Source organism: Myotis daubentonii, chromosome 3 (assembly GCF_963259705.1).
Source record: "Myotis daubentonii chromosome 3, mMyoDau2.1, whole genome shotgun sequence".
NCBI classification, from domain to species: Eukaryota; Metazoa; Chordata; class Mammalia; order Chiroptera; family Vespertilionidae; genus Myotis; species Myotis daubentonii.
In genome coordinates, this window is record NC_081842.1 from 202,704,211 (window position 1) to 202,830,087 (window position 125,877).

Sequence of the window (125,877 nt, forward strand, 5' to 3'; positions counted from 1 at the left end):
CGTAAACTGTACATAACCTCGTCCTTGATGGGGGTCACAGATCCTGGGTAGGGTGGGCGCTGGGTTGGGGGGCCCGGTTTCCCCAGCTTCAGCCCCTCGCCACCTCCATCCCTCTCTCATCACGTCTGTTCCTTTTACTCTCTGTGGCCTTTGCAGAGCCATTCCCCAGGCACTCTGCCTCTCCTGCCTCTTCCTATACGTCCTCCCTCCTTTTCCTCCCGCAAATGTTTACCCATGCCTACTCTGCATAGATCGCCGAATAAGTCCTGTCCTTGCAAAGTTACAGGTAGCAGGGAGACGGACAAGGAAACCAAGTTCCAATTCATTCACTCACCCCAAATCCTGTGTCCCTCCCTGCCACGGCCCGCACCGGTACAGTCTGCTTTCCACACTGCAGTCTGAGCCATGTTGTTAAAACAGAGCTCAGAACATGCCACTCTTCTGCTCAACCCCCTCCCACGGCTTCCCGTCTCAAAGGAAAAGCCAGCGTCCTTGCTGTGACCTGCAAGGCCTGCATGATCTGCTCATCGCCTCCCACTCTCCCCTCTGAACACGCCGCTCCAGCTGCACTGGCTGCCTTGCTGGTTTTCAACATGCCAGGCATGCTCCTGCCTCAGGCCTTTGCGTTTGCCCTTGGTGCTGCTAGGAATGTCTTCCCCCAGGTATCCATGTGGCCTCCCTCCCTCCACTCAGGTGTCTCCACCTTATCCAGAGGCCTTCCCTGGCTGCCCATCTAAATACTCCATTCCTGCCTTCTGTCCTTTTATCTGCTTTATTATTTTTTTCTTGACACTACCAAGTGATGTAATTATTGTTTGTCTGTTCCCCTATAGCAGTGTAAATCCCATGAGAACTCCATGGGTTCCCAGGAGAGAGAGAGAGAGAGGAATACAAGGAAACTGAAAAAAGAAAAGACAATACTAATAATCTTACTACTACAGATAATCCTACTTAAAGCCTCAATAATTAAAACAACTTGATTTGGGTGCAGGAAGAGACAAAGAGACCAATGGACTGAAATAGAATTCCAGAAATAGACCCAATTGTACAGAGATATAGTATTTGATAGATTTGATAAAGATGGAGAATAGACTCAAAGTGGAGAATAGGCTCCTAATACACAGTGTTAGGACAACTAGGTAGCAACTGGGGTGAGGGCTGGGGGTCAGACCTGTACTTCACATTGAGGACCAAGATAAGCTCCAAAGGGATCAAAGACTTACATGTTTAAAAAAATCAAAATAAAATCATAAAAGCAATAAGCAACAGAAAAAAAGGGAGAATCTATCATTCTTAGTGGGAAAAGTCTAACTATGTCACAAAAGCCAAAGAGCCATTTTAAAAGACTGATAAAGTCAATCATATACAAATCAAAAACTTTTGCATGGGTAAACACTATAAATCAAGTCATAAGAAGACAAATGACAAACTAGAGGAAAATATTGGCAACTCAGATCACAGATAAAGGGTCACCTATAAAAAAATTATTAAAAAGACTTGGAAATTCATTAAAAGGAACAACAATCTAATGGAAACAGGCATAGGATCTGAACTGACCGTCTCCAGGAAAGTAAGTACAAATGTCTGCTAAGCATATTTAAAAGGAGCTCAAAGTCACTGGAAAGAAATGAAAATCAGGAAAACCACTCTGGGATGCCATTTCTTACCAGTCTGGTAAAAAGTCCAAAAGTTAAATAATACACTCTGTGTGCATTATTTTCAAAATGTTATTGATTACAGAGAGGAAGGGAGATGGAGAGAGAGATAGAAACATCAATGATTAGAGAGAATCATTGATCGGCTGCCTCCTCACACCCCACACTGGGGATGGAGCCTGCAACCTGGGCATGTGCCCCGACTGGGAATCGAACCATAACCTCTTGGTTCATAGGTTGATGCTCAACCACTGAGCCACGCCCGCCAGGCTCTGTGGGCATTTCTGTAAGGAAACAGTATTCTCACACATGTTCTCACAGAGTACTCTCATATATGTGAATATAAATTGGTATTAAGTCCCCAAAATAGCATTTTGGCAAAATCTATCAAAATTATAAAAGCACCCAGATATTCTACTTCTGGGAATTTATCCTTCATATATTCTTTTTTTTTAAAAAAAAAAATTAAATTCTTTATTGTTTAAAGTATTACATATGTCTCCTTTTCCCCCATTGACCTCTCCCCGGCCACTCCCACCCTATCCTTCATATATTCTTGCACAAGTGAGGAATGAGGTTTATATAAAGTTGTTCTCTGCAGCACCGTTTGCAATAGCAAAAGACTGGAAACAACTCAACTGTCCATTAGTAAGGGATTAGGTTAGATAGAGCACAGTCTGGCCATTGAATAGAATACTATGCAACTGTGGAAAAGAATGGGGGAGATCTGTGTGTCCTGACTGGAAAAGTTCTGTAAATATTAGATTTTAAAAGCAAGGTGCAGAGCGGCGTTTGATATTTCACCTTTTGTCCGAAAAGGGGGAATTATACATATATTCATAATATATTCATATATTCATAATCTTACTGATGGCAACATAACCAGTGATTAAGAGCACAAACTCAGCCCTGGCTGGTGTGCTAAGTGGTTAGAGCGTCAGCCTGCAAACCGAAGGGTCGCAGTTCGATCCCAGACACCCGTCAGAGCATGTGCAGGAGGCAACCAATCCATCGATGTGACTCTCTCACATGGATGTTTCTCTTTCTCTCCCCCTCTCTTTCCTCCTACTCTCTCTAAAAATCCATGGCAAAAAGTATCCTTGGGTGAGGATTAACAACAACAACAGAAAGAGCACAAACTCAGACCCAGGTTGCCTGAGTTCAAATATTAGTACACATTCGGGTACTACGCTGGGTTGAATAGTGTCCCGTCAAAATTCATGTCTACCTGGAACCTGTGGACGTGACCTTATTTGGAAATAGGGCCTTTGGAGATGTAATCAGTTTACATGAGCTCATAGGTGAGGTGGGCCCGAAATCCAATACGACTGCTGTCCTTACAAGAGGAGGAAAATTTGGTCACAGAGTCAGACACACGGTAGAGAATGCCATATGAAGGGAGAGGCAGAGGTTGGAGTGGTGCACCTGCAAGCCAAGGATTGCTGGCCACCACCTGAATCTCGGACAGAGGCGTGGAACAGATTCTCCCAAGAGCCACTTAAAGGAACAAACCCTGCCCACACCTCAGTTCCGGACTTCTCCAGAACTGTGAGAGCATACATGTCTGTTGTTGGAAACCACCCAGGTTGGGGTAATCGCTATGGCAGCTCTAGGGAACTAATACAGCTACTTAGAAGCTGTGCAATCTTGGGCAAGTTATTTAGCTTCTCTGTGCCCTAGTTCCCTCATCCATAAAATAGGGATCACAGTACTTACCTCGTAGAGTTGAGGTTATAAGGATTAAATGAGTTCACCTTTTAAATAACTTAGAAGTTTAGAACAAGGCCTGAGACATAGCAGGTGCTATATAAATATTAACTAAATATATGCCTGTGTTTGCATAAAGAAATCTTAGACAACCAAGAAATTGATACATGTGGTTGGTAGAAGAGACGGGATTACGAGATGAGGGACAGATGGGAGCAAGACTTTGCAGAGCCATATATTTTTTCTTTCTAAACCATATAAATATATTATCTATTTAAAATTATTTAAAAACAGAAATCATATTACTGTTCCTGCTCAAAACCCTCCAGTGGTTTCCCATCACATTTATAACAAAATCAAATGTCCTTACTGTGCTGACAGGCACCCACCAGAAGGTGAGCATCTCTCTGCACAGCTCTTGGCTCATTCCCCCTCATTCAGGCTCCTCTAGCCCTGAAGGTGGCCTTGCTGTTCCTAGAGCCTGCCGGGCACACCCCCACCGCAGGGCCTTTGCACTGGCTGTTCCCTCCCTTCATTCAGGTCTCCGCTAAGTATCACCACCGCAGAGGCCTCTCTCACCTAACACAAAAGCAACTCGATCCCTATTGCCACAGGCTCTATCCCCTTCTCTGCTTTACTTTTCTTCAAAGCATGTAGCCCCTTGACATACCTGTCGTCTCCTCCCACTTCTGAGTTCCATGGGGGAGGGACTGTGTCTGTCTTGTTCACAGCTGTATCTGCAGTCCTTAGCACAGAGCCTGGCACGTTCAATAAATATCTGTTGAATGAATGGATGAAATGAGATAATACATGTAAGGTGCATAGCATGGTGCCTGGACACCCTTCCTTTCCCTTCCCTACCCTTCCCTTCCCTTCCCTTCCCTTCCCTTCCCTTCCCTTCCCTTCCCTTCCCTTCCTTTCCTTTCCCTTCTCTTGGACATCTTCTCTCTCCTCTTATCCCACCCCCACCAGGAACACCTCCCCTGTGACCATATGGGTGCCTTCTCTCAGGACCTCATTTCTCACCCAATTGTACCCTCTCATCTCCAAGTGACCCTTATACTCAGCTGTTGACCTGGGCTGTGACTTGTCTCTTCTGTTAGACAATGGTTCCCCTGTGCAGGAGCTGTGGGAACTGTGGTCCGGCCTCGCTCTGGCTAACTCCTTTCCCAGAGCTCAGCCTGGGGGGCTACCCACAGGGACCACTGTGTCATTTCCTGACTCTGGCAAGGAATTCCAGGCTGGTCCCCCGCTCTGTCAGTAAGTCCCTTCTTCAGTCTAACTGAAACCATTCTTGCTACAATAAAGAATGTTTCCTTTCAGTGCCCGAGGGCTGCTGACAGGGTGGTTGGCCAGCTCTTCCCATCAGCTTTTACTGCTTGTCAGGGACTCGGGGTGGGCCCTCACCATGGAGTCTTCAGTCCAGGCTCTCAGGCAGAGCACGCTGGCCAGCTGCTCAGCAGGAAAGATTTCTCCTTTCGTTAGCTCAGAGGATCTCAGCAGGCCTCCAAGGGCTGCCAGCACCTGGTCCATCAGGTTGTTGGGGGCCAGACCCAAGGTGTGGTGGGAGCTGTTGTGGTAGTTAATGAAGCTGGATGAGGGGGAAAATGAACACCTGTGACCTCCACCACCTGGATCCCACCTCTCCCTTCTTTTTCTTTTTTTTTTAACCATTTGTATGCCATAAGCCTCTATAGACGCAGGCGACGGACCTTTTTTAATTAAATTAAAAATATCGTGGCAGTTAACTGGTTAAGTATATTTTTATTGATTTCAGAGAGGAAGGGAGAGGGAGAGAGAGATAGAAACATCAATGATGAGAGAGAATAATTGACCAGCTGCCTCCTGCACACCCCCCATTTCTTAGGGGATCAAACCCACAACCCGGGCATGTGCCCTTGACCAGAATTGAACCCGGGGCCCTTCTATCCACTGAGCCAAACCGGCAAGGGCCCACCTCTCCCTTTTTAATTCATCCATCCATTCACTCAGGCTTTCAGAGTAAAAGTTAGGAGCCTACTATTGCCAGCACCTACTAAGTGCTCTTACATTCTCTAATCTTGCTTTCCCTGTCTATAAAATTAGGCTAATAGTACCCTACTTATATGGTCATTGTGAAGATTAAATGAGTTTATCCTATTTAATAAAAGGCTAATATGCAAATTGTCCCCTCGACCAGGAGTTCAACTGGTAGTTCAAGCGGGAGTTCGACCAGGGGGTGGGGCCGGCTGGACCCCACCCGTGCATGAATTTGTGTACCAGGCCTCTAGTTGTATATAAAGCCCTTAACATAATACTTGGCTCATTGCAAATACTCAAGAACATGTTTCAATTTAATCAACACTGAGGGATGCCAGCTCTGGGTCAGGCTCTCATGGGTGCAGTGGGAAAGGCAGATATAAATCAGATACTTATAAAATAAAGTCCAAGCAACTGGGTATTGGGGGACAGGGTGGAGCTGGGACCCCACCTGCCTGCTGCTCTGCTGGGTGGCCTTGGGGAAGGCACACCCTCTCTAGTCCTGCCAGGGAGAAGACAAAAGTTAGGATGGGGACTGATGCCTAAAAGAAGGCAGGATAGGAGTAAGGACTTGGGGTTGAGCCAACAGGCCCTGCTTTTCAATCTCACCCTGCCAGGTCCTTCCAGCATGACCTAGGGCCGTGTCCTCAAACCGCGGCTCGCAAGCCACATGCGGCTCTTTGGCCCCTTGAATGTGGCTCTTCCACAAAATACCACGTGCGGGCGCACATACAGCACGATTGAAACTTCGTGGCCCATGCACAGAAGAAGTGGCGTTAGAAGAAGTGGGGGGTGTCGGTCGGTCGGGCAACAGGAGATACAGCGCAGGCGGGCATACCCAGCGCGGGGGAGGTACATTGTTTTGAGGTGAGGTCGACCCCTTCCAACTCTCCCATCCACACTCGTCTATCTGAGACAAGTATACAAGACGGGTGTGGATGGGAGAGTTGGAAGGGGTCGACCTCAGCGAACGTACCTCAATCAGATTGAGGATGTTTTCAGCAAAGGCCAGCTTAGGAGTACCCTCATTAAGTTAATAACAATGTACCTACCTATATAGTTTAAGTTCAAAAAATTTGGCTCTCAAAAGAAATTTCAATCGTTGTACTGTTGATATTTGGCTCTGTTGACTAATGAGTTTGCCGACCACTGCCCTAGGGCAAGCCCTCCCACTCCAAACCTCAGTTTCCTCCCCTGAACAGAGGGGATCATCACATGAGGGGCAGGGTGGTTGTGAGGATGCAGGAAGAGAACACATGGCAAATTTGAGGTGCTGAGCCTGTGGGGGAGCAGAGCCCGTGCCAGCCCGTCTGAGGTTGTGGAGGAATTCCCTCCACAACAAGGGGGACCTGGAGCTGGAAGCTGCACGGTCCTTGCCGCTGTAGCTCCTCTCCTGCGGCTGGCTATAGTGCGAGAAGAGGCTGGAGACCCAGCACCTGGCCTTTGCCAGGTCCCAAGAAGTCTGCTGTGGGGTTCGCCAGATGTGCTGCGCCTCGGGCTGTCTTGTATGCAAGCACATCTGAGGGTGGGGGGTACAGGGACCCCTGGAATATCACATCCGCTCCAATCCTGGGCCAGAGGGGGCTGGATAGACAGGGCAGGCCTCGGCCCTGCTCAGCAATCGAGTCACTACATTCTTGGACAAGTGGCTCCGGCTCCTGAGCCTCAGTTTCCCTCCCTGTAAAATAGGGACAATCAGACTGACCTGGAGGGTCTTTCAGCATTAACCTGTCCCATTCTCTAGCTTGTGGTCCATTGCTTAATGCCCTCGCCCTTCCCCTGGCCCTGGTGAAGGTATAAGTGAGGTGATTTCTGCCATTTTACTTTTTTTCTCCTTCAGACTGGGGGGATTCTGAGGGTAGAGCTGTGTCTCTTTCTTCAGACTCGGGGCAGGGCTATGCCTCTTCCATATGTTCCAGAGGTTGGTATTATCTCACATTTACTGTGTTCAGTAATATCACACAACAGGCAATTCACACACATTATCTCTGTTCATCACATAACATCGATTTTATTTATACCCATTTTACAGATGAAGAGACTGAGGCCTAGTACTTGTCCAACGTCACCCAGACAGTAGATGGGGGAGTCAGGAATTGCCCAGAGAAGGTGGTGTTAGTCAGTTCGGGTAGGGCCTGGGCCTAACCACAGCCTTTTCACTCATTCACTAGCTGTGTGAACTTGGGCAAGTCTGGAGCTCTCTGGCCTGTTTCCCTACCCCTATAACAGGAAGAATGACTCTACTTCACAGGGAGATAAATCATGTAGAATGTCTAGAATAGGGCCTGGTATACAGTAAGTGCTTAATAAAGGATGTCCCCTCCTCCCCTCCTTCATTCCCTCCTCCGGTAGGGCCTCCAGCCCTGGGCATACGCTAGGGCAGGCTGGCCTCGCTGTCTCAGAGACAGTATTTGTGTTCCCTCCACTCATACTAATAAGGCCTGGGGGACTGCTGCCCCCACCCAGGGTCTCTCCATTCCCAGGAAGCCTCAGTCTTCCTCCCTGAAGGAGGATGGGGAGGGGATAGTCCCCAGTCCGATGGAGACACAGTCCAATCAGAGAGGGGAGATACGGGCCCCAGGCCTGACACTGAGTGAGAAACCACAGCATTGGGCCACCTCATTGCACAGGTCGTGTTGGTGGGGTGTGGACACCAGAGGCAGAAGTGCTGGTGCTCTGGCGGGGAGGTGTCTGGGGCTCTGTCCCGTGTAGAGTGAGAGCTGCTGGGGTCACTCACCTGTTGGAAGATGGGACGTGTCATGTGGGCAGCAACTGGAGAAGCTGGCATAGTGCAGCTGGTACTTGTTGAAGTGACAGCCCCTTAGGTAGCTAACGCTGTGCATGGTGGAACAAACAGGACTTGTACCCTGGGGGCCTGAGGCCACCCAGAGCTGGCACATGCTCTTCTGCCCACCACCTACTGACACCCTCTCCAACCCTGAGCACTCCTGGCCCCCAAGGGCCTCGGATCACACAGGCTGCCGCAGTTACCAGGAACCACTAAGGCAGAGGAGGCCCCCCTCCCCAACAGGGCTCCCACACTCAGGAGAAAGCAAGCCCCCACGGAAGCAGGAGGGACTGCAGCTAGACTGAAGAGAGACCCCTGGGAGCACAGGGCTCTGTGCTGGCCATGCTCCCTGCTTCAGCTGGGCGTCCATTCTTGGGAGAGGGCTGCTGGGAAAGGAAAGGGGGTCCTCCCAGAAGCAGGGGGAGGGCCAAGGTGACCTGACCCTTATCTGGAAACCCCAGAACTCAGGCAGGATGTTGCACCAGGGCCGGCTTCTCCTTAGTGGCAACAGGAGTCATTGGCCCCCAAGGCCATGGTCACTGCACCACCTTGTAGCCCATACAGAAGGATTGCTTATGGCTTACCTGGAGGGTGAGGACCTGCCCTGGGGGCAGGAGAGAGCATGAGACTGGATTCCCAGAGACCCCCACCCCCACCCCAGAATCCTTGGACTGAAGGTTCAGGGTGAAAGGGGGCTCTCTGGGCAGCCTCCAAGGCCACACACCAACCCAGCACCATTCTCGCCCACCTCTGAAATATGGTAGCCCACCCTGCAAAAGACTCCAGCCCCTTCTGAAGTAATCCTGTTCCCTCTGAAATAATCCAGGCTGCGCCAGAAGACTTTACCTCCATAATATTCCTGGGACCCTTTGGTCTGCAGGCCAATGCTCTATCTACTGAGCCAAACTGGCTAGAGCTAATCGGGAGTTTTAGACTCTTTCCCATCATCACTCCATACCCTAGTTCAGTGGTCGGCAAACTGCGGCTCGCGAGCCACATGCAGCTCTTTGGCCCCTTGAGTGTGGCTCTTCCACAAAATACTGACTTCTGTGCATGGGCCACGAAGTTTCAATCTCGCTGTATGTGCGTGCCAGCACGTGGAATTTTGTGGAAGAGCCACACTCAAGGGGCCAAAGAGCTGCATGTGGCTCGCGAGCCGCAGTTTGCCGACCACTGAACTAGGGTATGGAGCGATGATGGGAAAGAGTCTAAAACTCCCGATTAGCTCTAGCCAGTTTGGCTCAGTAGATAGAGCATTGGCCTGCAGACCAAAGGGTCCCAGGTTTGATTCCAGTCAAGGGCACATACCTTAGTTGCAGACTTCTCCCTGGCCCGAGCCTTTACCAGGGCCCATGCAGGAGGCAACCAATCGATGTGTTTCTCTTGCATCGATGTTTCTTTCTATTTTCCCCTCTCTCTTCCACTCTCCCTAAAAGTCAATGGAAAAATATCCTCAGGTGAGGACCAACAACAACAAATAATAGTAATAACATTTAAACAGAACTCCTGATCAGACCTCCCTCTCTGGCTCCCTACCATTTTTTTGTACACCTGCTATGTACAAGGTACTTTTAAAGCCAACATTTCCTTTACTCCTCTTTCTGGGAGACAAATATTACTGTTCTGGTTTTATTTACGTGGAAACTAAAGCCTAGAGTTGCTAAGTCACTTGCCTAAGATAACGAAGTTAGCAACTTGTGGGGCCTACATTTAGATCACACTGCCTGTGACAAGGAAAGATGTCAGAGCATCACTACAATCCTCTTCCACCTTCACCTCCCGCCCCCTGGCTCCTGTGCTGGGGGTAAATGAGCCAGGTCTGTTATTAGGGGTCCTGGCGGGGGCGGGGGTGGGGGGATGCGGCACTCAGCCTGTACCAACCTGTTCTCCAGGAGTCCCCAGTCTGATAGAGGGCAAGAGAACTGGACTCCAAGCAAGACATCTGGAGGTTGAACAGGCCTCCTAGGGCTGTGGTCGGCAAACCGTGGCTCTCGAGCCACATGCGGCTCTTTGGCCCCTTGACTGTGGCTCTTCCACAAAATACCACAGGCAGGCACGCACATAAGGTGCGATTGAAACTTCCTGGCCCATGCACAGAAGTCGGTATTCGGCTTGGGCGAGTCTATTTTGAAGTGGCATTAGAAGAAGTGGGGGTGTCTGTCGGGCGGCGACAGGGACACGGTGCAGGCGGGCTTGGGATACGCAGCTGGGGCGGGGGCACGGGATTCATGCACGAGTTGAGTGAGCCAGTACCCTAATTAAGTTAATAACAATGTACCTACCTGTATAGTTTAAGTTTTAAAAATTTGGTTCTCAAAAGAAATTTCAATCGTACTGTTGATATTTGGCTCTGTTGACTAATGAGTTTGCCGACCACTGTCCTAGGGCATCTTGTCCTGCTCTGTCCTTATACAGCTCAGGAAACAGAGGCCCCGAGATGGGCAGACATCTGCTCAAGGTCACACCCACAGAGGCCCTGCCTCTTACGCAGGTGAAGTCTTGCCTGCCCATAATAGGAAAAGACTGACAAAGACCCCCTTGTGGTGCAGAGAAGAAATGCTCAAGGTTCAGAGAAAATACTACTGGCCTCAAAGACTGAGCCTAGGCACACACAAAAGGGGGGAGGGCAGGAGGTGGGGGAACCTCTGGGAAAAGGGTTGGTGGTGGGGCTTGCGATGTGCATCACCACGGAGGCCCTGCCCCCCTGCCCACACATGAGGTCAGTCCTTGTGGCTCGCTGCTTGCTCACCTCCTGAGACCAGCCATTCTGCTGCTCAGTTGTTCTGATGACTGCAGTTCTTCCTGCTCCTGAGCTGACATTCTGCCGGCCTGAGCCTCCACCTGCTGGTCGTTCTGCTGTCTGGGACCCCAGAATGAGTGTCAGCCCTGGCCCCAGAGCCACTGAGGCGGAGGGGTGGGGGAGGGGAACGCTATCACAGACCTCACCTGTGGTCAATCTCCTATTTACCCCTCAGAGCCTCCTCTGGTTAGTCAGCCCTCCCCCCAAGCAAAGGTTATTCCTTCTTTCATTCCTGTTTGCAAACAGCACCCGTCAGGCACCTGCTAGGTGCCAGGTGCTCGCAAAGTGCTAGGCAGATTAAGCAACAAAACCCTGCCTAGAGGAGTTGAAAGTTTAAGGAGGGAGAGAAAAAAAAACACACTAATACACACAGTGATAGTTGGGGTTTTCTCTCAGAAATATCTAACCAAGGCTTACGGCACATATTGCGTTTGGTGGTGATGTCTCTTTGTTGTCTTTCAATATAGCAGGGTCATTCCCGTTCTGCCTCTTATTTTTTTAAAATGACAACCTTTTAAAGTGCCCTGGCCAGTTGTCTTTTAGAATGTTCCACATGAAGGTGAGCCTGAAGGTTCCCTCAGAGTGTCACTCACCTCACTCCTCTAAACCCGGGGTCTCTTGTCCCGGGAAGTTAGGTCGAGAGCAGGGGTTGGCAAACTTCTGTAAATGGCCAGAAGTAAATATTCTTAGCTTTTGCAGATCATACGGTCTGTGATGCAACTACTTGGCTCTGTTATTGTAGCATGACAGCAGCAGCCATAGGCAATATGTAAATGGAGCGTGGCTGTGTTTCAATACAACTTTATTTATGGGCACTGAAATTTGGATAAACAGAATTTTCATATTGTCACTCAATATGTTTTTTTGTTAATCCTCACCTGAGGATATTTTTCCATTGATTTTTTTTTTTTTAGAGAGAGTGGAAGGGAGGGGGAGAGACAGAGAGAAACATTGATGTGAGAGAGACGCATCAATTGGTTATCCCCAACCCTGCATGCACCCCGACTGGGCTAGAGCCTGCAACCGAGGTACATGGCCTTGACTGGAATCGACCTTCAGTCCATGGGCTGACACTCTATTTACTGAGCCAAATCAGCTAGGGCTGTCACTCAATATTATTCTTCCGTTGATTCTTTGAACCATTTGAAAGCATAAAAACCATTTTGGCTCACGGGCTGCACAGAAACAGGCAGAGGGCCATCGCTGACCCATAATTTGCTGACACCAGTTACAGCTCATCTCTCTGTGGGAAAGGAGAGAGAGAGCCTCTTGGCAAATACCAGATCAGCGGGCAGTGCTCCTTCAGCACCGGGTGCAGTTCTGATCTTTAACACCTTTCACCTCGCCCTGGCTGGTTTGGCTCAGTGGATAGAGCGTCGGCCTGTGGACTAAAGGGTCCCAGGTTTGATTCTGGTCAAGGGCACATGCCCAGGTTGCAGGCTCCATCCCCAGTGAGGGGTGTGCAGGAGGCAGCCGATCCATGATTCTCTCTCATCATGGATGTTTCTATCTCTCTCACCCTCTCCAAAATCAATAAAAATATACTTAAAAACAAACAAAAACCATTTCACCTAGTGGTTTTGGTGTTTGCTGTGCACGGAATCATGTTGCCCCCCAAATTTATATTGAAGCCCTAACTCCCAAGATGACTGTATTTGAGATAGGGCCCTTCTGGAAATAATTACGGTTAAATGAGGTCATGCAGGTGCGGCTCTGATCTAACCAGACAGGTGTCCTTATGAGAAGAGACAGCAGAGAGTTGGTTCTCTGCCACCGAGAAGGTGTCTTCCACAAGCCAGGCAGAGAAACCAGCGCGGCCAGAACTTGACCTGGGACTTCTAGCTTCCAGAACTTATTCCCATGAGTAATAAATGTGTGTTGTTTGACCCACCCAATCTATGGTACATTGGTGATTTTTGCCTAAATCAATGATCTAACTGGGGCTGCAAAATGGAGTTTTTCTAGTTCTCACATTCCTTCTAGTGGGTTAGCTAGCATTTTTCTTCAAGAAAACCCAAACCAAAACAAAACAAAACAAAAAACCACCCAAAACTTTCCCTCATCAATTAGAAATGAACCTAACTACAGTTCCTCCCAAAAAGGCAGATAAAGGCTTCATTCTCTAAGGGAAGGTTTTTGTTTTTTCTCTTTAAATGAAAATATTTAGAACCTGTTTGTTGCTGAGGGACTAATTCTATGGAAAGGGTAGTGCAGGAGAGGGAGTTACAGAAGGTGTGAAGTCCACAAAAGGTGAGAGGATTTGGAGTGCAAGTGGGGGAGGAGGAGAAGAGGTGGGAATTTAGGGGACAGAAGGAAGGGTGTGAGCTGGTCATCTGGGCAGACACAGATGGCTAACTTACTAAGAAACTGCCCTGAAAAAAACCAAAACCTGGCCAGTGGTGGGCTCGATCCTCAAGGCGGGGGGGCCGTATACAATTGGTGATGATCCTCTCTCATCGATGTTTCTATCTCTCTATCCCTCTCTCTCTCTCTAAAAATCAATGAAAACATTTAAAAAGAAAGAAAGAAACTGCCCTGGAGGATTGTTGAGCCTGGCTAGTGTGCTTTTAAAAATCCTCACCAGAGGGAGAGAGAGAGAGAGAAGCATTGATCTGTTGCCTCCCTTACGCACCCCCACGGAGGATCACACCTGAAGCCTAGGTATGTGCCCTGACTGGGAATTGAACGGCAGCCTTTGGTGTACAGGACGACACTTCCACCAGGGAGCCACACGGACCAGGGCATGGCAGGTGTCCTTCTGAGGCGGGGAGCTGTGACCATGTCTGCATGCAGGCAGTTGTCTCCTCCACACCCAGAGAAGGTGGCTGGTTGGATTGCTGCAGGCCTAGGCTTTCCAGGTGAGTACGCCAGAGCAGAGGGGGGCAAGCAGTGCAGGGTCCTGTCGAAGGAGGACTATAGGGAGTGAGAACAGAAATTAGCCTGGTTAAAAACAGAAGTGAGCCCTAGCTGGTTTGGCTTAGTGGATAAAGCGTCAGCCGGCAGACTGAAGGGTCCGGGTTTGATTCTGGTCAAGGGCATGTACCTTGCTTGAAGGCTCGATTCCCAGCTCTCGTTGGGGCACATGTGGGAGGCAACCAAATCAATGTGTCTCTCTCACATCAATGTTTCTTTCTCTCTGTCCCTCCCTCCCATTCTCTATTAATATATATATATATATATATGGCTAATATGCTAAGTGTCCGACCGTTCGACCATTTGACGGTAGCTATGACATGCAAAGACCACCAGGGGGCAAATGCTCCACAAACAGGCATGGAAACACGGGACAGACTGATGAATCTCAGAGGAAAGAGAGGAGGGGGGAGAGCAGAAAGAGATTAACCAAATATATTCCTTTTTAAAAAATATATATTTTTATTGATTTCAGAGAGAGGAAGGGAAAGGGAGAGAGAGATTGAAACATCAATGATGAGAGTGAATCATTGATTGGCTGCCTCCTGCACGCCCCCTACTGGGGATCGAGCCCGCAACCTGGACATGTGCCCTTGAGCAGAATCGAACCCGGGACCCATCAGTCCGCAGGCCAAGGCTCTAGCCATTGAGTCAAACTGGATAGGGCAACCAAAGAGTTTATATGCATACTAGGGGTCCCTTAGCCTGGCCTGCACCCTCTCGCAATCCGGGACCCCTTGGGGGATGTTGGACTGCTGGTTTCGGCCCGATCCTTGCAGGCCAGGCTGAGGGAACCCACCAGGGCACGAATTTGTGCACCAGGCCTCTAGTGTTTATATTAAAAAAAAACAGAAGTGAGAGCAGGAGAGTAATGGCTAGATGGGAAATGGGGTGGAAGGTCTCAGCCAGCTTGCTGGGCTTTGAATTTTGGTTTTGGTATCAGTTTTCAAAATTGATTTAAACAAGCATGTAAGCATGGAGGTTGAAAGGGTACTGGAGGCCCGTCCTGTGGCCTCCTTGCCCTGTGCCCACCATCACCTGTACCATATAAAGAGTGAGTGCCACATCGAGGACAAGGACTGGACCCGATTCCTATCTGAGCCCCCAGTACCCAACCTGGCACAGAGGAGTGACAGTGAAGGCTTGAGGTTTCACTGAATGAATGAAGGATAGCAAACACTTATATGGCACGTACTAGGTGCCAAGCACTAGTCTAACAGCTCATTGATGTCTCCTAAGATTCCTGTGAAGTGGGGTCAACTATTATTCCTATTTTAACAGACGAAGAAACTGAGACACAGAAAGGTAAAATAATTAGTTCAGGGTCGTGGAGCTAGAAAGAGGCCGAGTCCATGTTCCTAACCACCAGGTTATTCTAAATGGATAAAGAGTCAGAAGCTCTGTCCAGAGTGATGCCAGGTTTCTGGAGGTCAGAGCCCTGGTCTGGTGGAGAGATCCAGAGACAATAAACAATGAGCGGAAGAATACACAATTCTAGGTTAGGACAACTGCCATGAAGGAGACAAACTGAGGGCCAAGAACAAGAATGGGCAGACTTCCTTCGTTGGGGTGGTCAGGGAAGGCTTCCCTGAGGAGGTGGCACTTCAGGCAAAGCCTAGGAAGGAGCCAGTACTGTGAGGAGCAAAGAAGAGTATCTTAGGATGAGGGAACAGAAGGCCCCGAGGCAAACATTCAAGGTATTCTGGGAACTGGAAACGATTCCAGTGGCTGAAAAGGAAGATGGCTCAGTGGCACTGGAGAGGTGGGCAGGCACACAGACCTGAGAGGCCATGGCAAGGAGTTTAGATTTTATTCTTTTTTATTATTTTATTCTATTTTTATAATGCAAGTAAAGTGGGAGGTAAGTCACTAGAGAGTTTTACGCAAGTTGGTTCAAACTTATTTATTTTAGAGAGAGAGAAACATCGATTTTTTGTTGTTCCACCTATTGATGCACTTATGACCCAGGATTGAACACCTAACCTTGGCACATTGGGACGCTGCTGCAACTAACTGCGCTACCCGGCCAGGGCAATTTGGTCCAGTTTGTACTTTTTATTTAAATATATTTTTTAATTGATTTTTCAGAGAGGAAAGGAGAGGGATAGAGAGTTAGAAACATCGATGAGAGAGAAACATCGATCAGCTGCCTCCTGCACATCTCCTACTAGGGATGTGCCTGCAACCAAGGTACATGCCCATGGCCGGAATCGAACCTGGGACCTTTCAGTCCGCAGGCCGACACTCTATCCACTGAGCCAAACGGGTTAGGGCCCAATTTGTACTTTTTAAAAAATGTAGGTTTTAATTTATTTTTTCAGAGAGAGAGGAAGGGAGAGGGATAGAGAGATAGAAACATCAAGGCTTCAGCTGCCTCCTGCATGCCCCCTACTGGGGATCAAGCTGGAAATTTGAGCCTATGCCTGACAGGGAATGAACCAGTGACCTCTTGGTTCCTAGGTCAGTGCTCAACTGCTGAGTCACCCTGGCTGGACCCAGTTTATATATATATATATATATATATATATATATATATATATATATATATATATATATATATATATATATATATATATATTTAATTTTTAAAATTGATTTCATAGAAGAAGGAAGAGGGAGAGAGAGATAGAAACATCAATGATGAGAGAGAATCATTGATCGGCTGCCTCCTGCACGCCCCACACTGGGGATCGAGCCTGCAACCCGGGCATGTGCCCTGACTGGGAATCAAACCATGACCTCCTGGTTCATAGGTTGACATTCAACCACTGAGCCATGCCAGCCGGGCCCAGTTTGTATTTTTAAAGCAGAAGCAGTTTTGCTTCTATATTTGCTTATTTAGTCATTGATTCTTGAATTTCTTCATTCATTCTTTGATTCTTTCTTATTTATTTTTTATTGATTTTAGAAAGGGAGGAGAGAGAGAGAAAATATCAACATGTTGTTCCACGTGTTTATGCATTCACCGGTTGCTTCTTGTATGTGCCCTGACCAGAGAGCAACCCCAAAACCTTGGCATATTGGGATGACCCTCTAACCAAGTTACCCGGCCAGGGCCAGTTCCTTCTTTAATTCTTACCTTCGATTATTTATTTTTTCATTGGGCTTTCATCTGTGCACCTGAGAATTCCTTTGTTCCTGGATAATTCATGCATTTCCATGCCCGAAGAGCCTGTGCCAGACCCTGCCTGGGCACCGGGGGCATTGACAAGAGCCAGGCCCAGTCCTTGACCTTGAGGAAAACACATTGTACACCCCACATTCTGAGAACCAGTTGTCACCCTAAGACGGTGCTGAGTGTTCTGGGGATGGGGTGGCAGTTGAGGAAGGAGGGCGGCAAGGCTTGGTGACCAGATCTGCAAGGTGCCTGTGCAGCAGCCAGAGGTCAACTGGCGGTGAGAATTTGGGTAAGGCCTGTCCCGGGCTGGTCCTCAGTTTTCCCGGGTCCTCAGATTTCCCGGCTGCAAGAGGTATTGGCAGAGGAGGGGGTGGGGGGCTTCAGTGACAGAAGGAAGCCCCTCTTAACCTCAAACGCAGCGATTCTAAAAGAGCAGGTGCTTCTGGAGGGAGGAACCTGCCCCTTTGGAGGGAGCCGTTGGGAAGGCTGCGCTGGAAGTTGGGGTCTGCGGAGAGGATCTGGGGTGCAGGGACGGGGCTGGGCCGACCCTCGGTCGCCGGGGGGGGGGGGGGGCGGGAAGTGGGGGCGGGCGGGCCTGGGATTTGAGGGCCCCTCCCCGCGGCGGGCAGCTGGCTTGGTGCTGGGGCGGGACTGTGAGCTCTCCCCGCCACCGCCGTCTCGTCTCGCCGCTGCTGCTGCAATAAGAGAAGTCCGAGGCGGCTTCCTCCTCTCTGCCCTGAGGGGGCGGCGGTCAGAGGCCACAGCCCCTCCGTTACCCCCACCCCTTAGGCACTCGGGGCTGCCGGGAGCCCCGCGCACTCACCTGGGGTCCGTCGGAAGCGGCTGCCGCTGGAACCAGGTAGGCGGGGGTCAGGTGGGGCTGGAGGGGCTGCGTGCCCCGCCCCCGCCCTCGGGTGGCCCAGGAGGAAGGGGGGGAGGGGGAGAGGAAGGGGGGAGCCTGAATTTAGGGAGGGCAGCTGAGGGAACTGAGAGCCAGGAGTGGAGGGCCAGGGGGCCGCACCCAGAAAAGGACCTCAGGAGGAAAACCCAGAGTAAGACTGATGAAATGTGGGGAGGGGCCGAGGGGGTCTGGGGAAGCAGCGCCCCTAGAAAGGTCTGGTGGGAGAACGGAAGGAACCTGTGGAGTGAGGCTGACAGGCTTCGGGAACAGGGCTGAAGGGGGGCGAGGGACCGGCGGACCTCCGACCGACCGGGGCGGGGAGAAACCGAGGGGACCTGGACGTGAGTCTGGGGAGAAGCTGCGGGGCCTGAGCGAGGGGACCCGGCGGGTCGGGGAGGAGCAGGTGGAGGAGTCTGCGGGAAGGTGGTAGGACAGCCACCTCCGTAGGACCGGAATGTGGGGTGCAATCGGAGGGCCATTAAGTCCCCCCAGCTGGCCTTGGCAGAAGTGGGGCGAAGCCCGCAGCCAAGAGGGAGCGGAGGCGCTCGCGAACCAGCCCCGGGACCCTCCGCCCCGCACCGCACCGGTGGGCGGGCCTCGGAGTCAGGGGACTCCTTCTGGGCGCTGGAGGTGTGGGCCCCGCTTCCTGGGGAAGTCCCCGCCCTCGGCAGGGATGGGCCTCTCTGGGTGCCCCCTCCCTGCCCGGAGCGGCGGTCTCGGTCCACGTTCTTCTCGGGATCCGGGAATTGCTGGCCGCCCCGACGGAAATCCTGCCTTTGACCGCGATCGCTGGGAGGGGCTGTCTCCATGGCAACGAGAGGGTGGAGACGCTCAGCCCCGCGCTTGGCTGCTGTAGCGCGGTGCCCTCGCAGCCCACTTTGCTCCCCGCTTAGCCCCCATTTTTTTTCTTTCATTGATTTGAACGAGAGAAAAAAAGGAGATGGAGACAGAGGAGGGCAGGGGGTGTGGGGGTGGGGTAGGGGGGGAGAGAGAGAGAGAGAGAGAGAGAGAGAGAGAGAGAGAGAGAGAGAAGCAATATCTACCGATTGCCTCTGGTACCCGCCCGGGGGACACCGCAACCCAGTATGTGCCCTGACTGGAATCGAACCCGCCACCTTTTGATATACGGGAGGAGTTCCAACCAACTGAGCCGCAGCAACCAGGGCTTTGCCCCTGTTTTGGGTCCTCGTCCGGGAGGACCTGGGAGGTGTAGGGACAGAGGAGTGAGATGACGGTGATCGGTGTTCAGGGACCCCGGGGTGGGTGGTCTGCAGTTTCGGGGACGTGACCAGACGGGGCCCTTGATTGCTGTGTGACTTCACGCTGGTTATGAGGCTTCTCTGGCCGCATTTTCCTCCTGTGACCTATGCGGACATCACCTCTGCCCCTCCCAGCCCCCACCGCCCTCCCATGCCCAGTCAGGAGCATCGGGTGCAGAAAGCAGTGTTTGCTGGCGGGGTTCAGAGTGATTTATCACGGACCCGGAGCCTCCCTTCACCTTCTCAGAAGCATGCAGGGGCACCCGAAAGCCTGACAGGGCCTCCAGGGACCAGCACATAGCTGACATCTAACAAATACATGAATGTTTGAGATCTGTCCCCGATTCCTGTGGTCCTTGGCCTCCTTCCATCTGTGGTTGTGCTGGGAGAGCGAGGCTCTGTTCCCACCTCACAGACGAGAGGATGGCGGTTTGGGAGTCAGTGACTGACAGGGCCAGCATGAGGGACCCAGAGTCCCGGGAGTCTTGTCCCTGATGAAGGAAGTAGCCAGAGGGCTGAGTTCCCCCCTCTCCTACCAAATCCGGATTTCTATCCCTATTTTCTAGGCAAAGAAACTGTGACTCGGGAAGGTGAACCGACTTGCCCCTCTGGAATGTGTGCAAGGGGGAGGGGGGAAGAAGGCTTGGGCTCCATGGGCTTTGTGGCTGGCTCCTGATTCCCAGGGGGCATGAGGAGAGGGCATGAGGGGGAGACGTGAGGGGGGGGCGTGAGGGTGGGCATGAAGTGTGAGAGTGTGTGTAAGGTTTGGGCTTTGAGTGAATGAGCATCAGCATGTAAGCATCTGTGTGGGTATTCGGGTGTCTCTGCAGCCACCTGGGGCTGATGTGGAAAAGGAAGTTGCCAGACCTTGAGAGGCTGGGTAGGGGGGCTCCAGAGCCAGGGAAGGGGGGGCCAGGGGCTTTCCTGTCTGGCCACACTGTAGAACATAGACTCATTCCTTCCGCTTCCTCCGAGCCACCCAAGAAACTGGAGTCCCTAAAGACCACTGCTTTAGAGGCTGATGGATGTGTTTTCAGCAACAGATGAAAAACCACTTTTACCCACAAGAAGTGGAAAAAATTCAGCTGACACCCTCAGGACCATATGGAGGGTAAAGCGAGTGTAGCAAAGATAGGTTCCCCTCCCCCTCCCCTGCCCCATCCTTCCCCCGCTGCACTCCCCACACCAGGGTAGCAGCCTCAGATTGCGGTATGTCTTCTCCGCCCCGGGCTGTTCATGGGTGGAGAATGTAAGGGCCTCAAAAAAAGCCGGTGTGAGATGGTTGGAGGTTCAAGGAGAGGTGAAGGCCTCAGTGAAGATCAGGGCTCAGTACGGGCACTGGAGCAGGAGGGGTGGCAGGTATCAGTGAGGGATGAAAGTCAGGGGGGGGGGGGGTCAGGTCTAGGTGACTGGTGACGAAGGGGGTGCCGTGGGGCTGAGAGCCCAGAGCCCTGAGGCCTGAGGAGAAGCCGGAACTCTTGCAGGATGGTGGTTTCCTGCGGCTGCCCAAAGGCCCAGTTCCCTTTTGGTGAAATCCCCCAGGCAGCTGTGCCAGCTCAGGCCTCCCCCTCCCCCTGGGAACCTCTCCTTCTCCTCTGCCCTGCTACTCGTCCTCCCTCAACCTGGAGGTGCTTGCAGGGGCTCGACCTCCCTTGATGTTCAGAAGCAACCTCATGAGGTAGCGATTTCTATTCCTATTTTCTAGGCAAAGAAACTGCAGTTCAGGAAGGTGACCTGACTGACTTGCCCAATGTCTCAAGCTAGCTGTCAGGCCTGGTAGAATTTGCCCCTAAACTTGTCTTCAGATCCTACAGATACTTGGCAGGGGATGGAGGGTTGGGGGGAAAGAACAGGACATCCTGGCTCTATATCACAGCCCTGACCTGGCTTTGGGAAGCGTGGCCCTCAAGAAAGGATGTGTAGGCCTCGGCTCCTATGTCCAGGAGTAAGGGTGGGAGGGAGGCAAGCTCCGACCGGGCTGGGTGGCCAGCTGCCATATGATATGGCAGGGGGTGGTATGTGCAGTTGGCCAGGGGCTGGGAAGGAATGATGACGTTCTCCTGCTCAGTCTTTGGAGGACACAGCCACGGTTCCAGGAACAGAACTCTGGACCTGGATTTATAGCCTTGGCTTTGAATTCCCTGTCTGGCTGTTTGACCTCGAGCAAGTCACTTCCCCCTGCACACAAGTTGGGGTGGTGGGAGGTGGCCTGATGAGTGGTCCCTGGGGGCACTCAGCTTGCAAGCTGGTGGCTCTCAGCCTCACTTCGCCACTGCACACTGGGCAGCAGGCACATTTCTTCAAGCCTTCCCAACAACCGCACAGACGGGACAGGTGCGAAAACTGAGGTTCGGGGGGCTCGTGTCACTCACTCGAGGTCCCGCAGTTGGGTAGGGCCGCACAGAGGAAATGTTGAAAGTCAGACTTCAGCTCTGACATCCACAACCTGATTTGGGCCCAGATGAGCCTCTGGTAACTGACTCCTGTCAACCAGATGTTCAAGAGGCATATTTACGAACAGAATCAAGTCCCTCTCTGCAAAACAGGGGCGATAATAAAAGCCACTTCCTGGGGTCACTAAGTGAGGTCATGCGTGGGAATTGCTTGGATCAACACCAGGCACTGAATAGGTGTTCAGTAAAATCGCATTTTTAAACAGATGGTCATTGCCTCCCAGACTCCTAGGGAGCCGGATTGCTTTTCTGTCTCTGTCTCTCTACTTTTCATTTCTGTCTCTGTTTCTCTTTGTTGCTTCTGGCATGACGTGCTGGAGCCGGCTAGTGCTGGCTCTGGGGAGCTGAACCTGCCAAGCTCTTTCCAGCCCGGCATTCAGGAAGTCACTTCAGTAACCTGCAATCAGCCATGGTGGGAATATTGACACCGTGGAAATCAGCAAATGCTACAAATCAGGGCCTCTTAGTTTTCCTTTAAGAGTCGGTATACCAACCAGCACATCACACCGGCATTCTCTTTGTCTCTCTGTGTTTATGTCTTCCTGTGTCTCTCAATCTCTGTCTTTTCTTTTTTTACTTCTCCCCATCTGTTTCTTCTGAGGCAGCCACATGAGTGTGGTCACATGCAGCGTGGCCCGCTCACTGCCTGGGGCCATGCAGATGCCACACGCTGTGCCCCACACCCTCACCCCACATCCTCCAACCCCCTCAACATACTGGTGCCCAGAGGGTCAGGCTTAGGTCCCCTTCAGGTCTAGAGTGCAAAGCCCTGAGAGCTGACCCTGCTGCCTGTTGTCCATGGTGTCGGATCCGCCGCGGCTCTTCCTCAGCCCACAGAGCCCTCTGCCTCCTTCTCAGTGGCTGACAGTGTCTGGTCCCTACCCCATTCCAGACATGCGGGATTTGGGGGTTCCCTTCGGCTGATTTAAAATCATTGTGGTAACCATGTGGGGACCCCAGAGGTGGTATAAGTTTGTTTCTTTTATATATTTTTGGAAGGAAGGTGGAAGGGTAGAAAAGAGAAAGGAGGGGGGAGGGTGGGAGGGAGAGGGGGAGAGAGAGACAGAGAGAAACATCCATGTGAGAGAGCCACATCAGTGAGTTGCCTCTCACATGGTTGGGGTGGAGAACCTGCAACCCAGGTACATGCCCTTGACCGGGAATCGAACCCATGACCCATTGGTGCGTGGGCTGATGCTCTAACCACTGAGTCCCGCTGGCCAGGACTATGTTTGTCTCTTTTACACAAGGGAGTTCTGTGTGGGTCTGCCATCTGGAAGGGCTGTGTGTTCCTATGGGGCTCCATGCATCTGTGAATGCTTGTAGGAATGGCGTAATTTTCCAGGTCTGTGACCAGCCAATAGAAAAAAGTGACTCTGATTCTGGAGCCAAATGCCAGGATAAATCAACTGTGTGACCTTGGGCAAGTTTCTAAACCTCTGTGCCTCAGTTGCCTTATCAATAATAATACCTCATAAGGTTGTTGTAAGAATAAAATGAGCTAATATATGTAAGCTGTTTAATGCAGTGGCTGGTACATAGTGCTATATATTCTATACATGTAATTCTTATGGAGAGGCTGTGTGTGTGTGTGTGTGTGTGTGTGTGTGTGTGTGTGTGTGTAGATTGGTGAGGGCTGGAGGGATGTGTATATGAGGGTGTGGGTATCCTTGAGGATGTAAGTGTCTGTGAGTGTGTGTGTGTGAATCTGCACAGAGGAGCTCAGAGTCTCTGCATGAGGTGCCGTGTATAGCTGAGGGAATGTGTGTGTGTCGGGAGAGGTGTGTGACTCTGAGTATCGGCCCTGTGTGCTGTCTGAGACACATGTGTCTTCCGGTGAGAAAAGACCTCCATCTCATCCTGTAACCCTTGTTTTCATCTTACCCCCCATCTGTCCCCTCGGTGCCTCAAATCCCTGGATGCCATTCCCAGCTCCATTCTCTCCCTGGCCCTAACCAGCCCTGCAACTTCCTGGAGCCTTTCAGACACCATGGTTTTGCCCCAAGGGAAGGGTCCCGAGGTGAGGACCTCTGCAATGGCTTAGTGAACAGGGGCTATTTTAGGTTTCTCACCACAGCCTGCCTCACAGTTCACCACAGGGGTGTCAGCCCCCATCCCCCCTTCCACAGGAGAACAGTTACAGTGAAGGGTGAGAGGGGTGGTAGCGCTGGGGTGGGGACCAGGGCACTGATGTGACAGAGTCATTGGCTGGGCAGCTGGACCTGGTGGATCCAGGAAGGCTTCCTGGAAGAGGTGAGTGATGCTTGGTAGGAGGGGCGGGACCCATAAGGGGAACTGGATTTGGGGGTTAAGAAAAGCCAAGCAGGGGCCCGCGGGCCCCTCTGGGGAAATCAGGGTTCACTGTTGGTCCCACCCTGAAACTCTCCATTCCTCTCACAGCTTAGGAAACGGAGTGCTCTCCCCAGCAGTTCCTCTCTGAGTGTTGCAATGCCAGGGTTTCTGGTGGGGGTGGGGAGGCCTTGCTCAATGACCTGCTAGTCTGTTGCTCAGGGGACACAGTTACCCGGAGAGGCTAAGCCATTGGTGGGCTCCCCAAGGGACCCTGGTGGCCCTGGCTTCTGATGGGGTATTTCCTTGATATGGGGTAGGAGCTGGCTCTGGAGATGGGTGTCCACCTTTGCTCGGCCACCATTTGTGGCCGGTAGCCGTGGGCTGCTGGGGTCTACCCAGCCCAGGCTGTGAGCAGAGGCAGCTTCCAAAGGTGAGTGACTGCTTTTAGGAGACAGTGACTGGCAGCCAGAGAATGAACTGAGCGTGACTTGATAGAAATCCAATTAGAGGAGTGGGTCTAACACTAAAATATGAGTGTTGGAGTGTCTGGATCTGTTTGCTTGAGAGGCAGCCTGTGTGTATGAGTGTGTGTGTGTGTGGTGTGTGGTGTGTGGTGGTGTGTGTGTGTGTGTGTGTGTGTGTGTATGAGTGTGTGTAGTGTGTGTGTGTGTGGTGTGTGGTGTGGTGTGGTGTGTGTGTGTGCGCGCGCGCGCATGCATGCTACTATGCATCAGTTTGGGCTTGTGTAAGAGCTTGAGTTGGTGTGTTGCAGGTGCATGCTGTGAGTGTGTGAGCGTTGCTGGTGTGTGTGTGTTACTGTATGAGGTGGTATGTTGGTGCATCAGGTGGATATGAGGGTGAGAGTCAGTGTGGGTGGTGCGTCCTGTGTGAGGGTGACTGTGTAAGTGCGCCAGGGGCAGTGGGAAGGAAAATGAAGGCAGAGGTCATGCGGGGGCAGAGCCCGGGCCTTCTGGCTTCCTGAAGAGGCAGGAGCTAGCAGCTGGCTTGCAGGAATATTGGCAGAACCTTCATCTCCCATGTCCTCCTGTCTCCCCTCAGGTCTCTGGCCCCTCCCAAGGACCATGCTGCAGCCCCACTGACCACGGAGTAGGGGCCTGAGGGGTGAGTGAGGAGGGAGGGGACTGATGGCTCCCCATACGCAGGAACCTTTCCCCAAGACTCATCGACTTTGAGGGCTGGGAACTCGGGCAGGGTAGCCTTCCTGGGCCCCACAACTTCTCACAGACCCCTCCTCCTACAAGGGCCCTGTTGCTAGGTAACAGATGGGGGAGCCAGAATGAGGCAGCTTGAGAAGCCAGAGGCTGGACCTGAGACAGGAAATGGCCTTGATCCCCTCTGCAGGGAATCTCCAGGTGCAGGCACACAGCCCTCACACACTCACTCACAAGCACATATCCATGCATAACATGCACACACACAGAGACACACAGACATTCACACATACTTCCACAGAGCCGCACACACAGACACACGCATACACTCCCACACAGGATGTGCACATGGTAATGACACAGAGGCACCTACTCACACAGACCTGCATGCACAGAAACACACACACAGGCGCACACACAAAAAACACGTACATATGTACACACTCACAAGACACGAGCACACACAGAGCCATACATACACAGATAGGTACATGCAATTACATACACAGACATCCACAAAAGGCTGCATACACACATAGATGCAAACCTACAAACAAACTCACAAATTCTTAGAGACACACAAAAGACACACACACAAGCGCTCTTAAGGAGTCACAGAAATACAAAATACTGAAGCAATGGGAGGCAAAAATATATAAATAAGCACAGCAACATTGGGAAGCAGAAAAGCAGCCCCACTGAGAATACACATTCTCTCTGCAAACACACTAAGGCAGCTGGTAGTTAGAGCCCGTGGTAGCCCTGCCCACCCCTATCCCTCACGACGGGGGAGCCCCTACTCCAGGCCTGAGAGGAAAAGCTGCATGCTTGTGACAGAGCCATCCGCTAGGCAGCTGGACCTGGAGGTGTATTGTGTGTGTGTGCAGGTGCGCACATGCATATGTGCGTGTATGTGTGTGTGTGTGAGCACATGCATGTGTGCATATGTGCATAGGGTGGCCTATCTGCCCCCATTTTTTAGCAGGGCACCTGGAATGGGCTGTGTGTTTTGCAAGAAGGTGGAGCCAGCGCCCAAGGAGGCTGTTGGCCTGGAAGGGGACTTCAGGAGCTACGGGGTTGCAGACCGCTATGGCCCTGACCCTACTCAGGCCCGGCCTATGTCTTCCTTGGCCCATATTCCCAACTACAACAACTTCTCCCCTCAACCCGCCAGCCCCGCCTTCCTTGATGGGGGCACCATCAGGGCCATCTCAGGTGAGTCCAGTAGCTGGAGGCAGGCACGGCCTAGACCCTGGAGAAGGGACGGTGTGGACTTGTCCTGGGGCGCCTCCAGTATGGCACGAGAAACACAGCCCTGCCTTCAGCGTGCGCTCTGAGGAAATACGTACAGCTCTACCCTCAGGAACCCCAGTCTGAGGGGGAAACATAGCTCTGTCCCAGTCTGAGAGAGGGACCCTTAAGACCCTGCAAAAGGGAAATCTTCTTGGTGGGGAAGAGGAGGAATTGGTGATCTGGCGACTTCCCAGGTTGGGAGGGATGGGCTTGAAGGTGTGTGTCCTGAATCCAAGATGCGAAGCCTGAATTGGAAATCCATGGGACTCCAGAGGCCTCTGGGAAGCAGGGCACAGCAGTGGGGAGGCACAACGCCTGGCTGGGGATCAGGACTCTAGGGAGGCAGCCCCTCGGTGCCCCCCATCCTGTGCCCTACCCTACTGAGGAGCCCTGACTCTACAGGGCCTGGGGTGACCCTGTTCGTGGCTCTGTATGACTATGAGGCCCGGACGGAAGACGACCTCACCTTCACCAAGGGCGAGAAGTTCCACATCCTGAACAACACGTGAGTGACCAGGCCACTCGGCTCAGGGCATGGCCTGGATTGGGAGCAGGACTCAAAGAGGAATTCTACCTGGTCCCTATCCTCAGAAATCTCCAGCCTAGTTGGAGACACAGACACGTGGCAATAACAACCCTGGGTGATTGCTACTATGTGAGGGGAGCATGAGGAACTACGGGCACAGAAAGAATACCAAACATGGTCTCCAGGGTGGTGGTGGTGGTCAGGGCAGGCCTCCTGGAGGAGGTGATTTCTAAGCTGAGACTAGAGAAATGAATAGACCTTGAAGGGAGAGGTGAGAAAAGAAGAAGAAGAAAGAGAGAGAATGAGAATAAATGATGACTTCTGGAAACTACCAAGTGGTTTGGTCTAGGTGGATCATAAAGGATGAGGTGCGAACAGAGAGAGCAGAGGCTGGAGGGGTGGGTGGGAGCATATCTGCAGGGCTTCCAATGCCATGTTGAGGAGTCTGGATTTTGTCCAGAAGGAAGTATGTGGCCACTGGGGGTGGGGTTCAGTGGGGAGTGACCTAGTTAGCTGTCCCATTGCCTACCCAAACCCCAGCCCAGCACTGGAGCCAGAGGAGAAAGTCAGGAGGCCCAGATCTTCCCAAACACATTCGTCCTGCAGGGAACAGTGTCCTGGGACAGTTGTAGTGGCTGGGGTCAGAACAGACAAAAGCCCTGGAGTGGGGGAGGGGGGTCCAAGGTAAGGAGTTGGCAGGTTCAGTCTCCACCTGGGCCTTTGTGTGGCCCTGCCTGGCCCCAGGTTGCTGCTGACACCCCCTGTTTTGTGCCTGCAGTGAAGGTGACTGGTGGGAGGCCCGGTCCCTCAGCTCTGGACAAACTGGCTACATCCCCAGCAACTATGTGGCCCCTGTGGACTCCATCCAGGCTGAAGAGTGAGTAGTGGTTGAGAGGAGATCAGCCCTATAAAAAGTATTCTGAAGGTCAAACTCAAGGTCACCTCTTGGGCAAGCCACAGCTCCACACTATCTCCTTATCTATAATTCTATAAGGTCATTGTGAGAATAAAAGAAGATAATAATTATGATAGTAATAGATGATACTTATCTAGCATGTACTATGTTCTGGGCACTATTCAAAGTGCTTTCCGTGTATTAATGGAGTTAGGAATTAATATTATTCTGTTTTACAAATGAAACTAAGGCAGAAAGAAGTTAAATATCCTGCCCAAGACCTAGCTGGTTGGCTCAGTGGAAAGAGTGTCGGCCTGCGGACCAAAGGGTCCCGGGTTTGATTCTGGTCAAGGGCACATACCTCAGTTGTAGGCTCCTCCCCAGCCCAGGTCCTGGTCAGGGCACGTGCAGGAGGCAACCAATCGATGTGTTTCTCTCACGTTGATATTTCTCTCTGTCTTTCCCTCTCTCTTCCACTCTCCCTAAAAATCAATGGAAAAACATCCTCAGATGAGGATTAACAACAACAACAAAAATATCCTGCCCAAGTTCACATAGCTAGTAAGTAGGTGGAGCTGGTGTTTGAACCCAGATCATCTGGCTGTATTTGCTGAGCATTATACATATTGTCTCTCAGTGATAACAACAGTGCATGGGCTTTAAAACATTGCAAACTGCTAAACAAATGTAAGGGAGTATTACTTAGAATTAATTCTACTAAGGAGGCAGGGAATTATTCACAGAATATCTTTATATACTTGAGATACTGCTATAGGTACATTACCTACCTTGATTACTTCTCACACTATTGATATTATTATTATCCCCATTTTACAGGTGAGGAAACTGAGGCTCACACTTAAAAAAAATCTACACACACATATGAAAAGGAAAGATTAGAGAGACTGCAAAGTGAGAGTTAGCAAGATTGGTGACTGATTTGCCACCGGGACATGGAGAGTGGGCGGAGTCAAGAGTGGCCCAGTCTTCTTGAGAAATTGGGTGGGTGATGGTGCCATTTGCTAAAGTGGGAACGTAGGAGCAGGTCGGTTTCTAGGGTGGACTTGTTGGGTTAAGTTTCATGGGTGGGAATACCCAGCTGGAGGAGACGACCAGCAAGTAGATTCGGTTGTACTTTGCATGAGAGGTGTCCAGTCCTTGCCACGCCACGCCAAGCCCCAAATTGGTCGAGAGGAAGGGGCATCTTCTAATTGGCACTAGGCTCTTCGTTTGTTTGCTGTGGCTCTTGCCTCTGGAACCCCTGGGGCTGGGGTGGAAATTTGGGACTCTTCAGAGTGGAGATGATAATTAAAGCTGTGTAGGAGGCTGAAGGAAGAGGGAGGAATGTGAGAGAGATTGGCCCTAGGACCCAACTTTGAAGAAAGCTGCTCTTGAAGGAGAAGGAGCCACTGGAAAACCAGGCCAGGCCATGTCAGAGCAGCCAAGAGCGTGGAGGAGAGGTTTCAGGAAACGAGAGAAATGAGTATCAGAGGCTTCCGCTGGATTTGGCAATGGGGGTGACCTTTGTGAGACATGTCTGTGTGAAGTGGGGTGAAGGCCAGACTGCAGAGCCTAGGAAGGAGTAGGAGGTGAGGAAGTGGAGACCCAAGTGTGAAGTGCATTTTCAAGAGAAGAGAAGGTGAGAAATATAACAGAATGTTTACGGCAAGATAGGGCTTAGCCCCGCCCCTGTGGCTCAGTGGTTGAGCATCGATCTATGAACCAGGAGGTCACGGTTTGATTCCCGGTCAGGGCATGTGCCCGGGTTGTGGGCTCAATCCCCAGTGGAGACACGTGGGAGGTAGCCGATCAATGATTCTCTCTCATCACTGATGTTTCTCTCTCTCTCTTGTCCTTTCTGAGATCAGTAATAATAACAACAAAAAAGATAGGGCTTAGAACACTCCTTTGGGGAAGGAAGAAATGTAGGCATATGTAGAGGTTGGTGGGATGGAGGCTGCAGATGGGGGCTGGTTGGTGGGAGAGACGTGTTTCTGAGCAGAGGGGTGTGGACAGGGTCCAGAGCTCAAGTGGAGTGAGGACTTGGTCTGTGAAGGTGGTAGGAGGCATGGAGAAGAGGAGGGGTGACGATGCAGAAGATGAGAGGTGCGTGGGCTTCATGCTTGTGTCCACATCTTGGGGGCAGTGTCCCGAAGCCCTGAGAGGCAGAGGCACTCAGAGTGGTGTCGCTGTTAAGAATAGTGTGATGGTTAAGAGTGCAGGCCCTAGAGCAGACAGCTCGGTGCCTATTCTGGCAACACAGCTTCAGAGCCTGTGGCTTTGGGCAAGTTGCTTAACCACAAGGTATCTCAATTTCCTCATCTGTCTAATGGGAATTAATCAGAGTACTTACCTCACAACCTTGTTATAAGAATTAAATGAATACATGTATGTATTAAAGCAGAGCCTGACACAAAATAAGTGCTGTTGTTATTACATTAATTATTAAGGAGGTAGCTAATGTCATGGGTATGGGTGGGGGCAGGGCTCTAAAATAACTTGAAAATGTGTCTTGTCTACACAGTCCTTCAACAGTTCTTTCCTTCCCCTCCCTGCCTACCCTCCTGGACATTTCATTTGCCAATGCCTTCCCCTGATCCCCCAAATGTGCCCAGTACCCAGGTGTGGGATGACAATTTTAGAGTTCACAGAGACTGCCACCTTCCTTGATTTGAAAACGATGCTTCTTTTAATTGAGCCCAAGATGGTCATGGGCCAATTTTGTGATCAAATGACATCTTATTCTTCTATGGGACCTGTGGTCATTTCATCTCCCCAGTGTGCTTCCACAGTTGGTTTGAGGCTCCAATTCAGTCCCCGAAGAACATCCGAGAGAAAGCAGGAATGCTCGAGCTCTGAAGTTGAAGTTGAGACTTAGAACAATATTCAAATTTAAGAGAGTGGAGGAAAAGCAGCAGTCAGAAGCAGGCAGGAGCAGGCAGAAAGAGGGGAAGAGAACCAGGAAAGAGTGTTGTTCTGGAAGCCAAAGGAGGAAAAGGATTCCCGGTGCGTGTGGGGAGAGGGATCCGAGAGATTCCCTGGGTGCTGTGGGAAGAACTAGGGTGGGCTGCAAAAGATTTCCAATACAGCTCATTGCAGGCCTTGCAGGGGGTCACTGCTCCTCTCCCAGCCGCAAGCTCCTCATCTGTAAAATGAACTTCTGGAGGAGCAGTAACTAATGGACTGGTGGCACCCTGACGAGGTCATTGGTGACTGGGGTTCTAGCAATTTTAATTCAAGAGGAACCCAGAGAGTGGAGAGGAGAAGCCTAGCCGTTATTGGGCACCCACTGTGTGCCAAGCATTCAAATTCCCCTTTTCTGTGAACCTCAGACCCAGGCTGTGAAGCAGGTGTATGAGCCCCCTTTCGGGGATGAGGACACTGAATCTTGGCTGGTGAGGTGACTTTTCCCAGGAGGCTGACTTGGGAGTTGAACTGGGTGTGTAGCTGACGCTTGCCGGCCCTTCCCTGCAGGTGGTACTTTGGAAAGATGGGAAGGAAGGACTCTGAGAGGCAGCTGCTCTCCGCTGGCAACCCCCGGGGAGCCTTTCTCATTCGGGAGAGTGAGACAACCAAAGGTGGGGACTGTGCCATGGCTGGCCCTGGACCAGGACAGCCTAGCCATTAGGGTGGGGCTAGGAGCCTTGGTGGGGCTAAAAGCAATGGGTTGGGGTAGGAGGGTGGGTGGGGCTAGGAGTGGTGGGGTGGGGCTTGGGTCAGGGCCAAGACTGGGACTGGGTTCAAGGGATGTGGCCTTCCAACTCCAGAGTCCCCAGTCTTGTGGGCCTCTTCCTGCTTCCAGACTGGGGCAGGCCAGGTGATCCTTCCCAACAGGTGCCTACTCTCTGTCCATCCGGGATTGGGACCAGGCCAGAGGCGAGCATGTGAAGCATTACAAGATCCGAAAGCTGGACACGGGTGGCTACTACATCACCGCGAGGGCCCAGTTTGACTCGGTGCAGGAGCTGGTGCAGCACTACATGGGTGAGGCGGGCCCCTGGGGCTGCCCTGTGCTGCAGATCCCTGCCCCAACCCACTGAGCCAATGCCCAGAGGAGCGTCGCCAAAGTGGGAGTGGCAGGCCAGGACCAGAACCCAATCTAGGCTCTTGCCCGGGATACTGCTCTGTGGATTCCAGAGGAAACAGGCGTGAGGCCATTCATACCAGAGCAAGGGCACCCCCCCTAATGTCTGAGCCGGGTAGGAGGCAGAATAGCACTGACGTGGAGGATGGGCTGCAGGGTTAAGGGGAAGGGGACTCATGCCCAGGTTTCTGCTTTGGTTGATGAGGAAAAGGATGAGGGCCATGGAAGAGTGAGGGTCCCATGTCCACATCTTTGAGTGGAATCGTCAACTCCACTTCCACCTGTCAGAATCCCACCTTCCTCTTGGTGCCCGGCTGGAGGCCACCTTCCATGGAAGTCCCCAGTCCTTACAGGGGCCACCTCGCCCTCTTGATGCACCTCCTTCTCTGGGCACCAGCATGTTCACCCCCTCAGTGTGCTGGCTGTGCTGCCTCCTGCCCTGGCCTGTGACCTCACCCGTGGCCTAGGCCCTGATAACTGATCTTGGAGACTGAGGTGGGATGAGGAATGTGGGCCGGTCTAGCCCGACTGTGACCTCCAACACCCCCCTCCCCAGAGGTGAACGACGGGCTGTGCTACCTGCTCACGGCGCCCTGCACAACCATGAGGCCGCAGACGCTGGGCCTGGCCAAGGACGCCTGGGAGATCAGCCGCAGCTCCATCACGCTCGAGCGCCGGCTGGGCACTGGCTGCTTCGGGGACGTGTGGCTGGGTATGGAGGCCCCAGGGGCCGGCTGGGCACTGGCTGCTTCGGGATGGGGATGTGTGGCTGGGTATGGAGGCTGGAGGGGGAGCCCGCCCTGACGAGCCGAGGGCGCCCGGCAGGCACGTGGAACGGCAGCACGAAGGTGGCGGTGAAGACGCTGAAGCCGGGCACCATGTCCCCGAAGGCCTTCCTGGAGGAGGCGCAGGTCATGAAGTTGCTGCGACACGACAAGCTGGTGCAGCTGTACGCCGTGGTGTCGGAGGAGCCCATCTACATCGTGACCGAGTTCATGTGCCATGGTGAGAGGCTGGGGGCAGGGTTTGGGGTGAAGTTAAGGTGAGTGTCTCGGGCAGGGACTTGGGCAGCGATCTGTGCTGGGAGGATCGACAGAGGCTCAGAGAAGGGAAACCACGTGACTGCCTGCCGGGGAGTGGGGGCGGGGCCAAGTTAGACCAGGTGGGGGTCTGGGACTGGGGGCGGGGCCTCTGGCGTGAGGTGTGGTCAGCTGGTGGGTGGGCTTGGGGCAAGTGAAGGTGGCATCGTGATGAGATAGGGTCTGGGACGGAGTCTGAGTGTGGCATGTCCAGGGGTGACGTAGGAAGAGAAGAAAGATGTGGGAGAGTCAAGATATCTGTGGAGGGGGATCCGGGTGAGAACTGTGAAGGGTTGAGGTACCTGGCGGGATCTTGAATGGGGGCCCATCTAAATGACTGGGCTGGGAGCCGGGGCTGGGGCTGTAGGAGAGGGGTTCTGGATAGGGGAGGGGCCAGGGGAGACCGGGCTGGCCTGGAGCTGGCGGTAGGGTCTTTCTGACTTTCGGGGTTCCTCTCCCCAGGGAGCTTGCTGGAGTTCCTCAAGGACCGGGAGGGCCAGGATTTGATGCTGCCCCAGTTGGTGGACATGGCAGCCCAGGTAAACTGGGACCGCAGTCATCATTTCTCAGATCCCCCTCCTATTAACCCTCCACAAATCCTTGTGCCCTGAAAGCCCGGTGCCCTTAAACACAGCCTCCCCCTGGCCGTGCAGCCCCACCCACTGCATCAGCTGTGCGAACTGAGGCCGGGCCTGGCTGCCTCCGAGCCAGTGTCTTGCAAAGTTGGTTTTTCAAATGACCCGTCACATAGCCATGGTGTTCCCATCTCTCCATACCTTGGCCCGCAGGTAGCCGAAGGCATGGCCTACATGGAGCGCATGAACTACATCCACCGGGACCTGAGGGCAGCCAACATTCTCGTGGGGGAGCGGCTGGTGTGCAAGATCGCTGACTTTGGGCTGGCCCGGCTCATCGAGGATGATGAGTACAACCCCCAGCAAGGTGCCCTGCCTCATCCCACCTCAGGGCCACACTTACTCAGGAACCCTCCCCCCTTCCCATCGCAATGTAGTGTAAGAGGCAACTCTGAGTTCAGATCCAAGCTCCTCCACTTATCAGCCACGTGGCCTTGGGCAAAGTACCTACTATGTGTTAGGTACTGCTAGAATTCTCAAGTGAAAGACAATATGCATCATAGCATGAACCCTGTAGCCAGAGTGCCTGGGTTTGCATCCTAACCACCTATAAACTGTGTGGTCTGCTTCCTTTTCCTTATCTGTGCAATATGGATAATAGTATGTATCTCAAGGGGTTTTTGTGAGGCTTAAATGAGTTCATGAATGTAAATCACTTAAGGCAGTACCTGGCATGCAGGAAAGGCTATAGTTCAGGTCCTCGAATAATGTCGATTTGTTCACATCGTTTCTTATAACATTGATGAGAAAAAAATTAGTTCCCAGGCTTAGGCCACTGTCTGTGTGGTTTGTACATTCTCCCCATGTCTTTGTGGGTTTTATCCTGGTCCTCTGGTTCCCTCTCTCACCCCGAAGCTGTGCATGTGAGGTGAGTGGGCATGTCTACATCGTCTCTGCCTGAGTGAGCTTGCATGTGAGTGCAGCCTGCAATGGAAGGGCGTCCTCTTCAGGGTGGGGTCCCAATTTGTACCCTGAGCTGCCTTCTGCACGCCCCTTACTGGGGATCGAGCCCGCAACCTGGGCATGTGCCCTTGACCAGAATCTACCCTGAGCTGCCTTCTGCACGCCTCTTAACTGGGGATCGAGCCCGCAACCTGGGCATGTGCCTTTGACCAGAATCAAACCCGGGACCCTTCAGTCTGCAGTCCGACATTCTATCTGCTGAGCCAAACCGGCCAGGGCACAACACCATTCTTTTAATCCAGCTGTTCCCAGGGATCCTCCTCACTAACTTTCCCTTCTCCTCCAATCTCTCCAGGGGCCAAGTTTCCCATCAAGTGGACAGCCCCAGAGGCGGCCCTTTATGGCAGATTCACCATCAAATCAGATGTGTGGTCCTTTGGAATCCTGCTCACTGAACTCATCAGCAAGGGCCGAGTTCCTTACCCAGGTTTGCGGGGGACGGGGAGGTGGGAGAGTGGTCATGGGGAAGGGTTGCCTCCTTGCTGCTTCTTTGGGAGAGGCTGGGCCCCCTGACTGACGGAGCCCCATCCTCTAGGCATGAATAACCGGGAAGTGTTGGATCAGGTGGAGCATGGCTACCACATGATGTGCCCTCCAGGCTGCCCAGCATCCCTGTACGAGGTCATGTTGCAGACCTGGCGTCTGGATCCGGAGGAGAGGCCTACCTTCGAGTACCTGCAGTCCTTCCTGGAGGACTACTTCACCTCCACAGAACCCCAGTACCAGCCTGGGGATCAGACATAGCTGGTTTGGGCATCTGCCACCTCTCTGGGGGAGCCCACCAGCCCTTTTCAGTCCCAGGGCTCTGGTCCCAAAGCCCCCAGGCTTAGAGCCCTATAGAGTCCTAGCCTGTCAGAGCAAACTGTTCGCTCTGACGCCATCAAGGGCAACCCACTCATTTTAAAGATAGACAAATAGAGGTTCAGAGATGATCCCTTACCCAGTATGGCCCAGGCAATATTTCTCCCTCCAATTTAGGACCCTATATGCTTCTAGTCTCCCTACCTCCCCCCGCCCCTCCCCCAAAAAGGAAATACTCAGACCTTGTCTAGTTATTTATAAAACTATATCCTTTCCCTCGCCTCCTACCCCTGCATTCCTACCCTGCCATCCCACCCTGGTCCAGGACCCCAAAATTCAACTCCAGTCATCTCTTGTGTCTGTAAGTTACAAAGAGAGGGAAAAACTTACCTGGACCCCTTTCCCGTGGAGTGTACCCTGTAGTCCAGGACTGGGGTCCAAGGCCCAGATTGAGGGAGAGGATTGGTGAGGGCTTACCCCCGCCCCATTCATGTGTGTATGTGTATTGATTTTGTAAATAAGAAAAATGACAATGTGAATCCATGAGCTATGAAGATCCCTTCCTTTGCGAGGGAGGATGGTCAGTGGGAGGTGAGTGGGGCTGCTTTGGCTGCTGGGAAGAGGGAGGACCCTGAGAGCTAATAAGCACAGGGTACACCAAGGTGTGTCTTAGGACACCCAAAAATCCTATGCTCATCCTCATTGAGTTTAGAACAAGTCCAGAGATGGCTATAGAAGACAGGCAGTTGGAGATCAAAATGTCACCTTCATTACTACCGTGGTTTTAGTTTGTGTGAAGTGGGTTTGCTAATTCTTTTCTTGATCCTACAGATTTACTGTTCTACACAGGCATAGCAGCAGGCCTCCCTCAAAAGGGGCAGTGGGGGAGGTTCACAGTGGACCCCCTACAGCTCCCCAAAAGAAGACAGAGGGAGGGGAGAGGGGCGGCCTGAGAGTTAGTCCAGCTCACTGGTTCTCACCTGGACAGCTCTGTGCTCTAGGGGGTTCTGGAGAGGTTTGGAGGCAGTTTTGTTTGTGATGATGACTAGGGCCTCCTGTCAGGGAGTGGGCAGGGATGGAAGGTGCTCAACAACCGGCCGTGCGCATGTGCAGTGAGGAATTGTCCCACCCCCTGGTCCCCCTTCAGGGCACTCTGACAGCTGATGTGCATCTACATGGAAACAAGGGGAACCAGAAGTAAGGATTCCAGCTCCGCCATCAGGAAATTGTTGACCCCCTGACTTACTAAGAGGGTGGACAGGGCTAGAGGCTGGGAGCCAGGGTTCACTGCTGTAATTGGCAAACAGTCACAGAGCATTAAATTTGCGAAGGCCCTTTGCTAGGCGGGATCCCAGGAACACAAACGTGAGCAAGCCCCGTCCTTGTCCTGGAGGAGCTTACAGTCAGGCTGGAGAGAAATAATAATAACTCGTCTATTAAGCATCTGCTGAGTGCCAGCTGTGATTGCATCCGTTTCGTCTAGTCCCGAGTCTGGTTCTGTGATGAGGAAACGGAGGTCAGGGTCACACAGCTATCAGTGACAGAGCTGGGATGGGAACCCTGCTCTTACGTTAAGGCCCATGATCTTTCTACCAGACCTCACTGCCTCTGGACTTTGGGAAAGAATCATATCGGCCCCAGGTGGATGTTTGGAAGAACCTTCTCCCTCTAGATCAGGGGTCCTCAAACTTTTTAAACAGGGGGACAGTTCACTGTCCCTCAAACCGTGGGAGGGCCGGACTACAGTTTTAAAAAAAACTATGAACAAATTCCTATGCACACTGCACATATTTTGAAGTAAAAAAACAAAATGGGAACAAATACAATATTTGTATTTGCATGTGGCCCACGGGCTGTAGTTTGAGGACCCCTGCTCTAGATCAGTGATGGCGAACCTATGACATGTGTGTCAGAGGTGACACGCGAACTCATTTTTTTGGTTGATTTTTCTTTGTTAAATGGCATTTAAATATATAAAATAAATATCAAAAATATAAGTCTTTGTTTTACTATGGTTGCAAATATCAAACAATTTCTACATATGACACGGCACCAGAGTTCAGTTAGGGTTTTTCAAAATGCTGACACACTGAGCTCAAAAGGTTCGCCATCACTGCTCTAGATTTTGGTAGAAAGATTCCCTGGAAACCCAAGTTGTGTGACCTAAAGAAAAGGAGACAATGTGGCCAATGCAGGTTGAGAGCTCCCTCAGCTCAGCCCCGTGCTAGGGGATGCTGAATGGGAGCAATAATAGGGAGAGGGGCCAAGGGCTGCTTAGAGAGGTGATCACAGAAGTGGGAGCCGTGGCTCTGCACACTCAGACTTTCAGGTGCCAAGGCTTCCTGAGGCTTTTTCAGCCAACCAAACTCACAAGAGCCTGATATATAAACCAGAGTCCCAGTGTTTCCATCTCCTTTGGAGTAAGCAGATAAGAGCACGGCTCTAGAGCTGTACTGCCTGCTGTGAATCTTGCCTCCACCACTCTCTAGCTGTGTGATTTTGTGGAAGTTATTAACCTCTCCAAGCCTCAATTCCCTCATCTGTGAAATGGTGATAAAATGCTCAATACATGCTAGCTTTCTTTGTTATACCTTTTACTAATTATTTACTGCTAGAGACCTGGTGCATGAAATTCATGCACTGGGGGGGGGGGGCGTTCCCTCAGCCCAGCCTGTGCCCTCTTGCATCCAGGAGCCCTCGGGGGATGTGCACATCATAGCTAGTGGTTGAGCGGCCTTAGCATATCATTAGCATATTACACTTTGATTGGTTGAATGAACTACCGGACATTTAGCATATTAGGCTTTTATTATATAGGATATGCCAGGTATCCTGCTAAGTGCATGCTGCCATTTAATCCTCACAGAACCCTATGAGGAGAAGGCTGTTGTATCTTCATTGTATTAATAGGGAAACTGAGGCACAGTGAAGTAAATAGGTTACAGGACATAACTGGCAGAGCAGGGGCTTGAACCAGATCCTCTGACTTCAGAATCAGTGCTCTTAGTCTCTACAGCAGTGGTTCTCAACCTTCCTAAGGCCGTGACCCTTTCATACAGTTCCTCATGTTGTGTTGACCCTCAACCATGAAATTATTTTCGTTGCTACTTCATAACTGTAATTTTGCTACTGTTATGAATCGTCATGTAAATATCTGATATGCAGGATGTATTTTCATTGTTACAAATTGAACATAATTAAAGCATAGTGACTAATCACAAAAACAATATGTAATTATATATTCAATATGTTTTCCGATGGTTTTAGGTGACCCCTATGAAAGGGTTGTTCGACCCCCAAAGGGGCCGCGACTCACAGGTTGAGAACCGCTGCTCTATAGTCTTTTCCTGGGATCAAAATATTTTTGTCTGACTGATGGAACTCTGCCTGGTACCTGGATGCCCATTGAGTTTAAATGAAGGCCCAGCGGGGCAGGGAACCACGTGGAGTTCACCAGGCCCTCGCTGCTCAGCAGAGACCAGAGCCTCCTGAGCCTGGAATCCGTGTATCTATTGGTTCCCTGTCCCTCCCTCTGGTGCAGCTGAATAAATTCTCCCTTGCACCCCCTTTTCTGTGCATCCTTCTGCTCCCTTCAGATAGAGCACAATGCAATTGATTAGGCCTCTGTTTTCTCAATTTCAATCACATCCTCGCCCTGCCTCCCTGAGATTACAGGCGGGTGGGTCACCTTGATTGCAGTTTCCACTGTTCACAAAACCCTTCAGTCGTTTACAAAACCATCTCTCGCCTCATTCACTCCCCCACCTGGCTCTTCTCCTCCTGAAGCGTGGATTTTACTGGCTTAAGACTCAGAGGGCAATTTTATTTCCAAGTTCATGGTGGGGGAGAAGGGCACGTAATTGACTAATGCTGGTGTTTCACATGCATCGTCTAGTATGATCCTCCCGAGGCCGAGCAGAAGTGTGATTATTCCTGTTTTATAAGAGAGGAAACAAAGGCTCTGCGAGGCTACGACACCTGCCCAAGGTCAGACAGCTGGGTGGTAGGATTTGAACCCTGCGTCCCACTGTGTCACATTCCTTTATCTGACGGAGCAGCATGGGAAAGTACAGTACTAACCCAGAGTCAGGCCCGGGAGGGCACGGGGCAGAGAGAGGTCTGGGGTAGCCCCAGAGATGCTGAGGATTGTATATGTAAAAGAACCAAGTCATTTATTAATTTTGCACACACTTACTGATATCTCCTGCAGGCTGGTCCTGCCCAGGCGGCAGAACAGTGAACAGTTACCACACTTAGGGGCAAGGTCAGTCTGGAGGCCAAGGGAGACTTTTGGGGGGATGCAAAGAAAAGTGCCTGATGAAGCAGCCAGAGGGTGAGATCATCTCCCGCTGAGGGAAAAGCACATGCGAAGGCCCAGAGATATGGCAGAACAAGGCAAGTCAGGAGAGTGCAACTAATTACGAATGGGAGGCGGAGGGTGCAGATGAAGCACAGAAGAAGGTCGGAAGGCCAGAGGCAAGAGGTGGTAGGGTTGAGCCCTGGCCAGGTGGGTCAGTTGGTTGGAGCATCCTCCCATCATCAAAAGGTTGAAGGTTCAGGATTCCTGGTCAGGGCACATGCCTAGGTTGTGGGTTTAATCCCCGGTTGGGGCACATGCAGGAGGCAACCGATGGGTTTTTCTCTCTCGCATCTGTTTTTCTTTCTCTCCCTCTCTGTAAAAGTCAACAAAAACATATCCTCAAGTGAGGTTTTTATTTTTTTTTTAAGCAGGAGAGTTGGAAAGCCAAGGGGTATGGCCCCTGAGTTGCGGAGAAAAGTCAGAGAGAAATCTATGGGGCCTAGGACCTACTGGGGAATGAGGCTATCTTGGATCCCACTGTTCTAGTACTGAGCTGGGTGGACCCCCTATCTACTTCAATTCTCTCTCAGGTACAGTGTCAAAGCCTCCCTTTCACCCAACACACACACACACACACACACACACACACACACGATGGTCTTGCAGAGGTGTCCATAGGCCCTCTAGTGGTCACTCTGAGCACTATATTTAAAACTGCAGAAACTTTCCTCTGGGATAGGACTAGGTCCCTTCAGAACCTTCCCGCCCCATCGGATGGGAGATACAGCGCAGTGCCTGCTCTCAGGGCTCACAGTAATGGTGATGAGGGCGAAGGGGACAGGCACAGGCAGAAAATGTGGGAGAACAGGGAAGGGCACTGACTCAGTTGGTCATGGGGAAGCCTGGAAGGCTTCTCGATGGAGATGTTGTTCACCAGAGACTTGCAAAAGGAGTAAAAGTTCCCTTGATAAAGAAACAAAAGCCCAGCTGGCATGGTTCAGTGGTTGAGCATTGACCAGTGAACCAGGAAGTCACGGTTCGGTTCGATGCCCAGTCAGGGGTCAGGGCATATGCCCAGGTTGCAGGCTTGATCCCCAGTGTGGGGCATGCAGGAGGCAGCCGATCAATGATTCTCTCTCACCATTGATGTTTCTATCTCTCTCTCCCACTCCCTTCCTCTCTGTAATCAATAAAAATATATTTTAAAAAAAGAAACAAAAGAAGGGCATTTCAGACTTCACTGGGACCATACAGGATGTTACAATTAGGTAGGTGTGACTGGGGTGAACATTTTGAGGGGGGGGTTAGTGGCTAGAGATGGAGATGGTGAGGTGGGCATGGGTCTTGTCTGCCATGCATGCAGGCCAGGCTTCTAGGTTTGGGGCCAAGGGAAGCACTGAAGCGTTTTGAGCAGGGGAGTAACAAATCACATTCACTTTCCAGAAGGAAACCGAGGGGGAGAAGTGGGAGAGGGACACCTCTCTCGGATACAAAGAGCCGTACCAGGTCACACTCAGGACACATAACTTTGAGCAGGCCTGTGAACCAGGCACATCCTGACACCTACAGACATGTCACTGGGATCCCAGGCTGAGCACCCACAGATAAACAAATGCGCTGGTATGCACTCAGACACATAGCTCAGGTTCATAGCCGAAAGGAAATCAAGGAGCTGGTGAGAACCACGCACACCCGATGGACACAGGATTTTCTTTCTCTCTCTCTCTCTCTCCCTCTCCCTCTCCACACACACACACACACACACACACACACACACACACACACACACACACACAGGCCCTATCCTACCCCCCTGTTTCCCCCAGGGTCCCTCACCACCTCCAGGCAGGAACAAAGCTGACCCTTGCCCTCTGGCCCCTGGCCTCTCCTCCCACACCCCCTGCCCAGAGGGAGGAGCTGTTTGAAGTCTGGGCTGCAGCTGGGGTTTCCTGTTGCCTGGAGGAATGTGGGAGGACTTGTAGGGAGGGGGGAGTGGAGAGGGGCCGGCACAGAAGGAGGGGTAATGGGGGCCTGGGGGCCTTAGTTCTCATTGTACCACGATGAGGAGGGGCTTTCTGCTCCCATGGTCTCTTGGGCCCCAGCCCTGAGCTGTTCTCATCCAGAGGAGGGGAAAACCAAGGCCATAATGGCTCCAGGCCAATGGGCCTCTTGTTCCTGGATCTGTCTGTAGTTCAGTGTCTTAGGATAGGCCTCAACCTCTCTTGGCCTCAGTTTCCCCTTCTGTAGACTGGGATGAGTCCCTCTCTAACCATCCACACCTTTCCTGAGAGAGCTCCAGCGGGTGGGCCAGCCCCAGAACTTCTGTAGTCACGGAGGGCAGTGCCCATCTCTACCCAAGGCTCACTCCATTTTGCCCTTTCCATGAGCCCCAGGGGCCTGGCCCCAGCCTGCTGCCACTTCTCAATTATCGTCATCATTGAATATGACTCAATTGCCCCACAACATGCCCTTGCCAGTTTCCAAAGTGCTTTTGCATCCGTGTGCTCCGTAAGTCTTTTACAAGCACTGCCTGTAACACAGGGAAGGGATTACTCTTCTATTGTATACACATGGGACGGAGGCTCTGAGAGGGTAAGGATACAGGAGTAAAAGCAGAGTCAGAACCATGTCTATCTGGCTCCTCATCCACATGGCCTTCAAACCCTGAGACCCCACAACTTCTTTTTTATCTCTAGCATCTCATCTCTATTTCCTAGGATCTGGCTTCTGCTTACATTGAAACAAAAGTGACTGCAATGAGCTGAGCCCAGAAAGGGATGATGGAGGCTCTTCCAGAACCTGGGTCCCCTCCTTCAAGTCTGCTTTCTTAGGGAGCTAACCGCTCTTCTGCCCAGCCTTTGGTGGCACCCACACTATTAAGAACTGGGTAGCGAGCCTTTTAGACTATGGCTGCCAAAGCAGATATGCAGATTAGACGCTAGGTGGCAGCAGCAGCCCATAGTAAGGCTCAGCTTGCGTTTGTTTGGGGAGAGCCCCCCCAACACAATTTGGAGAGGCTCCAAGAGAAAGGCCAGCCCCCAGATAACTGCGAAACCCTGAAATGCTTTATTTTCAACGATGCCCAACACCTTGGCGTTTAAATACACACTCTGTCTTTGAGGAGGGGACAACTGAGGCAGCCTGGGTTGGGAGGGGGAATACTTGCAAACTCCTACCTAACTTCTATTCCTTCCATGGAGTCATGGATCCTACTAATCTTGCCCTCTTAAACCTCATCACTTAACCTCTCCCTTCCCATGCCCTTCCCAAACTCTTCTTCATCCCCCCTGCCTCCCCCCCCCCCCCCCCCCCCCACACACACATCCCCCCGGAGGAGCTCCCTAGATCCCAGAAGCCATCCTGTATTACCCTATCCAGTTTCTTCCCAAAACTTGGTTCAGACTGGGTGGGCCAGAGCCTCATAGGCAAGGATGTGAGGGAAGCTAAAAGAAAGGGGAAACTGGGCTTCTCCTGCCCTCCCCAATGTTAAAGTCTCTCCAGGGGGGACCAGCTAGAGCAAGATGCCTGCAAGGAGAAGCTACTCCCACCTCTCCGGCTGGCCGGACCAGATCAATAGGTGTACCATTCAGAGTCCTAGACTTCTCCCACCGCTGCTGCTCCTTTCACCAAAAGAGCCAATCAAGAGTGCCCCTCAGATCCCTTCTGTTGCCCTCTGGAGATTCCAGACTATCCTAGAAGAGGGGCTTGGAAGAGATGGAGGCATAGGGAAGGTGGTGACAGGAAGCTGCGTTTGGCAAAATGTCACCCCCGGCCTTTGCCACACACTGGCCGTCACCCTGCATCCCCCCACAGGGCCAAAGGCGAAGTCAGAAACAGGTGTGCTAAGAACAAAGGCAGGGCTGAAGGAACGTCAGACACAGAGCATGACAGACCAAGCTAACATACATGGGCGAAGGAGTGCCAGGCACAGACGAGGTGGGACTAGCTCAGGGCCAGTCAGAGCCGGTGTCGGTAGACACTGAGGACAGGACGGTGGCCATACATTATTCATCTCGTGTCCTCTGTGAGCCACACACAGACACTGGGAGAGAAGATCAGACAGAGGCCTGGGGAGTCACAACTCCCTGCATGGCTCAGAGGTTAATTGGAAGGCCTGGGCCCAATGGTGTGCCCTCATTTTTGGAAATGCTAACTACCATTTCACCAGGTCTTTGCCAGATTCTAGGGCCCTGTGGTGTCCAGTAAATGGCAGCAGCAGCAGTTCTCCTGCTTGGGCTGTCCAGCTACCTCCCCTTGGTAACCAGGCCCTGGCAGTGCACATTCCTCCCATCTGTGGGGATGGGCCAGGCAGGGGGCCCGGAGCTAGGAGCTGGGAGCTGGATAACAGATGTGACCTGAAGAGGAGGTAGGTGAAAGTGCTGAGCCCAGCCCCCTGGCCGCAGCAGGAGCTTTGAACTGTTGGATTCGAATCTTACTTCCCGACACAATGAAAACGCACAGTCGAATTCAGGAAGGGTATGCGTGTACACGTGTGTGTGTGTGTGTGTGTGTGTGTGTGTGTGTGAGATCCAGGACTTTTGTGCCCTTGCCGCCCTTGGACTTCTAGGAAAACAGGGGTTGGGGGAGGGGGACGCTAAACCCAGAGCTCAGCTTGAGACGGGGCCCTGAGAGAGGAGGAGACGCTAGCGGGGCTGAGTTTTCTGGAACACCCCTCCCACGTAAGCTCTTGCTCTTTACTCAGTGAGACACCGTTTCAGAAAAGGAGAACGTCCCCAAATTCAGGGAGCCTGTCCTCCCCCCTCGCCCCTTCCTCTCCCATTTAATTGGGACTCCCCAGAAAGTCTCGGGTCTTTTGGCTAATCCCTAGATTCCCTATTCGACTCTCATTCCATTCTCAGACCCCGCCCCTTCCCTCCCACCCACAACCTCCCTCAAGCCAGAGCACCCCGCCGGGGACAAGGAACTTGGTAAACGTTCCCAATCCTTGGGGAAAACCAGCACCCCCTGGAAACGAGGGCACGCCGCCGCCGGAGGGATCCGGGTGCAGGCGTCCAGAGGGCTCCCAGCCGCGCCGTCGGAGCAGCCCGCGCGGCCCCGCCCGCTGGGCGCACGGAGCGGCCAGGGCGGGGACTACAAGTCCCGGCGTGCTGTGCGCGCGTCCCCCCCTGGGGTTCCGGATGGTGAGCGGCGAAGGTAAGGCGAGCTCGCAGAGGCAGCGGCGGCGGCGGCGGAGACGGAGAGAGGCAGGCAGGCAGGGCGAGGGCGAGAGACGGAGGGAGGGAGTGAGCGAGGCAGACCAGACAGACAGACAGGCGGGCGGGCGGGCGGGCAGAGCGAGCCACCCGCCAGGCTGCGCTCAGCCCCGCTCGCAGCGGAGAGAGCAGAAGGCAGGAGGAGGGAGGGGAGGCGAGGGAGGGAGGGAGAGGGAATCCAGCTACCACCACCCAAAGCCAGCGTCTGCTTTCTGTCCTCATTTCCTTTTCCCACCCAGCTCTGAGAGCAGAGAAAGGCAGAGAGCGAGAGAGACAGAGACAGTCAGGGAGACAGACAGACAGAGAGCACGGGAGGGAGGAGGGCGGAGGAGGAGCAGGAGGAGGACTACGCGGGGCGCGTTCTCTCCCAGGTTTGCAATTGGGGGGTGGGGGCGGGGGTGTCCAGGACTGTGAGAGTGTGTGCGCGGCGGGGGGGAGCGCGGGGGGCGCAGAGAGAGCGAAGGAGTGATCGAGGTGGGGGGGCGCCGCGGGAGCGGGGGGCCGTGTCCAGCGGAGTTAGCGGCGGAGAATGTGAGCCGAGGCGCGAGCCATGCTGTCAGCAACAGCGGGCGGCTCAGGGCTCCTTCACGACTCCTCTCCCCAGCTGCCGGGCGCCGCGTCGCTGCCGCCGCCGGAAGACAGACGCCCCCAAAAGCCCCTTCCCTGGCTCGGACCCACGGAGCCGGCAGCCCAGCACTCCGGTGAGTGGCGCCTCCTCCCCAGTCCGAGACCCCCGCTGGGGACCGGCTGGCCGGGCTCTTTTGTGCAGCGCGCCAGGGGGGCTCTGCGCCCCCTCTGCGCGCCCCGGTCCGGTCCGTCGGACCCCGTGGCTGCGGTGCCCGCGGTGCGATCGGTCTTTGTTTCCACCGGGGCCCGCAGCTCGGCTGGGCTCGGCTCGAAGCCTGGCAGGCAGTGCCGGGAAGGGGGAGGGGGAGGTGGACGAGAAGGGGGGGGCGGGGAGGGGGGGTTCTCGGGTTTCCTGGCCGCCCCGCGGCTCCCCGGCTCCCCCGGCTCGGGGGCGAGGTGCGCGCCCAGCGCTGCCGCGCGCCCTCTCCACCTTCCCCCTCCCTCCGTCTTTGGATTTAAAACTGCAATTTGCTCTCTAGCTTGCTGAGAATGGGGTGGGGGGGGGCAGTGTAGGGGGGACCGTGGGAGCGGAGAACAAGGCTGGATTTTAGGAACGGCGCTGGGAAAGGGGGAGACTGCGGAGGGAGGAGCCCCTCCCCTTCAACCCCCAAATCCCAAGGTTCCGCTGGTGCTCTGGGAGTTGAGGGGCGGGGACCTAATGACCCGGAGGGGGTGTGGGGTGGAGGAGGGATTTGGGGTGGCCGGGGCCGAAGGGGTTGGGCCGCGTGCCCGGTTACCTGGCGAACAAAGTCGGCTCACTTTTGCATAAATAAATAAATAATCGCCTATCAATGCGTTTCCTCTGGGGCTCAGATTGAATCGGCCCCCTCTTCCCCAGGGGGTGGGGTGCTGAGTGACAGCTGTCAGCCCCCTGGGCCGGTAGCTGGGGGTGAATTGCTGAATCCCTCTCCTCTGGCTGAGGGCACCTTCCCCTGCTGGGTCCTGGTCCCCAGGCAGAGCCAGAGGGGCAGGGGGCTGGCTCTGAATCTAGGAAATAACCTTGTTTCCTGTTCTACAGGAAAAGGGACAGCAACCCAGAGTTTGGGGGCTGGGGATGAGGACTGATGGGAGCTGGAGGGGTTCCCCAGCAGCCTGACCCCCCAGCCTCCTGCCAGGCGAAGGGGCCAGCTGAGGGAGGAAGGATGTGGGCCTTGCTGGCCGGAGGCGGGAGCTGGGGCTGTCCCTGAGGCGGCAGCGGGCACAGAGAGGGAGGAGGGAGGGAGAGAGAGAGAGAAGCGGGGGCGGGAATTCTCTACCGCAGACCCTGGGGGCCAGGGCCAGATGTGGAGGGGTGGGGAGTCCCCCCTCCCTTCTAGCTTGGGGGCCCTGAGGCTGGGCTGGGAGGGGCTGAGCCTGGTGCCCTCAGTTCTGCACCAGTGCCTGACTGGCAGGGCCAGCTGAATTTGGGCCCAGGCGTCACCCTGGGAGGCAGGGCTGGGCCGCACCAGTCTGGTCCCTGAACACAAGGAGGGACCCTTGGGGGGCCTGTGCCTGTCTGGCGGGGCAGGCGTTTCCCGCCGGACCAGTTGGTGTCAGGCGGGACTTGGCCCCAGCTCCCTGGGCAGAGCTCAGGGTGTGAGGACAAGCTTTGCCTCCGGTCACGGTGGCCACATTTTGTCCATTGCTGCCACTGTTGGAGCGGGGCATGTGCCTGGGCCTGGGCAGAGTCCTGCTGGGAGCATTGGGGGCTTTTCTATTGTTGGCTTGTCCCTGCTGCATGTGACCCCTTGTGTGTAGCTTTGTGAGCTGGGGCTGTAAGTGAAAGATTACCAGTCTGTCACCCCGCCCCCCAGCCCCACTTTGTGGGGGAGGCTGGGTTGTGTTGGTGAGTTGTGGGGGGACCTTCCCCCAGGTGTCATGTGCATGCTGCTTGCTGTCTCCCTCCTTTGAGCAGATGTATATTTATTTTTATAGTAATGGAAAAGCAAACTGGATAGTAAGTTGAATTCATTTTTTTTTCTTGCTGTGTCAATAGTTGGAATAACCCCCAGAGACTGGTGAACTTCTTGCCCCAGAGCTCCCACCCTTCAGAGGTTGCAAAGATCAGTGAGGGCATGAGCTTTGGGCGACCAGTGAGCATCAGTCCAAACCAGTACTCTAGTCTCTCTTGGTCTGGCATTGGAGCAGGTGCCCAGGTGGGCAGGCATTGCCCCCTCCCCAGGCAAACCCCCACACCCCAGGGTGTAATCTGGCCGCTCAGCCACCTCTTTGGTCAGTGCCTAAACTGTGCCCAAGCCCTCAGGGATAGTCTCCAGGTGGGCTCTACCCCCCCGCCCAGGCTCCCCGGCCACGTGCTGATATTTATTTTCTGTAGTAAAATCCATTTTTAATGCCGTTACTTTTGAAATAATATAGAAAGAAACAAATGTGATGTGTTTAAGTTGCCCTCTGTGAGTTTTTAATGTGATCTATGGCTGAGGTAGTGATGGAAGGAACTATTGGGCTTGGAGAAATTTGGTGTCATAAAGAAAAAGAGCTTGCTGTTTATTATGGTTGCTGGGCTGGGGGTCTGGAATAGGGTCATGGGGGCAGGGAGCCCCAGCGCCCCCCCCCCCCCAGATGCTGTGGATGGACAGTGTAGCTTCTTAGTTTGGGGGTATGAGGGTTCCAGGATTATTTTGCATTGCTCCACAGCTTTTAAGGGGCCTTTGGTGAGGGGGCTTGGGAATTGGGGGGCGTTGTTCTCCCCCTTCCACCTGCTTAGATCTTGGCTGGGAGGCCCCTGGAACCCCCTGCAGAATTACGTGGAGGTGTACTGTGGGAGTTTGGACTTGGCTCGTAAAGGCGATTAAGGGATGGGATCTCCACCTGATTGTTGTGGTTGTGCTAGAAGCTTGAGGGGCAAACTGACCCTGGCAGAAATCAGAGGACTTTTTTTGCGGGGGGGGGGGGGTGCGCGCCACTCTGGCCTGGCAGAACCCCAGAGGGACAGTGCTTGTTTCCAGATCCGCCTGGAACACTGACTTTGGGCCACTCCTTCCTCTTGACTCTATTTGCCATTGGACAAGGGTTACCTTCAAGCAAACCTGATCTCCCTCGTTTTCTGTCTCCCCTTCACCCCAAGCAAACCCCCACACCCCAGGGTGTAATTTGGGCTTTTTTTTTTTTTTTTTTTTTGGTTTGGAAAACAGCTCTGTGTCTCATACCAGCCAGCCACTGAAGACCGTGGGGTGCCATGCCTTCCTACCAGATGCCCAGGCACTTCTGATCTGGTTGAGGAAGGTCAAGCAGGCTCACTATTATGGGATGGAGCCCAGCTCTGCCTCTGGGTCTCCTGGGTCTCTTGGGATAGAGCCTGAAAGGGGACGCTAGGATGGGGTGCAGCTGGGGACTGCTGGAGAGAGCATGGGTAACATTGTTGCTAATGTCAGCAGACGGCCCCCCCAGGGAGAATGGGGGAGGCGGGGAGGAGAGAGACTCAGACAGCCACTTGGTGGGGAGAGGGAAAGATGGTGACAGAGCCAGTGGTGAGAGGGTGAGAGAGAAAAGCAGGCCAGAAGAGCCAGGATCACAGCCCCAGGAGACGGGGTCCAGGTGATCAGGAAGGCCTCGGCATGTGCCACAGCCCAGAAAGAGCTGAGGCCCTCTCACCCAAGATCAAGGGCTGGGATTGTTTTTGGAGGAGAGACAAGCAAATGTCTCTGGGAAGAGGAAGGAGGACAGGTGGGAGAGAGAGAGAGAGAGAGATTCCCACAGGAGGAGAGAGAATGGGGAGATAGGGGGATTCCAGGGGTCACTTGGTTCACACTTCTGCCCCAGGGCAGTGTCTTCCCTCTGCCTTCTCTCAATGTCTGGGGACAGAGCGGAGCTCTTCTTTGGACCTGGAGGTGGGGCCTGAGGCAAGTTCTGAGTCCCACAGGTTGTGGGTGCTCTGGGTCTAGGGGCACCGGGGTTTTAAAGCGGAGAACATCAGGGTCCCAGAGATGCCAGGGGCATCGTCCAGTTGTGACCCCTCCCTTGTTTGACAGGAGGAAACCGAGTCTAGAAAGAGGAGCCACTGGCCCGGTATCACAGACACTTGGCAGGGGCGGGCCTGGGACCCATACTCTTTGCGCTCCACCTCTCTGTAGCTAGAGAATTGGAACAGCTGCAGGGGGGCCTCCTGGGCTCAGAGGGGGGCCAAGCCTGGGGAGAGCAGCAAGCAGGCACCCTTGTGGCCAGAGCCCCCCCAGGGGAGGGGGAGGTGCTGCTGCGGAGAGGGAGCGAGGGAGGGGAGAGAGGAGGGGAAACAGTGAGTCAGGCTTCCAAGAGCTGAAGATGAGAGAGCCAGCCCTGGGAGGGAGAGGGCTGGGAGGGCTGCTCAGAAGCAAGGAGAGGGAGGGGGCCCAGCCAGGGGCAAGGAGAGCTCTGGAGGGAGGGAGCCCGCCCCTGGCCCTGGCCCAGCGGCAGGCCTGTGCTGTGTGGAGGGTGCCGCCAATATGGACTTTGCCCATGGTAGGTCAGAAAGGAGCCAGATTCTGCCTCTGCAGTGTCCCTTTCTTCCCCGATTCCTCATTTATGAGCCCACCCCAGGGTCTCAGGGAGATGGCTGTGTGTCCTCCCATCCCTTCGTCAGTTTCTCTGTCCATTGTGGGATTTGGACCTTGAGCTATTCTGGGGAGGGGGGCGGGCACAGCATCCTGGGAGGGTGTTGAGGGATGCTGTCTCCAGCTGCTGTCTTTGTGCTGGGGACACTGTTGGAGCTGCCACTGGTGCAGGGTAGGGCGCAAGGTCTCAGAGTAGGCTCCCTGTTGAACCCTCTGAGTTGCTGGGCCAGGAAGTGGAGGTGGCCGGCCATGAGTGCTGGGGTGCAGTCTGTGTGTAAGTGTGTGAGGTGCTGATCTGGTGATGTAGGTGGGCTACCTGGGGCCTCTCGGATGGCCTGTGCCTAGACAGGGCCAAGGTCCCCACATGTCCAGACCACCTTCCACTTGAGGATGGGGGTGACATTCATGTGATCCCTCCCATATTCCCATGGATCAGAGGCTCTGGGGAAACTGGGAGGCGGGAATAACCCGTGTGAGGAGCTGGCGAGAGCTGCCTGTACAGCTTCTCATGCCTGGAGCTGGGACCAGAACTGGAGAGATTCCCCAGGGACTGCCTGGAAGGAAGTATGGGAGGAACAATCCCCCCCCCCCCGCCCCCCCCCCGCAACTGACAGGTAGCTAAGGCTCCTAGTCCGCGCCCCCCCCCCCCCCCCGCCAGCCTGGCATCACTCTGCCCCTCCCTCTTGGATCCCAGCATCTCTTCCATTGCCTAGGGGATAAGGAAGGTGGGTACTAGGACCCCTCTCCTGCAGGGCCTGGCTTTAGGGAGGACTGGCCAAGTGAGGGTAAAGTGAGGCCCCCTGCCTCCTCCCTTATACACATATGCAAACTCAGCTGCAGTGAGGCCCTGCTTTCTCTCCTCTTTCTGCTCAGGGGTCCTTGGCCTGAGAGCCCAGGGGAGGGGCCACTTCTGCAGCTGGCTGCCCCAACTCCCAGCTCAGCCCAGCTGCTACTGAAGCTTCCAGAAGCTGCAGCTCTGCACCCTTCCCCACTCCCTGAGCCAGGAGAGGCCTTTGCTGACCTGGGGGAGGGTACCTTGGGGAGTGAGTGGGCACCCTCACTCACAACAGACAACCAGACAGATGGGTGGTGGAACAGATGGACAGAGACACCCACGCACAGGCAGACGGAGAGAGACGGACAGATGGACCAGGACAGGGAGAGACGGACAGACAGGGGTGCTGGCAGAGAGGAAGAGTTGAAAATGGAGGCTCCTGGGGAGAGAGAAAGCAGAGAGACAGAAACTTGGAGACAGGGTGACCAGGTGACGGAGAAGGGAAAAGGAGAGAGATTGGGGGGGGGGGGGGAGGCAGGAAGAGATAAAGAAAGTGGGAAACCCAGAGAGAGAAGGAGGAGAGGAGAGACGAGGAGAGGAGAGACAGGAGAGGAGAGACGAGGAGAGACTTGAGGCTACAAACCACAAACAGGGATTTGATGAGAATCTGGAAGGTGTTTTCTCCTGCTTCCCTCCCCAAACCCCCAGGCTAGCCAAGTCTCCATTCCTTCCACCCCCAGCTCAGTTTCCAGCTGCTAAAGAGGTCAGGGAGAGAGGGGGGAGGGGGGAGAGAAAGAGAGAGAGAGAGAGAGAGAAAGAGAGAGCCCAGAGACCCCTCCTCCCTGCTCTTTTTGTAGGGGCTTGAGTTGCTGAGAGCAGCTCTCAGCCCTGACCTTACTCACAGATGTACATACATACCTCTGGGCTCTTGGAAAATAGCATCTCACACTCACCACTCACTCAGTGTGTGTCTCCTTGTATAAATGCACCCCAATAATCACACCTGTCCACACAGGCCTTACTACACACACACACACACACACACACACACACACACACACACACACACACACACATTTTGTGACATACAAGTCTCCATGTTTGCACTCATTTCAAATCTCACAAACCTAACCCCGTACCTATGTTTTCTTACCCATACAGGTGGTGACATAGGCCTTGCTAAGGGATCTCAGGATATGTCTCTGTCTCTCTCTCTGTCTCTCTGTCTCTCTCTCTCTCTCACACACACACACACACACACACACACACACACACACACTGTCATGCAGTCACGCAGTCACACTCTCACACGTACTCTGGCAGTCACCAGAGCAGAGAGAAGGCTCTTTCTTTCTAGACATGAAGATCAGGGTTCCCAGGGAGCAGTGGGGGTGGGAGTGGTATACCCCTCACTCTCACCCAGCTGCCAGGGTGGGATGGCAGGAGGCCCTTAGTTGGCAGGAGCCCTCCTGAGAAGTGGCAGGGCTGGGTCAGGACACAGATAAATTGGCCAGGGGGTTTGCGTGGTGTGAAAGAGCTGAGAATTGGTGAGGGGGTATGTGTGCACATGTAAAATATATACAGCCCTAGCTGGTTTGGCTCAGTGGATAGAGCGTCGGCCTACAGACTGAAGGGCCCCGGGTTCGATTCCGGTCAAGGGCACATGCCCGGATTGTGGGCTCGATCCCCAGTAGGAGGCATGCAGGAGGCAGCTGATCAATGATTCTCTCTCATCATTGATGTTTCTATCTCTATCTCTCCCTTTCCCTTCCTCTCTGAAATCAATAAAAATATATACATATTTATTTAAAAAATGTATGCATATGTACAGCTATAAGAGATGGCAAGTGCCTATTATGGTATGTGTGAGAAAGAGACTGAACTCATGTGAGATGGGGCATGGGTGTGACAGGGAAACCCAAGGTGTGTGGAGTGTGTGTGTGTGGTAGCTAATTGTCACGGATGTATATGTGAGTGCATGTATGTGGCAGGTGTGTGACTGTACCTGTTTTTTCATAATGTGGGTGTGTGTACATATGTGAAGGTGCGGGGCCCTGGGGGTGAGCTGTATGTGCGTGGGGGTGCAGTGTTATGTGGATGTGAAGGTGTGTGGGGTATGTGCATGTGAGTGTAGGCAGTGTGCACATACGAGGGGGTAGCTGCCTGTGTGAGGCTGCATGTAGCCTGGGTTGGAGGGCTGTCTTCCAAGGCCAGATTGCTGCTGGAGCAGAGGCCCTCCGTGCAAACACATGCGGAGGGGCTCCAAGGCTCGCAGTTGGGCACTGACCCACACAGCCACACAAGGACAGACAGACCCGCCCCGTCCTCCCTCTTCCTCTCTCCTGGCGTCAGTGGTTTTCAAAGGAGCCTCCGTGAGGACTGTTTGCTGTGCAGTTCCCCCCTCCCAGCCCAGGCCTCTTCAAACACACTGATGCCCTCCAGGCAGCTTCGTGGAGGCTCCTGCCTCGACCATCTGAAGGCAGATGGGTGGGCTAGGATCTGCTGCCATCCCCCAGGGAGCGAGGAGGCGGCTGCTCCTGGGCCTGGGCACAGGCTGAGACAGATGGACTGCCTGTCCGGACACCCTCGCACGGGGCCTGGGGGTGGGCAGACACCCCGGTAAGGTAGAGGGCTTGAATCTGGCAGCCCCCCAGTGGGTGCCTGAACAGAGGCCAGGATTCAGCTCTTCATTTCCCCAGCGGGGCACCCATCCTCACCAACTACAGCCCCTACCACCTCCCAAATATATAAAACTGCTCCACACACATGGCTCCAACACCCCTGAACACACAGCTGCTCCACCTGCAAGCACACACAGCCCAGTCCCTCCACAAACACAGTCGCTCCACATAGAACACCTGACATCCCACTGGCCCATATCGCACACAGCCCGAACATGCCCCTAAACACACAACCACCACATAAATGCCTACCCACACAGATATTTGCAACCCTCATGTTTAACCAAAACAAACATTTTTATGACCCGCAATATACCCTGAAACATCCCAGTGTACACACGCATGCACATAGCTTCAGCCACATGGACTCCCTCTCCAACCCCAACTCCTCCCCAGATGTACCCAGGACTCCGCTGCAGCCCTGACACTTTGCACATATGCAGACTCTCAGCGTCCCACCACCTCACTAGCACACGGACTCTCCCGATAGCCCAGCGTTTCCCCCAGCTGCAGCCCAGCACCTCCCCAAACACGTCTGTCCAGCCTTCTACACCTTTCCACACACACAGCCCCCCATACACATCGGCACGCTGACTGCCTCCACACCCGTTCAGATGAGAACACCCCCTGTAGCCACACAGTCACCTCAGACACACAGACATTGATAGCTGTGGTTCTAGTACATCTCTAAACAGATAACTTCCCCCCAGTTTCTTGTACTCTCCCAGACACACACACACACACACACACACACACACACACACACACACACAACTGCTTTCCCCATCCAGGCCCAAAACCTCCTCAAAAAGGCAGTCCTCTGTGCATCCCCAACAAGCTCCAGAACTTTCCTCAGCCACCTGAGCCCAGGGACAGACCACGCGCACCTCTCCAAACCCGGACCCCACGCTCACACACACACAGCCTCAGCTCAGTCACAACCCTGCACCCTCACCTCCCCCTGCCCATACCCCACCTCAGTTTGACTGCAGCCCTCACTCCCACCATCACACATTCCAGCACACCCTCCTCCTAGCACTCTCCACCTTGTTCTCCCCGACACTACCCCCCTCCCCAGACAGCCTTAGCCTTGCACACACAATCCCTCACTCTTGTGTGTTCTCTCTGTTTCCCGGCTTCCCAGACCTCCCCCACTTCCCAGAGCCTCCTCTGCCTGGGGAGGCGTCTCACCCCCCTCACTGCCCCAGGCCTTTCATTCCTGGACAGTGAGGCTGTACATCTGGTTCAAAGCTGCCCCACCCAAGACCCTGTGTTCAGGGCACCCTGGCCTGGGCTTTGGGGGCTTGGGGCCTCTCTGGGGGCTCTTGGCACCTGGTCACTCTGATCTCAGCCAAGAACTTGGAGTACCTAGCTCTGCCCTGGCTGTGGCATGTGAGGTGGGGGAGCAAGGGGATTTACCCCTAGCCTGTGCTTTCTCGGGCGCTTGCCAACCCCCCCCCCCCCCAGCTCACCTGAGAGGGACATTGAGAGGGACATGGGCTGCAGGAAAAAAAGACCATGAAGGTGCTGGCTTGACATGCTCCCCGCCCCCCGACCACCATCCGGGCTTGGGGCTTGGTCTCCCTGGGAGTCAGTTCCGACAGTGAAGGTTACTTGACTAGATGCATGATTTTAAACGGAATCTCCACCATCTGTTCCACCCCCTAATTACAGATGCACAGAATCCGCCTCAGAGGGCAGCATGAGGGGAGTGATTTAGAGGCTGAGCTGCTTCTGCCCGCATTAGGGCTGGGGAAATCGGGGGGCCTCTGGGTATTGCTCACAGCCTCCCCCCCAATACCATCTCTTTCCCAGGAGCTTCTCGTGCCACATCTGTTGCTGGAGGAAGGCTCCGAGAAAGGTTTCCCTGACCCCCAGTACCTGACAGATGCAGCAACTGCAATGCTGAGGGAGGGGTCCCCAAGACACCCGCTGTGTCCCAGGCCCCAAGTCCTAGGATGCAGGCTCCATTAGAGCCTTGAAAAATTCAGTGGATCGATCTCCTGCCTGCCTCTTGTACCCTGGGGAGCCACAGGCGCTGGCCCAGCTGTCTGCCCACCCCAGGGGTAGCAGGAATTGGTGAAGTAGGGAGGGGTTGGTCAGAGCTGAGTGGGGGCAGCCAGGTTCTGGCAGCAGAGGACACGGCCAGGCATGCCAAGATCCACCAAGTGTGTTTGCACGTATCTGCTCATCCACCTTGGCACAGCTGGCATGCCTGACCCTAGCTTCAGCCGTACTCTGTGGGGCTGGACCAGTACCAGGGGCTAGAGGGGATGGGCTAGGGCCTGGGTCTCAGAGGGTTCTGAGGGACATGGGGCTACACCCTGAGGATGGGTTCTCCTTTGTCCGTGGGCACCAGCCTGCTTGGTGGTGGCATCGGCGGCACACTGCGGTAGAGGCTGGAGCATTCACTTCTGGGAGAAAGGGAGCGAGGTTGGGCTGGAGGAATTTTAAAGATTGCTGCAGGCAGGAGGGTCTCTGGAACCCCGTGGAGCAGGCAGTCATGCAGAAGTAATCCTATCGCAGCCTGGCTGGAGGAGTGGAGAGGATAGGGCGGGAGAGGAAGGATGGGTTGCTGCCCCGCTCCCCCCTCAGCCCCTGCCCTCGCCAGCCATGGAGGGAGCCAGGGACCGTAGGGACCTTCCCTGAAGAGGCACCTTGTCTTCTCCACTCCGCTGTGGCATGTGCCCCCTGGAGGGGCAGCACTGCAGCTGTTGCTTAGCTCCAAGCTCTGGGTTTTATAAATAATGCAGCTCCGAGGTGGGGGCCAACTCAGCCCCGGTCACCTTGGGTCACCCCGTGTGATGTCTCCAGCTGGCAGTCCTGTGGCAGAGCCCCCTCCCTTCCAGCCTACTCTTCCTCTTTTGCTGTGTGAGCTAGTGCCAGAGGCCCAGCCTCTCTGAGCTGGGCCAGGGGCAAAGGAGTGTGGAAGAACCCAGAAACTCCTGTCCCTTTGTCCCACCTCCCAGCCCTCACAGGTTAACTGGCATCTGGCTCATGCGAATTCAGGCTGGAGAAGGATGACCTGCTTTATAGGGGCCTCACCCATCCCAGCCCCTCCATTTTGCAGATGGAGTAACCGAGTCCAAAGAGGGAAGCATGGCCAAGGCCAAGCAGCTGATGAACACCTCCTTCCTGCTCCATTCTGCTGTCACTCAGGCTCTGCTCAGCTCAGCTCAGCTAAGAGCAGGGCTTGGGGGGGATGTTTGGGAAAGTGGTGGCGGGCTGAGAGGTTGCCATGGCGATGCTGCAGGATGCTGAGCTGAAGTGGGGGTCCTACAGGGTCTCTGGGGCCCCCAGCTCCACACCCCTGTGGTCTTCTCCTCCCCACCTCCTGCTCCCCACCCAGATGCCTGTCAGGCAGCTCTGGAGACAGGCTGGGTGGGTGACAGGTGGTGCAGGTGATGGGCTGGGTGGGTGACGAGCTGGGTGGGTGACAGGTGGTGCGGGTGCGAGGCAGGCAGGTGACAAGCTGGGTGACGGGCCCTGCTGATGACAGGCAGGGGGTGTGATTGCCGAGGATGCTGTCTCCCTGCTGGTGGCCTGTTGCAGCTCCCCACCCTCATGCGTGTGCACAGACATAGATTCTGGGCACAGAGCTTGGGGCTAAGATACTAATGAGGCTTATTATGTGCAGAGGGGCAGGTGCCCAGGCTCACTAATGAGAGTCCTTTAACGAATAGGGGAGGCAGCTGGGGGCTTCGAGGAATTTGGATGGCCCTTCTGGGCTGAGACCCTGGGGGTCCCGATCTGGCTGGAGGATGAGCCATTTCCCCCCTTACCTTGGCCACTTGGGTTTATGCTAGCACTACCCACAGTCGTGTTAACTAGCACTGTGCAAATGCTTGCTATACGGTGCCCAGCCCTTACATGCATTTTCTCATGTCAACTTAACAGTTGTAGGCGGGAGGCACTGTTACCCATTTTGCAGATGAGGAATCTGAGGCTGAGAGAAGACAAGGGACCTCACATAACAGGTTTCTGGAATTTTAATCCAGGTCTTTCTGTTCTTTCTACTCTTTTTTAAGAATATATATTTTATTGATTTTTTACAGAGAGGGAGAGGAATAGAGAGTTAGAAACATTGATCATCTGCCTCCTGCACACCCCCTACTGGGGATGTGCCCGCAACCAAGGTACATGCCCTTGACTGGAATCGAACCTGGGACCTTTCAGTCCACAGGCCGACGCTCTAGCCACTGAGCCAAACCAGGTGGGGCTGTTCTTTCTACTCTTAACCACCAGCAAAACTGAGGCCTTGGTCCAGACCCAGACACTCTCTCAGCGTCAGCTCCTCTTTTCTGGAAAATGGATGCGTAGCGAAGGGTGAGCCACCACAGCTTCTTCAGTTCTGACTTGGGTGGCTTCAGGGACTTTTCCAGGTAGCTGCTGCAGCCTCACCCCATCTGGCCCAGATTCTGGGTGACACCCCTGGACTAGAGAGAGGGCAGGGCTTAGTGCTGAGGGAGCTGAGCTGAAGGGGAGTTGGGGGGTGGGGGGACACCTGGGATTTCTGAGCCACTTCCTGCTTCATGCAGTGTGGAGGCCTGGAGAGGAGCAGCAACCGCCCAAGCTCACACACCCTGTGAGCGGTAGGGCCCCATGGGATCCCAGGTCTCCTTGCCTGTTGAGAGGGCGGGGCTGGGTGTGGTACCAGGGCTGGGAGGTACCTCCTCCTGGGCCCCACCCACCAACTTAGCTTCTTCCCTGGAGGTTGTGAACCCTCAGCCCTGGGAGGGTGCAGGGCGCGGGGTGCTGTTACTGCCTCTAGGGCCATGCCCCCTCCCCATCAATCTGGGCTCCTAGTGTCAGTTGAGCCCCTCCTTTTGGAACTCATTGGGGTGGAAACTCCCTAGCAACAGCTGATGGATGGGTTAGGGCCTTGATATTGGCCTGGGGCCACAGCATGACCCTGGAAGGACCAGGCTGGTGCTGGGGGGCTTGGAGGGGAATTTAAGGGAAAAGAATTAGGCTCATAAATCTTGGACCCGCTCAGTTTTCCTCCTCCTCCACCTTAATCTCTTACCAAACCTGCCCCCCAGCTGCTCATCCAAGGCCGGGGGTTAAGGGAGTCCACCTGCCCATTCCCCTCTCCCTCCAGCGGGTGCTTACCCACTTCTGAAATTGCACACGTGCACCCCTGTGGGGCAGGGAGAGTGCAGCCACTGCGGTTGGGTAGGATAAAGACCTGGTGTGGCCACGACTGGATGTGACCTCTGACTCACAGTGGTAGATAGGGCTTCGAGGCCTCCGTTTCCTCAACCTGGGGTTTGAAATTCTCTCCTGGTACCTGTCTGCTCATTCAGGAAGGAGCACTAAGACCAAGAGGGATTGCGCAGCTGCAGGACACATGGCCCTGTCTTCAGAAGCCCCAGTCTGAGAGAAGCCCAGCCTTGGCCTTGGGAGCCCTCAAACCCAGAGGTGAGGTCTAGAATCCAGGCTGGGTGTGTGCTGAGGTTCAGGTGGGGAGGGGTGGTGCTGGGTGGCTGGCCTTTGATGAATTTCTGAAGCAAAGGCTGAGGCTGGGGGGAGGCCAGGGGAAGGGTAGTGGTTTGCCTGGGGGCTGGGGAGCCATCTTTGTTTGGGAGCAGGAGCCTCGAAGGGTCTGGCTTTCCCACAGGCCTGGGCAGCAGCAGGCGAGAGTTCTGGGGCCCTCCTAGCTCCCCAGGGAACTGACTGCTGCCTGGCCCTGGGGACCCAGGCATCCTGGCGGGTGAGGGCGGGTCTCCAGCAGGCGCCCTGCCAAACCCTGCAGCCTGCTCACCAGGAATCTTGTTGCTGAGAGATGGAAAATCCCGGCTGGGCCTGCAGCTCATCCCTCCCCTCCGGGAGGAGGAGGGGCCCAGAGAGTCCTTCCTGTACCCCCCTCCCATCTGGGGCAGGGCCCTCGGCAGTGGGTGGGGCTGGGGGGCCCAGGACAGGCCTCTAAGGCTTGGTCACATGTCCTGGAGCCCGGCCCAGCCTGCAGTGGGCACTAGGGCACTCTGGAGTCAGAATGGGCCTGGTGCAGCAGAGGAGGGGTAAGGGTGGGGTGCTGAGACCAGAGTGGGCCTGCGTGGGGGCCCATGCCTGGCCCTGGCCCCACTGGCTCCCCCAGGGTGGAGGGTGAAGAGTTGGTTCTCTCCTTGGACAGGAAGACGAATGATCCCATTATGGGAGCGTGATTTTATTCCACGTGTCATGGAGTCTGAGATTAACTTGCTCACCAGTCTGTGACAAACCCCTCACACCCTCACACCCAACACACACTCACACACACACACACACACACACACACACAGGCACAGAGACAACACATATCCTTGGTCTCACAAGCATATATCCCACAGATACAGATAACAATTTTCCTACTACAGTGTATGGCAGAGTCTCCCACACAGAGACACAAGCACATACTCACACTTAGTTACACCGAAATCTAGACCCACAGCCTCAAAGCACAACATTCCCCCATTCACGCTAAGGCCACGTGGACGCACAAATACACAGGCATCCAGGGGGATGCTCGCAGCCTTGCTTAGACGTGCACAGATCAAGGACACCCAGTACCCCTTAGACGCAGACACACGTAGCCACGCACAAAACAGACACAGTCATGCAGACAGGCACAGGCCAACAGCCACACACACGGAGACAAAGGCCTAGACACATACGGAGACAAAGGCAGGCACAGACACAGCGGCAGTTCGCATACACGCACAGGCGTGCACACCCGGACACAGACAGAGACAAATAAATGCCCAGAGGTTTTGCTGTGGACAGATGTAAGGCGCACACACATCTGGGCTTCCTCCTCGACCTCCCTGCCTGGGGATATGATAATCTGGTGCCTGTGGTTCCAGGAAGAACACTGAGGAGTCTTCTGCTCGGTCAGAGCCCCCCACCCTGGGCCCCGGGCCAGCCCCCACCCCTGGCACTGGGCCCGTGACCGCGGCCATGGCAGCCACACCCTCAGCAGAGCCCTGACATTTCTTACCTTACCCTCCCCATTGGACGCTCTCACAGGCACACCATCTTCCTCTCCACATGTTCTCAGCACTCCCACATACCCACACACTGAAATGTCTCACCCACCCCCCCTCAGGTGTCCCCTTATCTTTCTCACTCACCCCCCTCCCCCAGTAGACATAGACAGTCTGCAGCACATACACTCTGCCTTCGTGGCATGTGCCCTTACCTTCTCTTACACGGACCCCCACACGGATAATGCACATCGGCTCTCCACACCCTCATCTCTCACGGATCATCCCCGCACACATCCATGCCCTCCTTCACGTACCTCCTCACCTTCTCTTTCACAGACCGATTCCCAAATGCAACACACACACACACACACACACGCACACACGCACACACGCACACACGCACACACGCATCCTCACCACTTTCTCACACATGTGCGCACGCACACACACAGAAAACCTCCCTCACACCATCACTGTCTCACAATCACTCCCCCCGCCAGACGTGTGCTCTGCGGCAGAGCGGCCCTGGCAGCATCTGTCCCTGCTCCCACTGCGTCCTTGGCCTTGCTGGCCTCAGCCGCTTCCCCTCCACCTCCAGCCCTGCATTCTGTGGCCTTGTCGTCTCTCTGTTTAGTCAACAGTTATATGTGGATCATTCACTTATTCATTCAACAAATGTTGATCGAGCATTGATTTTGTGTTAAGCTCTGGGGATACTGTGGGGACTCAGGCCCTTCCTTCATACAGCTCTCAATTTTGTGACCAGTTCTGTCTGTTGCTTGACTAGTATGATTAGATTCTAAGGTATCCTTTGGTCTTGGGATGTTGAAGAATGTGTAGGAAAAATGCGGGAAGGGTCTTCCAGGCAGAGGAAATAGCATATGCAAAGCCTGGAAATGAATCAAACTATTATTTACGGGTAGGCAAAGGTAGGTCTACACTTGTGAGTACATGAAACGGTTAATAAAACTATTGTAATCATCATAACCTGCGTATCTTTTTTCCATATGAACAACTGTCAACCTACTTTTGCCCACCCCGGTATGCTGGGAAGATGGGGCGATGTGCAGAGACTAGAAGAGAAGCTGCAAAGAAAACAGGCCGGATGTCCCCGAGTTTAGATGCTATGCTCAGCGGTCTGGATCTTGTCCAGTGGGCCACAAGGAGTCACGGGAAGTCTTTAGTGACAGGATAGGGTGGGGAGAGAACGGAGGCAGGGAGGCTAGCGGAGAGGCTTTAGTGGTACAGATGGGAGAGGAGGGTGGTCCGACCTAGAAGAGGCAAGCAGGATGGAGGAGATTTGTTTAGAAGCAAGAACCGGTGGAGTTCCAGTTCCTGAGCTGTAATCCTGGACAGAGTCCCATAGACTCTGAGCTGGGTCCATCACGTGAGGCTGGGACAGTGCAGGAGCCAGGCTTATAGTAAATGCTTAATAAGTGATAGCCAATTGTCAGCGATCAGTAGGACTCGGGGAGACATCAGATGAGGAGATTGACGGAGCACCTTCTGAGTGCTGGGTAGAGTGCCAGGTGCTGGGCCCAAAGGCAAGATGGTCTGCAGCTTCTGGAAGCTCATGCACTGAAAACCACAGCTCACACAGGCAACAGGGAGGCCAGGCATAGGAGTGGGAGGGAGTAAGCACCCTGAGAGGTTAAAGGAGGGTGAGGCAGCACCGGTCAGGGCTCTCTGGGTGGCTCATGGAGGAGCAGGCGTTGAGTGGGACCCTAAAGAGGCTGTCGAACTTGGGCAGTAGAGGTGGGGGAGGAGCTTCGGGGGGTGGGAAGCATGTGAACGAGTTCAAGGGCAGGTTGACGAGTCTACCGTGGCTCCTGGGTTGTGGGACACAAGAAGGGGGAGCGGGAGTTGTGGGATGGGATTAGGAGGCCAGGCTCAGAGGGGCGTCAGCCCGGAGCGGAGCTACACCCTAGAAAATACCATGGTGTGTGCGTGTTGTTGTTTTTAATACCACGCTTTGGTGGTGACGTGGAACATGCCCGTTAGACGTTCTGCTCCAGGCTTTGCTACTGAGCCACTGGATGATGGCAAACAAATGCCCTGGCCCTCCTTGGTCTCAGCGTCCCCATCTGTACAACGAGGCAGTTGGTCTTGTATAGGAGGGAATCGTGTGTCATGTCCTAAGGGTTGGTCTGCCTGACTCTGGGCATCTTCTGGCCCGGGATTCGGGGCCTCAGCAGTGCTTTCTTCCTGCGCATTCTGAGGAAAAGGAAAGAACAAAGTGAGGGGTTTCCCAGAGATAGATTGTGGGTGCTCCAAATGAGGGGCCAGGCACTCACCGTGAAGGGAGGGGTCTTTGCCAGGATCTGACTCCAAGCCCCAGCAGGGACCCAGAAGAGAAGGCAGAGCCCCCCTTCCCTTCTGTCCTGACCCGTGTGATTGTAGCTGTGGGCCATGTGCCTTCCTACCCACTGACCAAGGGGAGCAGGGCTTGGGTTCAGGAATGGGGGGAAGGAGCCAGGAAGCCAATCTTGGGGAGACAGAGCCAGGTGAATGCAGGTGGGTAGCTGGGTTCTGCCACTGATGTCTGGGTTTGATGGGAGCTGTGGTGTAAGGCAGGTTCCGGTGACCCCCCCTGGATCCTGGCTGCAAGGGGCCCTTTAAGCATCTTACCTGTGAGGTGGGGCTGGTAGAGAATTAATTTCCTGTGCTATTTTAATTTTGCTGTATTTAATTTGCTGTTTATTTTAATTAATTAACGGCAGGTAATCGTTTCTCGTAACTTGCTGCCGCTGGCTCCTCTTCCTTTTCAGAGGGGTGGAAGGCCAGGCCAGCTGACTGCTGAGTGAGCCGTGGAGGAGAGGAAGGGCCTCGGGGACATGTCCCTCTTCCCCTTTGCCTCTCTTCACCCAGGAGTCTTCTCCACTCTCCCCGAATCTCTTCCAAAGGGGCCCTCTCCTCCCCTGCCCTCACTTATGGTCCCTCCTGCTCCTCCCCCTCCACTCCATGTCTGCTTCAGGGTCTCAGATGCAGTAACTTGGTGAAGGGAGGCCTGACATGAGACCCCTGCCTACTCCCCGGTAATCAGTATTTTAATCATAGGGTGGTGATGTAAAAAGGGCAGGGAGCTTGGCTTGCAACCTAAGCACTGGGTAGGGGCTGTTGGGAAAACTTTAAAAGTGCAGGTCAGTGTTTAATGGCAGCCTCCTTTCCTACCCCATTGCCCATACAGCAAACCCATCCGTGTGGTCAGGCCTGTGGGACACTACTATGTCCAAGCACCTGTGAACACATCTGTGGGCATGATTTCAGTTAGTAATAATTAGCTCATCTTTAGGACAGACCTCCAGGGTCGATTATCCTCTCTAGAGATGAGGAAGCGAGGCTCAGAGAGGCTAAGTGACTTGCCCAAGGTCACACAGCAACTAAGAGAGGCAGGGCCTGGATTCTGGCAGACATCTGTCTGTGGAGAATGAGTTAACAGTTGGAAGGAGAGGAGGGGAAGTGGCTTGGGGATTAGGGTAGGAGTATTAGGTCAGAAAACTGATGTGGCCAGGAAATGGGGTCCTCTGCCTCTGGAGGATGTAGGGGAAGGAGGGGTGGGTCCCTGCCACAAGGGCTTCCTGAGGTGTAAGGCAGGGGCCACCTGTTTTCATTTCCCCGTGTGTCTTCAGTTGTCTGTTTGGAACTGGGCCTTGCTCTGTCACTTGCACTGGACCCTACCAGGGGGACCCTTCCATGGAACCCTACTTTTACTTATTTAACAAGCACACAGCCTTTCCCATGTCCCAGTCACCTAACTTTACAGATATTAGTTTACTCATCATAGCAGCCCCATTATTATCATCTTTGTTTTACACATCAGAATATTGAGGCGTGGGTTGGGCCTCGTGACTTGCCCAAGGTCACACAGCCAGCACCTGGCAGAGCCAGCCTTTAAACTGGGAACACGGGGATGCAGAGTCCTTGCTCCGAACCACCAGGCTACCCTGCCTCCTTAGTCCTCGAAGTGGGAGACAGGAGCCCTGAGTTCCTGGGAGACATGGCATCTTTGGGGAGCCTCTAGTCTGGGTGGAGGAGGAGACCAGCCCTGCCCTCACCAGTCCCAAGCCTGACTGGGCAGACAGCTCACAAATCAAGGCCTGCTTTGCGTGAGGAGCAGGCGAGTGTCAAGGCGTGCCTGGCTGGGAGGGGCAGGTCAGCAGCTAGGAAGTCCCCGTGGAGGAGCATGGCCCACGGTCGCGGTCACATGGAAGGGCTGGCCTCAGACTGCCCGCAGAGAGCTTGCTATCTAACTGACTGGAAGAAGAGGGCAGATGTGTGTGAAGTTATCGACAGTTGTGTAGGACAGTGGGAGAAAGCATCAAAAACATGACGCGGTTGAAAGAGTTTGGGCTTTGAATCCCGTGTGACCTTAGTTGCCTGACTGCTCTCTGAGCCTCAGCTTCCTCATCTGTCAATGAGAAGTAATGTGGCACTGACCCCATAGGGTTTGTGGGGGGTCTGAGCTCTGGAGCAGGGGCGCAGTGACCTAGATTCCAAGGTCCAGCCTCTGGAGAAAGACAGCGTCCTGGCCTGGGGGTTGGCACTGGAGCAGAGCAGGGTGGGAACAGTGAAGGCGAGGAGGGCGACGAGAGTCTCAGCTTTAGAGTCAGACCGCTTGGGTTCAAATCCCAATGATGACGAGTTGCATACCTCTCTGGGCCTTGATTTCCGTGTCTGTAAAATGGGTATAATAATAGTGCCCCTCCTCATAGGGTATTGTGAAGATTAAACTAGCTATTTCATTTATTCATTGCGAAATATTGAGCACCTTGCTGGATGCCCGACATATTTTTACTTGCTGCAGATAAGTGGTCAATACATGTTAGCAACCTTATCATTATCAGTTATATTCTGGAGGAGAGGAGGCTGAGGCCTTAAAACAGGGATGAGCAACATGATAAAATGGTATAGGAGAAATTACAATAAATTACTGATATTTATTGAGTGTTTACTGTGTGCTGGGCACATTCGTTCATGAGGCAGGTGCTCATATTATCCCCATGGTGCAAATAGGAACAGGTTCAGAGAGGTGCAGTGACATGTCCAATGAAACACAGCTAGTAGGGGGTGGAGATGGAGTTTGAGAGACTCAAAAGGCAGGCTCTTAATCACAGAGCTTTAAACCTGATTAAGAGATGACAGGGGGTGGGAGCAGAGATTCAACAGAGGAAGGAGTGAGGAGAGACCTGGCCAGGAGACCCATAGAAGTGAACAGGGCCTCCAAATTCAGGAAACAAGGACTAGCCCAAGCCAGCATATGCTGTACGGGTGGGTTTTCCCAGCAGTAAACTACAAGGCATGAGGTCAGGGAAGGGAGCAAGCAAAGACTGGAGGCAAGGCTTCCTGGAAGAGGTGGGTCTTGAGAAATGGGTAGAGTTGAAAGAGATGGGGTCAGCGCATTCCAGGCAGAGCAGAGCATTAGCAAAGGCCCTGAGGTGAGGAGGAACATCCTGGCTTCTGGCTGAAAAGTGGGAGGAAATGGCTGAGAGAGGTCAGAATGCGGATTGGGAGGGCTGGTAGCCTCAGGGGCACAGGGAGAGTAACAGCCCCAGGGAGATAGGGAGGGTGACAGATTCAAGAGGCTTAGCTAATGAAGAAATAGAAAGACATCCCCCCCTCTCGCCCCCCATCTAGACAGGAAATAGAACATAGAGTTCAAGAGGGCAGGTGCTAGAGTCAAATCCTAGCCAGGCTGCTTCCTACTGGGTGATCAGGGCAAGCCACTGAAGATCTTTTTAAAAAATATATATTTTTATTGATTTCAGAGGGGAAAAGAAAGGGAGATAGAGATAGAGATAGAGAGAGAGAGAGAGAGAGAGAGAGAGAGAAATCAGTGATGACAGAGAATCATTGATTGGCTGCCTCCTGCACGCCCCTGCATGAGCCCACAACCCGGGCATGTGCCCTTGACCAGAATAGAACCCAACCCTCAGTCCACAGGCCGACGCTCTATCCACTGAGCAAAACCAGCCAGGTCTGAAGGTGTCATTTTTAAAATGAGGTAATGAAAGTACTTGTCTGCTAAGATGAGATGATCTCTGTGCACTATGTGCACAGTGCTTGGCACATAATAAGCACTTGATTCATTCATTCATTCTTCAACTAACCAGTACACATGGGAATTTCTCTAGGGCACACAACAGAGACCAAAATAAATAGAAATATCTGCCCTCAAGGAGCTTACATTTAGAGGATGAAACAGACAGTAAACACAAAAATAAATAAAATAGTTGGTTTGTTAGATGCTGGTAAGTGCCAAGGAGAAAAATGAAACAGGGAAAGAGGATAGGGAGTGCCAAGGTTGCAATGTTGTTGCGATTTTAAATAAACTTATAAATGGAGGCTATTGTTAGCATTTTTGTATAGCAAGTTTTTTCGTTTTTTTAAAAAATATATTTCTATTGATTTCAGAGAGGAAGGGAGAGGGAGAGAGGTATAGAAACATCAATGATAAGAGAGAATCATTGATCAACTGCCTCCTGCACACCCCCCCACTGGGGATCGAGCCCACAACCCGGGCATGTGCCCTTGACCGCAATCGAACCCGGGACCCTTCAGTCCGCAGGCTGATGCTCCATCCACTGAGCCAAACCAGCTAGGGCATGTATAGCAAGTTTTAATAGAAAAAGTACCTTCCAGTTTATAAGGAATGAATCCTTCATGAGAATCACACGAGGTGTAGGTATTGCTGTCCCCATTTTATAGATGGGGACATTGAAACTCAGAAGAATCTGGCCCAGGAGTCATGATTGAGGATAGTCTCACTGTGATAAGAGAACTGCTCCTGAAAGTCTAGGGGACAGAAGGAGAGAGGTTAACTGAAGAGCATATGGGTGGTGGCTATGGTGGGTCATTGTCAGGGAATGGATCTGGGCTGGAGAGCAGGGGCAGAAGGCTGCTTCCTGGAGCCAGAGCTGCAATCAGTATACCCAGGCGTGGCCTGATCAGGGTGAGTTCAGAGTGGCTGGACCCAGGGGCAACCCTAAGGGCAGAATGGGGGAAGCAGGCTAGGCTGAGACACAGTGTGATTGAGCAAAGGGCAGAATCTGTCCAGAACTGAGTGATTGTGTAGGTGGTGTGAGACTCTGGGGAGGGGGAGAGAGGAGTGGAAGAAGTCGGCTCCACTGACCAGACAAGAGGGAACAGTGAGGAGGTTTGGGAGCCAGAGCTGCCTCTGAAGGCTCTTGGATGTCAAGCTAAAGACCTCAGCCTTGATGTTGTTGTCAGCAATAGGGAGCTATTAAAGGTTTTAGAGCAGGGACACAGTGTCATGAGAATGACATTTGAGGACGAGGAATCTGGCACTAGGTGGAAGAGTTTCAGTGGAGGCATTTGGAGGTGGGGAACCCACGGGGGGGGGGGGCAGGGGGCTTTCATTGCTGAGCAGGTAAGAAATCACGAAGTCAGATCAGAGAGACAGCTTGGCCTATGGGGCCTTGGAGATGGTACTCCTGGGTGGTACTTTCCAAGGGACCCTGGGCTAGTCCTTTCCCCTCGGTGTGCCTCTGTTTCCTCATTTGGATTGAACTAAAGGCCCCCCCCCACCCTCCTTTTTTTTTGCCATGTGGGCTAAGAATTCATTTTGAGAAGATGATAAGAGCCATGGGCCTTCTCTTTACAAAAGTGCAAAAACATCTTTTGGTTAAAATATTGTACAGACCTGCCAAAGTCCATCTGTGGAACCATGCTAGATCATTAATATTAATCAAAACAACAGCTATCCTCTCATGCTTATTAGGCCAGGTGCTGGACAGAGTGACATGCGTCATGATCTTAAGTTTGTACAACAGCCCTATGAGGTAGGTACCATTATTTTTATTGTTTTACAGAAGAGGAAACTGAGGAAGCCTGGAGGGGTGGAGTGACTTGCCTAAAGTCAGAGCTGGAATTGAAGCCTGGGTTTGTCAGCTCCAGAGCCCACGAGCTTAACTGCTAAGGTTAAAGCTAGAATTTCTAGGCTGGAGGGAGAAATGGCAGGGAGGGAGGCAGACATGGGAGGATTTTCAAAGAAAGCCATGAAGAAGCAAAGCTAGAGGCAAACTAGGGGGGTAGTGGCACGACTCATTCCTGAGGTGATGGGCTTCAGGTGGTTGGAGGTAAAGATTCTGTTTGGAGCCCTTTGTCTAGCTTCTGGATGGGTGGGTTAGCTGTCCCACATGACCCCCGGCTAAGTGACCTGCTCTGCAGCCTGCTGGGAAGGGGTGGAGTGTGGGGCCACTCTGCCTCCTTGGCCTGATTATGTTCTGCACCCTTGGCAGGAAGGACTCACCCCGAACTCTTTGGCTTAGCCTCCAGTGCCGTCTCTGGAGTCTACCCTCCCTCTCTCTTCTCAAGGCCACTGAGCAGGGTCAATGGGCCTTGATCTCTCTGGGGGAATTCGGAAGTGGAAACACCCTTTCCATCCCAGCGAAGAGTACTGGGTCCCATATCTGAGATCAGAGCAGAATCTGGAACTCAAGCAGCATGGGGCACATGTTCAGCTCTGGGTTGGATCCTGGTCAGTGGCACCCTCTTACAGGAGGCGATCTAGATTAGATCAGGTTAGGCCATAATCTCCTCTAGATACATGATGGGTTGGACTAGTTGGGCCTCTAGAATGGGTTGGCAAACTTTCTATAAAAAGTCAGTGAAAATTTTAGGCTTTGCAAACCCTGGGATCTCTGTCATGAGCCCTCAGCTCTGCCACTGTGCCTCGAAAGCAATCATAGAGGATGCAGAAAGTAATGACCATGACTGCGTTCTAATGAAACTTGAATTATTAAAATAGACACAGGCTGGATTTGGCCCTTGGGCCATAGTTTGCCAACCCCTGATCTAGAAGCTTATTCCTCCTGAGGGTGTCTAGATCTTAAATCTGACTGAGTGACCTCTAGGCAGACAAGATTGCGGTGTCAGGCTGGATAATATGGAAGGTGATCTAGAGAAGCATCTAGATATTGGGAATTGTTGAACAAGAAATGTACTAGACAGTGGTTTAAAGCAGACTAAGCCATAATCTCTGGCTGAGCCGAAATGCACAGGAAGCTGGAGTGTGGTGAGACAGGGTGGTGTGTTGAGATTTAGACCCATACACAGGCTGTGGTCTGGATATAGGGAAGTTGATGAGCTGAAGCCACTGAGATAGTGATCTAGAGCAGGCAAAGTCTTGGTCCTAAGCTAGAGCACCATATGGTCTAGAACAACACTTTCCTATCGAAATGTAGTGGCAGCCATATATGTAATCTAAATTTTCTAGTAGCTACATTAAACAAAGTAAAAAGAAATAAGTGAATTAATGTTAATAATATATTTTATCTAACTCAACATATCCAAATTATTATCATTTCAACATATAATCACTATTAAAGTTATGAATGAGATATTTTATTGTTTTATATTTAGACTTCAAAATCTGGTATGTATTTTATACTTACGGCACAATCCAGTTCCAATTAGCCACATTTCCAGTGCTCAATATTTCTACCATATTGGGCAGCACAGGTTTAGAAGTGGGATTGTCTTTGGGACCAGGGTCCAGAGGCGTCATGAGCCAGAATGATACAGAATACATAGAGTTGGTCACACCAGAGGTTATACTAGTACTCTTAGACTTGAACGGGTATAGGCGGACTCACCCTGGGAGAGCACTAGATTCTGGGTTGGGAGGTGGGTGCCTCCCTTAGCATCCCGACCTACTGGCCTGTTCCTTCCTCCCTCATCCCAGTGCCACCTCTGACTCTGAAGTCTAGTCTGGCCTGGCAGGTGGGGCTGGGGCAGGGCAGCAAGAGCTCCACCCCTCCAAGCCAGCTGCTCCCTGGACTGACTCTGTGGAAACAGGGGGCCCAGAGACAGAAATAAACTGCCAGGTTTCCGGGGAGGAGTGGGGGGCCTGCCAACCTTTGTGCTTCCTTGCCTGGGGTTGGGGGTGGGGGCAGGAAGCAACTCCAGGCCCTGTCTGAGGCTGTTGCATCTGCATGGGAGGCTGTCGCACCTGCATGCATCTTCCCTCACCCCCAGGTGCCCCGCCCCCCTGACTGAGGCCGGGCTGTTTAGAATTGGATGGATTCGTGAATCCTGGGGTCCAGGAGTCTGGGTGTGACCTTTGGGAGCAGAGGGTGATCTCTAGGGCCCTGGGGCCCAACCTGGGGCCCATGTGGGTAGTGCCTGTGTGCCCATTTCTAGGCCCTATCCTCACTGCAGTGGGGCATTAGGCTGAGTTGGAAGGTCTCTGTTGGATGCTCTGCCACTAACTGGCCAAAGGCAACTTTGCGCAAATCACTCTTTGAACCTGTCTCCTCCTCTGTAAAAAGGGGGCAGTGCTCGTCCCTCTTGTCTCAGGCCACTACGGCTCAGTGGTTAACTCACTTCATGACTCTGACCTCTGCCACTGTGTGGCCTGTGGCAGGCCACTTAACCTTTCTGAGCCTCAGTTTCCTCTTCAGCAAAAGAGGGATAGTATTACCTACTTTATGGGAACCTTATAATCAAGTATTCAGTGATGGTTATTACCACTGGGCAGTCCCTAAGCTCAAAAGGGTTGTAAATGAAAATGCGCTATCCAGTGGTTCTCAACCTTCTGGCCCTTTAAATACAGTTTCTCATGTTGTGACCCAGCCATAGAATTATTTTCGTGGCTACTTCATAACTGTAATGTTGCTACTGTTATGAATCGTCATGTAAATATCTGATATGCAGGATGGTCTTAGGCGACCCCTGTGAAAGGGTCGTTCGACCGCCAAAGGGGTCGCGACCCACAGGTTGAGAACCGCTGCCGGAAAGTAAGGTATTATTCCCCCCAGAAAAGAGCCCTCTCAGACCCCCTCATTTTATAAATGAAAAAACCGAGGCCCCCAAAAGGGAAGGCATTAGAGAGAGACACAGCAAGCCAAGCCTTGATGCGGTACCCACCATCTAAGCAGGGGGCTCTTCCCAATTCACCCCCATTTACAGGTAAGGAAATCGAGGCCGGTGATTGGCCGCTGGTGCCCCGCGGCGCTGTCCAGTGAGGCCCGAGTCCGTCACTGGGGGGGAGTGCCCGGGCCGCCGGTGCTCCCGGGAGGGGCGCGCAGGTAGCGGTGCCGGGGAGCGGGAGTCCACGCCGGGCGCTATTAATAACCCGGCCGCCGGGCCGCCGGGAGCGCAGGTCCGGACCGCCGCCGGGCGCCTCTCGGGCCTGGGCCAGAGCCCGATCGCGGCACCCCCCTCCCCGCCCCGCCCTTCGCCCCGCCACGTGACCCCCTCCTCCCACTCCGCGGGCAGCCGAGGGCCCGGGCTGGTGGGCCGGGGGCCAGGAAAAAGCCGAAAACACGGAGGCTGGGCCGCTCCCCTCCCGCTCAAAATAGCCCCCGGCCGGGGCTGCCACGCATTCCGCCCAGCCAGGGTGCGGGAAGGGGCGGCCGGCCCGTCCCCGCCCGCCCGCCCGGCCCGACGTGGCTGCCCCGCCGGGAGGGAAGGGGGGGCGAGGGCGGGCCGCGCGGCCGGCCGGCATGTGGCTCTCCTTCGGGGAGCCTTGGCAGCCCGGGCCCGCTGCGCCGAGATGATGGAGAGCTTCTGGAATTTCCTGCAGCTGGAGAGCGCGGCCGGTCGGGGAGCGGGCCGAGTGCGCGCTCGGGCCGGGGCGCCTCTCCGCGCGACCCTAGGGGGCGCCTTGGCGAGGGTGGTGGGGGGAGATCTGCTTATCTGCCGCCGCACCTCGGAGAGGAGGCAGCACCCCTCCTTCACTCCCTCCCCTCCCCCGCCGCCCTGTCGGGTCTGGCAGGGGTCCAGTCCCGCCCTCCGGCCTGGGCGGCAGAGAGGGGCCAGGTGCAGGCGACGCCCCTCCCCCCGCCGCCTGGTTTCCCTCTCGCCCGTCACCTCCTGCAGGATCAGGAGCTCGGGCCTCCTCCGGGAGGGGCGGGGGTGGCGGGGATCAGGGGGCAGCCCCGGCCTGCCAGGTAGCCGGGAGGCGCGGCGGGAAAGCCCGCGCGTTTTCCCGGCGGACCGGTCAGGCCCGGGAACGGCGGGGCCAGCGGACCAGAGCCGGCCTCCTGTTTGAGTCATAGGCGTCTCGGGGCCTCGGGGTGGGAGGCGCGGCGGCCTTCTCCCAACACGCCCTCACCCCCATCCCGCAACTGCCCGGCGGGTGGGGGGCGGACGAGCTGGAGAAACCCTGGACAATTTTCCCGACGGTGGCTGCAGATTTCTCTGGGGGTGACTGGGCACCTTGCAGGTCCCCAAGTCCAGAAAAGGGCTCCCGGGGAGGGAGGGGCTCCTTTCAGAGGAGCCCTGAGACCCAGGGGAGTAGGTAAGTGACATCTCAGGGCTCACTCTTGGCACCATGGGTTGTGGGAGGGAGAGTCTACCCTGCCCTTTGTGGGGGAAGAGAAGGGGTGCTCACCCACAACGTGACTAGTTCTCGTGACTAGTTCTCGTACCGTGACTAGTTCTCGGTACCGTTTGGTGCTCTACAAACTGATGGACCTTTTGGTAACTCAACAGGCACCTCCCCCGCCTTGGGGGGACCCAGCCTCTACCCTTGCCAATGGTTCCAGTTCAACCTCATTTTCTGCCGCAACCCAGCACACCCTCACCACGTTAAACAAAAGCCGTGGGGACAGGTACAGTTGGAATCCCTTTTCTGCCACGCACTGGCTGTGTGACCTTGAGCAAGCCCCTTCACTCCTTAGACCCTTTTTGCTCATCTGAAAAACCGGGTAATAGTAGGTGGGCTACGGCCTTGTTGTGGGGCTTAAAGTTGCACAGTTAACAGATAGTAAGGGTGGGAAATAAAGGGCACCTTTGTCACATACAGCCCCATTCAGGGTCATCAAAGTACCTAAATCCCCTTCCCTTCCAACTACACTCCAATGGCTTCCAATGGTAAGTAGTGCCTCATTCAGGTTGGGAGAAGTGAAAGATGTTGGGTTTGATTGAGTGTTCATTTATTCATTAAACACAGGTTTAATGTTGTTGCTCTCCGATAGCTTCAGACCAGGGGAGACACTTCTGAATTTGTGCTGTGGACTGAGACCTAGGGACTGGTCACCAAGCTATGTTAAAGCTGGAAGGGCCCTGCCCCAGCTGATTTGGCTCAGTGGATAGAGCGTAGGCCTGCCGACTGAAGGGTCCCAGGTTCGATACCGGTCAAGGGCACATGCCCGGGGTGTGGGCTCTATCCCCAGTGTGGGCGTGCAGGAGGCAGCCAATCAGTGGTTCTCTCTCATCACTGATGTTTCTATCTCTTCCTCTCCCTTTCTCTCTGAAATCAGTAATAATATATATTTAAAAGAAAAAAGCTGAAAGGACCCTTACAAGGCCTTCCTGCTAGGCTAGCTCTTAGTACAGAAGTGGAAACTGAGGTCCAGGAAGGGGACCGGGTCTCCTTATAATGCTCCTTCTGCTGTTCAAGTGCGGGTGGGGGCAGGGACTGGCAGAGAGCTCTGGGCTGGGGGGAAGTTGGGGCAGCCCTGGCCCAGCTCCCTGGGGTATGGCCCAGGCTGGCTGAGAGGCTGATGGAATTCTGCTTCCTCTCCCTCCCATCTCCATGCTGACCTTTCACTCCACACTGTTAGAGTGGGTGGGGGTGGAACCCAGACACCCAGATTCAAATTCAGATGCCTGTTGGCTCCCCCTCAGCCCAGGATTCTGGGCCTGGGCCTGTGTCAACTCCCACCCTTCCCTCCCTTCCACCCCCCAGTTCTCCCTGTTTCCTGTTGGATTGGCCTTCCTTGTGTATTGGAAGGAACTCAAGGCTCCATTTGTTGTCTGTGCAAACTTAGGCAAACTACCCCACCTTTGTGAGCCTCAATTTGTTTTTCTGCAAAATGGAGTTGAAATAAAAACTTTCTAGCATAAAACCTCTTTCACATGAACCCCAGACTCTTCCTGGTAGGTCAATTTAAATAATATAAGGCAAGGATTCAAGGCCTGGGATCTGAGCAATCTTCCTGTACCTTTGGTGTGGGGAGACAGCCCTCTGGGGCCCTGGGTTAGGAAGTGGGGTAGGGGTAAGTATCCACCAGATCATGTCCCATGTCACTGAATGCTCAGTTCTCATAAACTTCTCTTTAGGATTACAGATTCTCTGTCTCCAACTAATCCAGTCCCACCTCCCCCTGCCTCAGGCAAGCCTTCCTGGGCTGACTGTACCTCCCTCCTCCTTAGAGGGCTCTCCAACCCACAGAGGGCTGTTGGGCTGTGTGACCCTGGGCAGGCCACGTCCCCGCTCTGGGCCTCAGTTTTCTCCTGCATAGCAGAGGAGGCTGGATTAGTGACTCCCTACGGCACCTTCCAGCTCTGACAGGCTCTAAGCCTGTGTTGACTGATGTATCCTAGGAGATAGGAGCACACAGAACCCAGTAAAATGGGAGATTCCTGTTGAGGTATATCCCCCCACCTTCCCTTCAAGGCTGGAGTGCCTGCCTACCCAAGACACCCTTCAGGGATACTTGCAGAGATTGTGGTGGGTGGAGGGGGCGTATCGTCCAAGTGAGTGGTACTGCTGAATCCCAGGGTCCCTGCTGACAGTAGAGAGGCCTGTGCCCAAGAGCCAGAGCTTGTGTCAGGCTGGGCTGTGAGACTGCTGGCTTCCAGGGGAAGGGAATGTGTGTGTCAGTGACCAGTCAGCCTCCAGGGAATGGGGGTGTGGTGCACGAGGCAACTAGTTAGTGGGATGGTGTGTCCAGAAGGGCAATTGCAGGGGCAGTATATTGGGGTGTGTGCAAGACGAGGAGGCTGGCAATGAGAGGGAGGAAAAAAAAAAATGAGCCAGAGAACCAGGCTCTGGGTTAGGACGACAGGCTGCGTGGGGAGGCCCCGCCTTACGGGGAAGTGTGGTAGACGACTCAGCACAGCCTGACACTCAGCACAGCCTGACACGGTGCAGTCTTGCTTGTGCCTAGGTTTGCCCGCCTGTTCGTAGGTGTTGAGCTGGGCTTCACTGTTCTGAATTGCAGTTGTCACATTCGTTTGTGGGGCTATCTGTGTCTGGGTGTTTGTCAAGGTTTTCTGAACAGTGAGTGGCTATTTGGGGTGCATGTGCCTGTACAGGATGGTATGGTAAGGCAGCGGGCAGCTTCTGTCCATTTGGGGTGCTTATCAGATTGTACTGGGGCATCAGTTCTGGCTGTTAGGAAGCCTTGGGCTATATTGGGATTGCTGGGTTTTAACGGAGGGTGATTTCAGGCTGTGAGCGAATCCTGGCCATGATTTGGGCGCCTCTTCCCCCTCCATCACTTACACACTGGAAGGGAGGTCTCCTGGCCTTAATCAGCCCTTGGGCAGGTAGGCATGCTGGCAGGCAAGCCTGTTCACACTCGCAGTAATTTTACCACGGTGCCTAAGTCAGGAACAGGCGTGAATTGACCTTTTAACCCCTTCCCTGCCATGGGATTAGACTCTGTTTTCCTGTTCAGTCTCCTCCAGAACCAGTTCCATCCCGCCTGGGTTCCCCCCTCCCCCAAAGAGCGGATAAGCACCCCCCTATAACTTCTCTCCCTCTCTTCCCTGTTGAGCCTTGGGGGGGCCTGAGGGCCAGGCTAGTGGAGAAGCTGAGGACCCAGGCGGGAGTGATAAATATTGAAGAGGAGGGATTTCGGTGTGGGCTGGAGCAGCTGCAGTGGTTCGAGTGTCACACTATCTCTCCCCAGGTTTACTGACCCATTTCCATTCACGCGGCTGCTGGTTTCCTAGCAACGGCAACAGTCCCCCCAGAACAGGCGGAGTATGTGTCTGCCATTAGCGACTGCCGCAACTGTGTCAAGGTTACCCCGCTCCCTGCAAACCCACCCCGGCGGGTTTGTTTTCTGCCAGCGCCTGGCACACGCGGTGCCAGCCAGGGAGGGGGAGGGGAGGGGGCCTGGGGCCAGCCCAGCGGCTTGGGTGGGGGTGGGGGGCTGAGGAAGAGCTTCAGTTCCTGGTCCAGTGGGAGCCAACTTGGACTGAGGCCGAAGCAGCCCCCCCTTCCTTGGTTGGTGGAATTCCTGAGCCCGAGGGGAGCAGGGGGCGGGGCTGTCCCTCAGCCCTGACCCCCGAGATTCCACAGCCTTGGGGGAGGGGTGTGGGCCGAGGGGCCTCTGGGAAGCCTGCCCGATCTGACCCCACCTGGCTTGTTCTGCTCCTGCCTTGGCTTTCTCCCACTTCTGCGCAGCTCCATGCACGCCCTGCTCTCAGCTCTTTGTCCCAGCCTCTGTGGCTGGTCTCCGCTGTCTGACTCCCCGGGGCAGGGTTGTATTTCTCCCATCAGACTAGGGGCTCCTGAGGTTGGGGTTCATGATGCCTTCTTTCCTTCTCCCCTCAGCACCGCCTCATGACTGTTTTCTCCAAATGTCACGGGAGATGAGATTAGAGAGTTGGGGTGGCAAAGTCTAATTTTTCTTAACAGGGACTAGGGGGCCAAATATCTCCATCCCACCCCCTTGGTGAAGTAGATTCTTCTTGCTCTCCCCCACCTGGCAGCACTCATGGGAGTGACCATTGGAAGTAGAGTACCCCTCTTTTTCACCTAAAAGCCTGGCTGCAAAGGGTTAAAGCGCTCCTCTCCTCCCCCCACCCTTGTCTTGGTATGTGAGCTCCCCCAGGCTGGGGGGGATGGGAGGATGGGGGGTCTGTTGCCTTATAGCCACTCATGTGGTCAGCTCAGACCTGACCAGTCACATTCCTGCCCAGGAGGGCTGGAGCTTGAGGTGGAGGGGCAGGGGCCAGGAAGAGGCTGGGTTTGTAGAAATGGAAGGAGGGGGTTACTAAGAAGCTGGGGTTAGGGGCTGCTGGGAACTTGGAAGTATTGTGCAATATAAACCTTAAGGAAGCCTGGATCCACCTCTCATCCCTCTGGGCCTCAATCTCCCTGTCTTTCCTCCCAGTTTGCACCTTTCACAATGTTCCTGTAGTCCACGTAGTTGTGATACAGGTATAGACCTGGTCCCAGTTTTAAACAAAGAGGGGTAAAAGCGATTTCTGACATGCATGGTGGCACAGAGATTTCTGGGTAGCCTCCAGTGTGACTTTCTGGTGCTTGGAGGTCGGCTGGGTTTTTGGCTGGGTCAGAGGCTCTGAGATCTAGGGTACAGAGCAGGCTGTGCTAGACAGTAGAAAGAGACCTGGGCGGGAACCCAGGAGGCCTGGTTCTCTGCCCAGCCCTGTGTCTGACTCATGGCCTCAGTCTCCCCTTCTGAGGGGCTTAGGTCAGTGGTCTCTAAAAGCCCTCCTGTCTTGGGAAATGATTCTGGGTGAGGGATGAGGTGTGGGGGGCAATAGTCTGGAGGGCTGTGGGAAGCTGCCAGTTTAAGGGGGAGTTTGCAACTCGATCCCAGAGCGAAAATAGCCCAGGTCATTTTCAGCTGCTTGGGCGGAGGTATCTGATCCTGGGAGGGCAGGGCGCTTGGGCAGGGGGCAGGGAGGAGCATTCTGTAAAGCCCTCTGGGAAACCGGACCCCAGGATGGGAGGGTGGGGAAAGGTTGGCATGCCCGGCTGGGCTTCGGGCTTCCTGAGACCCGCTGGGGCCCTGGCAGGGGCTCTGGAATGGAAAGATGAGGAATTCAGAGGGTTAACAGGAGGTGAGTGCTGGACTCCTGCCCCCTTTGGGTCCTGGCCTGGATGAGGTGAAAGGTCAGCCTCAAGGAGTCCAGGCACAGCTGGGGAAAGAGTAACCCGATCCTTCTCCCTAGCCAGGCTCAGGGGATCACAGAGCCGCCTCCCCCAGGAAAGGTGCTTTGACATCCCCAGGAAGAAGTTTGTTTCTACTTGTTCTCAGCAGGGGTTGGGGTCTAGGGGAGGGTCCTGGCCCAGGGGTCAGGGAGAGCTGCAGGCCTGGCACCCCAGCCAGTATGTCAGTGCTGTGTCATCTGGGGTCAGGGGAGGTGGAGGTGAGCCTGCTGGAAAGGTTAGAGGTGGCCTGTTCCAGCCCTGCTCTCACTCTGTGCCCCATTTATAACGATTCTGACGGAAGCTTAGAGGTAGGAGTCTCCCCCGCCTCCCAACACACACTGGTGAGTGAGAGAAACTGCCTGATATTAGACGGTGATGTGTTTGGGGTGGAGAATTACACCTCAACCGAGATGGCTTTGCTGTCTGTGGTTGTGTGTGTGTGGTGGTAGGGGGCGGGTGTTAGGGTGATATGATGGGAGGCAGCGTTAACACATGGAAGAACAAGGGCTCTGAAGTCAAGCTTGACCTGGGTTCAAGTCCTGGCCTGTGCCTTAGGCAAGCTATTTAACCTAAGCCTCAGTTTCCCATCCACAAAAAGGGACTGGTAGTATTCACCATAAAGGGTAATGGCAAGGATTGACACAGAGTAAGTGCTCAGTAAAAAGTAACCTTAAGGCGCTTCATTGTAAGCCAAGGTCACATGCAGCGGAGCCCGCACTGAAGCTGATTTGACTCCAGAACAGGAAGTTGGTGAGCTACAGAGGAGGGAGGAGAGTGTGAGTGGGTCAGTGTCCCCAGGGCTGTGCATGAGGCTGTGGGAGTATCCAGGTCACTTGTGTGAGGTGGCGTCGGGTGAGTGGTGTTGAATCTGTGACAAGGGGTGGTTGGGGCACCCTTCTTCTTAACCTCGGCCTCTGGGGCTGGCAACAGCCCCATCTCCCCAGGCCAGCGTGCTCTGCAGCCATATGTGGGTGTAGCTGTCCCTGGAGTGTGACTGTAGGTATGTTTGAGAAGGCGCAGGCATCCCAAGAAAGAACAAGTCGTCTTTTGTAAGAGTCCAGCCTCGGGCTGGGCTGAGCCCTCTCTGGGGGATCCCCTGTTTCCGCGCCCAGCTCTCCGCCCACGGACAGCGCCCGGGCCCCGCCCGCTACCTGAGGGCCCCCGCCCCCTCCCGGGGACCCTGTGCTTTGGTCTTGGGGCCGGAGTCTGGGGCGGGAGGCCTACTGAAACCTTGGCCACGCCCCTCGTGACGTCACCCCAGGTACTACCAATCCCCGGGAGTCCTGCCCAAGGGCGGCCCGCCCCCACCGGGCACCCGCTTGCTGCCAGCCTGAAACGCGGTGGGTGGAGGAGGAGGCAAGGCCGGCCTGTGGGGCGGGGAGACAATTGAAGGCCTCGCCCTTCCTGCTCTGGGAGGGGCTGAGCTAGCGGCCCTGAGACCGTGCAGCTCAGCTCCCCTGGAAGAGCTTCACCAGACCTCTCTCCCGGAACACTCTGCCTTCTTGCCCACCTGTCCAGCTCTTGCCAGGTGCCACTTTCTGCAGGAAGCCTACACCCTAATCTTTTTTCGGATTGCCTACACGCCTTGTGACCCTCTGTAATGGCAGTACCAGTACTACCACCAGCACCAGCTGTTGTCCACTGAACGTTTTACTGTGTTTTTCATGGAATATCTTACCTGAGGATGGATCTCTAATTGCTTTCTGCCTGGTATTATGAGCCTTTCTCACCCACTGGACTGGGAGTTCCTCTGGATAGGGGTTCCAGACATGGCCTCACTCAAAATAGGCACTAGTAAATGTTCAGGATAAACGATAGACGAGGGGACAGGCCATGGGGGGAAAGTGCCTTGCCAGAAGTCACACAGCAAGTAGGTAGAACAATCAAAGCTAGAAACCAGGTTTCCTGGTTCCAGTCAGTTCTTTGGTCCTAGTGTGTGACTAAGAATAGGGAAGAAGTTAACACAGAAAGATGCTATAAGCCTTTCCTTTCCCCGTAGACACCCCCAGCCCCCCCAAAAATAAAAGATCAGAAGAATCCGAAGGCTATCTTCCTCTGCAGTCCATACACCTTGTACCGGAAACCCTGACTTCTGGGGGGAGGAGGCAGTGGGAGGAGATATCGGGGGAGCGGGGAGGCTTTTGTAGGCCAGAGGGGCAGTTCTGGGCTGCAAGGAGTATTGTGGGCACAGTGATTAGGGGGTACTGGTTATGGGGATAAGGACTTAGCTTGCAAGTGGGAGGTTCCAAGTTGGGCAAAGAGGAATGTCGGGAGCCGAAGTGTATGGGGGTTCAGTGCAAGGGAGGCAGGTATTATGCCGGGCCAGCGCTCCCCCTACCAACAAGCTGCCCCCGTGGAATGCTGGGAGGCCCAGGGGATGGGGGCCAGGCAGCCAAGGTGTCTCCGGTGGCACAGAAGCAGTTAAGAGCTGCCTCAGCCTGTTCCTTCAGACAATTAGTGACATCTCGCTTGACAACACCACACTGAGCCGATGCAGACCTCAGCCCCCCTCCCGGCCCCCCCACGGCCGCTTCAGCTGTTTATTCTTGGGCTTTAACAATTGGGATTCTGACTTGGAGGAGCGGGCGCCCCGAGCTGCCCTCTGACCCTCCGTCGCCTTGGCAACTGGAGCCCGGTAGGCCTGGGCTCTGCGTTAGGATTACAGATCCTGAATTCACAATCTTGCTGCTCCCTGCAAGCAGAAGCAGCAGCCTGCGCTGCAGCATGCTGGATCGGCAGCTAGACTGGAGGGGGCAGAGAAGGAAGATCCCCAGGGGCCAGCCTGAAGCATGGTGGGAGCCTGGATGCCCACAGGCGACCTGGAAAGTGGTGCCCCACTGGCAGCCACCATGGGGTGGAGCAGGGCCCAGAGCCCACCTCAGCTCGCACCTCCCATCATTCTCTGGAAACTTTCTTCCCGGTAGAGCCCCTGGGGCATGGGTGAGGCTACATCATCGCCCCCCTCTTTCTTCAGTCAGCCCCCTACCATGCCCAGAACTCCAAGTGCCAGCAGACTGTGCCCCTGCCGTGCCCGCAGCCATGGCAACAAGCCCCCTCCCTCGACAGCTTTGCTCCTTCCTCTCCCCCCCCCCCCCCCAGCAGCCAACTGCCCCAGCTGAAACTGGAGCTGATGCATCTGCGAGCCTCATGCCCAGACCCACATTCCATTTCTGTCCTCTTTCCCCCCAGCTCTGGCGACGACATACCCCCTCCCTCCTTGCCTCTGTCTACTGCTGCCCCCCCCCCACACACACACATTATCACTTAGGGTCTCCCCCTTCTTCCCACCCCATTTTCTGAATGTCTCATCCCCTGTCTCTTGGTCGCTGGGTGTGTCAATCCCTTGTCCATCTCCTGTTCCCTGTGGTGCCCTCAGTTCTCTTTGCCTTGCCCTGTCAGGGCAGGCTCCTTCTCCGTCTCTCCCCCCCAGCGTGTAACTTGCTCACTCTCTGTCTTTGTCTCTGCCTCATCCTGCCTGTCTCTCTGTCTCTTTGTCTTGTTCTTCCTCCTCTGTCCCTCTCTTCCTCTCTTTTTTGCCGTTTTCCTTCAGCATTCATATATTCTGTCCCCTCTCTCTGTCTGTCTGTCTCTCTGATCCCTTCCCTCCTTCCTCTTCAGCCCCATCCTGTCCTGTTTCTTCCTCCCTCTTTCTCTTCTCCCTGACTTTCTCCCTCTAAACACGTAGATTTTCTTCATCTTGTTTCTCATTTTCCCACCTGATCATTTCCCTCCTGGGTCCCCAGGATGGAGCTGGGAGAAGGGGGCCTTCCAGCCGCACCCCACAGGCGTCCCCTCTCACATAGGGGCCAGATGTCCTGGCCCCCCATTGGGCCGGTGCAGTTGAGTCTCAGATGGGGAGGAGAGGGTCCAAGGTTACAGAGCCTATAGGGGTGAGGCACTAGGAACCTAGAGTGCCTAGCCTCCCTTTCCAGAGTTCCGGGGGGCGGGGGGGGGGCCTCCATCTATCTATTCTACCTTCTGCCAGCCTGGGTAGGGGCGGAGGGTAGTCAGGGCTGAGCTGGCCCAAGAAGCCCCCTAGCTATAAGGACTCAAAGAAGAGCATGTCTGGACCTCACTGATTCCTGGGATTTGTCTCCTCCCCTGCTGCAGTAGTGACCCTCTCAGACCGTGCCTCAGTTTCCCCCAGTGGTACAGGGGTGCTACTACCCTTGCTCTATCTTTGACTTCTTTAAAGCACTTTGAGTTCCTGGAGCAAAGTCAAAGTTATGAAGAGAGAAAGGGTAGAGTGACTCCCACCCCCTTGCTCACCAACCCATGGGGACTGCAGCACCGAAGAACTTGTCTCAGGGCAGGAGTAGAATAAGGGTCCTGTCCCCTTAAGTATCTGGTGGAGGACAGTGCCCCGCCTCCTCCCCAAGACTGGCAGCCCCTGCTGTCAGGCCCTCCCTCCCACTCTGGGCAGTGGCCTCTAGCCCTCCTCCTGGCAGCCCCTCTTCGAGGAATGAGGTTAGAGTCATGGGAAACAGGCCCTGGGGTGGTGGTGCCAGCACTCCAGGGCTCAGCCCTTGCCTCTGGGTGTGATGAGGCCTGGTCAGGCAGAAGTTCTAGAACCCGGGGTCTTGGCACTACTTAGCAAGGGGCCAGGAGGGGGAGTAAAGGTGCCTGGGGGAGGCGGTTTGCACGCAAGGCATGCTGGGCCCCCCTCGGCCTGGTGGGTGGGGGGAACAAAGCTGGCATCAAGGCCTCAGCTAAAATTAGCCGTTTCCCTGCGCGGGAACGAGCATGCCTGCCAGCCGCCCAGATCGCCGCTGCCTCGGCAGGCCATCTGTCGCCACGTTTTGCTCAGTCCCCCAGGATCCCCCAGCTCCAGCCACCCCCAGGGGCTAGAAGGACTCTGCTCTGAGGCTGTCCCTGCCCAGGGCTCTGGTCTCTGCTGCTGTCATGCTGTGTGACCTCAGGCTAGGCAGAGTCCCTCTCTGGGCTCCTCCACAAGAGGTGGACTGGGTACTGACATCCTCGATCCCCCCAGTCTTTTCAAGCACCAGGTGCTGTGCTGGTCATGGGGGGCAAGGGTGTGGGCTGCTTTTCTCCCTTAGAGCTGGCCCCTCTCTTGTCCATTATTTGAAGGTGGTCAAAGTGGGATTTAGGGTAAAGGTCAAGGTGTATGAGAGACTGCTATCAGTTTCCTTGGTCTTCACTGAGCAGTAGGGCCGTTCTGTATCCAACAACACCCCAGCATTCCCCCCTTATATCCCCCGCATACACACACGATGGAGCTCCAAGCAGTCTTACAGAACCAGCTCTAGTGGGAAGCCAGGAGGTGGAGGCTGAGCTCAGCTGATGCTAACTTCCTCTGGGGCTTGGCCAAGTCTCCTGCCCTCTCTTTATCTATTTCCCCCTCTTCAATAAGAAGCTCCCGCCCACTTTTTGCCACATTGTCTCTTGAGGCCGACATTATCATCCCCACTTTACAGATGAGCAAACTGAGGTGCAGAAAGGTGAGGAAGCGGTGGAGCCAAGGATGGATGGCCGTGTCCTCCTTCCCATGGCCCCCAGTGCTCTACTTGCTGGTCTCCAGCCTCGACTACTTTCAGACCCTTACACTTCCCTGGCTGCTACCCCTTCCCCCAACTCCAAAGCCCGAGGCTGAGCTGCTGCTCTAGGGTCACCCAGCTTGGCCTGGGAGGAGCTCAGACTTGAACCCAGGCCCCTTGGCCCCAGGCCTCCCTTACTCTGGCCAGCAGGCTGGGCTTGTTCCCTGGGTGAGTCATGCCCCTGGACTTTGGCCGTCTTGTCAGGCTCTGTGGTCTGAATTTGGAGACGAGGAGGGCGGCCTTTGTAAGAAAGAGGGGCTCCCCTGGCAGCAGTGGGGGGCTTAAAGCTATCATCTCTCCCTCCTCAGTCTGGTGCCCTGAGGGCATGGTGACAGCCACCCAAAACCTGTCTCCCCTCCACCGATCTCTAAGAAGCCTTATAGGAAATGGTCCTCAGGCTTCAGTGAGCACTCATTCTGCCCCCTCCCTAGATAACAACTACCTTCAATTAGAAATGAGGGGAAGCTGGGAACTTGGGGTGGGTGGCATTTCCAGGTTATCTGTGTGCCCAGGTGGCTTCCTCCCCAGCACTCATCTTCCCCAGCACCAAGCCACTGGGCTACCCAGGAGGGAGGCCAGTGTACCTCCCCTGCTGGTGTCCAGGGACCAAGGTCACACCCAGAGCCGTATGCACTTCCACCTCCTCCTGGGGCCAGTGTGTTTGTCACTGGGGCAACGTGCGGCTGTGCCTGGCTCTGGCAGTGCTGGGGTGACATTCATGCCCTGTGAGCTGTGACGCCTCTGCAGGCGGAGGACAGCACCACCCAGGCTGGCAGTGATGGGGGAGGGGTGGGAGTGTGCTGTCACCTGTCCTGAGCAGTCAGGGGGTAACGTCTGTACCCATCCCAGCCTGGAGGGAGGACTCATGGGGAAGGAGTGAGGTTGTATCCCTGGCATACACCATGGGTTGGGGTTGCGGGGGTAGGTCTGTATCCTCCTCACACCTGGAAGGTGAGGCCTGTGTCTGTGTCGGGGTTGGGGAGGAGGTTCTCCAATCGTTTCACATCCAGTTATTGGATGTGGGGGTACCTGGGTGTGTGTTAGTTACGCCGTTGTGAGGGCGATAGCCTGTGTTCCTGTCTCATACTGTCTGGGGTATCAGATGTGCCCATCTCATGCTTCGTGGGAAGTGACAGGTTAGGAGAGTAGTCAGTCATATCAGATGCCTGTCCTCCAGCTGTTGGGTGTGTGTGAGATGTCACCACGTGCCCATCTCATGCTGTTGTGGGGAGTGACATGTGCGATTATCCCATGCTGTTGGGAGGTTGTCAGTAACTTAGGAGTTTGTCTTTCACCCTCAAAAGACAACATGTTGCCTGGTGGTATGGAGCTGACAGTTGGCGGGGCCTTCCCATGGAGACCACAGGACCCCAGAGGGGTGGCCAGCAGAGGCCCTGGGCACCAGGACAAGCATGGGTCGGGAGGGGGGTGTCTCATTCCCACATGACCTACCTTCTGGCCCAGGTGCCAACCCTGGAGACTGCTTCCCAGGGGGAAGGACCCAGTGTTTTTCAGACAGTGTGCAGCGGGGCCGCTGGGACTGGGGCAGGTGTAACTGGAGAGGTGGGGCACGGGGCAGGGTTTGCATGAGGGGCTGTCCCCCTAGGCCTGGGGGACCCTATTCCCTGCCTCTTCTGCCCCTGAAACTGTTAAACTAATTAAGGCTGTGGAGCCGCAGGATTAATCGGGGCAGCTCTCGCGGCCCGGAGCTCAGGTAGTCGATTAGTGTGCCGCGGAGGATATTGGATTTCTGAACCGCAAGTCAGCACTATTCGGCCTGTTATCTCTCTGAGGCTCGAGGGTCAGGAGGCGGAGGCTCCCGGCCTGCTGGCCGCCCCCGCCGGCCAGCTCGGAGGTCCTCTCCCCCTGCCCACACTGCCGTCCCTGCCCCTCTGCCGGTGCCTCCGCCCACTTCCCCTGCCCTCCTGGCCCCGCTGCTGCCCACTTGGCATCCTCACCCAGCTCTTCTCCCTGGCTCATCTTGTGCGTGGTCTCCTCCCTCTGTCTGCCTCCATCACCCTCCGGTTTCCGTCTGTCAGGCTGGCCTCCCTGCGCTGCCATCCCCTCTGTCTCCCCCTCCCCCCACCCCACCCCCACCTGGCCCGACTCACACCGTGTGCCTCACTGACCCGCTGTCAGCCCCGACCAGCCGCTCCACCTCTGTCGTTTCCCTTCACTGTCCCTGTCCTCCAGCCTCTCTCCGCTTTTGTTTTGTATGTTGCTGATTGTCACTGTCTCTCATGTCTCTCCCTCTGGGTGTCTCTGTATCTTTCTCTCTCTCCCTCTCTGTGTTTTTCTCTCTCCCTCTGGCACTCAATCTCTCTCTCTCTCTCTCCCCCTGTCTTTCTTGTGTGGTCTCGGCTGGTGTCTGCAACCAGAACAAATCTCCCCCAGCCAACACCCCCTGAACAAGGAGGCCAGAGCAGCTAATGGAAAACATGTGATTCTGCCTTGCGCCTGGAGCACCGTGAAGGGAGCCTTAGTCCCAGCTCAGCCCCTGCTCCCCCCTCGCTGCATTCCCCCCACCACACTGTCCCCCGCCTCCCATTGGCTCCCCCAGCCTGTGTGGGCACAGTTGCAAGTTCCCTAGTCATTTACATTTCAGGGATTGGGGGAGCTGTCATTTATCAGTTGGGGAGTATCAGGTTCTGGAGGGGCTGGGAGCAGCTTTGCTCCGTTGGTCCCCCCCACATCCGCCCCAGCACCCAGGGCCAGACAGACCCCATGCAGACTCCCCACCGCCACCCCCATATGTAAGAGAACGGGGCCAAGATGAGCTGAGCTGTGGGGGCCTGGATGGGGGGCAGCCAGTCCACCCCCCTTGGAGGGCTCTGGAGCCACCCAGATTTCCATCTTTTCCACTCTCTTGCGCCCCTGGGGAGCTGCAGAGGTGGGGGCTCCCTGAGGGCTTGAGAGCTGCTGGGCTGCATTTCTGTGCCCACCCAACCACGGGGAAAGGGGGGATGGATCAGAGGAGGGAGGCTCTGGCAGGTTGGAATTCTCCTTCTCTGCCTGTGGATAAATTGTCCCTAATCCAGGCTTGGGGAGCTGTCTGGCTCCTACAGAGAGAGAGAGAGAGAGAGAGAGAGAGAGAGAGAGCAGGCAGGAGATAGGAGGGAAGCAGGCATACAAACACAGTGACACAGACACACACTGCCTCACAAAGGGTCTCTCGCATGCGCTCACACACGCACTGATGAGTTACACAAAGGTACCACACAGATTCTGAGGCACCCTTGGTCTGAAAGGCACACTTTGGCACACAGACCCTCTCACACGTGTTGACACTGACAGAGCTATACTAGCACAGACGGAATGACATGGCACCACGGACCCATCGACACACATAGACACAGTAATGAGGTCATACAGTGCACAAATGCACGGACACATGCATGAGCACAGACCGACCCACGGCGAAACAGACCCACAGGGACGCCGTGACCAGGACGCTGTCACACCATGACCCTGGAAACCCAGAGAAAGGCAGAGGTAGGAGGGAGGCAACGCTGACACCACAGTCACAGGCCTCGGGACTGGAAACCTGCAGGGACAGCGGGGGACTAGCTGCATCCCCCCTCCCCGCCCACCACACACATTCAGAGAGCTCTGAGACAGGCGAACGCCGGTGCGGCTCCTGACACAGCACGCAGAGAGCCAGGCCGAGTGTGTGCGGAGAGGCACACTCGTGGCCTGATCACAGCTAGGCACACCTTTTCATACATAGGCCACACACTTTCCCCTCTGTCCTCACAGGTGTGCAAACACGGGCTCGGGTGGACAGAAACAAAGCTGAGCAGACCCGGATGCGCACACCCACACGTAAGACACCAAATCCAGGTATACGTCAGGCACACAACCCCATACATGTACACTCTTAGACATACATGTACCTGCACAGACATACAAAAATACACAGAGAAGCATACAGAAGGCTAAGTAGACTCAGGACCCCACACGCAGGTATGTTTATCCAGACAGCTGAACACTCATAGACGTGCATCATACAGGCAGGATCTCGTAACACATACAAATCCATCCCCAGGCAACCAGAACCTGTAAGGAGTCTATGAGGCCGAGTTCTCAGATCCCCTCTGGGCTCCAGTACACACCTCAAGGAGGCAGACTAATAGGCAGGAAGCAGCAGGATAGTGCGAAGGGCCCTGGCTATTAAAGAAAACAAGAGCTATAACCAGCTGATAGAGGAGAGTAAGTGCCAGCTGCCTGTACATCCCTCGTGGAAATCCGCATACACCATCACTCCGCACAGCAACTCACACCTGCGCTATGAAGAAGCTCTTAGCATTTTATAGTCTCCCCAGAGTGCTCCTCCCCAATCACAAGATCTCCCCACTTAATAGATGAGAAAACTGAGAGCCAGAGAGGTTAACTGACTTGCCTAAGATCACACAGTTAGTGAGGGTTGAGCCAAGGACTACCTGACTCCCAAGGCCAGGTTCGTTCCACCACAGCCTATGTGTTCATGTTCATGCATGCGTGTACCTACACATACAAAGATACTGCTTCCCAATAGGAACCTGAGATTTCGAGGTTCACAACTCCTCAGTGAAATGAGGTTTGAGCTGATTTAATTGTATGCAACAGTGAACCCCACCTAGGACCGCCTCCTGGTCCCTCTGGCTGGCTCATCCTGTGGCCGTGCTTAAGCCTGTGGTGCTGTTTGCTTCCACAGATGGGAGTTTGCCTGCTTGTCTGCCCATCAGCCTGGACCCCAGAGCCTGCCCAGCTAAGTGCGTGCAGAGGGCCCTGGGTTCGGGGCAACTCTCAGGCCGCCGTGGAGACCACCCTGGAATCACTGGTGAAGACTGGCCTTTCCTGCTGAGCTGGGCCTGTCTGCACAGCCTGCTCAGGTAAGTAACAGTGAACAGGGAAACCAGGTCTGAGCTTCGGCCACCCCCACGAAGTAGGCAGCGGGGGGACTTACTTCCCCGTCCTAGCAGGGATTTCCCCCTCCCAGCTTAGGCCAAAAAGAGGCCCTTGATAGAGCCCAGATATATGAACGCAACTTACTCAAACTGCTCGTTACCCAGAAAGGGGAACCGAGGCCCATGGGTACACAGCAAGTTTCCTGAGTCCTGCCTCCTAGTCTGGGGACCCTTCCCTGCTCCATGATGACCTGAGATAACTGGGCAGAGAGGGTTTGTAACAATGAGCGGAACTCAGGGCAAAGGTGGAAACCAGAGTGCCTGATGTGTGCAGCCCACCCTCAGGACTGAAATCTGTGGACGCAAGAGCTGGGTCGCCAAGATGAGGTGCTGAGAGGACCCAGTCGTTCAGGTACGCCAGGCTGCCCAACCAGGATGAGGTGGAGCAGGGGGCAGCACCCGCCTCCCTCCTCCTGGCCCACACTAGCCCACCCAGGCTCAAGAGCCACAGAGGCCAGGTGGGGCTGCCCTGCAGAGGCAACTCCCTGAACTGACACATGAAGCCTCTAGGCTCCAGGAAGCTCCCCAGAGCCCAGCCTGCCTGGGGACTCCACCCAACTTCCAAAAGAGCATTCCTGGTGCCTGAGGTCTGGGGGTGGGGCCTCCTGGGATTGTAAGGGTGGGGAGGTTCAGTTGTGGGAGGATGCAGGGCTGTGTCCCCACAGTAAAAGTGGAGGGCATCTTGTGTACAAGCACACAGGTGAGCGTGTAAGCCAGTGTGTGGGGGGCTCTATCCTTACGTGTGCAAGGTTCTGGATACAAGAGTTATTATATAAGTGGACTGAGCTGGGGGTGTTGGAGGGTTGTGTATATAGCACATTGGAGTGAGGGGTATGCAGGATTCAGAGTGTGTCCTGGGCAGGTGTGGGAATACTGGAGTGTTGTGTGTGCCACACCGGATGGTGTATGTGTACAGGGTGTCAGTCTACACTGGAGAGGTGTGTAGGCAAGAATCTGAACACCCTGGGGTGATAGGTGGGTTCGCTGGATGGTGTGGTGTGGGTATACATTGGGATCTCTCCGTGTGTCCCCGGGAAAGCATGTGTTCGGGGCTGGCTGTTGTGTGCACATGGCACCATTTGTGCTTTGGAGGTGGGCTGGGCAAGCCTTCAGCTGAGCTGGGCTCAGCAGTGCCCAGCCTTGTGGCCAAATCACTGAAGTCACTTCCTTTCCAGCAGCAACTTTCCAGGAGGAGGAGTTCTTCAGACCTGGGCAGGGAGGGGTGGGGGGCGGAACAAGGAGCTCTCAGGGGAAGGAGGTGGGCGGGGGTGAGAGGCTGTGGGGAGGGCCTGGTGGGGCTGGAGGAGGGGAGTCCTCTGGGAGACGGAGGGAAAGACAAGGACAGAAGTCTGGAAGGGCCAAGGGCAGGAGGGGATGGGGGCGGAGCAGGGCGGGAAGCACAGTCCCTGGGTGACCTCGGAGGGAGGAAGGGAGGGCCTCCAGGCAGGGTGACCCTCGGGTTCAGCCAGAGCTGGCTGTGGTGCCTGCACACCTGGCACCCAGGTCAGGGGGCTGGCAGGGGCGGGTCTAGGGCAGACCTGCTTGCCAGGTGCCCCACTCCATGCAGGAAGGGGGTGGGCGAGGGCCGCACAAAGGAGCTCTGTGTGTCTGGGGGTAGGGTGGGGTGTGCAGTGCTGGGGCGGGGGCTGCTGGCTCCGGGGAGCAGGGCGGGGCTTGCTCCCCTTGGGGGCATCAGTGGCTCTGAGGGGACACCTAGTGGTGAGGGAGGATAGTGCAGCAGGATGGCTGAGGTGCGAGGGGTGGGTGACGAAGCTGGCAGGGGGTAGATTAGAATTCAAAAATTAAAACTGGTGGTTGGGACGAGAACGGTGGCAGGAGGCTGCAGCGGAAGGGCTGACTCTCTGGGCAGTGAAGAAGTTTGGTTTAGAGGATCCCAGCAAACCTAAATTAACCCTTCAGCTCTTCCACCTCATGGCTGTTGGTCCTTAAAGGCATAGCTTAACCTCTCTGGGCCTCCATTTAAATGCCAAATAAGTGACAGCTACCAGTACTTTTTCATTATTGTTGTTTTTGTTGTCATTTGGGGCGGGAGTCAGGTTGGAAGGGTTTTAGGTGTAATTGGGTGGGCGGGAGGGGGCCGACGAGGAGGAGACTGAGAGGGGTGTTGCCTAGTTCCAGGGGGACAGGTCCTGGGAGATAAAGGCCCCGACGGGAGACGCTGGGGCTCTCGCAGCAGCAGTAATGGCCCTTTTGATGTAGTGTTTTCCATTTGAGGACCTCCCTGGGCCTTCAGTCCAGGCCGGGAGGGAAATGGTGGGGGGGTGGGGGGAGGAGTGTGCAGGCTGGAGAGAGGGTCATGAGGCCGGAAGTGAGAGCTAGGCCTGGCAGTCTGGCTCCCCTGGGGAGGCTGTGGGTGGGGGAGGGGGGCAGGCTGGGGAAGGGGTGGGGTGGTCACAGCCACAGCCGGGGGAGGGTGGGGCTGGGGACTCAAGGATGTGGGCTGGCGCTTCCCGGCACTGTGCACAGCAGGTTGGGGCCCCCTCCCAGCCGTCTGGTGTCCCCATGGGCAGGCTCAGACACACTGACCCAGAAGCTGTCAGAGGGACAGAAAGATCCTTTTGACTTTGTTCGCAGACATGGGATAGGTGGTACCCTTGGGAGGGGTCCAAAAAAACGGCCACCTGGGTGTGGTGGGGAGAAGAGCCAGCTGCTTCCCTCAGATCCCAGGGCCTGCAAGAGAGAGCAGAGGACAGTCAGGAGGTCTGGCAGCAGGACATGCCCAAAGGTCTTCACGGGTGGGTGGAACAGAAGCAACCACTGGAAAGGAGGTTTTTCTCTCTGCCAAGATCGCAGCCGCTAGTCCCAAGTGGGAGGTCTCTAGAGCAGGGAGGCTTAGTAAACACCACCCTCAGTGAGGGAGGGATGGTGGCTTCTGGTAGGCGTCTCTAGGAAGGTATCAGGAGCCATGGTCAACCACAGTGCTGGAAATCAGAATTGGAGACTCCCGAGCTGAGCCCCTTCCCTCCTGTGTGAGGGTGTCACCCACAGTCCTTTCTGCAAGAGCAGGGTGGGATTCTTGAAGCAGGGAGAGCCTAGTGAGCCTGGCCTGGGAGGGGCTAGGCATGGGCAGAGCAGAACCCTGAGTGATCCAGTAGGCAGGACTAGGTTGAGGACCAGCTAAGGCCTGGGAGCTGCAGGGAGGGAAGGGACAGTGGACAGAGGGATGTTCTGCCGGAATGAGCAACCGAAGGGCCCTCCCCAGGCCTTGGGCAAAGTCTCTTTCCCTCTTCGATCTCAGTTTCCTCATCTGTAAAATGGGAGGGGCTCGAGGTGGCACTGAAACATTGTACCCACCGAGGGGGGAGCTGTTTAAAAATACAGACTCCCAGCCCGGCCGCTGCGGCGCAGTGATTGAGCGCCAACCCATGCACCAAGCGGTTGCCTGTTCGATTCCCAGTCAGGGCCCTGACCGGGTGCAGGCTCTATCCCCAGCAGGGGTGTGCAGGAGGCAGCTGATCGATGTTTCTTTCTCATTGATGTTTCCTTCTCAGTGATTTTCTATGTCCAACTCCCTCTCCCTTCCTCTCTCTGAACAAATAAAAGCCCTAGCCAGTTTGGAAGGCTTCCTTCGCAGCCTGGATTGAAGGCCCAGTGGGTAGAGCGTCGGCCTCTGGCCCGAAGGGTCCCGGGTTCGAGTCTGGTCAAGGGCACATACCTTGGTTGCTGGCTCCTCCCTGGGCCAGGCCCTGGTCGGGGCTCATGCAGAAGGCAGCCAATTGATGTGTTTCTCTCGCATCGATGTTTCTCTCTATCTTTCCCTCTCTCTTCCACACTCCCTAAAAATCAATGGAAAAATATCCTCTGTTAAGGATTAACCGCCCCCCCCCAAAAAAAATTAATTAAATAAATAAAAATCAGTAAAAATACAGATTCCCAGATGTCCCTTCAGATCTGTGAGTCAGACTCCCCTGGACTAGGGCCTGGGCATCTGGAATGTTCCACAGCTCCCCCAGGCCCAGGGTTTGGAAGCCAGTGGGTTCGATGGTTTTAAGGTTCCTCCCAGCCTTAAATTAGATCACAGCTCTAGAAGGAGCATTTTTCAGGAGTGGCTGAAGGAGAGTCGCAGGAGCTGGGAGGAGAAGGAGGCTTTGGACTTAGGGCAGAATTAGGAATCCTGCCACTTAGCAGCTATGTTACTTCAGGCAAGTTACACAATCGCTCTGAGCCTGTTGCCTCTGCAAGGAGGGGAAGATAAACCATGAATCCTGGGTTGCTGTAAGGATTCAGTGAGTCGTATGTGTTGAGGTGCTTGGTAGATTGCAAATGGATGTCCACCAAGAGGGAGTGGAGGAGTGTCCTTATGTATACCATCCTGTCCCTGAGTCGGGTCTGCAGTCTTCCTGTCGGGGACAGCACAGGGCAGTGTGCCCGCCAGTGAGAGTCTGCAGGTGTCCGTGGGGGATGGACCCTGGGGATTAGTTCAGAGCCAAACACTAGGCACTGTCCGGGTCTTTAAGACCCTGCTGGTAGTCAGGGCCCTTTCAGCTCCTTGCTCCCCAAGATCCCATCTCTTGGGGATCAGCCAAGGCCCCGAGTCCTCAGGCTCCCTTGAAAGTCGGACATGCCTGGATCTAAATCCCAGCTCTGCCCAAACCCGCTCAGGGAGTCAGTTGGTAAATATTTATGTAGCATCCATAGCCCAGGCCCTAGGGTTGGGATACAGCGGTAATAAACAAGACAGATGCAGTCCCTGCCCGTAAAGAGCCCACACTCCAGGGGGACACACTGCACAGCCAGTTATACAAGTAATTGATTGCAGTCGTGATAAATACTATGAAGGTGAAATAGAGAGGGCTCTGAGAGTGTGTAGCTGGGGGGCGGGGGGGTCAGAAAATGTCCCTTTCCACATCCTTGTCTTCCTTCCCTCATCCTCCCTCTTGGGCCACACTTGGGTCTGGGGAGGAATAAGAGAGAGCCCGTGAGGGCTCTGTACTTCATGCATCCACTCAGTATTTTCTGAAGCGCACTTTTGGGCCATGTGCTGATCAGGGTGTTGGGAGTTACACACAGAAGTGAACAGGACAGAAATCCTTGCCCTTGTGGTGCTTAAAACCTCACAGTGGGTGGTTTCCTCATCTGTAAAAGTGGGGATGATAATCATATTGATCTTAGGTTTGTAGGAAGTTAGATGAGATAATCCATATGAACTGCTTAGGCCAGTGTTTGGCAACAGAGAAAAGTCCCCGAAGTGTGAGCTTCTATTGTTGTTGACTCCCTGGTGTGATTGCTAAACCTCTGACCTCAGGCACTTTTCACTTTCTCTTTGCAGCTTTTATCCCAGTAATAATTAAGTCATTTTGATTATCTGATGTTTTGTCTACCCGGTCCTTGTGCAAAGTAGGCACTCCATAAATAATATGAGTGAATGATGTTACTTCATCTCTGAGCCTCCATTTCTTCATCTGCAAAATGGGGTTATTAGTAGCCCCTACCTCACAGGACTGGTATGAAGAATTAAATGAAATGATGCTTGGACAGCTTTCAGCCCAGTGCCTGGCATGCAGTAGGTGCTCACTAAACCTGAGCTGCGATGGTCCTTTCCAGGCGCTGTCCACACCCTGAGGCCTGGGCTCAGGCCGAAGTTGTTCCACGGCACCCCCAGCTGACAGCCAGCAACTAGCAGAGCCCCCAAGCACGGGGGCCCTCTCTCTCCCAGGTCAGCCGGGTGTGTGCACTGGAGGGAGCTGCGGGGGGGTATGTGGAGGAGACCGGCCGGTGGGCAGGTGGGCAGTGATTGGGCTGTGGCCACCAGACCATTCAGATCTCCTATTGCCTGTCTTGTTGCCCACAGATATCTCCAGTGTGACAGCCCAGGCGGCAGAGCCGAGGGTGAGTGGCTGGGGTTCCCCTGGAACCCTGGGAATGGGGACAAGAAGGAGGGAGGCCTTGCGCTTGATAGGACTTCCTGGCCCTCCGGCAGGGGCCTGGCCCTCTTCTTCAGTTGGATCTGGAGTGGTTGCCCTGCCCTGCTCTTCTTCCCTATCAGAGGCAGGTATCCTGAGCACATAGCCCGGATCTAGAAGGGGGTGAGCTGTTACTAAGAGGAACTGGGGCTTGTGAGGGGTTCATGGTGCATGTGGTGGTTTGGGAAAAGCTGGGGGTCAACAAGCAGATTGACTTGGGGAGGGGACTTAAGAGAGGATGCAGAGGTTCGCTGGGGATATGGGAGCTGATAGGACTGGAGTATTCAGTGAGGGACCCCCTGCCTGTCCTGCCCGGTAGGTCCTGGTCCCGGCTTCTCGCACCCTCATGTCAGCCCCGGCCCCGCCTGGTGGCCCTCGGAGGACAAGGTCAGGATGCGTGTGAAGCCCCAGGGCCTGGTGGTGACTTCCAGTGCCGTGTGCAGCTCTCCTGACTACCTCCGGGAGCCCAAGTACTACCCCAGCGGCCCCCCTACCCCCCGCCCCTTGCTTCCCACCCGGCCTCCCGCCAGCCCACCTGACAAGGCCTTCGCCCACACCTTCTCCGAGAACCCACACCCACCCCCCCGCCGGGACCCTAGCACCCGGCGCCCACCAGTCCTTGCCAAGGGGGACAACCTGCTGCCCCCTCGGGCAGCCCGTCCAGTCTCACAGGCCCACTGCCCCACACCTGCTGGAGACGGCAGCAGCTCCCAACGTCACTGGGACAACGGGCGGGTGAACCTGCGTCCAGTGGTGCAGCTGATTGACATCATGAAGGACCTGACCCGGCTCTCCCAGGACCTGCAGCACAGCGGTGTGCACCTGGACTGCGGTGGGCTCCGGCTTAGCCGCCCGCCCGCCCCACCCCCTGGTGACCTTCAGTACAGCTTCTTCTCCTCCCCCAGTCTGGCCAACAGCATCCGCAGCCCCGAGGAGCGGCCTACCCCCCACGCCAAGCCTGAGCGGCCCAGCCACCCCCTCTATGAGCCTGAGCCTGAGCCGAGAGACAGTCCTCAGCCCAGTCAAGGCCATAGTCCCGGAGCCGCGGCCGCGGCCACTGGCCTGCCCCCGGAACCTGAGCCAGACGGCCCTGATTACTCAGAACTCGCTGATGCCGACATCCTTAATGAGCTGGCCTCCCTTACTTGCCCTGAGGCCCAGCTGCTGGAGGCCCAGGCCCTTGAGCCGCCATCGCCTGAGCCAGAGCCTCAGCTCCTGGACCCCCAGCCCCGCTTCCTGGACCCACAGGCACTAGAACCGCTTGGGGAAGCGTTGGAGCTGCCGCCCTTGCAACCTCTCGCTGATCCTCTGGGGCTGCCAAGCCTGTCTCTGCAGGCCCTGGACACCCTGCCTGACTCCCTGGAGTCACAGCTGCTTGACCCTCAGGGACTTGACCCCCTGCCCAAATTGCTTGACGTCCCCGGCCGTCGTCTGGAGCCCCAGCAGCCCCTAGGGCCCTGCCCACTGGCCGAGCCCTTGCACCTGGACTTATGCTCACCCCATGGTCCCCCTGGGGCTGAGGGACTCCCCAAGTACGCCTTGCGGCGCACTGATAGGCCAAAGATTCTGTGTCGCCGGCGGAAAGCTGGTCGGGGGCGCAAGGCAGACGCCGGACCTGAGGGCCGCCTGCTGCCCCTGCCTATGCCCACGGGGATGGCGGCCGCCCTGGCGGAGCCTCCACCACCACCGCCTCCGCCACCTCCTGCCCTGCCGGGCCCAGGCCCAGAGCTGGAGCCGGACTCTTCCCAGAACCCAATGATTCCTGCCCGCAAAACCAAGTGCCGGGGCGTGCGCCGCATGGTGGTGAAGATGGCCAAGATCCCCGTGTCGCTAGGACGGCGGAACAAGACCACCTACAAGGTGTCCTCCCTGAGCAGCAGCCTGAGCGTGGAGGGCAAAGAGCTGGGCCTGCGTGTGTCGGCCGAGCCCACCCCGCTGCTGAAGATGAAGAACAACGGCCGGAACGTGGTGGTGGTCTTCCCCCCCGGCGAGATGCCCATCATCCTCAAACGTAAGCGTGGCCGCCCTCCTAAGAACCTACTGCTGGGTCCCGGCAAGCCCAAGGAGCCAGCCGTGGTGGCGGCTGAGGCCGCCACTGTGGCAGCAGCCACCATGGCCATGCCGGAGGTGAAGAAACGGCGGCGGCGGAAGCAGAAGCTGGCATCTCCCCAGCCGTCCTACGCCGCCGACGCCAACGACAGCAAGGCCGAGTACTCGGACGTCCTGGCCAAGCTGGCCTTCCTGAACCGCCAGAGCCAGTGTGCCGGGCGCTGCTCACCGCCCCGCTGCTGGACACCCAGTGAGCCCGAGTCGGTGCATCAGGCACCCGACACCCAGAGCATCTCCCACTTCCTGCACCGCGTGCAGGGCTTCCGGCGGCGTGGTGGCAAAGCAGGTGGTTTCGGTGGCCGGGGCGGGAGCCACGCGGCCAAGGCAGCCCGATGCTCCTTCAGTGACTTCTTTGAGGGCATCGGCAAGAAGAAGAAGGTGGTGGCAGTGGCAGCTGCCGGGGTGGGGGGCCCCGGCCTCACCGAGTTGGGCCATCCCCGCAAACGGGGCCGTGGGGAGGTGGATGCCCTCACGGGGAAGCCCAAACGCAAGAGGCGGTCCCGGAAGAATGGGACTCTGTTCCCAGAGCAGGTGCCCAGTGGCCCCGGCTTTGGGGAGGCAGGCGCCGAATGGGCCGGGGACAAGGGTGGTGGCTGGGCCCTTCATCATGGGCACCCAGGTGGGCAAGCTGGCCGGAACTGTGGGTTCCAGGGGACTGAGGCCCGGGCCTTTGCCTCCACTGGGCTAGAGAGTGGGACCTCAGGCCGTGGCAGCTACTACAGCACGGGCACGCCTGCGGGCCAGAATGAGCTCAGCCAGGAGCGCCAGAACCTCTTCACTGGCTATTTTCGCTCCCTGCTCGATTCGGATGACTCCTCCGACCTCTTGGACTTTGCCCTTTCAGCCTCACGCCCTGGCCCCGAGTCCCGGAAGACGTCGGGCACCTATGCGGGGCCCCCAACCAGCGCCCTGCCTGCCCAGCGGGGCCTGGCCACATTCCCCAGCCGGGGAGCCAAGGCCAGCCCAGTGGCGGTGGGCAGCAGCGGGCCTGGGGCGGACCCCTCCTTTCAGCCTGTCCTGCCTGCTCGCCAGACCTTCCCACCAGGCCGGGCAGGGAGCTACGGGATAACCCCCGCCACTTCAGATTGCCGGGCAGCGGAGACCTTTCCGAAGCTGGCTCCTCCGCCTTCAGCTGTGGCCCGCTCACCCACCACCCACCCGCCTGCCAACACCTACACCCCCCAGTACGGTGGCTATGGGGCTGGACAGAGTGTATTCGCCCCAGCAAAGCCCTTTACGGGCCAAGACTGCGCTAACAGCAAGGACTGCAGCTTTGCCTATGGCAGCGGCAACAGCCTGCCCGCCTCGCCCAGCAGTGCCCACAGCGCTGGCTATGCCCCACAGCCTACCGGTGGCCCCTGCCTGCCACCAAGCAAGGCCTCCTTCTTCAACAGCTCTGAGGGGGCTGCCTTCTCCGGTTCAGCCCCCACACCCCTGCGCTGTGACAGCCGGGCCAGCACTGTCTCGCCTGGCGGCTACATGGTGCCCAAGGGCACCACAGCCTCTGCTGCCTCCTCCTCCTCCTCCTCCTTCCAGCCCTCACCCGAGAACTGTCGGCAGTTTGTGGGGGCTTCTCAGTGGCCTTTCCGGCAGGGCTATGGAGGCCTGGACTGGGCCTCGGAGGCCTTCAGTCAGCTCTACAATCCCGGTTTCGACTGCCATGTCAGCGAGCCCAACGTGATCCTGGACATCTCCAACTACACGCCACAGAAGGTGAAGCAGCAGACAGCCATGTCCGAGACCTTCTCCGAGTCGTCCTCCGACAGCACCCAGTTCAATCAGCCGGTCGGAGGCGGCTTTAGGCGTGCCAACAGCGAGGCCTCGAGCAGTGAGGGCCAGTCCAGCCTGTCCAGCCTGGAGAAACTCATGATGGACTGGAACGAGGCCTCATCTGCCCCCGGCTACAACTGGAACCAGAGCGTCCTCTTCCAGAGCAGCTCTAAGCCAGGCCGCGGCCGGCGGAAGAAGGTCGACCTGTTCGAGGCCTCACATCTGGGCTTCCCGTCATCCGCCTCGGCCGCTGCCTCAGGCTACCCGTCCAAACGGAGCACAGGGCCCCGGCAGCCGAGGGGCGGACGGGGCGGTGGGGCCTGCTCAGCAAAGAAGGAGCGGGGTGGCGCAGCAGCCAAAGCCAAGTTCATCCCCAAGCCGCAGCCCGTCAACCCGCTGTTCCAGGACAGCCCCGACCTCGGCCTGGACTACTACAGTGGGGACAGCAGCATGTCACCGCTGCCCTCGCAGTCAAGGGCCTTTGGTGTGGGTGAGCGAGACCCCTGTGACTTCATGGGACCTTACTCCATGAACCCGTCCACGCCGTCTGATGGCACCTTTGGCCAAGGCTTCCACTGCGACTCGCCCAGCCTGGGTGCCCCCGAGCTGGATGGCAAGCATTTCCCACCACTGGCCCACCCGCCCACGGTATTTGATGCTGGCCTGCAGAAGGCGTACTCACCCACCTGCTCACCAACACTGGGCTTCAAGGAAGAGCTGCGGCCGCCACCCACAAAACTGGCTGCCTGTGAGCCCCTCAAGCATGGGCTCCAGGGGGCCAGCCTAGGCCATGCGGCTGCAGCCCAGGCCCACCTGAGCTGCCGGGACCTGCCACTGGGCCAACCCCACTACGACTCCCCCAGCTGCAAGGGCACAGCATATTGGTACCCGCCAGGCTCAGCTGCACGCAGCCCACCCTATGAAGGCAAGGTGGGCACAGGGCTGCTAGCTGACTTCCTGGGCAGGACGGAGGCTGCGTGCCTCAGTGCCCCACACCTGGCTAGCCCACCAGCCACACCCAAGGCCGACAAGGAGCCCCTGGAGATGGGCCGGCCACCTGGTCCACCCCGTGGCCCTGCTGTAGCCGCTGCTGGCTATGGCTGCCCGCTCCTTAGTGACTTGACCCTGTCCCCTGTGCCAAGGGACTCACTGTTGCCCCTGCAGGATACCACCTATAGGTATCCAGGCTTTATGCCACAGGCGCATCCCGGCCTGGGTGGGGGCCCCAAGAGCGGCTTCCTGGGGCCCATGGCGGAACCTCACCCTGAGGACACATTCACCGTCACCTCCCTGTAGTGCCAACTGAAGTGCCGACTGGACCTCGAGGTTTTGTTCCTGGGTGAGTCTGGGGATGTGGGTGCAGTGGGAAGAGGCCTGGGGGTTGGGGGCGGAGATGGGGACGTTAGAGGTTGGCCGAGGAGAAAAGGTATAGTGATGAGCAGGAAGAATTTAAGGACAAGATTGGGGGCCTGAAAACAAGGAGTTGGGATTCAGTAAGGAGTCTAGGGTTAGATTTGGGGAACAGTCTCATGGAAATGGGTTGCTTGGGCGCAGAACCCAGCATGGGACTTGGATGTTATTGAAATGGCAGGAGAACCATACACTGGACAGTCTCATCTAGTTTGGTTCATCAAGATATTTCCTTCATTCATGCGAGGGCCTTGACAGGCACATTTGAGTCCCAGGAAACAGTCACCACTTGACCTCACGTAAGGGAGGGCATTTGAATTGCTCTGTGAAGGGGAGGCAGGTTGTGTAATTGTCTGCCAGGGCCCATCCAAGGTACCGACCTGACCTGCTCCTTCGTTTACCTACGAGCTGCACTTAGTCTCAGGCGCAGTCTGGCAAGGGCCAGGTTAAAGGTGCAGCCAGGATGTCGGGTCATGCACTCTCTATGGGCTTCATAGAAGGGCCTGGAGTATCCTTTCCTGGTCACCCATGGTCCCCCCAAAGGCTGTTTTTCAAAGTCTTTGGCCTGAGGTAGGCTCACTGTGGTTGGGCATGTGGGGTGGGGATCCAGAGGGGAGGAGGGGGTACTGGGATCCTGCTGAGCCTGTGTCAGTGGGTCATTCCCCGGCAGGATGTTTCCTGCCTAGAAGCCAGGCCCTTTCCTGAAGCCAAATGCTTTTCCAAGAGTTCAGTTAAATGCTGATAGATATTCAGGTGTCTTTATCAGGCACTGTGACCTCCGTAGTTAGAGTCACAGTTTTATGCTCTCGAGATTTTATGTTTTAGGAAAGGAAAATCAAAGGGGAGAAGGTTGGAGAAATCATTTTCTTGATGAACAGCCTGCTCCAGAAATACAGGCACAACTAGCCCATCAGATCCCACTTTTGAACAAACAGACCCGTCACAGGACTGGCTCAGGTGTGGTGGCGGTGGAGTGGGCTGGGGCCCTGTCTGAGCCCCTCTCTCTTCACCTCTGCTGCCACTGCGGCCTCCTGGGAGCGGCTCTTCCTTGAGAAAGAATAGCAGGGCTCCTGGAAAGCCCCGTCCCTGATCTGGGGAGGCCATTCAAGGCCAGGGTGACTCAGGGTCCTGAAGTCATGTCAGTGGAAACTTATTACACCCTCCCTGCCTGACCTCAGCTCCCTTGGTGCCTGAAGGTGGCAAAGGGCAGCATGTGGGAGGCAGGAGGCCTAGAGAAGGACCGTTCCCCAATTGGCCATCAACTTGCTATATGGCCTTGACCAAGCTTTTATCCTCCCCCGCCCCGCCCCACTCCAGCCTCGGTTTCCCCATCTGTTCAAGGAAATTGACTTTGATACTCTCTTAGGCCCTTGCAGCTCTGCATGGCATAGACAATGGATCAAACGTATTTGCGGGGGAGGGCAGCTTATTTTTCCTCCTAATGAAGCCAGGCCGAGATTAAAATGGCCTTCCATTCCCCGTGCGTCTTACTGCAAGCAGTAGAGCCACAGATCTGAAGCAGGGCAGGGGGAAGCTGCTTAGGGTTTAAAATGTCAAACTCTTGATCCTTCTCACTGGAGGGGAGATGTCTCATGGATAATCAGAAATGTGAAATAATCCGAAAACCATTCCTCCCAGGCTCTGGGTGGGAAAATAAATAGGTGTGGGGGCTGGGTGTTTGGGCAGGTCACAGCTCAGTGAGATACATAATGGAGCCACCAGCGAGGCCTGAACACAGGAGGAACTGGGACACCATCCAGCCCCACATTCTGGCCCTGCTCCCTGCTCGGAGCTAGGAGTTGACAGCACTGTCCTCAAACCAGTGCATTCAGTTATTCCAAAGACATCTGTCCAGCACGCACTACGTGCCAGGCATGGGGACACCACAGTGAATACCACGAATGAGATCTTGGTCCTGGGGTGGGGGTGGGGGCTTCCAGCTTAGAGGGAAAGACAGTAAACAGAATGGCGCAAAGTATTTGGGAAATATCACCGTAGGACGGACTGCAAAGAGAAGAAAAGCTAGGAGGCCATGAGAAATGCTGACCAGATCCCGAAGCTGATGCTTCAAGGATGGCGTGGGAAGAGCATTCTGGGCAGAGGGGACAGCAGTGGGTAAAGCCCCGAGGCAGGAAGGAGCTCAGCTTTGAGGACAGTAACGCTGAGTGAGGGGGCGAGGCAGCAAAGCCAGCATCACGCGGGGCATCGGAAGGAGTTTGAACTGTCTTCCAAGACAAATAGGGAGCCACCGAGGTGAGCCCTCAGCTGGGACGTGCCAAGGGTCTCGGTGGAGCAGGGCAGGTGGTGAAGGAGGGAGCCCAGGCAGGCACTGCAGACGGCTCTGACCAAGGCCGTGGTAGAGCTGCCTCCCTTTATCTGAGATGGCACCCCAGTCCCTCTCCTGAGACAGCCTTCCAGGGCCAGGCACTGACGAAAATCACTGTGGGGATGAAGGTTTGGGGATACAGGGGAGCGGAACGGTGAGGAGGAAGAGTTAGCAGAGGGAGTGTCCCTGTCAACAGGACGTAAGCAGAGAGGACAGTGACAGGCTCGTTCGCCAACAGACAGCACTCGGTGTCGGGCACGGAGAAGCAGTCCTTCAGCTGAGCCACATCTTGAGTCCCTCCATGCCCATGCCAGTGCCAGGCATGGGAAGACAAAGCAGCCATGACCTCTGTTCTCAGAGTCAGCGTCCACCCCGGGAAGCTAAAACAAGTACACAAAGAAAACACCGGGTGGAAAGGGGCAGGTGCCAAGAGGCAGGGAGCAGCAAAGCTTGTGCTCCAGGAAGGTGGGTGTTGAGGTCAGAAGTCATCCCTCTGCCCCTTTGGTGAGAAAAGGGACACATTTTGTGCTGGGCTCTTGGTGCAGCACGACTTGACTGGCCTTTCTCAGCTGCCTGGGAGGCGAGTCCCCACCCTCAGTCAGGGAGTTGAGGAAAAAAGGTGCAGCGATGAACTTTGCCCAGAGGACCCATAGTTAGTAAGTGGTGGAGCCAGCATTTGAACCCAGTTCTGGCATCACCCCCACCCCTTCTCCCCCCGCCACACTGCTCCCCCTCCGCCCCACACCCCTGACTCCCCACCCACAAAATGACAGATTGGTCGGATGTTCCCTGCAACTGTTCCTGGGCCTGACATTTTAAATGGATGTTGAGGTTCTGCAGAAGAAGCTGCATTTCAGCTCGACCTTGAAGAGTAGGCAAGATTTGGACACTGGAGAATGGGGGAGGGGCATTCCAGGCAGAGGGAACTGTGGGCCAGGGCAGGTCACATCCCAATGGGAACTAAAAGAGGAGAGCTCAGAGGAGCCAGAGTAGAGAATGTGGGACCAGACTGGTCTGGGAGCTGAGCTAATGGGACAGAATAAAAGGGGTGGGGGTCGCGGGCACCTGGGCCCTTACAGACCTCTTCTCTAGTCCCTTAGAAAAGCAAAGCCAGACAGACTGGCTCCTTGTTGGGCCCTACCATGCCCTGGGAGGAGGGGGGGAGGGTAGGAAGGGCCCTCCAAGGTGTTCAGGAATCTCGAGTCCCCCTCTCCTCCCTGCTCCCTCTCAGGCCTGGATCTGAGTCCAAGAGAAATGTCACAGGTCTTCCAAGGTTACACCAGCTGGGGCCTGACCAGAGCAGGAAGCAGTTCCCAAGGCCACCGTCCAGCAGGGTCAGCAGGCATGCCCGGACCGGGGCCAGGCCCGGGCTGCTCTGGGCTTTGTCTCTTCGTGTCTTGAAACCTCAAGAGGTCACTTGATCTTGCCTCTGGCTCTGAGCAAGAAGAGGCCCTCACGTCAGGGGTCAGCCAGCCCTGCCCTGCCTCTTCGGGGCTCCCCTTCCCAATCCCCGAGGCCGGCCTCCCTCCGATCCTAGCTCTCGCCTCTCCCGCAGCCATTTTCAGGCCAGGCCTTCTTGTTCTGAGCCCTCATTTCCTGGAAATCTAATCTCTCCATGAACATGCCCTCTCACGCTCCTTCTCTCCCACATCCCTGTGGCCCTGGAAGAAGAACCCAAGGGAGCAAAAAGCCCTGAAACGGGGGGAAGAGGGGAAGGGGGTGGAAGAGCATGCCTGTGGGCACAGACAGGCCTGTGTGCAGAATCTGATTCCATCTCAAACCAGCCAAGTGACCTGGTGAGTCACGTCACCTTGCTGCATCTCTTATGAGAATTAAATGAGATTACCCGTGAAGCACTTAGCCGAGTCCCTGGCACAGTGAGCACGTAATCGGTGCCTGGTAAATGGGGGGATAAAATCCTCCTCACCACCTGCATGCTGGGGCCTCTGATCCAATCTGTGTGAGTCACACACCCCTGACCTTCTCCTGCTTGCTCAGGACTCTGCAGCCAGGCCTCCTGCACCTGCCCAACCGGATTCCCTCCTGGGAAGGACCTGGTATCTATCTCGTGCGAATGTGGGGCTTTTGGTGGGAGATGAAATGCTACCTAGGTCTTTGCCTTAGCAACTAAGTTCTCCCTGGGGGGCCAGAGAGACAAGGTAAGTCACAGGCCCCGCCCCAAGGGACCCGAAGCCAACTGCCTATCAGGACCCAGGTCAGCTGGGAGGCCTGCCCACACACGCATCCACACCAGTCCTCTCTCTCGGCGCAGATCCTCTGAGAAAGATTTCCTGTGGCTTTGTAACAGGCCATGGTTTTTCCCCTGGCAGATTTGCCACCTTTGTCACCATAACTTCTGCTGCCGTAGTGCCCTCTGTTTATGCTGGAGGGCAGAAGGAAGTAGATTAATTCTGTATTCAACGCACATGAGCCAGCCACCTTTCTGGGCCACGCATTGCAGCTAGTGCTGAAGGTGCCGCTGAACAAGACAGTGTCCTGCCCTCATGGAGTTTGCAGCCTATAAATAGGTGTTTATGAAAAGCCTCCGTGTGGGTATCACTCTCCAGGGAAGGGGATGAAAACAGTCCCACCAGGGATGCCAGGGACCACTTGGGAACCATGAGCAGGGTGTGGGCAGTGCCGGCTTCCTGGAGGCAGAAAACGGGTCTTGAACACATTTGAGACTTCAGAAGCTGTAACGCCAGCTCAGCCGCCTGGGGCAGAGCACCCAGCACCTTCCAGGTCTCCTGCCCCGACGTCTGTGTCCCCTGCCCTAGTCCATTCCCTCCATTGCTGCCACCAGAGCGCTGTCTGGAGCCCCCCAAATATTTACTGAATGATTTGATTAAGACATATTTGCGCCTATGACTTCATTGCTTAACACCTTCAAAAACTGTTTTTTTCTTCTTATTGATTTTAGAGGAAGGTGGGGGGCGGGGAGAGAAATGTGGTCCGTTCCTCCCTCACGTGCCGACAAGGGATCAAACCCACCACATTTGGGTGCGTGGAACGATTCTCCAGCCAACTGGGCCACACAGGCCAGAGCGCCTCCTGCCCTCTGCACCCTCCTTCCCTGCAAAATAGAGCCCAGCTTCCTCGCTTGGTATTCCGGGTATTCGAGGCCTCTTTTTTGACCCGACCCCGACCTCCTCCTCACTCACGCTCCCTTTCCAGCTTTGGACTGGAATCAGGAGTGGGGGGCGGGGCGCTTTCCCAGCGTGCCCTGTGCCTTTGCTCTGGCTGTTCTCTGGCCTGGCCTGCCCTTTCCTACCCACCATCCATCTCCCACCTGTCAGTTCCTATCTTTCACTCAGACATCACCTCCTCCAAGAAGCGTTCCAGGATCCTTCCCAGGCCCAATTAATCTCCAAACCTTCATGCATCCATGACAGCCCTTCCTGGGAATGTCCTCCCCACGCCATCAGCTTCTTTCGGCCAGTTACTCATGTCAGTGCACTGTTCCCATCTCCCTCCCCAGTATCTCATCATGCCTGAGACATTTCAGGGTCAGGGTTTGGGTTTTTTTTTTTTTTTCCCTTGAGTCAAAGAACAGTATGTAGACTAGGGAGAATTGTGAGAGGAAAGGGTAAGTGTTGGGTAGAAGATGATTTCTCTCAGCTTTTGTTCTCAGATACGCTCCTAACAATGGGGCAGGGCTAACTGGGCTTTTGGGGATCTCCAAGTACAACCCTCCTGGTTTACAGAAAGAGAGAGAGGGAGGGGGACTTGCCCAAAGACACACAGTCACCCAGGCAAGGAGGCACCACATGGCAGAGTCAGGAAGGGCCCTTGGGGATCGCACAGTTCCGCTTTCTTGCCCTTTCTGTAGCCTCCATCCACTTCAGCTGCATCCCAACACGTACCCACTGGTATCCCCTGTCTTTACACAGGCACCTAGCAGGAGACGGGAGAGGGTGAGGATAAGCCTCCCCCCAGCACCTGTAAGAAGTATGAGACTCCCGAGAGGTGGGAGAGGGACACAAGGCCACACAGCTCGGTGGGCGGCCAGGGATGTGAACCTGTTTGGCCCTATAGCATCCCTGTATGCCCAGCAGTGGAGGGAGTGGGAGACCCTAAGAAGGGAATGAGGGGGAAAGCTGGAGTTGAAGAAGCCCCTCTCTGATGGACACAGATGTTTTATTTATTTCTGTTCAGTTAATCATCACCTGAGGATACTTCTTCCATTGATTTTTAGAGAGACTGGGAAGGAGGGAGGGAAGGAGGGAGGGAGGAAGAGAAACATCAATGTGAGAGAGACACACTGATTGGTTGCCTCCCACACACACCTCAACTGGGGCCAGGGATCGAACCTGCAATCCAGGTACCTTTGACCAGAAATTGAACCCATGATCCTTCTGTGCGTGGGATGTTGCTCTAACCATTGAGAACACTAGCCAGGGCTGGACTCTGATTTTTTTAAAAACTTCCCTGGAGTGGGGAGGGGAGCTCCTCCCCACAGCCTGCCCATTCCCAATGGGAAGCCCCACCCTCCTGGAATCTCTCAGGTGTGACCTGTGCCCCAAGGGGCATCAGTGTCCTCTCCACATTTGAGGGGCTTGCTGGCCTGACTTTGCCTGAAAGCATCCTAAGGGGTGGATTGGCCTTTGGGCAGCTGGGGTTGCCTCTGGCCACTTGTCTCTGGAGCCCTTTCTCAGCGCCTGGAGCTCTCTCCCGTTACCTGTCCAATCCCCTTATTTTACAGAGCGACCGAAGGCCAGAGAGGGAAAGGACTTTTCCCAGGTCACACAGCAAGTCAGTTCAGTTCCATGTACTCTCTTGGCCTTCTGCTCCGCTGCCTTGTTTGATGTGAGGCCCCTTCTGAAGGGCAGTGCCTAGAAGGTGGGGGTTAGACCTTAGCTGTGGCCTGCAGTTAGTGGGTGTGAATATATGTCTGCTGGTTGCTTAAATGAACACAGAATGTGTGCTCCTTTTAAAAAAAAATTTTTTTTATTTCAGAGAGGAAGGGAGAGGGAGAGAGAGATGGAAACATCAATGATGAGAGAGAATCGTTGACCGGCTGCCTCCTGCATGCCCCACACTGGGGACCGAGCCCACAACCCGGGCATGTGCCCTAACTGGGAATCGAACTGTGACCTCCTGGTTTGGAGGTCGATGCTCAACCACTGAGCCACACTGGCCGGGCGGATTGTGTGCTCCTTCAGTGGGGAGAGCAGCTCTCTGCAGACACCCTGATTTGTACACGATCGGCAGCACTTTGGGTCCCTGCCCAGCTATCCCTCCGTGCCCCCCAGTGCCAGCCCCCACTGACAGGCAGAGACCATTTAGTGCCCAGACACCTCGGACAGGAAAACTGCTAGAGCACAAGGACTCCGTGGCAGGGGTCTCTAGTCCTTCAACACGAGGCACTAAAAGGTTAAGTCTCATGAACAATGGCTGGTGCCCTGGGGCGCTAGGCACAGGCTGGTGTTGGGGATACAGAGGTCCACACAGGTCTCTGCCCTGGAGGAGCAGGGAAGGGAATGACAAGTGCACTGGTAGCTATGGTAACAGGGTGGTCTGAGGCAGCATCCAGGAGGTGTGCCGACCTGAGCTGGACCTTGACATGCTGATCAGACTTAGACCGTCTTCGCTATCTTCGCCGTCGTTCAGTCAGCACACACTCCTGACCCCAGCGTGTACTGTGCTCCGCGGGCAGGAGAAGAACCACAGTGCCTCCTGCCAAGGCTGGGCCCCCCAGGGCTTCCCTTGGCACCGTCCTCCTCGCCCCTCGTTGTCATTTCCTGGTTTGGGGTCTGCTTTTCTTCCTTCTCTGCTCTGTGAGCCCCTCAAGGGCAGGGGCTAGCAGTCTTGTTCTCTGCTTTGTCTCCAGTGCCCAGCCCTGGGCCACCTGGCATGTGCGCCTTGGTTCCATTTTGTGGAAAATTGAACCTCGTGAGGTCAGGGTTCTATATAGCCACAGCCTTCTCCATCCTCCCCTGCTCAGGAGCCTCTGGATTCGATTCTCTCCCCATCCCCCACCATCCCCCAGATTCTGGCCAAGTCCTGAAAGCTGGGGAGGGCGGTGGGAGGAGGAAGGTGAGACAGGATGGCTTAGCAGAGGGTGAGAAAGCCTCCCTGCTGCCTGGCCACCGGCACCATGGGAATGGTTCTGGCAGGAGCTGCCTGCTGGGCTGAGATCACCATGGAGACCCGGCTTGGAGAGGGTCACTGGCAGTGGCTAAGGGCTGGAGGGGGTGGGGGTGACAGGGATTTGTGAGGAGGCTCCCAGCCTGCCCTGGGGCCCTTCAGGGGAGCAGGAGAGGCTGGGGTTTGGTAGAATTCACTTGCTAAGTGGTTTGGAGCAGCCCATTCTAAGTCTCCCCCTCTCTTGTCTCCCCAACACATTATACCCATCACCCCAACAGGAGGTTCCTGCGCTCAGCAGCTGTTTTTAAACTGCACAGAACTGTCCTGCAGATCGGTGCCTCCAGCCCTTCAGCTGCACCTTTCCCCCACGTCTCACAGCCCCGCCGAATGGACAGCCCGCTCATCACCCCACCTGTGGCGGACTGGCATCCATCCCGCCCTACCCCTCACCCCAAGAGTTGCTTTTCCACCAATCCCCCCAGTCGCAATATAGCTGTCACCCTACCTGGCATACCTATGTTCCATCCTCCCCTCCCCGCAGGAGACCTGACAGCTTAACAAAGATGCAGCTCCCGCCCTCCCCCTCGCATCTCTGTTTGCCACCTGGGCTGAGGCACCCCGGTGGGGTGCTGCTCCCACCACCTTCCGGGAACCCACCTGGGTCCTCTGGCCTTGGGGGAGTACTGGCGAGTCCAACCTCAGGACAGAAGTCTTCCCCGGGGCTGACTGCCCAGCAGACAACAGCCGAGGCTGAGCAGAATTTAAATGTGGCCTGTTGGGAAGGGAAGCCAAGAAGAGGACAAGGGAGGAGAGGCTTTCTGTGGCTGCCGGTTCCTGCAGGGTGGGGGATGGTGGTCTGGCTGGCTGAGGAGCCGGAGAAGGTGTTTTTAACACCCTCACCTGCCCCTGAATTCTGGTGGGACGGTCACTGGGTCACTCGCCGAGTGTGGGAGATGTGAATTTCAGGGCTCTGAGAGGACAGAACTCTGAAAGGGTCAGGCTAATGACTGGGGGTCTTGCGAATGACTGAGCCCATCCCTGCCCCTCTGGGCACCTTCCTGCTCGTCCCAGCAAAGCTGGGGTCTGGGTAGGGCGTCAATACCCCGGGGCCCTTCTAGGGAAGGGGGTACTCCAGCCCTCCAGTGTCTGGTGGTTGTAGGGACTGGGGACTTGGGAGTTCCTGAGCTTCAGGAAGGCAGGAGGTGCAGCCAAACGCAGATGGTATTGTGTTGGGCAATTTCTTTATTCCTTTATTCAGACAGACTTCCTCCTCACCTCACCTCTCTAAGGAACAGAATGGCATCGGTGGGGGCTGGGAAGAGGGTTCGATTTAGAAGAAATTAAAGCGGCAGTTCACACCTGTGCTGTGCTAAGGCCCCATCTTCTCCATTGTGTCATTTCTCAGAACAGCCTCGGTTGGAGGAATTACTAAACTCATTGTTGCATGAGGAAACCCAGCCTTGGAGAGCCTAGCTGGCCCAGGCCCCAGGAAAAGAATAGCAACTAGTAATTAGTGTCATTTATTATGCATTTATGTACCAGGCTTAATCTGCCTTGAACCACTAACTCCTCCCAACAAACCTATGGAATAGTTCTGTTGTCCCCTTTTTACAGATGAGTAAACTGAGGCTCACAGAAGATTCACCAACTTGCCCGAGGTCATAGAGCTATTAATGGTGGTGCTAGCATTTGAACTTAGCTGTGTCTGGTTCTAGAGTTCAAGTTCTCTCTCTCTCTCTCTCTCTTTTTAATATATTTGTATTCATTTCAGAGAAGAAGGGAGAGGGAGAGAGAGATAGAAACATCAATGATGAGAGAGAATTATTGATTGGGGGCGTGCAGGACGCCCCACATTGGGGATCGAGCCTGCAACCCGGGCATGTGCCCTGCCTGGGAATTGAACCATGACCTCCTGGTTCATAAGTTGACGCTCAACCTCTGAGCCATGCCAGCCATGCCAGAGTTCAAGCTTTGGAACTCCACCCACTCACCCAGCACATCCTTTACCTCTCAATGGCCTTGGACCACACATGATTTTACAGATGGAGAAATTGAGCTCAGAGAAAGCCAGGAGCAGCCCAGAGTTTCATGGGGAACTGTTTGGAGAAGGAACAATGGGGTTAGCTTCTCTCAGAATCCTGGTAGGAACTGGGTGGGGTCCCACACTTAGCCTCCCTGTTCTCAGAGCTCAGGTCTGCCTGCTGCTGACTTCTGTCTCTTCTCTTATGCTTCTTTGCAGCTTTCAGAAAATCAACGCCAAGACCCCTCCCAGCGTCCACACCGTCCTCTGGCAGGAGCGCCTGCCCCTCTGCCTCCCGCCCCACCCCACCTGCACCCCCCTGCAGCCCCATCTCCTCCAACCTCCCCCCCCCCCCCCCCGCCCATCTCCTCCACGCAGAAGCCCAAGGTGAGCCCTTTCTGCACAAAACCAGCAATTGTAAATACTTTTTAAAAATGTACAAAACTTAAAAAACAAAACACAGTTTTAGAAAAAGACAAAAAAAAAAAGAGAGAGCGAGAGAGCGAGCGCGTGCAAGAGGTTGCAAGCGGGGCCTCGAGGTGTCCAGAGCCCCTGCAAGTATGCACTGAGAAATTTATCTACAGGTCGTTTGACAAAAATGAACAATATCCTATTTATTGTATATACTGTTTTATTATAAATCGTGGATTGTATATTGCATTCTGTAAACCTGCTGTGGTCCCGTGGTGTGCAAATTCGCATGGTGGGGGGAGGGGAAAGAACCTCTTGCGGGGGCTTTTTTTTTTTCTTTCTTTCTTATTTTTCACTCTTTTGGGTTTTCTCTTCTGTTGTTGTTGTTGTTTTCTGTTGGCAGGACACACCCAAAGATCCAAGTTTGTATTAAAAAGAAATGAAAAAAAAGCAAAAAAAAAAAACAAAAAACAACACACACACCTTGTGTCTTGTGAAAGGGGCGGGCGGGTGAGTGAGGGTGGGATGGAAGGGGCAGGCCTGGGTTTTGTCACCAGCCACTGGGTCCCCAGAGAAGTTGAAATACTGCCCTGTGGTCCCTCCCTTTTGCCTGAGATCTGAGTCACCTTCACATCTGGGCCCACTACCCCAATTCCTCCCCAGGCCCTGGGTCTCCCTGCCTCGGGCTCCCCAGTCTGCCCCCTAGCACTTCTGGCCCCCCCCCCCCCCCCCCGTCTGTTCATTCTGTCCCGGGCGGGCGCAGGGATTCTGCCTCTAAGCTCCTTGCTTTGCCCTAGGTCTTGGTCTCCCCTCACTCTAAGACCCTCTTCTGGCCCACGTCCCAGCTCTCCCTTTCTCTGGGCCCTTTTTTATGTCCCCGGGTCTCCCCTGCCCCTGGACCACTGTCCTTTTCAAAGTGCAGGGATGCCTGCCTCTAGGACCCCTGTTCCCCCGAGTCCTAGGTTCCTCTGAGTCGAGTTTCTGGTCTCCCCTCCTTCTGGAACCCCCGCATGTACTCTGGGCCCAGGTCCTGTGTTTCCCAGCCTCTGGGCCACATGTTCTATTCTGGTTCAGGCATACTTGTCTGAGTCACTCATTCCGTCCTAAGCCCAAGAACCCTGTGAGATGCCCCCTGTCCCCACAAGGACTGGAGTGCCCCCCCCCTTTTGTCTCCCCTTTGCCCCAGGCCCTGGGTCTCCTCTGTCTCCAGGCCCTCATTTTGCTCCAATCCACCTCCATCTGCCCCTGCAAACTGCAGGGTGTGACTAAGACAGTCACACCCTTTCTTTCTCTGCTTTCTCTTTTCCATCCTGAGCCCCAAATGCTGGGTCTGGGTTTCCTCGCAGCTCAGCTTTCGTAAACTTTGGAAATGCGAAGACGACTCTTCCTCCTGTGCCTGCTTCTGGTGGAGCTGGAAGAACTGAGCTGTTTCCCACTCCCCTGACCTTGGGGAGCTCTTGGCTGCTTGACTAAACAATGCCCAGTTGGGCTGCCTGGCCTTTAGCAAGCAGCCTTTCCTATCGGTGCGTTGTATGTTAAAGCTCTGTCCAGTGTGGCTTCTCCGTGTCCCTCCTGCGGAAGCTCAGGGAGACGCCAAGGGCCGGCTCCCCGTGGCCTCCCTCCCTGACCCAACCAGCAAGGTCCAGGCTGGGAGAGTCCAAGGCCTGGGGCCGTTTCTGCACAAAACCAGCAACTGCAAATACTTTTTAAAAATGTACAAAATTTAAAAACAAAACACAGACCCCCCCCTTGTGGGCACCCCAGTCTGAAAGAGAAGGCCGGAGGTTCAGAGCGGGGCAGGAAACAGAACTGCAGCGTCTGTGCTGGATGTGACGGCTCATCCACCCACCGAGGCCCCTCCACGAATCCCCAAGTCCTCTCCCTCCTGTATGGTGAGAGCAAAGGCATCAACACTGCTCAAGCCGACAGTCCAGAGAGATGCTGGAAGTGGGGGCAGGGAGCAGTAAGACCCCGGGAGGGTCGGGAGAGCGGCTCTGTTCCTGGAAGCGGAAAGAGCATGTGCAAAGGCCTGGAGGTGTGAGAGGGTGGCGGGGGGCGGAAGTCACACATAGTTAGGCCTGTTTGGAGCAGACACTGTGTGTTTGGGGAGGGGAGAGAGCTTTGGCAAGACCACTCGGGCAGGGTGGAGGCTGGTTGGAGGGGTGGGTGGCGTTGCAGGAACCAGTGGGGGAGGCCGGAGAAGCTTGTTTTCAGCCCCAGGAATCGCCTGCAGGGAAAAAATGTTCTGCGGTTGCTGAGGAAGCAGAAGAGACTTGGAGAGGCTGTCCAGGTGGGGCAGGCTGGGCAGAGGCAGTGCCCAGTGGGGGACTGAGGGCTCCACTTGTGATTGGTCTAGAGATGGGGAGGAAGGCCGGTGAAGAGTATCTACCACAGAATAAGAGTGGGGATAGGGAGGGGGCGACCCAAGGAGGAAATGGGAATTCAGGGAGGTGATTATAGCCCAGCAAGGGGGCTCATTAATTTGAGAGCTTAACTTGAGAGGATTAACTACAAAGAGAGGGGTGTCCTGGCCAGTGCGCACAGTGGTTAGAGCACCAGCCCGCACACGGAAGGGCCTGGGTTGCAGGTTTGATCCCCACCTCCAGTCGGGGTGCGCTCGGGAGGCAACCAATTGATGTGTCTCACATCGATGTTTCTCTCCCCCTTCCTCCCACTCTCTAAAAACATCAATGGAGAAAATAGCCTCGGGGGAGGATTCTTTAAAAAAAAGAGGGGCAACAGGAGAGGGATGGGAACTCGGAGAAGAGCTTATAGCTTTCGGGATGGGAGGCAGGCTTGGTAAGGAAAACTGGGGTTCCCTGAAAGAAGGGGTCAGCGAGAGAACGGGGGAGAGCACGGTTCTATAGCTTAGTAAGGGGTAAGGAAGCCAAGATATATTTTGCAGAACAGGCTCCAGAGGCCAAGGGCCCAGCCTTTGGGATTTAAGGTTCTCTGTACCCTTGGGCCCTGGGGCCTTGGGCAAAGGACAACAGAGACCCTGCCCAGGTGGGTGGGGAAGGATGAGTAGCACCCTATTTGTTTATTTTATTTTTTATCCTTACACGAGAATATGTTTTTATTGATTTGAGAGAGAGAGAGAGAGAAAAAAAAACATCTCTATTGCCTCCCATACTCACTGCAACTGGGGAGCGAACCCACAACCTGGGTATGCACCCTGACTGGAAATCGAACCAACAGCCTTTTGGTGGACAGGCCTATGCTCTAGCCAACTTAGACAACCGGCCAGGGCACGGCACCCTGTTTGATCTGTTCTTACCACAGTCCCATACCTGATCCCAGAATATATCAAGGCAACATAGTCCCTAGGTATTTGGATTTTACCACCATTTATTAAATACTTCCTGGAGGTGCTTATTCCTCAGAACAATCGGTGAAGTAGAGAAAGATACCTCACTTACAAATGAAAAGACAGCTTCAGAGACTTGGAATAAGTGACTTGTCCAAGATTACATGGGAAGTGGCAGAAGTAGGTTGGCCTGGCATCTGACTCTGAGCCCTTGCCTTTTCATAACAGTTTTTTTTTTTGGGGGGGGGGGACCCTGCTCATAAAATTCATCCAAAAAAATGATTTGTTCTATAATAAAATTTTAAATTATACAAATAAAAATCGGAAATAATTATACAATTATAACACTATGATCCAGATACTGTTGTAAACATTTAACATATATATATGTGTGTGTTTGTGTATATATATATATATATATATATATATATATATGAACTCATTCCATCTCCACAATTCTACGAGGCTTTTTATTGTAATGATTATTATCACCGTTTTACAGATAGAGAGGTAATTTACAAAGACCACTCAGTAAATAGTGACACCAGGGTTCAAACGCTAGATTGTGGAAGTCTGCTCACTGCACTGTTAAAATTTACTTCACCACCATTCCTGGTAATAAACCCAGTGTCAACATTTCTGAGTCCATTCATCTAGATCAGTGGTTCCCAATCTAGGGATTCTGAGATTATTGAGCTGGGTGGGCCTGGGCATTGGAATTTTTTAAAGCTCCCCAAGTGGGCCCTAGCCAGTATGGCTCAGTGGATAGAGCATCGAACTGTGGACCAAAGGGTCCCCGGGTTCAATTCAGTCAGGGCACATGCCCGGGGTTGCAGGCTCCTCCCTGGCCCAGGCCCTGGTCAGAGCACGTGCAGGAGGCAACCAATTGATGTTTTCTCTCACATTGATATTTCTCTCTAAAAATCAATGGAAAAATATCCTCGAGTGAGGATTAAAAAATATAAATAAAAGCTCCCCAGGTAGTTCTGTGCAGCCAAAGGTGAGAACCTCTAATCTAGGTGTTGTGCTGTTTGCATACAAGCAGGCACCTGTGGGCGCACACCTATATTTTTTTAAAAATATATTTTATTGATTTTTTACAGAGAGGAAGGGAGAGGGATAGAGAGTTAGAAACATCGATCAGCTGCCTCCTGCACACTCCCTACTGGGTATGTGCCTGCAACCAAGGTACATGCCCCTGGCTGGAATCAAACTTGGGAACCTAGAGTCCGCAGGCTGACGCTCTGTCCACTGAGCCAAACCAGTCAGGGTGTGCACACCTATATTTAAGGTATCCTAGGTGTGTATCCGATGCCTTCTTGTGTGTAAACTATGGGATGCATTCATGTTTTTCACTGAGTGGCTGTAAACGACTATGGATTCTCTGAATAGACAGACACTATAAACACATTTCTTTAACAAATAATGTATTTAACAAATAGTTTTTAAGCACCTACAAGATTCCAGGTATGTCCCAGGCACTTGAGGATACAACAGTGAACAAAAGAGACCGGGCCCATGCCTTTGAGTGTAGCCTGGTGGAATTGACCAGTTTGGTCCTCTGTCTTTCCCTGTGGGTGGCAGAGGTTGGAACTCCTCGGACATTGCTGAGGGGTGAATGGGAGAGCTTAGGAAGGTAGGACTTGTGGTGCAGCTGTGTGCGTGGTGATCCTCTGGCCGTACTTGCAGAGGTGTTTGAGACAGGGAGACCCAGGGCGTGTTTCTGCGTGTGAACGAGTATGGTTGACTGGCATGTGTGCATGATCTGGGCCTGAGAAAATATGGGCAACTGTGGTGGGGGTGGGGAGAGGGAGTAAGGGAGGGCTGTGTGCAAGGTAGTCACTAGCCCAGAACAGCACACAGATGGTGGCGCGTGTGCGCGCACACACACACACACACACACACACCACCAGCTGCTGCAAGGAGGAGGTGGGTTCCAGTCCCAGGGCCAGGAGAACTCTGCTTTGGGTCTGTGGAGGAGGAGGCATGGCCAGGGCTGGAAACTCTAGAGTGGGAGGAAGGGACGGAAAGAGACAGGAGGCCAGGGACCCACATCTTGACCTCTGGCCTGTTTCCACAGTTCCGACTTGGTGCTCTGGGTCTCTGTGTGAGCCTGGGCCGCCCTCTGTCTAATGTCCATCTCTGTTTCTCTGTTCTGGGTCTTGGACTATAAGGCTGATCGCGTGACTCCAGGTCACCAGTCTCCAGCCTACTTGGCTCTCTGTCTTCCCCCTCCAAGTCTCTCGTCTCTGTCTCCAGGTCTCCTCTGTATCCTTGTCCTTTCTTGTCCTTGCCAGGTGGGGGGAGGGCCCAGTGCTCAGCGAGCAGGTGTCGGCTTGCTCAGGCAGCAGGGAGGGAAGCGGAGGAGGGCACAGAGCCAGCAGCCCCTGGACACAACCACACCCCAGGACACACTCAGGGCACTCACAGGAGCACAGTGACGTGGAGAGTCAGGCTCTCAGGGATTCACAGGGAATTCACACAGACAGATACACATTGCAACATGCAGCTGTGCCCAGAAACGCACAAGGGTGCAGAGGGTCACAAGACGATACCAAGGGATCTCGCTCGCACGCACACACACTAAGAAATACTCATCCAGGTAAGGCACCCCTGAGCACACATCCAGAGGAAACCCAGGGCCATGGGCCTGCAAACGGAAGCGCACACCTTTATAAGGCACAAAGGTTAGCAAAGACAATCGCACTCAGCTACGCCAGGGCAATCATACTCAACCGCATACAATCAGGAATGAAGAGGCAAAACCATGAGCACAGACGGGCACAACAGGCACACAGCCGGGCATGGGGCATGGGCCGAACCCTTCATGGCGCGCCACCCCCGCTCCCCGCCCCTAGAGGCTCACTCGGAGCACCTGGGAACACGCCCATCGGCCGCGGGGGCGGGCACAGCGTGGCCCGGGCACACCTGGAGCCCCCAGCTCGCCCGCGGGTTCCCCGAGTGTGCGTGCCCGCTGGTGCGTGTCGCCACCTGTGGGAGGAGAGGTGCGCACTGCGCCTGGGGCGGCCCGGATGCGAGGCGCGGGGGAGCGGTTGCCATGGCGAGTGGAGCGCGGCCGCATACTAATGGGGCGGCCAGGGGTGCTGCCTCCCTGCCGCCTGACTGCCTCCTCCTACTGCTTCCTCCCGCGCCTCCGAAGTCACCCCGGCCCGCTGCTGGTCCCCGCGCCCCACTCCAAGGGCCTGAGCCCGATGCGGGGGCGTGGGAGCAGTCGGGAGGCCCTTGGCTGCAGGACCCTCGTCTCCCCCGCTCCCCGCAGAGAAGGCCAAGCCAGGCGGGGCTGAGGGCCTGGGGCGCTGCGGGGCTACCTTGCCTGGACGCGGGCATCAAGCGGGCACCGCAGGGCACGCAGCTGGGAGCGCAGGTGCTGCTTTGAAAATGGGGGTGGCTATCCTGGGAGGGGAAATCAAGGGGAAACTTAACCCTTCTCGTCCCTGGGCTAGGCTGGGGTGGGGCAGGGGACTTGACCAATCACTAACACAACCTCATGCCTCTCTTTCCAGCTGCTTCTAGCATCGCTCCAGTTCTGCCTTGACCTACGGAGTGGGGGGGAGGGAATGGGGGGGGGGCGCTCAGCTACCATCACTCCAGTTCTGTTCTAGTATGATTGGTGAAGGGGTGGTGAGGAGAGTGCACTGAGGACTGCGGGGAGGGGGGCAGTAGCGGGAAGGGTTAACACCTCCCCATACCTTGATCCCAATCCCAGAGCCCCGTTTTCACCGCAGCCTTGACCCCTCCTACCCGCTCAGCCCCACTGTTTTAATTGGCATGGAGGGGTATAGCGGTACCCTGAGGTGGGGGGAGCCAGCAGAGGGTTTGCAGGTACAGGCAGTGGGAGGGGGGCCTAATGGGGGGAGCCAGGCGGTTGCCTAGCAACCCCACAGCTGTCTGTTGACCTAGAAGAAGCTGCGCAGTCTTGACACAGCTGGTGTTTACATGTAACTGAGGCTCTGGCTTAGCGCTTGCTTGGAGGAACGCTGAGGCAGGGCCCTGGTGGCAACCTGGCCCCGGACCCAGCTGTGGCGGGCTCTGTGCCTGCCTGCCCTCTGCTTCAGCTCCCACCTCAAGTCCAACCAGAGAGAGTGGAAGGGCAGGTCTCAGAGCCGGAGACTTCAGTGCTGGGGAAAGTTGACTCACACACACAGAGACACAACCTGAAGCCTTCAGCACAGAAATGGTGGGAGACTAAGCAAGGGCTGGGGGAGAGGGACGCCCAGTTTGTGCACAGATTTCAACCCACACAGAGAACACCAGCATCCACAGGGACACGTGGACATACAGACCCACAGAAACCAAACGAATTAGGCACACACGCACAGGCACAGAGATGTCTGTAGACACCATGATATCCAGATACACAAACACAGTAATCAAGTGATTGAAACCCCAGCACAGACATCTCCACAAACCTCTTGATGCAGAGGACAAACAAGGCACTGACCATCTGACAGAGACACCCACTCACACACACTGACACACAGAAACACCCCTGTGTTAATGCCAGCACCTCTCACATGAACACGGTTCATTCCAGCTAGAGTTTGCAGGTCTGCATTACGAAAGGGAGAAACCCAGACCCACACGTGGACTCACCCACAGGCACACAGAAAAACACACACAATGCCTCCAATGCTTACTGATTGCCTATCAGGCTCAAGGCAGGCAGTTGCTGACACCACTGACATAGGCAGAGACACACCCAGGAGCCCAAGATGTGAAGAGGTCCCTGAAAGACCACAGGCCCCGACATGTCCCACCACACCCACACACATACCCGTAGCAAACACATGCCAGCCCAGGGTGTGGGCAGAGCTGAGACGTCTCCCTACCCACAAGCTCTGAGCAGCAGCAGATGTGCCTTGGGGTCAGTGAGCGCTGGTGGCCACTGGGCCAGTGCCAGATGAGCCCATACAGCATGGGCTGCAGCCCTGACCCTCAGCTCTAGGGAGGAAGTAGCACCAACTCTTTCCCTGGGAGTCCCCAGACTGAGTGGAAAGATACAGCCCGTCCCCCGGAGCCCCCATCTGGAGTTCTGTCCCCCAGAGCCCCTGGACTGACAGAAGAGGCCTTGCCCAGATGAGCCCAGTCTGATGGCGGCCATATCTCCCTCCCAGGCAGCTCTGGATACCACAGACAGACACACAGGCACACATGCTAGCATGCGGCAGCTCCTGGGGGGGGGTTCTTGCGGACTTCCTGACAGAGGTGAGCCTGGGGCCTGGCTGTGGAGCCCAAAAGGAAAGGGGGGAGGGAGTGTGCTGAGAAGGGCCTCCTTCTCTTTACCCCACACCCTGCCCCTCATCCAGCAGTTCCTCCTCCCCCCAGGGCCCAAGGGGCCTGCTGGGGCCCCACAGCCCCATCAGCCCAAGCAGTGAGCAGGAGGAGGAGAAGGGATATTTTTAGCTTCTCTGCCACTGACATTTCACAGCAGGCGACCTGGGGTGAAGCTGAGTGAGTGCTGAAGGCTGGGAGAAGCCGACAGTGCCTTCCCACCCCCATGCACGGTGCACATGCACACACCACTGTGCACGCACACAGCCACGTCCCCAGCACTCCCAAGGCTCACATAAGTGGCACAGCCTCAGGTACACAGTCTCAAACCTAGAGACACATATGCACCTTTGCTCAAATTTGGTCACATGCCACTCATGCCTAAAACATCCCACACCTGGCCCTAGCCGGTTTGGCTCAGCGGATAGAGCATAGAGCGTCGGCCTGCAGACTGAAGGGTCTGGGGTTCGATTCCTGTCAAGGGCACATGCCTGGGTTGCGGGCTTGATCCCCAGTAGGGGGCGTGCAGGAGGCAGCGGATCAATGATTCTCATCATTAATGTTTGGATCTCTCTCTCCCTCTCCCTTCCTCTCTGAAATTAGTAAAAATATTTATAAAAAACAAATACCTCACACACCTGGACACAAAATACATCTATTCACATATCCAGATACATGCACACATAATTCATATATATACATATATATGTGTGTGTGTGTGTGTGTGTGTACATATCACACTTCCCACACCAAGCCAAGCATGTGCACACTCATTCATCATTCATTCAAGAAATGTGATTCAGTGCCTCCTGTGTGTTGACACTATTCTAAATACTAAGGATACCGTGAACACAATAGACAAAAATTCTACCCTTTATAGAGTTTACATTCTGGCAGGGGAAGTTTGACAAAAAAAACAACAACAACACAGCAACACAAAAAATAAACAAAGAACTACACATATAAGCCAATCCCCCAAAATATACAACCACATGTTTAAACAGTTCTCTAACATTCACTGCCCCACAAATCCATACAGTTGCACACATAACCCATAATCAAGACTCATACAAACAACTTCACTATGTACCTCAAAATATCACAGATGTGTGTACACAGCAGTACACATATGCAATTGCATACTTCCCATATATTCATGCAGTCCAAACACATGATACACACATAAATTCAACCACACACACACACACACACACACACACACTGTACATAACGATACAATTTCCTACCTACAGACACAGCATACAGCCTCCAGGTTCATGCACTCCACATACACGCATGCACACAACCTTTCCCTCAGTAAAATTTCTCTCTCTGCCTATTACAGACACACACACACATACATACACACATTCCTACAATTTCCCCCCCACCCCGTGAAATCCAAACCTGCTCACAGGTGTACACAGAGTCCTCGCACACTCACAACTTGACATACACACCCAACTCCCATGTTCCAAAGAGGCCACATACCCTAATTCAATGTATACCCAGGTTCACACCCACCCTCCTCATACAACCCCTCCCCTCCATTCTCAGTAGGTGAGTGTGGTCACTGCACACCACACAAGCATCCAGAATGCTGTCCCCAAGATTTCAACCCTGCTGCCCCTGGGTTTGGGGGTTGAGTCCAGGCCATAGAGAAACCCTAGGGTCCTTATCCCAGTCCCCAAGGGGCAGGACTCCCTCTGAGCTCAGACTTTGCCCCTGGTGCCCAGGCTGGAGGTGGAGACAAAGGAGAGTCTAAGCTTCCCAGATCTGCCCCAGCCCCCAGCCCCCTCCCTTCACTCTTCTCCCCTCCTCCCTCTCTCCTTGAGTTCCTTTCCCTCTATTCCTCCTTCTCCCCGTCCCACCCCCACCTCCCCAGTAACACTTGGGCCCAGAACCGAACTCTCCTCTTCCAGGTTCTGCTGCCCTAGAGGGTACTGGAACCGTGTGACAAACAGATGGACCAACAAGCAAACAGGTCACTTGGGACAAAAAATATGTACTAGTATATCCTGAAGACCTGGGAGGGAGAAAGTGCTAAATGAGCCAAGGGAAGAAGAAGACTGGCCCATGCAGCTTGCACAGCAGACACAACTGGGAGAAGCCCTGGGTTCCAGTCCTGCCTCTGCTGTGCCACCCAGATCAGCTGCTGCCCCCCTCTGGGTCTCTGTTCCGCTTCTGTGCAAGGAGGGAGCTGCAGTCAGTGATTTCAGAGGTAATGAGATTCTCAAAGACACTGCAGCGTTTATATAATCAGGGAGGGGGCCTGGGCGCCCTGGGAGTCTGAGGAGAGCAATAAGAGCCCTCACCCCAAAGGCTCTCTCCTCTCCCCCACACCCTCCCTGAAACCTCCTCCCGCTTCTAGGCTGGTCTCTAGTCTGAGCTGATACACCAGAGGCCAATAGCACCCCCTGCCCCCCAACACATATAAACACATGTGCCCCCCCCCCAGTCTTAGTCACATCCTTTGTCCTCCTGGGCTTTTGGTGTGCAGGCTGTGTATTTAGGGGCTCACACTGGGGCTCGGGGCCGGAGAGCCAGTCTATGTGTGCACTGTCTCTCTGTCTGTCCAGCTGCCAGCAGCTTTCAGGCGCCAGGAGGGGAGGCAGCAGTCGGGAGGTGGGGGCGGGGAAGGAGGTAGCGTTGACAAGTTCCAATGTCTGGCTTTCCCTCCTGGAAACCCCAAGCTGGGGCTGGCCCCCCCCCTTCCCTTCCTGTCTCTCTCGTTCAAGCACGTCCCTTCTAAGAGCCCCTCTCTGCAGACACCCCCAGTGGAACCAAGCCCAGATTTGCTGCCAAGAAGGCCGACATTTCTTAGACTTGCCACGTTAAAGGTGCCTGCACAGGCACGCACTCAAATCCTCCCTCCGTGTCCTCCTCCTGTGCACATTCAGACGACCCGAAACACACAAAGACACGGTTGGACACAGCGGCCACCTGTGCACACAGGAGGTAGCACATGGAGCGCATCTGACCCCGGCTCAGAGACAAGTACAAACACAGCCATGTACTCCCCCTTCTTACCCTCAGCTTACCACACACTCAGAGGCACGCACAGCTTCCAGCACGCGGTGCTCACAGACACGCACAGGCACAGTCACACACAGACTGCCATGCAGAGAAACAAGCGCAAACCCATAGCATATTGTCTCCCTGCACAGCACAACCACCACCACTGCCACCGCCACCGCCCTGCGCCGCTGCGACACAGGGACACATTCCCAGTGCCGCCTGTTCTCTCGTGCACATAGCCAAGGATGTACAGCCACACAGGGTGGTCCCCTGCATCGCCATCGATAACTACACTACAAGGTCTGTGGGTAGAGAGACACCGCCTGCTTATACCCTGGGCATTTGCACTAGCCCAGATGGTGTCTTCCTGGGCACAGAGACACATACAGTCACAGCTACAGGCAGCATTTTCCTATGCACACACCATCACTGGCCCTTGGACACACACAGATGAGCCCAACACACCCAGACATGAGCTGAGTACACAAAGTCAAACACATGAGCTGACCCTTTTGTGCACACACAGACTGGATGCCTTGTCGCTAACAGTTGTCTTCCATGTGTACACACAGGCTTGTGTTCACACTTAGCTTTCCCTTGTGCTTACACAAACACACAGTGGCCCCTGTGTATGCGTCATCGAGCACAAGCTCACACACACAGCATCACCTGTCCACATGGAGGCAAACACAGACTCACACGTCACCCCAACATGTTCCGCTCTGCACACTTAAGGGTGCTTGCTCACAGAAACAGACTCGGCTCTCTGAACCTCACACACGGGCACTCAAACCCAGGCCCCTAACCCCAGCCTTCTGCCTCCCTCCCTTGGCTGTTAAGGGTGGAGAAGGGCTGGGAAGGTAGGAGGCTGGCTCAGCCCTTGTTCCCTCCCTCTGCCCGCTGGCTCGCTCCCTCTCCCTCCCATCTGGCAGAGTCAGCCAGCACAGCCCCTGCTCCAGCAGCCCTGGCTTTTCTGGGCAAACTCTCTGCGGGTTGGTCTCTGCTGATGCCGCATCAGCAGCAGCAGCAGCAGCAGGGGCGAGAAGGCTGCGGGCGACTGCCAACGTGGCAGACGGCGGGCAGGGCGGCAGGAAGGAAGCTGGGCCCATTCAGCGCCCACTCACTGAGGGAGACAAAACCAAGGTGGCTGGATGAGCAAGCAAGGCAGCTGCGCAGGGGACCTCGTGCCCAGCCTGGGCTCGGGGCCCATATTGGCCCCAGACTCACTGGGTGACCTTGGGCCACTTGCTCCTACTTTCTGGTCCTATTTCTCCTTCAGCAAGCGAACATTCTAGACTGGACACTTCCTTCCAGCTCCAACCGCTTATATCAGTTCAGTGCGGAGAACTCGGGAGGGAGCCGTGGGTTCACGCTGCGGCCTCGGGCTAGCCCCTTCCCCTCTCAGACACAGCCTTTCTGTCCAACAGTAAAACGCCCTCACCGCTGTGCAGCTGTCACTGTTGACAAAATGTTTTGTAGCTCCCTTTTGCAGATAAGAAAACTAAGGTTCAGCCCTAGCCAGTCTGGTTCAGTGGATAGCGTGTCGGCCTGAGGACGGAAGGGTCCCAGGTTCGATTCCGGTCAAGGGCACATGCCAGGGTTGTGGACTCGATCCCCAGTAGGGGGCGTGCAAGAGGCAGCTGATCAATGATTCTCTCTCATCATTGATGTTTCTGTCTCTATCTTTCCCTCTCCCTTCTTCTCTGAAATCAATAAAAATAATAATAATAAATTAAATTAAAAAAAAGAAAACTAAGGTTCAGGAAAGTCAATGATGTACCCAATATTCCCCAGCAAGTGGGTGGCAGAGGTGGGAGAGGAACTCAGGGCTCCTGATTTCGTCTCTAAAATCAATGCTATGCTGTCTCTCCCATCTTCCAGGCATCCCACACCCCCCACTGCCCCTCTGAGAATCCCCTCCCCCCCCATCCCCAGCCCTGGGCCCCACCAGAGCCACCTGGTTCTGCCCTGGGGAGTCAGGGTGCAAAGGCCAGACAGGCCTCCCACCAGCATTCCAGCTGCCACTGGGAACACAGCTGTCAGCAGGGCCAAGAGAGCCAAAAGCCGCCTCCCAAGCAGGCCCACATAATTGGTACATTGTCAACTCAAAACAGAGCTGCTGTGGGATCTCGGGCAAGTCAGAGTCCTCTCTGGGCCTTGCCGTCTTCGTCTGGCTGCCGTGGACGGGGCTAAACCATTTGCAAGGGCCTTTCAGCTTGCACAGTCGCCTAGGGAGTGGCCAGGAGAGGCGCGATGGGGGAGCCAGCTGTACCAAGGTCCCCGGCTGGCCACGTGTGTGTCTCGGGTGCTTGAGACAGCGGAACTGGGCCCCTGCCTCACCTACAGGCTGGGGTTGCCTCTGGTCCTTCTCTGAGCACCCACTCTGGGAGAGTGTGCAGGATGGATGCATGGACAGACAGATGGATAAACAGAGGTGTGAAGAAGGGAGAGAGGCCCTCAACCAGTGCTTAGCACCCCCTGAGGAGGAAGGAGAACAAAAGGCAGAAGGAGGCTGTCCCTCTACCCACCTCCTTTGTTTACTCCATTAACCTCTCCCTCTCCTGCTGCTACAGGGCAGTCTGTGGGGAGGACAAATGTGGGACAGACACATCCAGCAGGTGGTGAGTGCTGTGGGATCTGTCCTATGCAAGAGGCACCAGCTCACCTGTGGGGGTGAAGAAAAGCCTCTGGGAGGCTTCTGGGGTGAGTCGGAATAAGCCTGGTGCAGTATGCATGCTGGAGAGTGTGTGTCTGCTCAGGCGCAATGACTGTCCCATTCCACGGAAATCAACACTCAGAGGTGGAGAGCTAGAGCCAGGCCTCACACCAGGCCTGCCTGACTGCAAAGCCAGTGTTTTTGTGCTAGGCCACAATGCCTCCCGAAGGAGTGAATTGCTAATGGTGGCATTTCCGATTTCAGATGTAGTGACAGCAAACGAGGGAAGAGGTTCTGGACAGATGGTTCCCAATCGGGTCCCTGCCTCGGGCTGTCAGGGCAGGCAAAGCGCCCTCCCCTCCATTTCTCTTGTGTGTGGGATGCAGGCAGGTCCCCCGCACACTCTCCTCACCATCCCCCTCCAGCCCTTTGGCCCTGCCTGGGTGACCTGCATGAGCTCAGCTTCCCAGCAGCCCTGCGGAGGAGTCAGCCAGGGCAGAGGCCGTCTCTGCCCTCTCACTGCTTGGCAGTGCCAAGGGAGGCGGGGCTGCAGCGGGGTCGGGGGGAGCTTCCCAGCCACCAGGCCTCCGGTCCTGTCCCCCAACTCAGGCGCCCCCTGGGGTTTGCTGCAAAAGAGGAGGCTGAGACAGGTGGTGCAGGGCTGGGGCGCGCTGGTCAGGCCCGTCCCTGTTGCTGCAGCCTTGTTGAGCTGCCATTAACAAGTGGCCGGAGGTTGCCGTGTCTCCATGGAGACCAGACAGTCAGTGCAGCTCCTCCGGGGTGAGGGCCGTGATTAGTGAGTGTCAGCTTTGCCAGCCCTGCTCTTCCCACCGCCCTCCGCTGGGCTCAGAGACAACAGGCCTGAACAGGGGTGGTGAAGGACAGGGAGGGGGCTCTGGGCTCCCACAGGCAGGGGGCTCCCAAGCCCAGCCCCAGGTGCTATGTCTTTGTCTCCCCCTGTGGCTCCTCAATCCCCCCTGCCTTCCCTCCTGATCCATCTCCCA

General features: G+C 55.0%; 2 protein-coding genes across 14 annotated transcripts; both read left to right on the forward strand.

Annotated features, from left to right (window-relative positions):
* The first annotated feature begins 17,668 nt into the window (after positions 1-17,668).
* FGR (FGR proto-oncogene, Src family tyrosine kinase) lies at positions 17,669-35,896 on the forward strand. 6 transcript variants are annotated; one of them, XM_059690607.1, is made up of 13 exons: positions 17,669-17,859; positions 24,965-25,027; positions 26,060-26,292; positions 26,773-26,875; positions 27,675-27,773; positions 31,266-31,369; positions 31,626-31,775; positions 32,432-32,587; positions 32,701-32,880; positions 33,417-33,493; positions 33,743-33,896; positions 34,848-34,979; positions 35,088-35,896. In XM_059690607.1, the coding sequence occupies exons 3-13, from the start codon at positions 26,073-26,075 to the stop codon at positions 35,294-35,296; spliced, it is 1,584 nt and encodes a 527-aa protein (XP_059546590.1). In that variant the 5' UTR covers positions 17,669-17,859; positions 24,965-25,027; positions 26,060-26,072; the 3' UTR covers positions 35,297-35,896. The 6 variants fall into 6 exon arrangements, with proteins under 6 accessions (XP_059546590.1, XP_059546593.1, XP_059546594.1 ...); XM_059690610.1 differs by having other exon boundaries at positions 26,063-26,292; XM_059690611.1 differs by lacking the exon at positions 17,669-17,859 and adding an exon at positions 23,617-23,866 and having other exon boundaries at positions 26,063-26,292.
* An 8,863-nt stretch (positions 35,897-44,759) lies between these two features.
* On the forward strand, positions 44,760-110,858 carry AHDC1 (AT-hook DNA binding motif containing 1). 8 transcript variants are annotated; one of them, XM_059690618.1, is made up of 9 exons: positions 44,868-45,237; positions 45,471-45,567; positions 58,782-58,896; positions 88,291-88,468; positions 88,818-88,895; positions 94,109-94,220; positions 94,356-94,393; positions 94,787-99,685; positions 110,409-110,858. In XM_059690618.1, exon 8 carries the CDS (start codon positions 94,861-94,863, stop codon positions 99,640-99,642), a length of 4,782 nt encoding a protein of 1,593 aa, XP_059546601.1. In that variant the 5' UTR covers positions 44,868-45,237; positions 45,471-45,567; positions 58,782-58,896; positions 88,291-88,468; positions 88,818-88,895; positions 94,109-94,220; positions 94,356-94,393; positions 94,787-94,860; the 3' UTR covers positions 99,643-99,685; positions 110,409-110,858. The 8 variants fall into 8 exon arrangements, with proteins under 8 accessions (XP_059546602.1, XP_059546598.1, XP_059546601.1 ...); XM_059690620.1 differs by lacking the exon at positions 88,818-88,895 and having other exon boundaries at positions 94,787-94,937; positions 95,373-99,685; XM_059690615.1 differs by lacking the exons at positions 44,868-45,237; positions 88,818-88,895 and adding an exon at positions 44,761-44,807.
* The last annotated feature ends 15,019 nt before the right edge of the window (positions 110,859-125,877 follow it).

Bases quoted from the DNA above. Each gene is read 5' to 3' on its own strand.
- FGR (XM_059690607.1), top strand. From the start codon at position 26,073: ATGGGCTGTGTGTTTTGCAAGAAGGTGGAGCCAGCGCCCAAGGAGGCT. The intron at 26,876-27,674 runs GTGAGTGACCAG...TTGTGCCTGCAG, and splicing joins TTCCACATCCTGAACAACAC to TGAAGGTGACTGGTGGGAGG. The intron at 33,494-33,742 runs GTAAACTGGGAC...CTTGGCCCGCAG, and splicing joins TGGTGGACATGGCAGCCCAG to GTAGCCGAAGGCATGGCCTA.
- AHDC1 (XM_059690619.1), top strand. From the start codon at position 94,861: ATGCGTGTGAAGCCCCAGGGCCTGGTGGTGACTTCCAGTGCCGTGTGC.